General features: G+C 43.4%; 2 protein-coding genes across 2 annotated transcripts; both read left to right on the top strand.

The window, feature by feature from the left end:
• The first annotated feature begins 6,233 nt into the window (after positions 1 to 6,233).
• On the top strand, positions 6,234 to 24,984 carry Strap (serine/threonine kinase receptor associated protein). The gene is made up of 10 exons (XM_052720595.1): positions 6,234 to 6,595; positions 7,309 to 7,444; positions 13,367 to 13,448; positions 13,787 to 13,859; positions 15,337 to 15,433; positions 15,985 to 16,122; positions 19,298 to 19,434; positions 21,635 to 21,784; positions 22,308 to 22,373; positions 23,591 to 24,984. Exons 1-10 carry the CDS (start codon positions 6,484 to 6,486, stop codon positions 23,650 to 23,652), a joined length of 1,053 nt encoding a protein of 350 aa, XP_052576555.1. The 5' UTR covers positions 6,234 to 6,483; the 3' UTR covers positions 23,653 to 24,984.
• A 2,407-nt stretch (positions 24,985 to 27,391) lies between these two features.
• On the top strand, positions 27,392 to 107,037 carry Dera (deoxyribose-phosphate aldolase). Its single transcript, XM_052720640.1, has 9 exons — positions 27,392 to 27,493; positions 47,053 to 47,150; positions 48,479 to 48,626; positions 50,902 to 50,997; positions 53,394 to 53,528; positions 68,879 to 69,007; positions 101,238 to 101,350; positions 105,903 to 106,052; positions 106,278 to 107,037. The coding sequence occupies exons 1-9, from the start codon at positions 27,463 to 27,465 to the stop codon at positions 106,332 to 106,334; spliced, it is 957 nt and encodes a 318-aa protein (XP_052576600.1). The 5' UTR covers positions 27,392 to 27,462; the 3' UTR covers positions 106,335 to 107,037.
• Positions 107,038 to 144,179: the final 37,142 nt, after the last annotated feature.

Consider the following 144,179-nt stretch of genomic DNA (forward strand, 5'->3'; position numbering starts at 1 on the left):
TCCACGTAGTTAAAAGGAGATTTATTTAATGGCGTAACTTACAAATTAAGGGATAGGTAGGTCGCGGGGTCTGGGGAAGGTGTATCGCAGTGCAGCGGTGTTCTCTGGAGCTCTGCTTGGTCCACCTCTCCAGTCCAGGGTCCCGCAACAGAGAGAGCGCCCGCTGATCCAGATCTCGGGTCCCCAGGTGCCTCCTTTCGCCCCGCCTTGTAGGCGTGACAGTTGCCGAAGTCTCAATGGGGGTTGGAACTTCCAGATCAAAGCTGGAATGGCTACCCACTACAATAGTCTTTCAAATTTCCTGCTTCACTGAAAAGTTTGCCAGATATTCTGGGCCTGTAGGCTGAAGACAGATGCCCCAACATTGCAGAGGAACTCTGGGAGACTGTCCAGACAGCCACATGTCTCGGCTGCTAGACAATATTAAGTCTTTCTGGGTCTTTAACGGAGTTGAAGACTAGATAGTTATAGTTGCAGTGTAGCTGTGTGGTCACTACACGAGTGTGTGGGTTCATGTGGGTCCGTGGAATGAAGACACAGAGGCATCTTAAGAGTGAATCTATCCTTTCATGGCTGCAGGGGGGTCCAGCCTCGAAGGACTGAAGCACTTTTCCCTTCACCTAGGGCAGATTTATTTACTCTTTTTTACAGTTTAGATAGTTAATCTCTGTACCTTCAAAGCAAACCAAAAGGAGCTCCCAGAGACTAAATGCCAGGTGCAAATTACTTGATTTGTCAGGTACCTCGGTTTTCCGGGTTTCCTGGACCAAGTTTTGCATAGGCCTTTGATCCCGGGGGACTTTCTGATCCTTGACTCCCAAACAAGATTCACATAGGGTGATAAGAGAAACAAAAGGTAAGAGAAACAAAAGGTGTGGCTAAACAAAGGAAGGATTAGGGCTAGGTGCTGATCTCTGGAGCCAAGCCAGGAGCTCAGCAGGAATGCCACTACAGTTGCAGTTTTCCTTAGTTATGCTAGAAAGTAAGTTAGGTGCAAAACTTTGGATTCACTAAAACAGAATAGATAATGCATTATTTTCTCTAAATATGCTAAATACAAATGGACAGAATACTGTACATGTGATTCTTACTTGATAACTGTTTTTGTTGTGTATAGTTTTACTATTTATGACCCACCAATTAATGAAAAGCTTCCCACACCCCTCTTGGGAATGTCGCAGTGTCATATTCTCCAATCTGCTTCCTGCTGTCTGTGGATGAAGCATCTTTAGGGTCCCAGCAAGAAAATTTAGACAAATATTTAGACAAATAAATTTCTTTAGATAAAGTTAGACAAGTATTTAGACAAAAAGGGGAAATGTTGTAGAACATTTTAAGATATTACATTTGTTTATGCTGTGGAACATTTGTTTAATGATGTTTAAAAGATGCAAAGCTGTGTTGCATTCTTTTATGTTGCATTTGTTTAACTTTGTGAAGCTGTGTTACTTTGCCTGTCTAAAACACCTGATTGGTCTAATAAAGAGCTGAATGACCAATAGCAAGTAAGGAGAAAAGATAGGTGGGGCTGGCAGGCAGAGAAAATAAGTAGAAGGAGAAATCTGGGAGGAGGAGAAGAAAGAGCAAGAGAACAAGAAGAAGAGGATACCAGGGGCCAGCCACCCAGCCACCCAGCCACCCAGCCATCCATGGAGTAAGAGTGAAAGTTAAGATATACAGAAGTAAGAAAAGGAAAAAGTCCAGAGGCAAAAGGTGGGATGATTAAAGTTCAGAAAAGCTGGCAAGAAATAAGCCAAGCTAAGGCTGGGCATTTATAATTAAGAATAAGCCTCCATGTGTGATTTATTTGGGAGCTGAGTGGTGGGCCCCCAAAAGAGCAAAAACAACTAACAACACTGTGTTGCTCCTACATAAATAATGGAGTGAACTGAGAGAACTGTTACAATATAAAGATGAGTGATATATGGCACATTGATGATGAGTGAATATGGCACATTGATCTTGAAGAACAGGACACCAGTGGGCATGGTGGCTCACACCTGAAATCCCAGAATTCAGAAGGCTGAGGCAGGAGGATCAGTATGAGTTAGTGGCTAACCTACCCTATATCTTGGGTTCCAAGGCACATGCCAGCCCAGGCTACAGAGTGAGACCTATGAAGTGCCACACACGTCACCACAGACAGTGAGCCCTTTAATAGCATTTCAACATTGGTAATCTGGAGTTGGAAGAGTAACCAGCATTTAGAGATTAGTCAGTAAACAGTTGTTTACTGATGAGATAAATCACTATATCTCTGGCTGAGGCAAATAAAAGACAATCAAGAAAACACAACAGCATTGGGGATGTGTGTTTACTGCAGTGATTTCAATTGTATTACACATATGTATCGTGTTCTTTATGACTATCTTAACTTTTTAAAAGGGGTTTCTTTTATTTTTCCTTTCCCTTTACATTTTCTCTTCTTTTGATAGAATCCCACCCTGTATCCCTGGCTGGCCTGGAATTCACTAGGTAAACCAGGCTGGCCTCAAACCCACAGGGATTAGCCTGCTTTTGTCTCCCAAGTGCTGGGATTAAGAGTGTGAGCCACCACCCCCTGTGATTTATTTCTAATCACATACTTGTGTGCAACTGCCCAGAGACCAAAAGAGGGTATCTGATGCCCGGTCTGGAGTTAAGAGGTCGTTGTGAGGAGCCTGATGTGAGTGCTGCCAACTGAATTCAGGTCCTCTGCAAGAGTATCCTCAGCTATGCCCAATACTCACTTAGTATTTGCTGTAGGCAGAATTCTAAGATAGCCTGTAAGGTACAAATGGCCTGTACAATCTATCTTTTGCATGTGAGTAGAGTGGGATGCCTATGGTAAACTATCACTATTAGGGTGAAATAGCATCATATGACAAGGTGGTAGGGAAGCTATAGCTGTGATTTGACATGAACTCCATGTCAGAGGCCACACAGGTGTCTTTCTGCTGTCTGTGAGTAGGAAGCTACCATGCTACGAGGATGAACAGTTTTTGTTTTTTTTTTTTTTAATCTAGCCAGCACAGTAACAATATGTGGAGCTTATACTGCCATATAAGATACTAGAGAGATCTCTTATGCTTCCCTGATCTATTCTGGGGGAATGCTGCCAAGGATCCAGACTTACTAGGCCTGCTCCTTCATTTCCACCACTTCCCCACACGACCATCTGCAGACAGAGCCTTCAATCACAACGCACCCCTAGGAGGCACTGAAGTCATAAGGATAATGGCTATGCTCTGACTTGATCTCCAATCAAAATATCACTGTATTCCATAATTGTGTTCAATGACTGTGTATCAAGAAAAGAATCAAAAAGTAAAATAAAACAAAGGCTTTTAAGAAGACCCTAGCAGACTCCTGAATCCTAAACATGATTAACAATGATCATAATAAAATCTCAAATTAATAACCATGAAGTGTGGAGTACTTCATATTTCATGTGAAGTAAGTATCCAATTTCATTCATTTTCAAATGCATAGCCTATTTGTGGAATTTCTTTCCACACTGATCCACAGAGCATCTTTGTCAATAAATTTCTTCATGGAGAGATGATTAATTCTGGTCCCTTGTCCATTTGTTTCTCCCCATTTCACTTTTTTTTTTTTTTTAGTTTTTCCGAGACAGGGTTTCTCTGTGTAGCTTTGCGCCTTTCCTGGATCTCTTTGTAGATCAGGCTGGCCTTGAACTCACAGAGATCCGCCTGACTCTGTCTCCCGAGTGCTGGGATTAAAGGCGTGAGCCACCACCGCCCGCCCATATCACTTCTAAAATGTCTATTATAATGCCAACATATGCTTGGTATCTACTTTAAAAATAGTGTGTGCACGTGTGGTGTGCAGAAGGCAGTCTCAGGTATTGTTCCTCAGGAGCTGTTCATTGTTTGGAACCAGGCTGATCCAAGGCTTTCCTCTGAGGCCCATAAAAGGAGAAAGGGAATGCTCACTGTGTGTGCTCAGGGGCGAACTTGGCAAGGTCTGGTCTGATGGTCTGAGGTCAGCGCCTCCAATGAGTTAAGGTTTCAGTTTTTAGGAACCTGACCCCCAAACCCCCCCCCCCCCCCCCCCACACACACACACTACCACCACCAAGAGACTGGAGTTATCAGTCCCAAAGCCAGTGTGTGGTTTGTGTCATACATGAACTAGTCTGTTTTCCCTTTGTGCAACTTTGATTCGTCCCATTGTGTAATAGCTGTCTGCTGCGTGTCCCCCCCCCCCCCCCCCCACCCTGCAAACAGTATACAAGGTGCTGTACTTCTTAATAAAGTTCCTTGACATAAGACATAGCTGCCTCCTGACCCCAACTTTCCTGTCTTTATGATCCTGTGGTCCTTCCTCTCAGGAACCTGTCACTGAAGTATGACCTACTGGCCCAGATCCATCCATCGTGTCTTTTTTTTTTTTTTTTTTTTTTTTTGAGACAGGATCTCTAATTGGTACTTGGAACTCACTCATCATGTTGCAAGCCCCAGGGATTGAGCGACCCATTTTCACCTTTCAGGGTTGGATTACAAGCGTGCACCACACCATACACAGCTTTTTTTCTTTTTAATGTGGGTGTTGGGGGTCAAACTCAGGTCCTCATGCTTGCATGGCAAGAACTTTAACCAGTAGACTGAGGTCTCCCCCCAGATGCAGTGACAGTCATTAGAGCCAACACAAGAGCCCCAGTTATCAGTTACATTTTCAGCAACACACAGTGAGCACTAAATGGACATATTTTCAAATGACCTGTTGTGCTGTTTTAATCAGTATGTCTTTTATTTTAATCAGCCAGCAATGCAGCAATCCATCTCACTAGTAAATAATCATTTGCTGACCATGCCCTAAATGCCAGTCACTTGTCTGACACCAGAGTATAAATGTGGAAGGCATTACGGTTTTAAAAAGGAACTTATGACTGTGGAAGCTGTGGTGGTGCGTGTGTGCAGAGAGAGAGATGTACGGTAGTGGAGAGAGAATGGTCGTGGGGTTGTTACTGGGTAGACAGATGTGACGTAGCTATGGAAAAATGCGGCTGTATCTTGGTAGCACTGTCTCCGTAAGGTCAGGTGCCCCTTTGTGCAGTGCAGTTGCTCCTAACTGTATCAGAAGCTATGACCCCAGGGCACTTCCGCCAGTACACACACACACACACACACACACACACACACACTCAGAAGCTATGACCCCAGGGCACTTTTCCCAACACACACACACACACACACACACACACACACACACACACTCAGAAGCTATGACCCCAGGGCACTTTTCCCACCACACACACACACACACACACACACACTCTCGGAAGCTAAGACCCCAGGGCACTTCCCCCGGTACACACACTCAGAAGCTAACACCCTAGGGCAATTCCCCCAGTACATACATACACGCGCGAGCACACACCAGGCCCGCATGCTCAAAAGACCCTTACTCAATTAAAATGACGCTTACACGGTTTTGTTTCTTGATCCACCTGTTTGTAGCCTCGTCTAGAGATCAATGGAAGGAATAACCAGAAAAGGAAGAGCTGATCCTCCGTGATTTGGGAGAGGAAGTGGGTCATCTTACCCACAAGAATGTTACCCACCTCCTAAGTACTCATAAACTTGTTTTTAAAATCCTCAACACTGACGCCTGTGCACTACTCCCCAATCCTTCCTTCGGGGCATCACACTCCACTCTCTTTGGTATGTGCGCTTCGCTTTGCCAAACTTCTTCTCTTGATTCAATTCTCTACTTCGAAAAGTCAAGAACCAAGAGACCCGCCCCCACCCTACCAGTGTGGTTTATTCAAAGTAGTGAAAATACAAGAAAAAACATACACAGTAACTGAACATGAATAAAGAAGAGCGAAGGATGGGACAGGCGAGTAAAGGCCCTAGCCTGACAACCAGATTTCGATTCCCGGGATCCTCCGTGGTCCTCCGTCTTCCACCTCCACACAGAAGGGTGTGGGTTGCACGGGACACAGCTCCGGGCCATGCGGCCGCTCGCTGACGACGGTTGGTGGGAACAACCCTGGCACCCTGCGCATCCAGAAGGAACAGCAAGGGAGGCCGCCGATTGGTTAAACGGCACCCTACAACGGACCCGACCGCGCGGGTAGGAACTGGACGCAGCGCGCGTGACGTCACGCCGCGAGCCGCGCGGTCCCGGAGCTCGCGCCTGCGCACCCCGCTCCTCGCGGCCGCGCGAGGCGATCCCGCCTTCCCGCCGTCCGTCACTTCCGTTTGACGCGGCGCGTCGGCGCTGCGCCACTTCCTGCCGCTACCGGTGTGGACGGTGGGTGGCTGCGGGCCGGCTGTCCGGCGCTCCCCTCCCCTCCTCCCTCCCTCCCTGTCCCTCCCTTGGCGGCCGCGCGTCGCGGGGACTCCCGACCCGGCCTCGGTGTCAGTGCGGGGGCCCTAGGCAGCCCGAGGCGCCGCGGCCGAGGAGAAGGACAACCGCGACCCTCGGTCCGCGCTTCGCGTCACCCCGCTCGCCGCCGCCGCCGCCGCCGCCGCCATGGCCATGAGGCAGACGCCGCTCACCTGCTCGGGCCACACGCGGCCCGTGGTGGATTTGGCCTTCAGCGGCATCACGCCGTACGGCTACTTTCTGATCAGCGCTTGCAAAGGTGAGTCGAGCCCGGGACGGCCGCGGCTCTCGGTTGCCGAGGGGTGCGGTGGGGGCATCGTAGCTGCCAGTTAAAGCGCGAGAGAGTTCCTGGAGCCGAGGCCTCTGCTCGCTCGCGCCTGGTCAGGCTTTATGCGCCACCCCCCCCTCTCCTCCCGTTTTTAGTTCACTGCGCCTTTCGACACACAGAACTACACCGTGTCTCCCAAGGATTTACTGGAAGGAGAAATTAGGCCAGGCCAAGAGGAGTGCCTTTTATGTCTTCGCACTCCTTGTATCATCCTTGGTGGTGTGAGCCTCATTTTTTTCAGAGGAAAATGTACTTAAGGTTTAGTTGGTTCAAAGTCAAGACGCCTATCTAGATTGTTTTGACACGTTAGTGGCTTCCAGCCTTAGGGTTTAAAAAAAAAAGTTTTCTATTTATGTGTATCAGTGTGTCTGTGTGCTTGCTTGTACATGTGTGAAGGAATGCCCAGAGAGGTTAGAAGAGGGCGTTGGATTCCCTAGAGCTGGAATTACAGGCTGTTGTCGGCCTCTGTGTGGGGTGCTGGGAATCGGAATCAGGTCCCCAGGAAAGCATCTTCTTTATACAATTGTTTTGTAATCTGAGTTTGTCAAGGTGAGGGAGTCAGAGCAACAATTTTCCAGTTTGCTATTCAATATTCGATGTTATGTGGCAGGCTTCGAAATCACATGTCTTGAAATATTTTCTAGATGGCAAACCTATGCTCCGCCAGGGGGATACGGGAGACTGGATTGGAACCTTTTTGGGTCATAAAGGTGCTGTCTGGGGTGCAACACTGAATAAGGATGCCACCAAAGCTGCTACAGCTGCTGCAGATTTCACAGCGTAAGTGTAACAAAAATGGCTAACTTTAGTTTCTCTGAATTGTGTTGGTGACATTGTCAGAATCTTCACCTTCAGTTAGGCATAGAGTTCTGACTCAGCTGGTGCCATAGAGAACACATGGTGTTTGAGCTCACCAAGATTCCATCCTGGTTCTCTGAGCATCCTTTTCTTCACTGAATCCCCAAACTTGAAAGGTTTAAATGACTTACCCTCTATGTCTTTGATTCAGACTAGGAATCTCTATGATTATGATGCAGCCCAAATAATGGATGTTGGTGATGCCCTTGACAGATAGTTCTCTAAATTGAGTGCTACATAGTGCTACGCCCACATACTTTTTCACTCAGTTTTTATTAACTGGCTCTAGATACATTTAAAACTGGGTCTCAAACTTTCTCTTTTTCTTATGGTGTTAAAGTTTGCAGTCTGAAAGATGCTTGATTTTCCTTGGGTTGTCTTTATCACCGGTTTTTGATTCTACAGGTAGTCCCTTGTGTTTGCCACTCTCTTAGTTCAGGCTCACCTTAGCTCTGCACTGCTGGGGATTTCTTCTCTGTTATTTCTGTTAGTATTGCTGCCATTCAGTCAGTCAAATCATGTCACTTCTCTTCTGAGGATTTGGTCTTCCCTTTACAGTTTTACTCCATCACCTTGTGTATACAGGAGTGTAGTCTTGAGAGCTTTAAAAATATTTGCCGGGCGGTGGTGGCGCACGCCTTTAATCCCAGCACTCGGGAGGCAGAGCCAGGTGGATCTCTGTGAGTTCGAGGCCAGCTTGGACTACCAAGTGAGTTCCAGGGAAAGGCGCAAAGCTACACAGAGAAACCCTGTCTCGAAAAAACCAAAAAAAAAAAATATTCAAGTGTGTTCTGTTTGGTTGGTCTGGGGGAAAAATGCTGTCTTTTGCTCAGTTAATGTTTCTCTGGGTGACCTGTAGTCTTTGAACCACTGTAATAATAGATAAATTGCTTCATTCTAGTTCATTTTGTCTCTTGGTACAGTCTTTGATGCACCAAACCATTGCCACAATGCACTTCACCTGTTTTTACTTTGGGTATTGCATATATTATTAAACCGACTTACAATGATTCTCTGCTCTTTTGAGGCATGTGTTGTATTGTATATAATTTTGGTGTATAGTTACCTGTGTTGGTAGTATAGTTACACCTCTGTTTTTAAACCAATGAAGGCAACTTTTTATTTGCTATTGTGTGCAGGTGTGTGCATGGCTGTGTGGAGGTCAGAAGACAGTTTGGGGGTGTAGGTTCTGGGATCTGATTCAGGCTGTCAGGCTTGTGCTGTTGCCTACCAGGCCATCTTGCTGGTCCAAAGGCAATGTTAAGAGCTGCTGTACATGATAGACCAGGACCTGGAGAGTGAAAATGGTCTGTTGATTTCTTGTTTAAAAGGATTTCATAATAAGGAGCAACTGTCAATTGTGTTGCCACCTTTGGTTTAAGCAAATTAAAAACACCAAGTTAAAAAAATGACCACAGCTTATAACATATTACCATGTGCCTTGTTGAACCCCAGACCTTTATATACAGCACAGTGAATTTTACTGTATGCACATTTAAGAATAAACAGTTTTAAGAGACAAATAATGCTTCATGTACTTTCTATGCCTCTGAGGAATCAATTACTGTTACAGCATTGTGTATAAACCGTTGTAAAACTTTGTAGTCTGCCCTGTTAGGATGTTACATAAATCTGGTTTTAAAAACACCTATGGATCCTTCTATGTTAGTGTTTTTAGGCCAAAAGTTGCCTTAGTTGTCAGCCTGCATATTAACTCACAAGATAAAGCACTTTATTATATATAGCCCAGGCTGGCTTTATACCTACAGTATATGTATAGTCAAGATGTCTTTGCATCTCCTCCATTTGAGTTAAGGTGTTACAGGTGCCACTTGGCTTTATGTGTGCTAGCTAGGCAAGCATTCTACCAGCTGAGATACATCCTCAGCCCTGACAAAGTACTCTGATTGACGAGGTGAAAATGGGAAATAAGAATAATGCTCAGATATGGAAGAGTTACAGTGGACTTCTGGAACAGTAGAGGGAAAGGTACCCATTGCCTTGTTAAGCAGTACGCACTTACTATAGTACATATTTTAATGTGCTTTTAAGGTTGAGGCCATGTTTTATATTTCTTTTCATTTTTTTATGATTCATTTATTTTTATTTTATGTACATTTGTGTTTTGCCTACATGTATGTCTGTGTGAGGGTGTTAGATCCCCTGGAACTGGAGGTATTGTGAGCTGCCATGTAGGGGCTGGGAATTGAAAGTGGGTCCTCTGGAAGAACAGGCAGTACGCTTAACCACTAAGCCATCTCCAGCCGTTTATATTCCTGATTTAAGTACTGCTTTACACTTGTTGAATAAGTCAACTGAAAAAAAGGATCTTGGAATATTTGAGTCTGTAATTGCTATAAGTTTTTTTTTCCTATTAAAGTTTGTTCTTCTCTAAGTTTATTAAGAACATTGTCATTGGGAATGAATGTTATTGATTTTTATAATGGATGTAGAATATTTGATTAGAGTTATACAGCTCTAGATTTAGGTATTTATGAGGAGGGGGGTTATTTTCAGCTCTGGAAATTGCACCCAGGCTGTATGGCAAGCACTGTACCACTGAATTAAAGCCTTAACCCCTTTTAAATTTCATTTTGCTAAGTTGCCCAACTGGTTTCAACTATGTAGCCAGGGTGGTAGGAAATTTCAGCTTGTTTCAGCGTCCCAAGTAGTAGGATTGATGAGTGATTACCACCACTGTGTAGTCTTCCCGCCCGCCTGTTTACACGGAGACTCAGTATTAATTATAAATGCTTGGCTGATAGCTCAGGCTTCTTACTAACTAGCTCTTACAACTTAAATTAACTCATTTCTATTAATCTACATTCTGCCACGTGGCGTTACCTCTCTTTCATCTTGCACCTCTTTCCTCTGTGTCACCAGCTACTCCTCTGACTCCACCCTTCTTCCCAGTGTCCTTAGTCTAGTTTTCCTGCCTAACCTTATCCTCTCCAGCTATTGGCCAGTTAGCTTCTTTATTAAACCAATAACAGTGTAATTTACACAGTGTATAGAAGGATTACTCCACAGCACCACAGCTTGCTTGGAAGATAGGCCTGGTGTGGTGACACATGCCTGAGATCTCATTACTCAGAGATTGAGGCAGGAGGGTTCACAAGTTCAAGGCAGGCCTAGAGTACACAGAAAATTCCAGCCAGGTGGGCTTTATGATTAGACCCTTCCCCTCCAACCCCCAATATCATTGTGGTAATTAGGTTACAATCTTTTGACAGCAATCTAATAGTTAATAAAGTAATACTTTAAATTAAATACTTAATTATTTATAATTATGCATTATCTGTTATGTTATATTATATTTATATTTAAATTAAATATATAGTTGTAAGTGTAGATATTGTGGACATTAGCATTCTCAAAGATAAACTTTTAGATTGCAGTTTAAAGGCACATTTCTATTAACTTTGATTTTACCATAACCTGGCCTTAACATTCTCAATTAAAGCAGACCATTGTGCCACTGACTGCTTCATGGTCTTATGCTGATTTTCTGTGCAGTTGGGAAGGATCCTATATGGTAGTGAAATCTATGATGAATCTTGTTTTGTACATCTTACCACATTGTATTGCTAGCCCACAGGAAAGAAACAAAAAGTATACAAGAATTCTGCTCATGTGGGAACTACTTTGAAATGGAGAGAAAACAAGTGTGAAAAATGTGCAGCCACCTCCACCCAACATTGAGCTGACCCTGATCATAGTCAAGGCTTTGTCTTGCTGCTATAGGCCCTTTGTCTAGGTCATTTGGAGCATTGCTGACTAAATAGAACTACAGGCTTGAGGACATGCCTATACATAGTTATATTAGTCAGGGTTCCCTAGAGGAACAGAACTTATAGAATGAATCTATATAAAAGAGATTTATTAGGATAGGTTACAGGCTGTGATCCAGCTAATCCAACATTGGCTGCCCAACTAGTCTGTCCATGAGGCTTGATGTCTTAGCTGGTCTTCCTAACTCAAATAAGATGTGTCCAGTCATTGGGGTTTCAGTTAATTCTAAATGTGGTCAAGGTAACAATCAAGAATAGCCATCATAATAGTGTTGATGCTTTCCTGACATTCCAGGTCCCAATATTTGTACTTGTAATTGATAGTAGGTATGTGAACACAGGCAGGTGGCCTGTATTGAGTGAGTCCTGACTGAATGTGACCCCAGGTACTTTGACATCTGATTCTGTGTTTCATAGTTTGTCAAAGTTAAGAGTAGTAGTAGCACACTTGCTGTTAGCTCTGGTTAGTATTACTCTGGTCTCCAGTGAATGCGTAGCCTACATCAAAGTAAGATTTTGTTTTTGGAAGAGTATTAACATATTTAAATTAACATTTCAAAGGCCATTAGAGATGGAGAATAACTCAATGATAGAGTGCTTGTTTATCATGCAAGGATCTGGATTCAGTCCTGTGTGTGGCCCAGAAAAAAAAAAAAAAGATTAAAATGATGGACATTACCCAGAGTTCTATTGAAATTCACAAAACTAGTGTAGACATTTCAGGTGGTTTTGACAGTTGGATGCCTCTGATCCTAATCCATGTGAACTCAGGCTAGAACCCTTTCTCTGTGGCTAACTAAGAATGAGCACATAGAAACAAAAACAAAGCAGAATCAAGTGCCATGGGCCTTGGAAGCTGAGCTCTGGAAGAACTGGAATAAGTGGTTGCTGGGTGTGGTGGTACACACCTTTCTGGTACTCGGGAGTTGGAGGCATGAGGATCTCAAGTTAGAGATCAGTTTGAGGACATGTCAGCTCCAAGACAGGCTACATAGAGATCTTGTCTCCCCCTGCCAAAAAAAAAAAAAAAGAAAGAAAATGGTTAATTATTGAATGAGAAGATAGGAAATCAAGTGGAGATTAGCATTTGAAATGAGGATACAAAGAACTTGGAACACATAGATATGAGCAGAGGTGTGGGAGCTGAAGAAAATGCGTGAATCGTGGGTGGCTAGAATCAGAACTAAAAGGAGGTTGGGGCAGAGAGGTAAAGTAGAATGGGAGAGACTGGAGTGGGTATAAGAGAAATAAGGTGACATTATTTCTCTCGAACATGTTTTTAACAACCATTCATGTATAAGTTTAGATGTTTATGACCAGTTCCTATTTCTTACATTTCTAAATTTTACTAATGCTGTCATTTGGATTGCTTTCTGTTCCTGGTGCTTGGTGTAGTTTGGCTTTCTCCTTCAGACCTCTGGCTCTCTTTGGAATCTCTGGACTTTGCATGCACACTCATGCCCTTTTGTACTTGGAATGGGGACGATGGCTGTTTGTTTTTATTTTACTTCTACTTTGAGTTTTGAGAAAGATCCCACTGTGTAATTCAGGCTAACCTAAACTCAGAATCTTCCTGCCTCAGCAGAAAATGATTGTAAGGGATTACACCCACTAACATCTAGCCTTCCACCATCTTGATTTAAACTTTATCTGATCGGTATCAAGGTCTAACATAAATTTTAAGGTAGCTAAATTCACAGAAGTTCTATATTCTTTTCTCTGGTATATGAATATATAAAAGGATGACTTGGTGAACTGAATTGGTTAAAATATTCTTCAGGCTTGGTAAAAAATATGGCTGTAAGCTAAAAACTAGGCTGGGTTAATTTGTGAATAAATTATTCTTTTCCAATGTCAAAGAAAATTAAGAGTTAAAAAGTCCTATGGAGAAATTGTCTTTTTTAGATAAATTATTGTAATAATGAGCGCTGTGAGAGATGCATAATACAGTTATATAAATATTATGTATGTAATTGTTTTGTATTGATAAAAATTACCACTATATTTAACCTTGTATTAATGTTACGGAATGTTTGTTTATGTTCGTTTTTAGCAAAGTGTGGGATGCTGTCTCAGGAGATGAATTGATGACCCTGGCTCATAAGCACATTGTCAAGACTGTGGATTTCACACAGGTATGAGAAAAAGGAATTTTGGCTAGGGATCTAGTTCAGGGTTATACACTGTTTGCATAGCACATGAATGAGGCCCTGAGTTCCTTTTGAGATCAAAGAAGTATTACTCAGGTGCTGAGTGGCAGTTCTTGTGGTACAGAGAGGGAGGGGCCACAGCAGAATGGCGGTTCTTGTGGTACAGTACAGTGTGATTGAGAGGAAACTTGAGCTTGGCAAGTCTTAAGACATTTATAGTGTCCTCTTGGAAGTATTGGTTACAACTGTATCTTTATTGGTGATTATATTTCATTAACTATTAAAGTGGTTAATCAACTAACATTTTTCTTTTTTGTTTTCAGGATAGCAACTACCTGTTAACTGGGGGACAGGATAAACTGCTGCGCATATATGACTTGAACAAACCTGAGGCAGGTAAGCATCACTCATGCATCACTTTGTGGAACCATAAACATTTGAAAGTTAAGATAACCACCAGATAAAAACATCTATTATCTATTCTTTGTTAAAATCTTAATTTCAGTCACAATATATCTTGTCAAGACTTTTTTCTTTTTCCTATGCAGATTTCATTTTAATATTTGCTTATTTTATTGCATAACCCATATAGCCTCCTGGCAATATAAAATTTCATTATAGTGATGTTTTTCATTTCATGATACTAGATTCTGTAAAGATACTAGAGCAGTGTTGCTAGATTTTGGGTAATGTGTGATGTTGCCCTCTGTAAGAGAGGATGCTGAGACATCAGTGTGTAAGGTAAGGGTTAGGTTTTCACCTTTTTAGCTGCATTGGTTGTTCAGAAGAAACATTCTGTAGGTGAAGGCAGGATTATTCATAAATTCCAAAACTGACACTGAGTTTAAAAAAGTACATTGTGGCCGGGCGGTGGTGGCTCACGCCTTTAATCCGAGCAGTTGGGAGGCAGTGGCAGGCGGATCTCTGTGAATTTGAGGCCAGCCTGGGCTACAGAGTGAGTTCCAGGAAAGGCACAAAGCTACACAGAGAAACTTTGTCTCAAAAAACCAAAAAAAAGTACATTGTGATTAAACAGTCATTCTATAGTTATATTCTATTTGGAAGAACATTTCTAAAGTGACGGATTGTACTTATCACCACAGATTCCATTATCTGCTATGCATTTTCCTTTGTCTACTTTTTGGTAGACTTATGCTAAAACATCAAAGCATTGTTGAACTTGTCTGATATAGTAAAGGTAGTTGGGTGGGTGGACTTTTTCATCCTCACCTCCCAAAGCTGTTTTTGAGGGTTGCTTTTCCAGTGGGTCAACAGTAGAAGGAATAGCAATGAATGGAACTTTAACTTGTGTGTCAGATAGTGTTAAGCACCTCAGGTGTATGTTTTTATTTGATCATCATAGACTATATATAACAACTTCTATTACCCCATTTTAAAGATGAAGAAATGAAGTTTCTTTCCTGGGAGTTGCTTATGCTACTTTGTTTCCTTTTTCCTTCTGCCCTCTGCTTTCCTGGCAAGTGCATGCATCCGTGTGTATGTTTCGTCCCATTAGTTACTGCCAACTCTGTGTGTGTGTGTGTGTGTGTGTGTGTGTGTGTGTGTGTGTGTTTTCACCCCATTAGTGACTGCCAACAGTGACTAGAATAGTGTGTGTGTGTGTATGTGTGTGTGTTTTCACCCCATTAGTGACCGCCAACAGTGACTAGAATAAAGATCCTAGGGGATGTGCCTCAGCTTCATAAAGCAAGGGTCATTTGGTTTATGGTTCATTGTCTTAGAATACAGGAAACCTGAGCACATCTGATAGACATCCTTTGAAATGTGCTGAGGTTTGGAAAGTTGTTGTAAAATTAACAATTGTTTTCATATTGCTCAGTTCAGAAAGCTAAATAAATTGTTTCTTCTAAAGAACCTAAGGAAATTAGTGGTCACACTTCCGGTATTAAAAAGGCTCTGTGGTGCAGTGAGGATAAACAAATCCTTTCAGCTGATGATAAAACTGTTCGGTAAGTTAATTTTTCTTCAATAATTTAATGTTTGAAAAGCATTTTAGCTTGGAGCTTATAAGTACTTTTAATAAATCATGTTGGAAAATGTGTGTAAGTTAAAGTTTAAGTCAACATAGGTCACGTTTACCTAGACCTGTCTACTTACTATCACGCACACAGAGGAGAATTCAGAAAGTTATTAAAGCTGCTGACATGTAGTTTGTTGTTCTGAATGTAGTTATGGACAGGTTGGCTGAGGGGATTCATGATACCCTTAAAACTTTGTGTTAAGACCTGATGTATTTTTTTGTGAAAAGATCGTAGCTGTCGGATAGATCAAAACAACTGTTGAGATTAGGTGTTAGATAACAGTTTTATTGTTAGGAAAGTATATGATAAAGTTGATTTCACCAACAACCTAACATTTCATAGGAACTCAGAATTCCTTTATGATTTGTGACAAAATTGCTTTATTATGATTGTGATTATAATCTCATGAATTTATGTACAGATAAAATTGAAGCTTTTTTCTGGTCACTGAGTAAATATGATTTCTTTTTCTTTTGCAGTCTTTGGGATCATGCTACAATGACAGAAGTGAAATCTGTGAATTTTAACATGTCCGTGAGCAGCATGGAGTATATCCCTGAGGGAGAGGTCCTGGTGCTTACTTATGGGCGGACTATTGCTTTTCATAGTGCACTTAGGTATGGCCAGGAAATTCCTGCATTTTATTTGGGGGTTAAAAAGGGAAAATTAACTTATGCTGGCTCAGCTGTTGATTAACAATGATTGCTCCTCATGTAGAGGACCAGAGTTCAGTTCTTAGCACCATCAGGTACACCTGTAATTCCAGCCTTGGTATCCAGTTGCCTCCACAGCATCCCATGTATATGTGTAGATACACATACAAAAAAAATAAAATAATCTTAAAAAAAGGAAGGCTTGTAAAAAAAAGTTGCATGATTCTTTTAGAGGCAGATTGTTACCTTTGCTGTGTAGCACACAGGAAGTGTTTCTACACCTCTTAACAACTGTCTCTTAGGTTGAGCATGCTTTAATCAGGAATTAACTTAAATTCCAGTTGTGTAGGATATTTATTGGTAAAGTCTAAGTTCTGTTTTATTAAAAGAAGCATTAGCATGATGTTATATATTCCCTACTATGTAGAAATTGCTGTGATACTGTTTCTTTTCTATTTTCTAGTTAAAATTTTAGAGAAACGAGGCCCTGGGATATAACTCAGTAAGAGTGCTTGTGTAGCATGGATTGAGACCCTAGGTTTGAATTCCTAGGACCTAAAAACAGTGAAGGAAGTAGTGCAGACTTAATCACTTCTTTTTCTGGTGTATGTGTATACTTGGGTTTTTCTTTTAATTAATAGGACTATGATGCATATAATCTTGCTTTTTAATTAAAAATTTCGTATGCCTTAAAACATCATTAAAATATTTTTATTGGTCATATTTCATTAAATTAAATGAGGTTATGTATCTGTTGATCTGTTTTATCACTGTAGCTAATGTTGTGGTACTTCTTTTTTCTTAGTAGGAATCCTGTATGTACAGTGTTGAGTTCAAACTGTACAACTGAGTGTAGAGTTCTTAGCCTTGGTACTTAAAGGATTTCTGTAAAGATTAGACCAATTATACTCTGACTTATCATTTGGTCTCAAAGAATATTTCTAGTGTTCAGCTTCATTGAATAGGAGACAGAAAATCTAATATGGAAGTTCTAAAAATGTAAGGGAGCTCCTATAAATACAGTAAAGCTAATAGTGGAATACTTTTGCCCAGAACTATCAGATTGTACACCTGGAACTGCTCATTCCTGGGCCATGCAATCCTGCTGTGGACTTTTGCCTCAGATCTCATTGGGTAGTAGTAGCTGGCCTGTTGAATATTTCAAGCAACAAGTGGTCTTCTGTAATACTAGATACGCCTCAGCTAACTAGTTTGTTTTTCGAGATAGTTTCTTTGTATAGTCCTGGTTGTCTTGGAACTCTCTTTGTAGATCAAAGTGACTTTAAATTCAGAGATCTGCCTACCTCTGCATCCCAAGTGCTGGGTGGGATTAAAGTCTTTCACCACCATGCCTGGCTAAGTTTAATTTGCGTGTTTTATGTGTGGCATGTATTGATTGATGTTCTATGTTGAAGTAGTTTTCAGGATTGAACTGAAAAGGACTAGTAAGGATACTATAGTTGATTTTCAGGGGAAGCAGTTGTGCATTGATAAGTACAACTTCTAATGCAGTTAATCTGTCTTAGTTACTTTTCTATTGCTGTGAAGAGACACCATGACCAAGGCACCTTACAAAGGGAAGCATTTAATTGGGGGCTTTTCAGAGGGTGACTCCATGACCATCATGGCATGAGGCAGGCAGGCAAGCTTGCCACTAAAGTCGTAGCTGAGAGCTCTTATCTGACCCACAAGCAGGAGATGTACAGAGAGCTGGCCAGACTGGATCTGGCATGGGCTTTTGAAACCTCAGAGCCCACCTCCAGTGATACAGCTTCTCCAACAGTGCTAATCCTTTCCAGAACAGTCCACCAGCTGGAAGCCAAGCATTCAAATACAAGCCTATAAGGGGCCATTCTCATTCAGAACACCATAGGACCTGGTTAAAAACAGCTGTTGAGAACAGTTTTGATAGCAGTTTCTTGTGTTGGGTGCGGAAGCCTAAATCTCAACAATTCAGAAAATATTCAATGTTCCTTAGTATTGTAAGTAATTCCCTACTGTGAAGCTTGCTTTCTTTTCATTTACTTTTTCACTGTTGAGCATTCAACCCAGGGCCTTCATATTTGAGCATTCAACCCAGGGACATAAATTCCTATGTCCCCAGCCTTTGGGTTTTTTGCGATAGTTTCAAGGCTACCCTTCAGTGTGTCTCTGGCTGGGTTGTTCCTCTGTAGCCTCCTGAGCTGGTATGCAGGTGTGCACCATTGTGCTTGGTCTGTATGACCTCTTTTCTATTCATTAAAATAATGCATGTTTGTAGAAAGATTGAAAATTTTCAAAAGGAAAAAAAAGCTAGCCTGGCGTTGTCACCGCTCTAGAGGGGTGGTGGGATTTGGGAGAATGGAGCCGATAAATGAGTTGGACAAAAGTTTCATGCATAGCCAACTTAATTCAGAGCCTCCGACAATTTATGTATTCTGAAGGTTAATAAATGTCACATGAGTAAAGTTCTCATGAGTTCAAAGTGTATACAATCACAAGGACAAGCTGCATATGGCAAAAACAATTTTTTCCTTACCATAAAGGCATATAAAGGATAGTTTCATACGAACAACAAGCAATAATGAATAATCTGAAGTAAACTCATTCTTGTCCACGGTGCCTGGGAGGAGCATGAAAATAGACTCCAAGAACAATTCCGAGTTTTGAAGATACTGACTATTGTTTTATTGGAATATTCTCACAAGCATGCAGAATTCTCCTCACATGACTCTGTTCCTTGACTGTTCCAGCATGGTGTTCTTCTCTGTAATCCCAACCTCAGTGAGTAGCTCAGGCAAGGAGGATCTTGAGTTAAAGGCCATTCTGAACTTCATACAGATCCTGTCTCAGAAACAATAAAAGGTCCCTGATATGGTTTATCAGCCAAGACACTGATGTCCAGGAGCTGTCTCCCGCTTAGAATATGGATTTCCCACTACTGAATGACTTCCTCAGATGAAATCCACTTGGATATAACAATCTTGAATGTTTTTACTCATGTTAGTTTTTTTAACAGTTCAGTTACACTTTGCTGAATTGAGTAATTAATTACTGTTTTTTGAATTTCAGAATTTAGAAATAATTTCAATGTGGGTAGATATTTGTATAGTATTAAAATTTTTGTAGACATTTATGTTTCTGTGGTTTTTCTTCCCAGTCTGGAGCCAATTAAATCCTTTGAAGCTCCTGCAACCATCAATTCTGCATCTCTTCATCCTGAGAAGGAGTTTCTTGTTGCAGGTGGAGAAGACTTTAAACTGTATAAGTATGATTATAATAGTGGAGAAGAATTAGGTAAGTCTGTTTTCTGTTCCTTAAATCAGTGGTTCTCAACCTGTGAGTCACAACCCTTGTGATTGTTGAAAAGGGGGTTGCCTAAGACCATTTAGAACAGACAGATATGAATAATAAAATTCATAGCAAAACTACGGTTATGAAGTAGCGTCAAAAATTTTATGGTTGGGTGGTCAACACAACATGAAGAACTATATTAAAGGATTGCAGCATTAGGAAGGTTGAGAACCATTGCCTTAAATGATTTATTTTATCAAAATATTAAATGTTGAAAGTAAGTTTTGCAGCTAACCAAAACTCGAAATTCATACATTCAGAAATGAAGGTGTTTTATCCGTTTTGTATAGAAATTTATAGACCCACAGACAAAATACACTGAACTCAGTTTCCTTTGAACTGAGTTTCATCTTTATGCTGATGTTCTGTATTATAGTGCAGTGATTTTTTTCCCCCCTTTATTGGGAGGGAACATCTGTTTCAAATTAAATATTAAACATATGCAAGGATATTTGTTCTTTCTAAGGGAAGGGCAGGCACTCATTTACCCAGCCTCCTTTCTCATACTGGGGAATCCCCAAGAATCTCTAGAGAATAATGGGGGTCAGTGTGGTTTATGGAGACCTTTAGAGAGATTCTAATATAATTATCATATATATTTTTATTTTAATATTTTATTAATTTCTAAAATTAAAATATAATTTAATATAATATGAAATATAATATATTTATTATTTTATATATGTATTATTATTTTGCTTTTTTTTGGAGTCTTGTTATTTCCATAAGTTTCATAATAGTTTTTTTTCTTTGGTGTTTTTTTTTTGGGGGGGGGGTGTCTTTTGTTTTTGGCTTTTTTTTTTTTTTTTGAGATAAGGTTTCTTTGTGTAACAGCTCTGGGTGTCCTGGAACTTGCCCTGTAGACTAGACTGGCCTCAAACTCAGATCCAACTGCCTCTGCCTTCCAAGTGCTAGACTAGGATTAAAGTCGTGCACCACCACCACCGGCCATAATAGTTTTTAAGAAGTAGAATGGTTGATATATGATTAATTTGAAGCAACACATCCTAACTTTATAGTGTGTAATAGTGATGCTAGAGAGCAGTTCTTTTAGTACCTACTTTTATACTTACTTACCAAGTCTTACGTTTTCCTTTTAGTTTGAAAATCTTATTTTCTGTTTATAAACTGCCACCTTTTTTCTTGTCTGTATCTAACTGTTCTGGTTTCCCACCCAAAGAGCTAAGTTAACTAAATTTGTACAGAAAGGAGGCAGCTTTGTTTGTTTCTTGGGGGAAACTGGAAGATGGGGGTTGCTTTAGTCAGCTTTAGAATATTTCAGTCCGTTCTTCTCAGTTTGAGAGAGCTGTGACTGGGTTCGGGGTGGAGGAGGTGGTCAGCATCAGTGAAACCCAGGCTTGCTTTACGGGGAGGAAGAAATGGACAACTGTTGCAATTTGGACCCAGCCACTCTCCTCTCAGTCTCTGTTCAGACAACTTTCAGTTTTTAGGATGGGGTAGAGCAGGGGAGTGGTTCTTGGGGTGATGGCTGAATCCAGAACGTGGTGTGTGGTAGACAGGTGTTCCACCCAAGCCCCCTGTTCTTCCATGCTTTATTCTCTGGCTAGTCTGAGATGGAGGAAACGCCAGAATAAGATGATGGGGCATGAGATTATAGATGGGGTACGTTCCTAAGTAAGGGTCTTACTGCAGTAGAAAACCTTCCTGATGTATGCATCTTTTCATAAAATTTCTTATATTAAGATGTGAGGGTCAGTATTGAGCCTGTATCTCAGCATTGTCACGAATTAGGAAGCCTAGGTAGCCTGGTTAGGGAATTAAGATAGAATATGTAAAAGCTCCACCTGGTGGCCCTCTGTAGGCATGGAAAAAATTGGTTCCTCTAAAAGCAGGGGATGAATTCAGGACATAGAAACTGGGATGGAATTGACAGTCTTCAGCTCCAATCTCTGCAGAATTTAGTCTTCATTGACAGCTCCTCAATTCTCTGTGCGATGTGAAAACTCATTTTCTTTTTCGAAAGGCAGTCTGCCTCTGACATACTGGATTGGAAAGGGCTAATCCTAAGGAAATGGTAGAGATGATCTCCTAGCAACACAGTGTCTCTTTTAGTAAAAAAATACTTAGCCTAATAATTAGCTTTACATTTAAACCTGATAGCCCCATTCTTCACCTTTTCCAGAATCCTACAAAGGTCACTTTGGTCCCATTCACTGTGTGAGATTTAGTCCTGATGGGGAGCTCTATGCCAGTGGTTCTGAAGATGGGACATTGAGATTGTGGCAGACTGTGGTAGGAAAAACCTATGGCCTTTGGAAATGCGTGCTTCCTGGTAAGGACGTTTATTCAAAGTTAACAAATTATAATGCATAGATTTTGTATCATTTATAAATTATGCTTCATTATGTCTTGTTTCCCTTAGATTTTGAATTATAAAATATGATATAAGCAAAGTGAAGCCATGAGTCTAATTGAGCAATGTCCTTTATGGGATGAGTTGAATGAATTAATTCAGAATTTATTGCAAAGGGACAGGTAGATGGCCCAGTGGTTACTGGCGCAGATACACACAAAAATAAAATAACAGTTGTTAGAAGGCAGTATGAAGAATTTACAAGTATCTGTCCAATTCCTCATAGTATTATATTACCCGATCCTTACCCCTGAAAACATGTTTTTCAGTTAAAAAACGAAAACCCAAACACTTGTTCCTAATTGCAGAGTGGCTGTAGTACTACAAGTGACTGAGATGTCTATTTTAGAATCACGGTAACTTTAAAAAGGAATTGTCCTGTGTGAGATCGCGGGAACCTGTTGTGCTTCCTAGTCACTTGTCACTGCCTTTCTCTTCACAGAAGAAGACAGTGGTGAGCTGGCCAAGCCAAAGATCGGTTTTCCAGAAACAGCGGAAGAGGAGCTGGGTAAATAAATGAACTTTTCTAAGGGCCCTAGGGATGTAAAAATTAAGTGTGTGTGTGTTTTGGTCAGTGGCAAAAAGTAATTTATTAAGTGTGAACGGATTTGAATTAAGTTGTGGAAAGCTTATACACACATGCATAAGCATTAGCTACAGAGTTCTGGGCCTCATGTACACTGTGGACATGACTGATGGGTTACTCTCAAGGTACAGAGTTCTGGGCCTCATGTACACTGTGGACATGACTGATGGGTTACTCTCAAGGTACAGAGTTCGAGGCCTCTTGTACACTGTGGACATGACTGATGGGTTACTCTCTTAAACTTAGGAGATGGGTGCTAGCTTAACAAATTACTTAGTTTATAATTGTGAAGGGAATTAGCATTTAAACCAGTGGAGACCTATGGATGGGCAGGGGTAACTATTGAGGAGGGGTGGAGGAGTTAAGCAAAAAACAGATATATCAAGGCAGAGAAGCAAAATGTGAAGAGCAAAATAAGACCATCCAGTGCCTTATTTGCTCTCTTACAATTTTGAGAGTTTTATAAACTGGGAGAATGAAAACCCTTTGATTTTAAGTGGAGGAGTAGATATAAATGTAGGAAATATAGTGTGGAGAAAGAATTAGAGTAGGGACATTTAGGGTAGGTATGTAGCTGTGGGATAGACCCGGAGAACAGAAGGAAAGTCCTTACTGGGAGGATTGGCAAGGCGGCTAATGGTTAGATCGGGAGACGGGTCCTGCTCTTAGGTAATGACTCGTGGCAGTGAGAAAGGGAGAGTTTACCACAGGCTCTGGGGTTAGCCCTGCGTTTGATATTAGACCACCTCCCCTAAAAGCAGTGTTGAATGCTTATGGTTTTGAATTGCATAGCCTTCAATACTAACATTTAATTACTAAGGGAAAATATAGGATTCCCAAAGGCACGATTTTAATTAAATGCTGATTGGGTAGTTGCAAGTCATTCGAAGCTCATCCTGAAAGGACAGTGGTGGGGGTTAAAACTGTGGTGTGAAGACAGTAGAAGAGTGTGTCTGAGCTCTGCTCGGGGTACCTGGTGACCTGAGTCCAGTTGATAAGGCCATGTTCAGTGGCTTTCTGTTTTGTCATCCTCACCACAGTATGCATACAAAACACCTTTCTATTTCCTCCTTAGATAGAAATGTGGATTTCCTTCTTTCCTGTATTAAATTGACCATGATTTTGTCTTTTACTTGCAGAAGAAATTGCTTCAGAGAATTCAGATTCCATCTACTCTTCAACTCCTGAAGTTAAGGCCTGAGCATCAGATGGATGCCCTAGATACCGTATAGTTTATGGACTGAACAAGCAGAGAAAAGCATCAGCCTTCAGAGTTACTCTCTGCTTGTAGGCAGAAACTATTGGGAATATGAATTAGCGCCAGTGCACGAACAACTACTCCGTGTCCTGTGAGTGCAAATAGCTGAGTGTGAGAGGTGCAGGCAGGAGGGTGTGCTCATGTAGTGCTGTAGCCTGCTGTCTCGGATGAACAAGCCAACGTACAATTTCCATTTTACACTTCAGTTCCTTTTAGCTGTTTATGTTATGGAGAAGAAGAATATATTGGCCTATTTTTCTGACTTTTCCCTTAAAGCAGAATGTCTTTTTCTCTTTGCTTAGTTGTGAAGAAGAGGAAATACATGATAAAGTAACTGGTTTGATCTCTTTCATTGTACATTGACTGCTTCTGAACATCCAATATTTTTTAGTTATCTAAATAAAATGCCTCTAAAACAAAATAATGTTCTGTTTCTTTGGGAAATTCTGATACATTTGAGTATTAAAACTGGAAATACCCAGAAAGTTTCTACATCATATACAGCAATTTGTAGCAAAAGACAGTTTGGTTACAGGGTCTGAATTAAACATTCCCTAATTTTGAAATTCAGTTATATAAACTTGAAATTTTCATGACTTGCTGGGTGTTCATTTGCCTTCTTCCAGATTGATAGAATTGCTTTTCTTGGCTCTTTAAACATGCATGTTGATTACTAAAAAAGAAAAGCAATTAGAAAGAGCAGAAACCCTGAAACCCCAATTCTTCTGAAAACTACTACTATACATAGTAGAACGTCTGTGTGTTTGTACAAACAGCCACATGATTTTATGAAACTGGGTTAATCTTAACTTGCAATATTTAAGATGTATTACATTTTTTTGCATCACATCCCTTAAGTTTGGATTGTTCAAAAAGTCATCAACTTTGTGATAAATTGGGTCAGTTAAATATATTTGTAGTTTATTTACTTTTTACAATATGAAGAGATTAAATTAGTAATTTGGGAATGCATAGGAACAGCATCTGTTAATTTGCTTTTTTGTAATTTGTCTTTTGAATGACCTTTAATACTTTGCTTAGAAGAAAAAAAGTTAAGTTTTGAGAGGTTGTGACAACTGGAAGGCACTATACACAGTGCTAGCCCGGAAGAGCCAGGAGGAAGCATGTCACAGGAGTCCATTGAGGAGCCTAGGCGTGTTGTCCTGTGTCCATGTTGAATGTGCCTGGTCCTCTGCTCTGTACCAGTATTGTCAATGTATCAAGAATTAAACTGAGAGTCTGACCGTAAATAAACTTTACATGTGTCTTTTGGAATGGAAGTTGCTTGGTGTTTAAGGGCATTTCTTAGTTTTGTGCCATTGGTTTCCTATTGCTGCAGCAAGCTTGTAGCTTGAACTGACATGTTGATATTAATAGATCCCAGTGTCCTGAGGCCGAAACATGTCTCACTTGTAAAGTCACGGGGCTGGCAAAGCAAAGCTGTATTCTGTCTGGAGTTACTAGGAGAAACTCCCCACCTCTCCCAACTAAAGTTGTTTCCACTTAGGTGCTCACATGAGAAGTCGTGGATGACCCTGCGTGCATGTTCTGAGTTCTGCATCCGCTGTGTGCTTGTTCTGGGGTCTGTCCTGAATCTGTTGTTTGCCTGCCCCCTACTGCCACTCTGGCAGAGCTCCCCACATCCCTTCCTTGGGTGTTGTGGTGCCTTCCTGTCTACTTAACCCTGGTTTACCTGGCCCTCGTCCTTGCTGTCTACACTGTAGGAAAGGCGATTCCTTTAGAATTTGAACATTAAGGAGCTTGGGTCATTTGACTTGGGTGCTGGTAGATAATTCCTTGACAGCATGCCACTTAAATAGTATGGAATTGAGGCTAAAACTTAGGAGTAAAGAAGTGGGGACCTACTGGAGAACTGGCTTAGTAGTAAAGGGTGTGCTGTGCAAGTATGAGAACCTGAGTTTGGTTACTCAGCACCCACACACGTAAGGTCAGGCACGGTGTGCGTACTTGTGAACACGTCTACATCACACGTGATAGTTACATATTAGGATACAGGATTGCTTGCTCATTGTGGCTAGGGTAATTATATGGGTTCTGGTGTTGGGACATGAAGACTTTGGCCTTGGCTCTTGGCATTCTTGGTGGTCTAGTGGGGTCCAGACAAGCTCCAGGTTTGTAGTGTTTGCTTTTCTTTTTTGCAAGGTTAAGTAAAAATAACAGTGCCATTATGAATATGAGCTAGATACATCCAAACTATTTAGAAGTAGCTGTGTGTGGACTAGACTAGGTGGCAGCTCCGTGTAGGGTAGGGGAACAAGCCAACGTGTATTTAGCTGAGAAGTTGTTTTTCTGACACATTAATAGCTTCCATTTATCATATCCTCAGGTATGTGTAAGTCATACAACTTTGCAAGGCAAACTTATTTTTGTCACTCCATTTTTCAGTAAGTAGATGTAACATTCCTAAAACCTATCATTAAGTAGAACTGAAATTTGAATGGGTTTAGCTCACGAGAGCCCCACTACCATAAATTCTTAAACTTTGCTTCTCTCGGTATACATTTCTGGCAGGATTTTCGTGAGATGAAAATGCTTTCCTATATCTGAAAACACTTAAAGCAATTGATTCACACTAGACAAACCCAGAGCTGAGACCTTTTCAGCAGAGCAGAGATGGGTGAATGCAGATTAGATGGCTAGCAGCCTGTGTGGAGCCTAGAGTAATCCAGAGAAGCCACGCTGAAGAAAACGTCAACATCACAGAATCTCAATTTTAGGGAGCCAAGAAATTGTCAGGATCATCTCTTACAGAAAAGGAAAATGAAGTTCACAAAGGCCAGTAATGTGTCCTAGGTCACATACTCAATTATTCACAGAACTAAGTTTTTAGAAAAAAAAATCCCTTTGGGGCTAGAGAGATGGCTCAGCAGTTAAGAGTGCTTGCTCTTTCCTAAGACTAGTTTGGTTCCAAGCTTCTGACTGCTTCTAACTCCTGCTCCAGAGAACCCTGTCTTGGCTTTGCAGACCTGTGCACATGTGGTTATGTCCGTGCATCCGTATATACACAAAAATGAAATACTTTTTTTTTTTTTTTTTTTAAACGGAAGAGACCAAGTCTTTGTGGAATGTAGTGGCATCCTCCTGTATTTCCAGCAGTGTGGAGTCTGGGGCAGGAGGATCACAGTTTCTGGGTCCCTGGTTCAACAAAGCCAATGTGGGCCAGCCATGATTATAGAGCGAAACTCCTGCCTTAGAAACAAGAGGAGAAACCAGATCTTTCTAGGCTCACGTCCTTGCTGCTCTTTCATTGAGTCCAGATTGGAAATCACCGCGTGCTCTAGGGCCTAGACTGTGCCTTGGCAGTCCTCTGAGGCCTATGGAATACCGCCCACAGTTCAGGTCCAAGATTGCAGAGCTCTTCACAAGCAAGAAGGGATCTAGAACTACCACTCACAGATTCGACAGCTAACGTACCTAAGACTCATTCTATACAGCTCAATTGGCAATGTAAGCATTTTTAAACTGGTCTGGGCAGACTTCTGGGAGCAGGGGTGTGCTCAAGTCACGTGCCTGGTCTGGAGGGACCGGAATAGGTACGAAGTGCTGGCCGGGTGCCAAAGCCCCTGAACTGCCTAGGAGGGAAAGGTGGAGGCAAGCCGGGCTGAGGGGCGGGGCTATGGTGGGGCGGGGCTACGATGGGGGCGGGGCTCGGGGTGGGCACTCGGCAGGAAGGAGGTAGGCCGATGCGGAAGGCGGCCTAGCCCAAGTGTTGGGTTTTCGGCGGTTCTCACAATGGCCGCGCACTGTCGGGGCTCAGAACTCGGTAAGGGCCGGCGGGTTGCACTCCCCTTCGCCCGGCCGCGTGCTGGGGAGGAGCTGGGGCGCGCAGGGAGGTCCCTGGCGGGCAGAAACCTGAACCAAGGCGGGGGACGTCCCCGCTGCCTGGATCTTTGCAGTCTTAACCTCTTTAAGCGGAAGCAAGGAAGGGTTAGACCTTTCCACTTTGTGGGTCTGTGGTCGCAATGAAAACAAACCCCAAGGAAAGGCCTTGACTGAGTACTTGTGCCATATGTTGCCCGGTTCACGTAGCCATACCCAAAGTTAGCAGCGCTGGTGGGAGAGTTGTCATGGCCTGCTAAAAGTGATTTTAGACGACTTACAAAAACGTCCCTTTTAAAACCGCTTTTCATCTTACTGATACTGGTTCAGATATTGCTGGGAAAGAAAACTCTAAAATCTGTAATTCAAACGTAGCAAAAAGGTAATTGAACCAAATGCTAATGATTTAACTTTGTATAATCGTTTTACATCCTGGGCCCTCTTAGTCGTGTGATTTTTGGGTAAATTACACACTTTGCGCTTAAGTATCTTCATTTGTAAAATAGTTATTAGGAAGCTACTGCTGTCTGAAGGCGGTTTGAATACTGCAAGGGTACTTGTAGCCTCTGGTCGATTTCTCTGCACTTAATGTTGAATAAGTAACGATATTAAGTAAGTGCAGAAAGTTCTGTTTGTAGGGGCTGGAGGCAGGAGGCAATGTCCAGCAGGAGCTGATGCAGAGGCCGTGGAGGGGTGCTGTTTACTGGCTTGCTCCTCATGGCTTGCTCAGCCTGCTTTCTTGTAGAATCCAGGGCCACCAGCCCAGGGATGGCAGCACCTCAGATGACTCTAGCTAATGGCAAGTTGACATAAAGGTAGCCAGCACAAGCTTCCTTTCAATCGTGCATCTTTGGAGGCATCTGGGAACCCACGATTATGTGCTTGGGAACGTTTTAGTAACATCTTGCATTATGTTCGTCTGTTTCTGTCAAGGGAGAAATCTCAAAAAGATCTTAATTGAGAGGAAATGAGGACAATTTTGACAGACACTGTTATTAACAAGAGATTGTTTAAAAGTGTAGTCTTGGTGTAGCACAAAGGAACCCATGGATAAAGTCAGAGGAACTCCGAATGGCCACTCTTTCTCTAAGAAGGGTGCTCCAGAACTCCAACTGCTAGCAAGCACCCTGGCAGGAAGTTCGCTTGGTTTTTGTTCTACAAAGCTGATAACTGTCTTTCCCCCATTTGCTGTGGCCCACTCAGCTTCATAGTCTTGAGGTTGGCTTTTTTTTTTTTTAAACTTTCTTTTTATTCTTTTTTGGTTTTTCAAGACAGAGTTTCTCTGTGTAGCTTTGGTGCCTGTCCTGGATCTCGCTCTGTAGACCAGGCTGGCCTCGAACTCACAGAGATCTGCCTGGCTCTGCCTCTGGAGTGCTGGGAATAAAGGCACGCACCACCACCGCCTGGCTTTTTTATTTATTCTTTGTGTCTTTCACATCGTGCCTCCTGATCCCACTCAGCTCTCTCCCCCCATAATAAAATAAAATTTAAGAGAGAAAAAAAAAAAAAAGGAAGAAAGTGAAACTCGTCTTGGAAGCTGCAGTATAGTCCAGTGGGTCGTGCCATAAACCCCTTTATCCATACATTTTTACATGCAGGCGTTTATCTCAAAGAATCGCTGGTCTGTTCAAGGCCCCTGGTCTCTGCTATGCCATCAGTGCTGGCTGGTTTTTGTTTTTATGTGTATGGGTGTTTTACCTGCATATATGTCTGTACACCATGTACGTTCCTGGTGCCCTTGGAAGCTGAAACAGGTGATCACTTCCTCTGGAACTGGTGCTTCAGACATTAGTGAGCCACCATGTGGGTGCTGGGACTAGAATGCCAGTCCTCTGCAAGAACAGCCAGTGTTCTTAACCACTGAGCTATCTCACCAGTCCAATACAGAATCTTAAAGCAAAACAGAAGACTGTAATGAGGTATCCACCTATCTTTCATTTATCTTTTTTTTTTTTTTTTGAGATGATATTTAAGAAAACTTTTAAGATCTATTATATTTTGTCTGCATGTGTTTGTGTACTACCTGGTGCCTGGTGCCTGGTGCCCTTGGATCCACTGTGTTACAGACAGTTGTGAACTGCCATGTGGGTGCTGGGAATTGAACTCAGGTCCTCTGAAAGAGCAGCCAGTGCTCTTAACTGCTGAGCCATCTCTCCAGTCCCATAGGTGGTCTTATATATTCCAGTTTGACCTAGAACTTTTTGTGGTTGAGTATTACCTTGAACTCCTAATCCTCCTGCCTCCACCTCCCAAGTGCTAGGATTACTGGTGTGCCTGTCTTAGACTGATGAAATGATTACGATAACCGAGTGCTGGGTTACCGTGTATCTTTGTCTTTTACCTTTGTTTTATAGGAGCTTGTGTAAGAATTAGGGGCCTAGGGAGCTCATTTCTTCCTTCATGTGCCTGGACTCTGGGCTGCTGTGTGCATGGTGTTTTCTTTACCTGTGTGGGTTTCCATGCCCCACTCTGGACTTGTGCCCTGTCCCAGATATATGGGTTCAAATGTCCATCTTGTTCACCTCCCTTCTTATCTGTACCCTGGTGGTTTAGGACAGTTGTCTAAAGAAGAGAGGGGAAAGGAGGCAAAGTCCACTTTAAAATATGTAGTTGTGTGCACAGACATTTGGGGAGTCCTGTGTGGAATGCCTGATGTTCTTGGCTTGTTAACATCTGGCCCCAGGGAATGGATCCCAGGGGCAGCCTGGCCTGCTCTTTGATCTTTCTGAGCAGGCACATCACTCAGGTGTTTGCCTGGCAGGCCTGAAGCCCTAGGCTTAGTGCCAACACTGTGATTAGATCCTAATTTTAGGAGGTGGGGGCAAGAAGAGTAACAGTTTTGAGGCCAGCCTGGGATACACAAGACCCTGTCTCAAAACTAAACTAAACAAAACCACCACCACCAAAATTGTATTCAAGGGAGTATTGTAAAGAAACTGCCAACATGACCACTCCATTATTGGGGGGAGGTTTTTATTGTGAATAAGAGAGAGAAAATATCCAGAAGCAACTGGAAGAGTGTAGAGCGGAGAGAGAAAGAAAGCAGACTGGACCTTGCCAGGGAAGCAGAAGAGAATCGTGGAGATAGTGAGATAGCAAGAGAGAGAGAGAGAGAAGAGAGCCCGGGAGAGAGCACGAGACAGAAAGAGCACAGCGAGAGGAAGCAAGAGAGGGAGCAGTCAGAGCAGCCGGCTTAGCGGGAGGAAGGGTGTAGCTGTGGGGAGGGAAGCCCGTGGGCTGGAGGGGGTTTAGGGTAGAGCAGGAGGTGAGAAGGCTAAGATGGTAGTGTGGGCTTTGAACTGTATAACAGGTCCTTGTGATACTGAGGGAGCCTGGAGGCCAGCATGGGCCTTGATACTCTGAGAGCCATATGTCCCCTCTGCCAGAGGTATGGGACACGGCTCCTTTTGGGGGACAGAAGACCTGTTTCACAAGTTCCTGAGGAATGCTGGCTCTTATCTAACTGCCACGCATCCAGCTTGGGCTCATTTCTGGATATTTCGACTGGCCAAGAAGTGACAAAAGTGACTTCAGAAACACCGGAGGACAGGAAGACATGGAGGCCTTCTTTGCAAGGCTGTTTCTCTGGGGACAGTATGTGTATAGGGATTGAGAGAAAGCAGTCTAGAAGGTTTCTTTAAACACAGGAACCCAAGTGTTCAGATTTGTAGCATATCTTATTCTGCTAGAGTGGACATGACTAATATGTTGAAGAAGACAGAAATGATCTAATTCTGTGTGTGGGTCACACAGTATGGTGGATTGTACAGTTTTATATTTTAAGTAAGGTGTCCTTTTATGAACCCTTTTATTTTGCTTTTGAAGTCTTACCATTGGTTTGTCTTTTATTCTGATACTGTTTTGATAAGTAGAAAACTATGAAATAATAATGGGTGTTTGTTGTATAATTAAATAATTAAAAGTCCTCTGTGGTACCTGCTATGCTGAAACACATTTTTTGTAAAAGTATCTAAGCCCTGTGGACTTTAATTATTAGGAGGAAAGACAAACTTCAAGCCCTCATTGAAAATGGGCTGCCTCTGCCTGGAAAGAAAGACTGCTAAATGAGACAGCAGACGGAGGGAGCCCTTGAGGACGCGATTGAAACATGTCACTAGAAATGGTTTAAGTGGAGAGTTCTGGCCCTTTTAAAACGCTGTCTGTCGCTTGAGGATTGGGTCACCTTGAAATGTGTTCATCTTTGAATTAAAGGCATGAAAAGACACTTTGAAAAATTTCAGTGACTTTGGTGTGTGTTGTGAGCGTCTGTGGGTGTACCTCTCCTCCGCCTGCCTCACTGAAACAGTCAGTTCCCTGGAAACCAAAGTGGCCGCAAGAGGAGGATAAATGTTTAATCTCCGAGCCAGCAGCCCGACACAGTTTTTAAAATGCTGAGACACTCACATCCCAACTCCTTGCTCTTTGTATACCCAGCCTTTCCTCCAAAGAAATGCCAGGCAGAGAAGGAGCTGCTGGTAATTGCTCTCTAAAATGACTCTGCCTGGCTAGTGCCAGGGTGGTTTTAGACTCTAGTTAATGATGCCAAGTCGTGGTCTTTAAAGGAAGGAAAAATACTGAAATTATCTGATCAGAATCCTGATTCCAATGAGCTTTTCGGTGGAATACCTAGGGGACCTACTTATGTCCTCGCAGTTCAGAGTAGGGGTGTGTGAGAGTGTGCAGTTCATTCAAATATCTACAGCGGGGCCGGGAGGCGGCGCCGTGAATGAAAACACTGGCCACACACGCCTCAAGCTTGACTTCAGTCCTGGGAACCCACATGAGAACCCCACAGGCGTGTCTCTAATCCCAGATGGAACTGCACTCCAACAGGGCAACGGGAGGTGCAGACGGGAATATCCAGAAACTCAAGGGCCAGCTGTTCTTAAGAATTCAGCATGGCAGAAACAAGAACTTGCCTCAAGGCAGGAGAGAACCAGCTGTACACACACACACACACACACGCGCACGAGTCATTGAAAAAGATGAAAATGTCTGCAGCTTAGCAGGGTTTTCTATATTTTGTGATGATTTTTGAATTGGATCTTAATAGCCCAGGCTATCCTGGAACTTACGATCTTCTTGCCCCAGCCTCCTGGCTGCTGAGGTTACAGGCCAGCACCACCATACCTAACCTCGGAGACATTTTTAAAGAATATAATACCAATTACTTGAATACAAGCAGTGCTCAGGGCTGAAGCAATCTGCTAACAGAGACAATTCTTCAGTGACTTAAGTGGCAAGTAGTGTGTACGATGTAGGTATACCAGCCGGAGAATGGCATCATGTCCCCTGTGTAGCCTGCTCAAAATGGCATTAACTTGAAGGCTTCGGTGCTTCTGGAACTTTGGATTAATAGTCTGGACCAAGGGTGACTGGAAGTATGGGAAGTAGACTTGTCCATCAAAGGTCTCACACCCTCCGGGAACTCTGCTTCTTTCTTATTTATCTGCACTTAAAATAGTGCTCTTAAAACAATCTTTCATCTGTTGAATAATTTAATTAGTGTGGACAAGAATGGGTCTCGTGACGCCATTTGCATACCTGTGTGTCATCGTACCTAGCGCTTCTTCACCTTGTCACCCTCTCTCATGTCCCCTTGCCCCCCTTACTATTTCCTCTCCACAGTGGTCTCTTTCACAGGCCGACCTGAAGCCAGGCACCTGTGGGCTGGCCCTCGGAGAATCTCTGCTTGGCTGTGTGTGTTTTCCTAGATGCACCGAAGTCTCTCTGTGAAGGATAAAGGTCCCTTGAACAGGGACTTCTGTGCCCTGGTTTGTCCTTTCCTAATCTGTAAGGTGAGAGCACTTGGAATGACATGTGTTACTGTGGTGGCTGATGGTAATAATGGAGGAAGTTATACTTGCGTGGACTTGGGCATCTTTGGGACTTCTGCTCTGTTTTTAAAATCTAAAGCTACTCTAAAAATTATCTTCAAAACAAGACAAAAACCAACGGCAATCCATGAGATTTGGAGAATTCGTCAGGAGCCATGTGGCCCCTGACATGGCCATTCATGCAACTGTGGCCATTCTTGGGTTTGTCCTTTAGACTCCCCTTCCCTTGTCTGGATGGATGGAACCAGTTCCCACAACGCAAATAATCCGTCTTTAAGTTTTTAAAGTGTGTGTGTGTGCGTGCGCGTGTGTGCGTGTGTGTGTGGTGGTTTGTGAGCATGCGTGCAGGTGCCCACAGGGACCAGAGGCATTGGACGCTGTAGCTAAAGTTTTCCTGCCTGGCCCACAGTCAGGACAAATCTCTCTCACCTGCCAGTCCCACAGCCATTCAAACCTGACCAAGTAAACACAGAGACTTATTTTGCTTACAAACTGTATGGCCGTGGCAGGCTTCTTGCTAACTGTTCTTACAGCTTAAATTAACCCATTTCTATTAATCTATACCTTGCCATGTGGCTCGTGGCTTACTGGCATCTTCACATGCTGTTTCTCATCGTGGCAGCTGGCAGTGTCTCTCTGACTCAGCCTTCCACTTCCCAGCTTTATTCTCCTCCTTGTCCCGCCTACACTTCCTGCCTAGCCAATGGCCAATCAGTGTTTTATTTATTGACTAATTAGCAACACATTTGCCATACAGAACATCCCACAGCACTTCCCCCCCCTTTTTTTTTTCCAAAAAGGAAGGTTTTAACCTTAACAAAGTAAAATTACATATAATTTGGGAATTTGGGTGTAGCTTCTCTTACTACTTCCTGCTGGAGGGGGGCGCTGTATCCTATGGGGAAACAAAGAAAATTTTAGGATTATGGAATAGTCCATGAGGCTGTATCGTCTGAGCCAGATGCCTTCAAACCGACCTGGATGTTGGATCATCTGGGCCATGGTGTCATCGGAGACCTTTCAGGGGGTCTTGGCTGGTCAAACCTGATGTATCTTAATCTGGAACAAATCCATAGCCTCTGGCTTTCTGTGGAAACAAAAGAGACTCTTTTCCAAAGCAACATATCCTTATATCCAAATTTTGAAGTCAAGGTACCTTTAAAATATACATTTTGGCATAATTCAACAGATTTTACAATCAAATGTTTTTCTGCAGTTAAAAATCCCAAAGACAACACAATCCAGATTCTCTGTGTAATATTTATCTTTACGTGGCTTATTTTTATATTAATTTTACTGTCTCTTTAAAGACTTTATTTTTTAAAACTATGTATTTGTTTCTATAACTGTATATATCACCTTTTTTGTCTCTTTCAAGCCTACGTATATTTTACACACACTGTAAACTATTACATCTGAATCTGTCTTATTGTGAATCTATTGCCTTAAACTGCAGCAGCTGTGGCTGCTGGCTCCGCCCACTTCAGCTTCCCAATGTGGCCGTGGTTTACTACCAGCTCTGGGAGCTATCGGTGGTCTATGCTTTTAGCCAACCAGCGTGTAGTCCAGAAACCTCTTTTTTTTGTTTTGTACTAGCAAAGTCTAAATTCACCATGCAGCTTAATGTGCCACTTGCAGAGGCCTCATTCCCGCCATACTGCAGGTCGAGTGCGCACGCTAGGAACCCGCCAGTAGCTCAAACCGGCAGCTGCCGCTCATTTGAGAGAGACAATTAACTGTTTTTAGCTCCGTTTTAGAATCCTTTTTCTCAGTTTTTAGGTGGAAACTCTTGCCACCACGTTGGGCGCCATTTGTAGCTAAAGTTTTCCTGCCTGGCCCACAGTCAGGACAAATCTCTCTCACCTGCCAGTCCCACAGCCATTCAAACCCGACCAAGTAAACACAGAGACTTATTTTGCTTACAAACTGTATGGCCGTGGCAGGCTTCTTGCTAACTGTTCTTACAGCTTAGATTAACCCATTTCTATTAATCTATACCTTGCCATGTGGCTCGTGGCTTACCGGCATCTTCACATGCTGTTTCTCATCGTGGCAGCTGGCAGTGTCTCTCTGACTCAGCCTTCCACTTCCCAGTGTTATTCTCCTCCTTGTCCCGCCTACACTTCCTGCCTAGCCAATGGCCAATCAGTGATTTATTTATTGACTAATTAGCAGCATATTTGCTATACAGAACATCCCACAGCAGGACGCCCCTGGAGCTGGAGTTGCAGGCCGTTTGAGTCTTCTGACCCGAGTGCTGGGATTCAATCTCTGGTTCTCTAGAACAGCAGTACAAACTCCTAACTGCTGAGCCATCTCTTGAGCCCTACTGCAGAGATTATTTATATGACCTTTTAGAAATAACTTGGGCTTGGGAATTCAGTGACCTGAGTTTCCCTGGCAGGTTCTGTGTGACCATGAACTTATAATTGAGTCTCTGGGCTTCAGTGTCCTCAGTCTGTAGTTCCACCCTAGAAGGTTAACTTAGGTCACCCCTAACTTGATGAGCGATGTCTGCTTCTGTATTTCGCTCTGAAATATCAGCCCTCATGTAGTATCAGTCCTCCCTGTAGGCACCCTTGGTCTCCACTGATCTCCTGAAGTACCTGCCTCTGAGTTTGCTAGGCCTCTGTATCTCTCACATCACACACAACAGTACCTTCCATGACACAACTTTGTGTGCATGCCCAGAGTCCCATGTATCCCAGATGGACCTCAAAGTCTGTGTGTAGCTGAGAAAGACCTTCAAGTTTAGCTCCCCCTCTTTGCCTCTTGAGTACTGGGATTTATATGTGCAGTGCATGCCCAATTTTATGGTGCTGACATGAAACCCAGGCTTCCTGCACACTAGGCAAGCATTCTACCAGGTGAGCTCGAACCCCAGTCTCCCAGCATAGCCCTCTGGCTGGCTGATGTATTCAGCCAGGAATCCTCCTCTTTTTCTATGTCCTTGGGCCCCGTTCCTCCTCCTACCACGTGCACTCTGCCTTCACACGTGCACTGTACTCTTCAGACCATCATGGCCTTGGGTTTGACTTTGGGACCCGCTGCCTCTGTTTGAAATGCCTAGGGACGTCATCAGCTCTGCTGGTGGAACTGTCACTGGCCTTGGAAGTCAAATTAAAAACCCCCACTTTCGTGAACTATCCTTCTGTCTTTTTCTTAGGCCGGGGCTGGAACCCAGAGCTTCCTGGACACAAGACAGGCAGTCTACCTACCGAGCTCTGTCCTTGGCCCTCATACAGAGATGTAAAGCTAAGGAAGAGAAAATTACTTTAAAATTCAGCTGTTTTTGTATTTAGCTCTTGAGTAATATGGGGGACATTCTGTGAACACACAAATGAAGACGTGTGGATCGCCCTGTTTGAATTGCTAGCCAAGAACTTCAGTGTCAGCTGATGGTAGGGATGGTCTTAGGAGGTGGGGAGTTTTGCTCTTGGGTGCACCAGCCTCTTGTTACCCTGTACTCTACCGCTCAGTAACCGTGTGAGAGAATAATAGAATGTTCAGTTCCCACTAAAGTATGAAAGACTGACAGTCTAAAGAGCTGCTTTTCCTCGAAGAAACCTTAAAAGCCTGCAAAAAAGTGACACTTTAGTGGTACAGCTTAGCATTTTAACTGAAGGGAGTCCATGGTGCAGGGGACCCTGCCTGCTCTCTTGGGAATTGGCCGTTCTGACTGTCCACTCTTCTTTGCACACGCAATCTTAAGGGCTCCCCCCACCCTCCCCCGTCCCCCTCCTCAGCTTTCTGTCTCTGTGGCTGTTAAACCCTGCCCTGCAGACTGGAGCAGGTTTCTCTGTGAGTGTGGAACAAAACCCAGCTGGTCACATGACTTCCACCCCACCTTGGGATTCACTGGGTCAACGGGGCTGGCACCTGGGAGCAGGCATTCTTTCAGTTACTGTCACAATAACGCAAGGGAACCCCTGAGTGGTCACATCTAGTGACTTCTTGTGGAGAGGGCAGTGCTTGGAAGTTTCTGATGATTGTCACAGGCCAGAGGTTTACATCCAGTCTCTTCCTAGGTCACGCTCCACGTTATGTCTTAAGACAGGATCTCGAATGAGCTCACTGGCCTGCAATATGTAGGCTTCCTCCTGTCTCCTCCTCCCAGGTGCTAGGGTTACTGGCGCATGCTGCCAGGCCAGCTTTTTATGTAGGTGCTGGGAATCTAAGCCTGAATTTGTTCCCAGAAGTTGGCTTTTGAAATCCGATGGCCTGCGGTTTAGATCCTGATTCTTCTGCTTATGGCCACCACCTTTACCAATCTTTACCCATCTTTTCAAAGGACTGAGTGTTGAATCTTTACCTTACTTAAGACTTTACTTAAGACATGTGGGTGAACGAAAGCTAGGCCGTAGAGTAGCTGTGGGGACTACAGGCAGGATGGACAGGCACAGGCTGTCTGATGTGTGAGCACAAAAACTCCTTCCTTTATCCATATGCTGTAGTGTTCTGACCTGCAGGGTCAGAAGTAGGTAGCTGTGGACAAGGATGCTTGCTGATAGAAACAGAACATGAGCTTGGGAGGGAGAAACCCCATAGTGTGCTGGGATGCGGTAGGTGTTCAAATTAGACACGTACGTAAGTAACACCTTCAAATGGGTTTGCTCTCCTTCGTGTGGAAATGTGACTAGTGGAGGGTATCATGGGACCCCTGCCCTCTTCTAGGATCTTATCCACCTCAGGTTTTCTCTTGATCAGCAACTGTGTGCCTTTTATATTTCTAAGATCAAGATAGCTGGAAGAAACCACATAAGGAAAGAAACGTTTTGGCTCATCGTTCAAGTTTACCTTACAGCGGAGAAGATATCATAGAGTCCCTCTGTGGCACTCTGTGGCTGCATGCTTGTGAGTTGGGGTAGGAAGCAAGGGTGGGTATGGCCTTTGAAGGCCTGCCCCTGCCAACTCTCTTTTGTCAGCCAGGCTCTACCTCCTTCAAAAATAACTCTGTAAACTGGAGACAGAGCACTCAGAACACAAGTTTGTGGGGGACATTCTAGATTCAAATCCCAATGTTGAGTGTCTTTGAGAATTAGTCAGTTATCAAATTATAGTGTGCTTATTCGGTTAGGCTCATTGGTGTCATATTGTCACCCTGTAAGATAAATAACCAGAGATTAGAAATACATGTGTTCCAGCTTCCTTTCTGTGGCTGTGATAAACACTCTGACCGAAAGCAGCTTTGGGGAGGAAAAGGTTTATCTCAGTTTACAGATTATAGTCCATCATGGAGGGATACTCAAGTCATCAGGGTAGGAACTCAAGCAGGAACTTGGAGCAGAAACCATGGGAGAATGCTGCTTGCTTGCTCACTCAGGCCTGTGCTCAGCCAGCCTTCTTATATAGCCCAGGTCCATTGGCTAAGGAGTGGTGCCATCCACCATGGACTGGGCCCTTCTCCGTCAAATAACAAACAAGACGTTCCCCCATAGACTTGCTTACAAGCCAGTCTGATCTCAGTAATCCCTTAATGGAAATTCCCTTCTTAGGTGACTATAGGCTGTGGTAACTTGACAGTTAAAGCCAACTAGGACTTGACTACTTGTAAATAGCAATTTGGGGGAGATACCTAAACAGATATGATTTCAAAATGCAAAATGTGAATATGAATTTTAATTAAAATTATAGTGATTCTTAATAGATCATTTAAAAATATTTGCTGGAAATGTCAGGTGTCAGGGATAATATGGAGTCACAAATTTTAGGAAATGTAAGATAATACCTTTGTAAGATCTTATTCATAGTCCTATATAAGAGATTTTCATGGATCTTAAACTTAAAACTGGTTGCTCCTGGGAGAGGTTATGAATTACCGTAAGTTCATGGTAAAGAATAATGGAGTTTTCCTGAAATGAGGTTTACATGGGGTTATGTGTGGTCAGAGCAGGGTATTGAGTACTTGGTGGTGGCCATACATCTCATGGTGAACAGGTGCAGATGTTATATGGTCATGAATTTCTACCAGCATGCTTAGTAATTTCTAGGGGCTTATCCTTACCTAAGTAGACTATTTTTATTGCTAACCCTGTTCTGGAGCACTTAAACAGGAGTTATGGTATTTTCACAGAATTAACTTTATGTAGGTCTGTTACAGCATGTAAATTAGCCAGCATGCACAGAGATATTGGCTTCGTGAATGGTACATGTTGGTTGATAGCACTGGGGGACATGCCACAGCCACACTTTAGGAAGCTCCATCAAGTTTCATTGTGGAGTCTTTTACCAGCAGGGGAGCATGAAAGAGGCCTTCTCTGAAGCTCTGGGCTCCTAGACTAGTCCATCAGATCTTTTCAAAGGACTGAGTGTTGAATCTTTACCCAACAGGATACCAGAGCTAGCCACTTGAATTTCTCTGTGGTCTAATGATATTCTCTCTCTCTCTCTCTCTCTCTCTCTCTCTCTCTCTCTCTCTCTCTCTCTCTCTCTCTCTCTCTCTTTCTCTCTCTCTCTGAGATAGAGTTTCTCTCTATAGTCCTAGCCAGGCTGGGACTTGCTACATAGAACAGGCTGGCCTTGAACTCACAGAGATCTGCTTGCCCCTGGGATTAAAGGCGTGCGCCACCAGCTTGAGCTGGTAATTTTGTCTGGGCACTGACCGTATTTAGGAACTTGGGGAAGGAAGCTCCTGTCAGTTTTCCTAGAGCACATTTGTGGGAAGATTACCTATTTGGGCTAGTGGTGTAGCTCAGTGGTAGAGTGCGTGCCTAACATACCAATCTGCAGCACCAAGGCAAAGCCACAGTAGCAACAGATCCTACCTGTTTGGAAATACACATAGGGTTTAGTAATTCTGTAGTAATTCTGTTACTGAGTACTGCTTTTTATGTGGTCATTGGGATAGCCACATGTGAAAACGAGCAATATTTAAATTGATCATTTCTCTAGATGAAGGCCATACTTCAGAGTTTTATGCAGTTATTATCTTCTGAGGATGTGTTAAATTCTTTAGGCTCCATCTTGACGTAACAGACAAGTTTTGAAGTAGCTCCCTTGATTTTCAACAGGTCAAGCCTCTCTGTAGTCAGTGTTAGCCCTTTGCTTTCTGAGGTACATGCTTATAAAATGTGCACATGACAGATAATCAATCTTCCTGAGCAATGGACATTTACAGTTACATTTTTCATTAAGCATACTTTTTGAGGCTGCTGGTAGGATGCATATGTGTATTCGATATTAAAAAGCCTGGCCTGAAGTAACTCATTACAGATCTACAGAGTAGATGCATGTTAACAGCATGGCCATTAGTCTGCAAGGAATCGGGGTCCTCATTCGTACTTCATGTTTACACAATCCACAGTCAGTCTGTTTGCTTGACTCTGCTCAATGGGGGCTTCGTACATGTTTGTCTTTTGTATGATTGGGCTCAGGCCAGGGCATGAATGCTGAATGCGCCTCCTGTGAAGGCCGGGACGGTATCCGGAGCAACTGTCGTGACATCTTGTTCAGACAGCTGTTAAATGCTGGTGGTGTTCTAGTTTATTATTTATTTAGAGACAAGCTCTTATGTATCTCAGGACCCAAGGATGACTGTAGAGGCCTGACCTTCCTTGTCTCCCTCCACACTCTGGGGCTGAGATGACAGGCTTGAGCCACCGTGCCTGGTTTTATGCGGTACTCAGATTGAACCCAGGGCTTCACGCATGTTGTACAGAGTGAGATACATCTCTGCCCCATTCTTCTCATTTGGGGCTCTCTGTTGAGGGGCTCCTGTTCTGATCTTGCAGTCTCTGCTCAGCTGTGAGCCATTAATACCCTCCCCTTTCTGCTCCAGTCAGCAAAGTTAGTTTTCATTATATATTTTCAAGTGAAAAAGTTCTAACAAAAGCCGTGGGACCAGTTGGGAGTGCTGGTGGGACGCACTGGCTTTGTCCACGGAAGACGCCGCCCCCTCCTCTTGTGCTGTCCCAGCCACCCTCGTGTCTGTTGCTTTTCTGTGTTTCTTGTATTGCTGGTTGTGAGCCTAGCCTTTCGTGGCTGAGCCATCTCGCCAGCCCTTTCCTTTGTTTCTTTAGGGCAACCACACGCTTGCTGTGCCACTGTGTGTCTCAGATCAGTGGCACAGCACGTGCCCTCAGGAGGTGCTAAATGTAGAGACAGTAGAATCTGCTCGGGGGCACTCAGGGATAGTCTCCATTCTGCTAAGGAGCTGTGGTACGAGCTGTACAGCCACAGCCAAGTACTGCTGCTGCAGACTCAGGGTTGGTCACAGAGTGAGCCATCCTCAGGATCCTGGGAACACTTGGACCTGAAAGCCAGCTCAAGAACTGTACGGAAAGTTCCAGAATAAGAGACTAGGTTCTTTCAGTGCCCAGATCACCTGCCTGGTAATTGATGAGTGGAGAAAGGCCGTTTTCCAAAATGGTGACTGATTACGGCAGAGCAGCAGCAGCAGCTGGGCAGTGGCTAGCATCTCAAGGATGGATGGAGGATAAAGGGAGGTAGAAAACCTTGAGCTTAAGATACGATGCTGCCAGGCAGAGCAAGCTGAGGACTGCAGCTATGGTGTGATATGACCTCGGCCGTCTTCTGCTGTGATGATATCCTGAAAGTGTTATAACCCGTTTAGCTGTTGGATGCAAGACACACCAGAAATGTCAGTTTGGTGGAAGAGGACAGATGCTTGGCACAGAGATCAAGTCTGTCCTTAGCTTGGTACAAACCTTCTAAGTTGTGATTATTTGAATGATAGACAGGTGTATTCCTCAACCAGATTTGGATTGATAACTGTAGGTGAATGTGTGTTGGATGGGAATTTGAGGTATCATTAGAAAGGTCCATTCAGGCTGTGACAGGGTTCTTAACATCTGGATTCTCAGGACCAGTTTAACAGGTGGAGTAGTAGATCTGCCTAGTACCCAGAAAGTTCACAGGTTCCCTCGAACCCCTCTTCCCCCCAAGGCTGATAGATGGGAGACTCTCAGAAGAAGGCTTGCTGATAGATCTTACCTGCTCTCAGCTAAGGATGGGGCTCACAGGGAAGCTTCTGCATGCTGTATTTTGGGGATAGAAACTGGGCAAGGTGATATCTTCTCGCTTACTGTGGAAGTTAAATTTGAAATTAGCAGTAGCATCCGGGTGTCTCTGTTTCTAGCCAGCCCACCCCTTTCCAAGGTGAAGGTTGACAGATCAGACATGCTCATGACATCCTTTACCAGTTTCAGTGACTGATATGAGCATTAGCTTGCCAGGATAGAAGGGGTACAAGCATTTATTGGTGAGCTGTTTCTGTGTTGAACACCTGCACAGCTGGGAGGGTGGGGCTGATTCCTGGGAGGATGCAAATTAGACTTGAAAACAAACAATGCCGAAATAACGGACAGCTGTGTGAGTACAACTAAGAAGGGTACTTGGGAACATGAACGAGCATTAAAATGTGCAGGTGCACACTGGAAAGTGACGGACTTGGAGACAGTACCAGAAACAGGTTTGGGTGGAACGGTTAGAAAGAATTGAAATTTTCCACTTTTGGAGAATGTTGTGTCTAGTAAAGTGTCATGATTTTGACCCTTAGGAACAAAGGTGAAGTCACCATGTTTCTACTCATGTAGGCTTGTTATTTCATACCATGTGGGTCAGGAATTATGTGAAGGACCCCAAACAAACAAAATGGAAGTGTCGGGGAGACTAGAAAGCCCCTCTGTCCACTAAGACTCGAACCAGAAAAATTTAAAAAAAAAAGGGGGGAGACAAGCATTTGAGAACAAATTAATACCCAACAGAGGGGCCTGAATGTCACCCAAGAGAAACAGTGGAGTTTTTGTCATTAGAGAGTGTGAGGAGGGACATTGCCGCCTTCCAGTTATGGTTTCATGTCTGTTCTCCCCAAAGACACGTGAACTTGAAACCCCTCATGGCCTCCGAAGCTGAAGATTCTCTGGTCCTGATGAGAGTGTGTGTATTGGAGTCATTTCTCCTGGCGAGGAGACGCTAAGGGTACTTGAATGGAATATTAAGAGTTATGAAGGACATAACAAAGGCCACGCAATCCTTTCTTCCCCAGACCCCATAATAGGAGAACAAGGGTTATTTGACGAAATTAAAGAGTAGCAAATGAAGTTCTAATAAAACGCGATTGTCACTTATATAATTCATTGCCATGGGAGGTCACAGAGGTAAATTCTGTGGCTGGATTGAATATGGGGCCGTGGTAATTTTATGACCATTAATGATATTTTTAGCAACTGAAGCTGATACTGGGAGAGGTAATTCCTGTTACATTTTCCAGTAGACGCCTCCCAGGGACCTGTGGCGAGCGGGCAGTGTCAGCAGTGTGAGCACTGGTCTCCTGGGTTCTGACCTTAGGTGGGAGGAGCACCGAATTGGAAGTTACTGTTTAAGGAAAATGTGCCCAAGCATCCCATCTGGACTGCCATCGTTTTTCTCTTCCTGAGATCCAAAGTCCTTTGTGACCTGGGGAGACTGGAGAGCCCCTGGTCTTCCTTGAGCGTCCCCACTGTCACATGCTGCGCTGGAGATTTTAAACACCTCTTGGAGGTACAAAGAGTTTAATGTCAGTGCTCTTCCAAGTGAAAGGGCGGGGCTAAAGGTAGACGGCCAAGTCACTTGTAAATATCAGATAGAAAGGGTTCCCCAAGAAGGGGACCTCCCCTCCCCTCCTCCTTTCCTCTCTTTTCTGAGACAGGTCTCATGTAGCTCAGGCTGGCCTCGAATCTGCTATTTTGTCTGAGGATGACCTCATACACTTCCATTCTCCACGGGCTAGAATTAAAAGTGTATCTTGCTGTGGCTAGTTTATATGCGTTTCTGGGATGCTAGTCAAGGACTTGACCAACTGAGCTATGTCCTCAGTCCCTGAGCGGAGTCTTAGCAGGTCGGTGGGAGTTCACTGTTCATACAAGGTAAAGAAAGACATTCCAGGCGGAAGGAACAAATAGGACACAAGATCCAGAGACAGAGCATGAAATACCAAATCAGGAAACTGCTGGTTGTTTGGGAGCATTGAGGCCCAGTGCGAGAAGGAAGGAGAGGGAGATGTCTGAGAAAACTGAGGGATGGTGGCCCCTTGGGGTTTGCTTGAGATCTTCCACCAGCAGCAGAACTCGGGGGGTGAGGAGAGAGGAGGGAGGAACTTTGGGGAAAAGAGACCCAGGTTGGCTGGCTTCAGCTTTTTGGCCCTGAACCTTATGATTCTTTACAACTCTTGGCTCCACTGTCCTCCTGAAACAACCATGAACTTAATCACCCCTAGTAGTGGTCAGTTGGTCGGGTTTTTTGTTAGTTTGTTTGTTTGTTTGTTTTAAGCCTCTCCTCCATTTGGGTGGAGCTTGGTTCTTCTAAGTCTTAAATGAGCTGTGTGCATCCTCATCTGTTCAGTCTTACTCCCCGGGACTCTGCCTCAAATCCACTCTATCTTTGGGTAGGAAGAAGGGGCAGGAGCCTGCCTGACCCAAGCGTCTGTTTTCTCTTGAGTTGGCTCAGCAAAGAAGCAAGACAAAGTGATATTTTAAGGAGCAGAACAGATGGGTTGAAATGTTGAAAATCTGTTTTATTAAATGATTTCAGCTAACAAAATAATTTAATCAGAAATTAAAAAAAACAAACTTGGTTCCTACTTTAGTGATATTGAATATTTCTATAAGTCATTCTTACTCAAATTTGGAATTTCTGTAACCATTAATATTGATCCTTGTAAGAACCCACAGATGGAAATGGGAAAGAAAGCGTCTTTGATGAAGACCTTCTAATTGTCCCGGTGGTCCCAGGTCTCATCTTTGTGAAGAGCAAACTCTTTAGGATTGTGTTCCTAATTAGCGTGGTGCTCAGTTGTGGTTGTCAGGTGATAGGATTGAGGGGTGCCTATAGGATTGATGAGGTACAGTTGTGGGCATGTCCGTGCAGGCATCTCCAGAGGTAGGTACATCATGAGGGCTCTGATCTAATGTATGAATGAATGAATGCATGAACGCCTCAATGGGCTCCTAATTCATCTGATGGCATTAATGACAGGTGATGAAAGGTAGCAGGTGGATGGATGTAGGTCGCTGGCAGCTTAGTATCGTGCCCTGGTCCCTTACTCCTTCCCTTCCTTTCTTCCACTGTGGGGTGTATGTGTGAGTGTGTGTGTGTGTGTGTGTGTGTGTGTGTGTGTGTGTGTGTGTGTGTGTGTAAGTTAGAGGGCATATCTCCAGAGTCCATTCTCTTTTCCCTCATATGTGTTCCAGGGGTTGAGCTTAGGTTGTCAGGGTTGGCAGCAAGTACACCCTTACCTTCAGAGCCACCTCAAAAATCTTGGGTCCTTTTCTGAGTTACACTTTTTCTGCTTTCTGGTTGACCACAAGGTGAACGCTTTTCCTTTGTTACAAGATCCCACTGAGATGATCTTATTTCCAAATGCACAGGGTCATGTGACCATGGGCTAAAATAACCCCTTCCCTTAGTTGTTTCTGGGAGGTATTTGGTCACAGCGACAGTTCACCTGACTGGTACACAATACAGTCTACAGTCAGCAGTTCTCCACGCATGTCAGAGAGCTGTGGGACTGACACATATTTCCTAATGATTACACTTTGCTCATCATTGTCTTCTCAGACTCTTTTTTTCAAAAACATGAGGTTCCTGCAGGAGGGGCAGTGATGTAGAAATGAGGCCAGCTACAGTAGATAAATGGCTGCACATCTAGCTTACCATAGTGAGGCTGTTTGCTGCCAGAGATCCATGGGTGGAGTTGAAAGTCTTGGGCACCAGACACTGGACTCCCAAGGGTGAGACCATGATTCCCGCTGAACTCAGTACAAGAAGCCGTTCTATCTCTACTCTTCAAAAATCCCATCTAAGTTCTGTGACAGAGATGTCTCCAAATGTTACATCTTCTGGGAAGCTGGCTGACTTGCCACCAAGGTCATTTAGCGACACATAACAAACAAAATAGACAACACTGGAGAGGCCACGCTGAAGCAGACGTGCCAGCCATATCTCATCAACTTTAAGTGGTTTTTTTTTCCTTCCCTGTTTTGAATGTCTGCTACACTGTTGTTATTTCTAGTACATTTTGAAAAATTCTCTTTTGATGGGCTGTATCATCAGCATCAAGCAGGTATTAATCTTGTCAGTAAGTGGGTAGTGATCAAAGATGCCTTTAAGTATTCACTAATTCACTTAAGTATTTATTAATCATTTCTCTCCTGGACTAGACACTCACAAATAAGTCTTCTCTGTCAGAGGTGAGACATGTGTGCCAGTGTAGGAGGGCACACCCCCTGCTGTGCTTATGTGTGTAATTAATCAATACGGCTTCTTGTAGTTTCCGATGCACTTGATTTTGCATGAAATGTATCTTGTGATGACCAGGTTTACTACAAGGTTGTGCATTTGTTATTGTGAAAAAGAAGCATGACTTTAAAAATATATTTGTTATCTTGTGTATGTATATGAAGTACAGGCTCATGCATGCCACAGAGGGTGTTTGTAGGTTAAAGGACAACTCCATGGAGTCACTTCTCTTTCCACCGTGATGTTGGTCCTGGGGATTGAACTTAGGACACCAGGCTTACACGACAAGGGCTTTACTGACTGAGCCATCTTACTGCCCCCGAGACGTCATGTGTGTTTTCAAAGAATACTGATAGTGAAGGAAGGGTGTGTCCTCTGGAGATGATAATGGGACTCTTCAAACTTAGGCGTGTCACCCTTGTCCTTCTAGACCTCAGCTGGATCTCCAGAGTTCAAGTGAATCAGGCTGCCGTTCTGCGGCGGGCAGAACAGATCCAGGCTCGCAGAAGCGTGAAGAAGGAATGGCAGGTACAGGCTCTCTTGAGCATTCTGTCTCCACACCTCACAATGCACGCCTCTTCCCTCAAGGCCACAGTATTGAATTTCCCTCAAGATGCATCTAAACTTAAAGGATTGCAGCTGTCCTTGGCTTATTTTAATAATTCATATATGATGATGATGGGTTGGAGAAAGATAACGCATTTATCCAAACAAGTTAAGAATCTTATCACTTTTGAGTGGCCAGACCGCAAATGAATTTGAAGCATCTTTATTCATGAGCGAATTAAATGGCACATTTCCTCACCACATTTATTCAGTTTCTTAGCCATGCGTTCTTCGGCTGTCTTCTTTTTTTTTTAATTTCAAAGCCAGGAACGTCTACACCTGGTGTGTCCACTGCTGAGACCTGAGGTAGGAGAGTTTACCTCACTACCACTTTTCATAAAATTCCAAAAGTGACGTTTGGTGGCATGCTTCCAGTCAGCCTCTTCTTTAGTGTGAGGCAGCCCGAGACATGCTGTGCAGGCCTAGGATGACATCGGGGTTCGTGTCACAAGAGAAGCGGGACATAGTGATGGAGGCCTGTCAAGTAACGTTTCCCGTTCTGCTCATCCTGGCTGAGAGGGTAAAAGGACATTTTTTAGAGTGAGTTAGGAAATATGAGGGTTGTTGTAATAATGGAATTGGATTGGAAAAACAAAACAAAACAAGGAACTTAGAGAGTTCAGAAAATATTGCATCACCTTAGCTCCCGGGAAAGAAAGTAAAATGAAGGTAGATCTCACGGTACCACATTTGTGGCTGGTTCCTGATGGATGAGCTGGAGGAGTCAGAAATGGCAGGAGTTGGTGCAGTAGAGGCTTCAGTTTGGGGTTTCTGAGGAAAAAAAAATAGATTAAGTCTGTTCTTTTGTTTTATTCGGGGTAATGTTCATCTTGATTACCATTCTTTTAAAAACAATTTAAAATTTAAATTGTGTGTGTGTGTGTGTGTGTGTGTGTGTGTGTGTGCGTGTGCGTGTGCGTGTGTGTGTGTGTGTGTGTGTGTACATACCCCTGCACTCATGTGGAGGTAGAACAAGTTGTAGGAGTTGGTTCTCTCTTTCCACCCTGTGGGCTCTGGGGCTGGAACTCAGGTCCTCAGGCTTGGCAGCAAGCTCCTCTCCCTGCTGAGTGATCTTGCCGGCCTCTGTTGGTCATTTTTGAGGCTCTGTTTATACCCTGTATCAGAAAACGCTTTATAGCAACATTGGCCTCAGCTGTTAACACTCATATTTGTCTCTTGGTTCTCTGCTCATTAACTAGGTTCGAGGTTCACCTTATTTTTGATTTCCCTCATTTCTCCTCCTCGTCTAGGCTGCGTGGCTCCTGAAAGCTGTTACGTTTATAGACCTTACCACACTTTCCGGGGATGACACGTTTTCTAACGTTCAACGGCTCTGTTACAAAGCCAAATATCCAATCCGGGAGGACCTCTTAAAAGCTTTAGATCTGCAGGACAAAGGTGAGGAGTGTGAAGTCGAGCTGCGTTTGCCCGGGGACTTGGTGCTCACCCGCTGATGTGCTGTGGCATCGCGTCCTGGCAGACCTCTGCTCTGTGTGCAGACAGACCACTGAGATTCCTCTTTCAAAAACTGAAGAGATTCCAAGCCTTGGATTCAGGTCTGGTTTCGCATATATGAACTGAAGGTGCTGATTGAGAGTTTCCTCAGTTCTCTGTTTGGGAAATTTTCTATCTAGTGGCTGAAATGCAGGCTCTGAATCCCTAGCCGTGAGAGAAAAGCCTCATTACTTAATGATCACATCACATACATGAAGTAAATGAAATGCATTTGAGAATGAAATGCAAATGGGAAGTACTATATATTAGGTTAGAACTTACAAAAAACAAAACAATAAAACCCCTCCTATCACTCTCATAGTGAAAAGCTGCCCTGAGTTTTGAGCTTTCAAATTTAAAACATGGAGGAGACCGGGGCTATGGTGGTGGTAGTGTTAGTGTTGGTGTTGATCTTTCTATTTTCTTTCTTTCTTTTTTCTTTTCTTTCTTTTTTTTTTAAGGTTTATTTATTTTGTGTATATGGTGCTCCATCTGCTTATACACCGGCATGCCAGAAGAGGTCATCAGATCCCACTATACATCTCTGTGAGCCATCATGTGGTTGCTGGGAATTGAACTCAGGACCTCTGGAAGAGCTGCCAATGCTCTTAACCACTGAGCTATCTCTCCAGCCCTGATCTTTATATTTTCTAAGTGAGAAAACCAAGACCTGGGGAGCCAGGAGGTGCTGCCAGGGCCACATGTGTTGTCACTTGCCAAGCCATTTTTGAGAGGCAGAGCTCCTCTCTGTGGATAGATGCTTCTTGGCTCTGGAGTACCCAACTTCTGTGCGTGCAGGGAAAAGTGCTGAGCTAGCCCAGTGCAAGCATCACGGATAATCTGTGGGCTATTAGTAGACCTAAGCAACTCCGTCACTTTAGAAAACTGTTTATTACATTTCTTTCCTTTTTAGAGCTAGAGATGAAACTCATTGTTGAGTACTAAAGGCCCTGTAAACAAAGCACAAACCACCAGCACCCAGCTTTTTATAGCACTAAAAGTAACACTTATGTTCCTTGGTTTTGTACCAGCTATTTGGACCTTTTAAATTGTCATTTTATTCTCTCTTTCTACCTCTTTCTCTTCCTCTCTTCTTCCCTCCCTCCCTGTAACTCTCATCTGCCTTGTACAGGGTCTCTATGTACCCTGGTTGGCCTAGAACTCATTGTGTAGACCAGGTGAGCCTCCAACTCACAAAGATCTGCCTGCCTTTGCCTGCTGAGTGCTGGGATTAAAGGTGTGCACCACACTGCCTGGCTGTAACTATCATCAAGGAGAACTTCTAATTGGGGCTGGCTTATAGGTTCAGAGGTTTAGTCCATTATCATCATGGCAGGAAGCATGGCGGCATGCAGGCAGACATGGTGCTGGAGAAGGATCGGCAGGAAGAGAGAGAGACACTAGGCTTGGTTGAGCATCAGAAACCTCAAAGCCCACCCCAGTGACACACTTCCTCCAACAAGGTCACACCTACTCCAGCTAGAACACACTTCCTAATAGTGCCACTCCCTGTGAGCCTGGGCGGCCATTTTCATTCAGTCCACCACAGCATCTTACGTATAAAGGAGGAAGTTTCGACCCCATTTATTGTGTCACCCTGAATTTTCTTTGTGTTTTCTTCATCTGTTGGCTGTTCGAATGCCACGTAAAGCTACTTTTTGTTATGTGCATGAAATGAAATATTTCCAAATAAGTATACTGTTTAGCCCCTGGGAGGAAAATAATAGAATTATGTTAAATAGTCTCAAAGAATGATGTCTCAGAACGTCTCTGTGACTAGAAAGATCAAAAATTGGTCTGTGTTTCCAGGAGCTAGAAGAAAAAGCAGCAGAGAAAGCTTTCCGGGGTGAGAAGGCTCAGGGGGAGCGGGGCTTGCTGCCAAGCCTGATGGTGTGGGAACCTGAGTCTGGTCTCTGGAAGCCACAGGGTGGTCTAAGGGGAGCAGCGACCTTTGTGAGATGCCCTCTGACCTCCACATGTGTGCCATGGCCTGTGCACATACAATGGATGCATAAACGTCAGAGAATTAACCCAGCCCTTCCGTTTGCTGCAGGCACATGGGGAAAGTCTTCCCCCTGCTTTGATTTCTGCCATTGTTGTCCTAGAAGTGATGGTTCAAGGTGTAGTGTCTGTGCCGAACGAACTCCATGTAAAGTAGGCCGCTCTGCTCTCCTCACAGGCATCACCACCGCTGCAGTCTGTGTCTATCCCGCCCGGGTGGGCGACGCTGTCAAGGCACTCAAGGCCGCAGGCTGCAGTATCCCCGTGGCATCAGGTAAGATGTGCAGTGGCTTTTACCCTTGTTATTTTTCAACATGTCTGAAGTTCTTTAGCACAGTCAGCATGGAGCGTCCTCCATACACTTATACTGTGATTGCTTTGATTTCATGTATTTAGTTGTGTTGATTCATGATTTTAGTATGTATTAAAATTATGTAGTAAAGGGAGACATTAAAGTAGGCTGGGTGTCACATGTGTAGAATCCCATCACTTCAGGAGCTCAGGGAGAGGATTGTGAGTTTGAGGCCAGTCTGGGCCACATAGTGAAATCTCTAAAACAGACAAAAGAATTCCACCAACCCCAAGCCTTGACATATTAAGTCCTAAAAATATAGAACCATATCTCTGTTCTTAAGGAAATCCTTCAATTTATGAGGGCCATCAGATTTATAGTCATAGTGTCGGCTCTGTCGTGCATACGCACATGTCTACGCATTCTGTTGCATGTGTGTGACATACGGCATCTGAGCAGGGAATGCTTTCCTCAGCCGAGGTTCATCCCCGCACAGGCGATCGTTGTGTTGGGCCTTGAGGGATGAGGAGGATCCTGATACTGTTGCTAAGTCAGGGAATGCTGTTTAGACAGGAACCAGCGTATGTAAAGGCACAGAGCATGTTCAGGGAACAGAAAAGCTTGTGATTGCAGTGTGCAAAGGCCGGATAGACAGGTGGCTGTGGGAGTGGAAGCTGGGGAAGCTGCTGATCGCTGGTGGCGTGGGGTCTGATGACAGTGTCATCCGAAAGGTTTTAAGCAGAGCTTGACATGATTGGCTTCATGCTGGTGAGTTAGCTGATGTCAGCAATAAACAAACAAACAAACAAATAAATAAATAAAAACTAGAAAGTATGGGATAAGCTAGGGAGAGAATTAGCTCTCAGGACCCACTTGTGAAGGACTAGTGAAATAAAGGTGCCCCTTGTCGCTTCTGGCTACTGAGTTGGATCCCTGAAGCCCACACAGTGGAAGGAGACAGCCAACTTCCTCAGGCTGCCTCCTGACCTTACTTGTGCGTGTACACACACATATTAAATGAGTAAGTGACAAATAAATGGACTATACAAAGCCTCAGTGCATGTGTCTGTGGATGAATAGATGGACAGATGGACAGGTGGAGACAGATAGTGTTAGATTCTAGTTTTTAAAAGGCTACAAGAATGTCCTGGTAGTTTAAATAATCTGAGCCAGGTATGGTGGGACAAACCTGTAATTCTAGCATTTCGGAGGCTGAGGCAGGAGGATTGCTGCTAGTTGAAGGCCAGCCTAGACTACATGGAAAGTCCATGTCTCAAAAAGAAAAGAAAAGAAAAGAAAAAGTTTATAAAGATCAGCTACTTATTTTATTAATGAAATGTGATGTACTGTATCTTTTCTTTAGTTTTTTTTTTTATGTTTGTGTGTTTATATGTTTATGTTTGTGCTTGCCTGGGTTCTTATGAATTAAGTTCCTGTGAGCCCTCACAGAAGCCAGAAGAAGGCGTTAGATCCTCTGAAACAATTGCAGACAGTTGTGAGCCACCATGTGGGTACCAGGAGCCGAAGTTGGGTCCTTGGCAAGAGCAGCCCGTGCTTTTCAGCACTGAGCCCTTGCTGCAGCCCCCATGCCCTGTTTGTGTGTCGCCTGTTGGAGAGGATTCCCAGCGTAGTTGACAGCTCTACCTTTGTGGCCCTTGGTTTTCACCGTCTCATTAGCCCCTCAGTTACATAACAGGGCAATATGTCAGGCCTACGATAGCAGAGCCAAGGCGCTTATAGCTGTAGGAAAGGACAGCAAGCGTGATTAGGATCGAGGAGATGGGATGAATGGGGAAAAGTTCTAGTTCTCAAAGCCGTAGGTGTGTGTTATTCCTTCTTTTATGCATTCTTGGCTCTTTCCTGTGGGGACAGCTGCTTTCTCTCCTGCCTGGCTTCTCCTTGGTCTCGGCTGCTGGCTGGTTGTGTTAAGAGACATTGCGGGGACTCTGTCTTATGATTTGGTTGCTCTAGTTCACTAAGTCTAGTCATGGGGAAGTCGAGATCAGATCAGGGGCAAATGGGTAAGTCAGGGTAGCCAGCTTGACTCAACCAGTGTCTGTCTTGTAAAGCCCCACCTATGATGTTATTCCTGTCAGCTAACGTACTTAGTTAGATGCTAGTCAGTAAGTGTGCCGTGCAAACACCTCTGCAGCAACTGAACTTCTGCTCTTCCAGAGAGGATCATGTCACCATTTCCCCTAAAGCAGGTGTGCACTCACATTCTGCCCTGCACGTTGTCTCGTGTTGTGAGTGATGGTAAAGGTACCGTTCATGCTTTCCTCTCTAAATGCTGGACTTAGGAACTGACCAATTGAAATGTGTTTTCTTCCCCCCCCCCTTTTTCCCCCTCCGTTTTCTTTCTTTTAAATCTCTCCCAGTGGCCACTGGCTTTCCAGCTGGACAGACTCATTTAAAGACACGATTGGAAGAGATCAGACTGGCCGTCGAGGATGGAGCTACCGAAATCGATGTGGTCATTAACAGGACCTTGGTGCTGACTGGCCGCTGGGAAGGTGGGTGCAGGTCCTTGCTCCCAGGGAGCTCCAGCCCTTCCTGGTGGGTTATGTGGGGATCTGGAAGGGAGGCAGCGTGCCTTGGGAATCAGGTTCGAGGTCACAAGTCAAATGTCAGAGGAAACCTGGCTAAGAGTGCTCTCTTGAGGCCCTCATAAGTCAGGCCATTCCCTGTCTGCAGAAACTTGTTGTGACCCTTTCTGTAATTAGGTGCATAGTTATTCCGTGCAGTAAAATCAGTTTACAAGTTATTAATTTGCTTCTTTTGGGGATAGTTACTTCTATTCTGTACTATTTTGTTATTCAATATATGTTATTCAATATGTTATTCAAACATAAATCACTCCAGGCAAGCCTTCTAAGCAAGGTTTATTCGAGTATATTGGGGAAGGTCACCATTTTTACCTTAATCTTTGTGGACTTGGAGGATGTGCACTATTAATAAGCCTATTAACAGTGTATCTTTACTACCATGAATGCTATTGCATATTCATCTTCAGGGTTAGTGTTTCATTGTCACACCAGGCTGAAATAAGAAAATGTCATTCCAGTAACAGGATTCTGTTTTTACAATGAGGTATGAAATATTAAATGGATTTTATCTATTCTTGTATGTATCTTGTATCCTAAAGATGAGGACATTAATAATAACTAAAGTAACTATAGTACACTCTGAAAAAAAATTGCCATAAGCAAGTAACTTAGCTAACATTTTAAATGAAACTAAATTAATACCAAGATAATATATTGTTTCTTGATAGATGTACATATTAAATAAAACACATATTTTAAGTGTGGAGGATCAGTGGGTCACTGTTTATTTATTTTTTATTTATTTGTGTGTGTATGAGGACGTGTGTACATACCAGGGCGTGTGTGTATGAGGACGTGTGTACATACCAGGGCGTGTGTGTATGAGGACGTGTGTACATACCAGGGCGTGTGTGTATGAGGACGTGTGTACATACCAGGGCGTGTGTGTATGAGGACGTGTGTACATACCAGGGCGTGTGTGTATGAGGACGTGTGTACATACCAGGGCGTGTGTGTATGAGGACGTGTGTACATACCAGGGCGTGTGTGTATGAGGACGTGTGTACATACCAGGGCGTGTGTGTGTGAGGACGTGTGTACATACCAGGGCGTGTGTGTGTGAGGACGTGTGTACATACCAGGGCGTGTGTGTGTGAGGACGTGTGTACATACCAGGGCGTGTGTGTGTGAGGACGTGTGTACATACCAGGGCTCAGCTGGAGATCGGAGGACAACTTTGGGAGTCAGTTCTCTCCTTTCCCCGTGTGTGGCCTGGGGATCAAACTCAGGTCACCAGGCTTGGCTGTTGGTGTCTTTACCCACTGAGTCATCTTGCCAGCCGCCATGTATCCCTGTTAACTGAGATGTATCCGATACCCGAGATGGCTTTAGTGACTAAGGGGCAGGTGGCACATACAGTTGGGCATGCCGGACAAAAGATGTTCCACATCCAAGGCCGGACAGAGTGGGATGCATGAGATTTCACCACCGGTGCCACGTATAGCCAACGAATTGTTTATTTCTGGAACCTTCCATTTAGTAATTTCAGATTAAGTTGATCCCTGTTAACTGAGACTACAGATATTGAAACCAGGTCTGAGAGAGAAGACTGTTAGGTTTGTCTGTAAACCTTTGTCTGTCAACCCTAATTCCATTGTTCAGCTCCCGTGAACCATTTGTGCTTTGTTAGGAAGTGACAGAGATTCAGTCAGTGGTTTAGTTACACAATGCTCAGACGAAAGTATTTAGAGTGTTATGCCAGAGACCTTGACCGATTCCATCTTCTGGTTCTGAAGCACGTGTGTCTACCACCACAGTAGGGACACTCCATTGTCTAAGGTGGTCTCTGAAGGTCCAGCCTTCACAACTCCTCTTCCAAGGCAGGGGAGAAGGGCCTGTCCCATTTTAAAATCTCCACACCCTGTTAGTGCATCCTGTTGCCTTGACTGAATTGCTTACATGGCCACCATCAGTGGCTGCAAGTCAAGCTGGGAAACGTGGTTTTCAGCTTGGAGTGTTAGCTTCATTTCACAGTCTTTCCCATTTTCCGCCCCCTCTCCTGTCTATACCGTTCTTGACAGTTCAGAAACATCTTTTTTCACTTGTGCCCCCCTTTTGTATTGTTGTCTATGTGTGCTTTCTTAATCCTTCTTAAAAGTCCTATTTTATATATATTCTTGTTCTTGTGTATTCTACTGATCTGCTTGTGGTCACAGATTTCAGAATTGTGGATATTGTAAATATGTGCCATATTTTAAATAAATCTGGGAATATGTCCTTTATGTCTTTTATAAGCAAGTGGAGACATAGATGTGCAGTTTATATTCTAACTTGTGCTTCTGTCTCTCAAGTTCTACTAATTGAAAAATAAAATCCAATAGGAGATAGGTTTTGATGTAATTGGCTATCCTTTAACAGACTTAGGAATGGCTGTTTTTGAGATAATAATTTCCCCAAAGTAGGCATTTCCACAAAATATAATAACACATTTTTGTCCTAGACCATACTTTTCCATTAACTTTTTTTATGGTGTTAATAACCTCTTGACCCAAACCAAATTGAAAAGGAACATTTAATGCTAGAAACTCATTTCTAAATAGAAGCCAGCAGTGACTTAAGCCTTTCCCCACTGCAGCATTTTGTTTTAATTTTGATTCTCAGCTTGATTACGTGTCGTAATATTCATGGCCCTGTTTTTATACTAGGTGTTTACTGAGTTAGGAGTTTCATATTAATTTTGTGGAGTACCCACCAGGCTGTTACGGTCTGTGCCTTGGGCCTTCTCCTCTGTGTTTCTGTTTCATAAGTTACTCTGTGTATTGGCTGCTTTTCTCATTGCTGTAACAAAATACCCAATGGCTTAGGAAGAAATGGCTATTTTGACTCACAGTCTGAGAGACAGTCCATCATGGCAGAGAATTCACAACAAAATCTGAAGTTGTGATTCAGAGAGAGATGAATGCAATGTTCAGCTCACTTTCTCCTTTTAATTCAGTCTGGGGCCCCAGAGGAAGGCTCCTGCCACCTACATTCAGGGTGGTTAGATGTTCTCTTACAGTTGTGCCCAGATGTTTCTTTCTAGAGTGATTCTAGATTCCAGCAAGTGGACAATAAAGATTAACTGTTACCCTTTGTAAAGCACAACAGAAATTGACCTAACCACTTAGAATGCCTCCTGACCACATCTCATGATCCAGAAGCATATGGGTCTACCTTGGGTGCTCTTGGCTCTGTGAGGAGAGACACCATGACCATGGAAACTCTTGTAAATGAAAACATTTAATTGGGACTTGCTTATAATTTGAGAAATTTAGTCTGTTGTCATCATGGCGGGAGAATAGAGGCACGCAGGCAGACTTGGTGCTGGAGCAGTATCTGGAACCATCTGGAAGTATGGATCCAAAGACAGCAGAAAGAGAGAGCCTCTGGCCCTGGCTTGGCCTCACAGCCAACCCCCAGTGACACACTTCCTCTAGCAAGGCCATACCTACCCCAATAAAGCTACACCTCGTAATCCTTTTAAATAGCGCCTCTCCTTTAGCATGCAGATATAGGAGTCTATGGGGGCAATTCTTATTCAGACCACTACACTCCCATTCTTATCCTTTGTTCCTTTTATTTTTTTATCTGTATCAGTGTTTTTTTTTTTTACCTGCATTTATGTATATGCGTCACAAGCATGCCTGGTGCCCAAGGAGGCCAGAGGCAGGCATCATATCACTTCTCTACCCCTGTAGAGAGCCAAGTTCCATTGCATTGTCTGCCATGTTGGCTACCAGACCTCTGAGCACTAGCATCCTCATTTGCCTGGTTGTTACGTGTGTTCTCAACTCCTGTCCACCTTCCTACTCAGCATCATTTCCAGAGAAGCAGGGACTCAGAAGCAGTGAGTCCTCTTGAAATCAGGGAATGTAGCCACATGGGAAAGAAATGAATTAAAATAGTTACTGTTCCCTCTTAACAATTTAAAAAAGAAATCTTACTAGATTTAGTGCTCTCTTGATTACTCAGGATGATTTTGTTGGTGGTTGTGTTATTGTGAGTGCGGTGATGCATTCAGGAAACACTGAAATCCCTGAGGTGATGCGTCCTACCTTGAGCAGCGCTGACTGCTGGGGTCTCTACTTACATAGCACTTTTTGTAGCATGATCCTTTTCTGTTAAGCCTTTTCCTATCAGTCATGTTTAGCTCATTCACACTGAGCTGTCCTGACATTACTTCCCTGGCTCCTGCTCATGCTGACAAATGTGTGTCTGTTTGTCACCTAGAACAGAGTGATGAGGGTGTTGTTGGCTGTTAGAATTGCCTGACAAACATTTCCCAAGTTTTTGATCCAGCCCCTTTCTGTTATGGAGTAGAATGTTTGTTTAATTATGTAAAGATGTATTGCATTTGTTCATACTGCATTTGTTTAATTTTGTAAAGAAGTGTTGCTGTTTCACCTTGCCTGCCCAAGGCACTTGATTGGTCTAATAAAAAGCTGATAACTAAGCAAAGGAGGAATAGGCGGGGCTGCTGAGCAGAGAGAAAAGGAGAGCCAGCCAGCCTGACAGGCCCACCCACCAGGGGCCAGCCAGCCAGACACCAAGGAAGCAGGAAAGTAGGATGGACAGTATGTAGATAAGGTAAACAAGCCTCGGGGCAGTACACAGATGAATAGAAATGGGTTAATTTAAGTTAAAGAAAAAAAGCTAGCTAGAAACAAGCCTAAGCTAAGACTGAATATTCATAATTCATAAGTCTCCATGCCATGATTTGGGGGCTGGCTGGGGGTTCAAGAAAGCCTATTACACCCTTCCCACACATTCCTGGACCAGTTCTGGTACAGTCAGAACCGAGGTTTGGATGTGATGGAGTAAGAGTCTCCTGCCCCTATGAGACTCTCTCAAGGCCTCTGGAATTTTTAGTGTCAGTAATATTCCTATACTGTGGTTTATGTACTACAGTACACACACACACACACACACACACACACACACACACACACACGTTAGTGTTGATGTTGACACTTAAATTGCATTGCATTTCTTGGAGAGCTTTTCTGAAGAAAGCTTTTGCCACAAGGCCCTCATCATACATAAACTGTATGAGCAGGCTTTGATAAATTACATGCCTTCCATAGTTGATATACATAGGGGTGGTCTTGTTTCTGCTACCCAGATATACCTGATATATTTACCAGTGACATGGAGATGTTCTCAAATTTGGACCTTGCTTAGGAGTCTACTTCTGTGAGCCTAGGACCAGAGCTCCCTTCTCTGGCTTTGGGGACCAAGTGTCCATGGGGCATCTGTGGTCATGGCTCTTAGGTGGAACAGACACTGACATTTCCTGGTATAATGTGTTCAGTGTAGCAGTTGGGGCTATTGTCTGGCTTCTGCCACCATGGCCTCATCATCTATCTCTACCTTTCAGCTGGTCACCTTGTTGGTCTCCAAGCTTAGTTTGTAGCACACACTTAGCAACTATCTCGTTTCAGTGGAGAGAATGGAATTCCAAGGGCAAAGCCAGTGCGTCTTTCATTTCCTCCCATGAGCTGGACTCTGAGTGTCTGAAATCGGGTTAATAATCAGCCTTTTGTTACTTTCTTATTTTTTTAAGCACAAGAAAAATGGGAGACCCCCAAAAGAACTTATTTTTTGTTTTCCTTTATAGAACTATTAATAATAATAGCTCATCAGAAAAGCTATTTCTAAATCTATAGATACTTTCTGGGAATGGAATCACATAATCCATAATCCAGTTCCTCTGTTCCCAGGTTGTTTATAACAGAGAGAGGCAAGAGACACTTGCAGCAGCTGGATGCTTTCGTGGCTTTTGTTTTTAGGCTATGATTCTTCAACACTTCAATAGTATTGGCAAAAATGTGTGTGTTTTATTTCTTGTGGGTTATTTTATTGCAGGGTGATTTATAAAGCCCATCTCTATTTTACCCTTACAAGTTTAATTAATTGCTCTGGCGGATGAAACCTTGTTCTTGAACATTTTATGACTTTTTTGGTATGAAAGGTTGCTGTACAATTTTCTACTAAGTGTTTTACTGTACATATAATTATCTTAAGCATTATTTTCAGGACATTCTTGTGCAGTGTTGAACATCTCTCTGGCATTCAAAAATAATTGCTTAGATATGTTCGCTAGCAATTATTTCTTAAACTGCCTTTGAATAGCAAGAAACAAAAGGAAATTGCTTTATCACTTAGGCAGGAGTCATGGTATCTAAAGACTTGGAGTCTTACTTTATATGTGCAAGATAAACTAGCGTGGTTTTCTACAGTTAGAACTATGCTTTTCCAGAAAATGCTGTGGATTCCCAGCTGCTGTGAGATTGACAATAGAAAAGGAAGTTCTATGGCTCCTGGTGATGGAGTGGGGGCAGCATCGCAGAAATAGAGTCTGTCATCAGACTGAGGGAAAGGTTCATCAGTGGTGAGGGAGTTAAGATTGGGAAGCTGTGGTGAGCTGTTGCATGGTGGGGGGCCTGTGGACAGCAGTTATGTACTGCACCTCAAAAGGCTAAAAGGAAAAATTTTCAGTGTTTTCACTGTAAAGAAATGACAAGTGTCTGAGGAGATAGATATGTCTGCTTTGACATAAATATCAAACAAAAAAACATACATGCATTGAAATATCTCGTGGTACCCCATTAACTGGAGCAATTTTTGTATTTTTATTTATCAGTTTAAAAAAGTAGATGTAAGGAAAACCAAACCAAAACAAAACAACAAAAAAAGCAAAACAAGACCACAATGCGATCAGACTCTTTCTGCTTCCTGTCCACGCCCCCGCCCCCCCAAGCTGTTGATGCACGCAGGCCTCCTGGGGAGACTGAGTTCTTTGATTGCTGTCATAGACACCCCACCCACACAGCCTCACCTGGTTTCCAACCAGGAAGGATGGGCAGAGGTTGGGTTCTGCCTTCCACGTCTAGTCAGCATGGTGGTAGGGGGAGGGACCCCAGGGACAGGCTGGAGATGACTCCTGTGAGTTGTGTGACAATATTGATTAAGTACCTGCAGTGTGATATATCCTGGGCTTCTGGTACACCCCCTTCAAAATCCTGAAAGCCTCATTATAAGTCACAACATTTATTATCAGATTTTCACGTGACCTCACCGCCAGCCACTTTGCTGGTGTGTGTGTTTTGTTAAGTTTTGCATTATTCTGACTAATTTGCAGTCGTGGTGTTTGAATTCTGTTTTTATTTGTCAGTCGTCTTTTATATTCGCCTTCCAAATTATTAGTTTTCTGGTACGTGTCAAGAATTGTTCTTTCTTTCTCTTTAAATGAGGAATTCTCAGTTTTGTAATGTTTGAATTTTTAACAATGAACATACATTACTTGGAAGTGTGTGAACAGAAAAAACAATACTAATGACTCTAGGGGATAGAGTGATGAGGTAGGCAAGGTCCTTCCTGTCGGGACTTCACTGAAGGATTGTTTATCATAGCCCAAAATCTGGAACCTTAGGCTTCTAACAACAGGAAAATGACTGAGTACATTTTTCATTTGTATGATGGAAGAGTGTATGGCCATTAAAAATTATGTCATAGACCTCTATGTAAAAATATAGAAAGGAAGCTGTAACATGAGGGTAAGCAGGTTCTAAAATATGTTCCATATAAAACCATGTTTCAGAAACTTTCAGCACCATAGACTGGTTGGTGGTCACAAAAGCTCTCCCATAAGAAAAATACTTAGATTCTAAACAAACTATAAAAAATATCAAATTCAGTTTTAAGTTTTAGTTTTGAGTAATTTATTTAAACTTACAGAAAATTACAAAAATAGTGTGCTGAACTCAAGTTTATGCATCACTCAATTTCTCCTGTTATAAAATTCTGTTGTCTGTTTAGCTTTTTTGTTTTCCTTTTCTGCTTGTGTACACACACACACACACACACACAAACACACACACACACACACACACACACACACACACGTATGATATGATATGTATACTTTTTATAAACTATTTGAGAGTAATTTATGTACCTGTTGACTCATCACCCTTGAATACTTTGCTGTGTATTCTCAGGCAGTGAAGGCAAGATTACACCAAGCCGCAGTATTATGTCGTGTTTGACCGTTAGATGAACAGACTTCGTTCAGGTTTTTCAGGCACTCAGTGGCATCTTTACGAATCTTTTTTTCTTCTTCATTGGACTGGCCCCCACTCTTTTCTTGTTTTTGAAGAGTACAGGCCTCTGTTATTACTGATTTATAAGCTGTGTTTCAGGGCCTGTGGATGTAGCTCAGTTGGCAAAGTGGTTGTCCAGCATGCATGAAGCCTAGGTTTGAGCTCCAGTATCTCATGACACAAGAGTGGTGATGCATGCCTGCAGACCTAGCCCATGGGTGGTGGGGCAGGAGGATGGAGTTCAAGGTCATCCTCACCTGTAGAGCAAGTTGGAGACCAGCCTGGGCTCCACACAGAGCCCCAAGCTCAGATTGGTTTGGAGTTTTCGTCTATTAGGTTCAAGTTATGGATTTTTGATAGGAATACATGCTGAAGTTTCCCCCTGTTCTTTGGGGGTCACAGGGAGTTAATCTGTCCAGTTCTTGAGGACGTTAAATCTTACTGGGCTAGGATGATTTCTGCCAAATTTCTCCAGCATAAAATTGGTAAATATTTTTCATTTTAATAGGTAGTTAATGTAGATTATGAATAGCTATCATTTCAGACTATGTTAATACCCCAGTTCTGATCCAACTTGTATCCAGAATTTCACCATCCGTTGGTAATTCTTCAGTTATTATTCCAATAGTTGTTGCCAAATGGCAATTCGTAGTTACATCATTTGTTCTAAACTTATCGTCCTGCCCACTTGCCTCCTTTCCTGCTTCTCTGTTTCCCCCTCCCTTCTCTCCTTCCTTTCTGTAAGAACTCAGATTTCTTTTATACTTGGCAGTAATCTTTTACTATCACTATGACACTTTCATAATGCACACCCTCATGCTTACTCATATCCACACACCATCCTCTCCCACCCCCCTTGGGCCACGCCCTCCCCTCAGGACATACGTGTGACTATGTAGAGGAACTCATGTGTCTTTCTCCCCGTTCCTCTCCTTCCTCCTCTCACAGTCCCCATTGTTAGGTCGTAATACCATTATTATTTTCGATACTCTGATATTTGGCCCGTGGGAACTACTTCAAACCAGCTCCTGTGTCCTTTCAATATTCCCATCGTTCTTTAGAACTTTTCTTTGTTATAAAAGATAATCTGGGCTTATTTGACTCTTTAAAGCCTTGACCCTCTTTTCCAGGAGCTCTGATCCCTTTCATCGAGGAAACTAAGATCTGGATGCTGCATGCACGCACCGCTGTTAAAATGTGTTGTTGCTAGGGGTGCTCAGTGGTCAGACCTTGCAAATGCTTGAGTGTAAGTGTAGACACCACATTCCTGAACACACATCTATAGGTGTGTCTCCATCTGCCTGCCTGCCTCTTCCTTTGTATGTATGTATACATGCATATATGTATGCATGTATGTATATGTGTATGTATGTATGTATCTTAGAGCTCTTGAATTCACAGATAATCTCTATTATGATCCAGAACCTCAGGTATTATCCTCACATCCCCCTTCCCATATTTGTGTCCTTTTTTCATGTTACTGAGAAATCTTATTCCCATGAGCTTCAGTATAGTCACCTATTTGATCAGTGTTCACCTGGTCAGTTCCATTGTATATGACATTCTTGAGACCCTGAACATCTCCCTGGCCCAGTACGCTGACTGTACTCAGCAGATCCTACCCAGAGTTCCCAGCACTCACTGGTTAGAGTGACGGAGTCCATCCTCATCCCTCAGAGGTGCCCCAACCCCACTGTGACGTACTAGTTTCTGCCTGTCTGCTCTCAAGGCTGTGGTGGTTGAGAATGCCTGTCCCTCTGCTCTCCTCAGAGATCTGCCCCGAGGCGCTTTCTGAGTTGTCTAAGTCAGTGGCAAGGCCCGCACTCTGAGTTCCAACAGTTTAAGCTGTTAGAGTAAACCAGAGCTTACTCCTCATCTTCCATGTGCCTGTTATTAAAGGCGGATCGGAAAGAAGCACAGTTAATTGATTACTTTCACAATCATCCGAATAATTGCTTTTACATTATTTCTTGGAACTTGAAAAAACGGCTGTGAAATGAAGAAAAGTGGAACTTGGGAAGTTCACTCACTTTGTCAAGTGACATCTCTACTTAGCAGACAGACACAGGCTCTGGAAAGTCCTGATAGAAACTGTGAGCACTGCAGTGCCTTGTTCTGCCAGAGGCCGTGGAAGAATTAAAACATGGTGTGTGTGTGCGTGGACACATGCGAGTGGGGGTGTGCATGCATGTGTGTGTGTGCATGTGGAGGCCAGAGGACAGCCCAAAGTATCATTCTTTGGTTGCCATCCACTTTATTTATTGAGACGGGGTCTCTTTCTGGCATTGGCTTGCTGATTCGTCTAGGATAGACGTCTAGGCAGCCACTCTAGGGACCCTCTAGTCTCTACCAGCGCTAAGATGATTGTTGGCGAATGCCATCACACCTGGCTTGTTTTCTCTGTGTATTCTGGAACTTTCTTTAGCCCTCAAAAATGTTAATATATGGAAGTATACAAAAATAATTATTTTATATTCTTGAATGACCTTTGAACTTTTCATACCCTGGAATGAAAGCCAGGATTTCAGTGCCCAACTGTAAGTGAATAATTTAAACTAGATGAGAGTTGTACTCTTTTCAGAATCTAGCTTTTGATTACTTGTGAAGTTCTTCCATTTGTTTCTGGAAAATGTGTTTCATTTGTAGTATTCACTTGTGTGTTGTGTGTGTGTTTGTGAGTGTGAGTGTTTGTGTGTGTGTGTGTATACACGTGTGTATGGGACTCTGCACTGGAAATATTTGAGGATGTACAATCTTTTATTTTTTTATTTTTATGTGTATGAGTATTTTGCTTGCACATATGTCTGTGTATTATGTGCCTGCCTGGTACTCATGGGAGTCAGAAGAGAGCTTCGGATCCTCTGGAACTAGAATTTTGAATGATTTTGAATCACCATGGGGGTGCTGGGACTCAAACCTGGGTCCTCTGCAAGAGCAACCAGTGCTCTTGACCACTGAGCCATATTTCCAGCCTGAGGAAGTACAACCTTATTCAGAATCTGAAGACATGTTATGGACTAGAGATAAGATTTTAAGATCTCTGCACATTGCATCTTTCATGTCTGAAATATGGCAGTAACTGTCAGCTGTCTTACGGGGTGATTCAAACGATGTACGGGAAACTCAGTATTTTGAAAGGAAGATGCTTTGAAAACTTCTTTGAGTAATCATACCTCATGGAGAATCGTGTTGGAAGGGGCATCTCTTTCCTTTATGTCATCATTGGTAACATTGTCCACTCAGATAGCAGTACAGTAGACCTGTACCATATTCCTGTCATTTCCTTGGGGGTCGGGGTGGGAGTGGGGAGGGGCGGGTAGAGATGAGGAGAGGGTGACACATTCTTCTTGCTTCACTCATTTGTGTCCTGAGGAATCCATTGAGTGTGGAAAGACATAATTTGAGTGTGGCTGGGTTATATTTCAGCCATCAAGTTCTTTGATTGGCATGTACCATAGTTTCCCAGTGTCTGTCACTAACGTCAAGGTGTTGTCCATAAAGCTACCCGAGCACTGATAGTTCTTCTTGTGGTTTCATTGGCTTGAGCTGTGATGAAGTGGGTGGTTTTCCTTGTGTGTAACATTTGTAAATTCTCACTATGGTTTCATAAATCTTGGGACAATTCTTAGTTTGTTTTAGCCTGTAAAGTTGTTTTTGCATCTCTGGAAGTATATAAGAAAAATATGGGAAACTATTAGTAAAGAATAAATGCCTATGAATTGCCTCATTCTCTTGAAGTCACATGGATTATTTTATTGAATCTTCCAGAGATACACGAGCAAACTAGCCCCTTTAAGTAAATAGTCTAGAGAAATGGAGTAATTCTATCACACTTAGACAACTCATAAATAAATAACAGAAAAGCCAGAGTCTTTTCTGTTCAGAGGAAAAATAAAAAAAAAAAATGGGACAGAGCGATGTCTCCGTGAATAAAGGTCTGTTGCTCAGCCTGATGACCAAGTTCAATTCCTGCCCACATGGTGGGAGAACCATCCTGGGGGTTGTCTTCTGACTCCCCCCACCCCCGCGTCCCGTACATAGGCATACAGTAGACAAAAGCCTAATAATTATACAAATAAAAGAAAAAAATGATGTATTGTAAACTTTCCCCAAGACTGCTTTCTTAGATTCTTTCCCAAGAGGTTGTATATTATGTTTTTGAAGGAGTTCAGATTGGAGCGGGAAAGAGGTAGGCTCAAGCAGTAACGTGCTTGCACACAGGATGTGAGTCTGAGCCCCAGAACCCATATAACAAAGCAGGGCATGGTGGTTCCCATTTGTAATCCCACCTCTGGAGAGACACAGACGTGCTGTAGATGAATTTTTAAGCGGTCTTATTAAATAAAAAACACTGAGCCAAATATAGTGGTGAAAGCCTTGGAGAGATCAGGGAAATAGGAATAGCCACCAGCTAACCTTACCTCACCACGCTGCAGCTTCCAAAGTGAGCTACTTCTTGTCTACCCATGCCTTTATTGCCTTGCTGTTCTGTCCTCTCACTGGCTCTTAGCCCAGCTACCTCACTTCCTTGTCACTGCCTATCTGTACAGACCTCCAGGTCTCTATGGTTGGTACTGGGATTAAAGGCACGTGTCACCACACTTGGCTCTGTTCCCTACTGTGGCCTTGAACACACAGAGACCCTGCCTGTCAAGTGATGAGATTAAGGGCGTGTGCTACCACTGCCTGACTTTTGTGTTTACTTAAAATGGCTTGCTATTTCCTCTGATCTCCAGGCAAACTTTATGTATTAACATACAAATAAAATATCACCACATTTCAGCACAAATAAAATATCATCACAATTCCCCTTTTTTGTCTAATAAAAATAAAAAAAGTTATAACTAATATAAGAAAAACTGTATACAATAAGTACAGTAACTAAATACAATATATACAAGCAACGTGTAGATACCTGGGGTTCACTGGCCAGCCAGGCTAGGCAGTCAGTGAGCTGCACGTTCCATGAGAGACCCTGTCTCAAGGGAATAAGGCAGAGAGTGACAAAGAGGGACGCCCAGTGTCTCCCACCATCCTGCTTATGCACCGCGTGCACAAAAAATAGAATGAAACCAAGCTCTAAAGATGTTTTGTCAGGAATGTATGATACTGTTATGTCACAAAATTAGTAAAACGATGTGACAAATTGGCACATTGAGAATGGAAGGGCACCAAGGCACAGGTGACCCCTTTGGAACCCTTCCATTTGGGTTATGAGTTAAAGAACATACCCTCCAAATGGTGAAGTCATAAAATACATTGAGTTTTCCTGGTTAATTTAACTACAGGTAAATAAAACCTGCTTATTAAAAAATTATGTTCATTTAAAAAATGTAGTATTTTCTTTCCATAAACATGATCATAATCAATGGTTTAAATTTTTTTGTTCAAATCATTTTACTTTAACAAAAGCTGTAATTAAATATTTTCAAGGTTTTATCCATATAGTAGAGTTTCTGGTCCCTATAGGGAGTGGGTCAGGCTGTGGAATAAGATTTGTTTTTTATTAGACATCACAAGATGGGAACTCATTTTACCAAAATACTAAAATACTAAATTTCTTAGTGATGTTTGAGCTTTTTGAGGATTCACAACATGCCAGGCAATATACAAAGTACTACACACACACACACACACACACACACACACACACACACAAAATTTTCATAATAACCCTCTAAGGTATGTATTATACTCTAAGGACAGGACCATGACAGAGAGAAAGGTTGCCTGAGGTCCTGCCAGTTTTTCAGTTCGCCTCTGTCTGCCACGAAGCCTGCTTTCAGGGTATTAGCTTACTGGAGAGTTTTAAGTCGGAAGTTAACTTTAGGTTAGCATTCTTGGGTTCTTAGACTGTAAGTCACCTTGCATGTTGCTCTTCAAGAACAATGTCCTCTCTTTAGATTCAATACCAAGAAACATCCTTTCACCTAGAGTGACTTTCCTGAGTTCTAAGGATATCAACTGTAGGAGATTATGATCTAAGACCTTCCTATACAGGTGTCGTGGTGGGCACTTAGGTCAGATGGATTTCCCACAAGTCAGGTGAAATGGGCAGGGGGCTGGAGGTAGACAGTGGTGTCACATCAGCCCTGTGAGGACAATCTGGTGGTGGCAAGTCTTCAGTCTTACCTGGCACCTGTGTGTAAAACAGCTTCCCCTAAGACACACCACTTTGGTCCTCATGGTAGGATTTTCCATTTCCTGAGTTTAGAGAGTCAGGCGGGCAGTATGATAGACTGCTAAAGCTAAAACCCCTACTATTATTGACAGAAGATTGTTAAATAGTTTTCCTGAAAAGTTTGATACACATTGGTTTTTGTTTACCAACATTTTTGGTTTTTTACTAGTATTTTTATTTTTGTTTGATATATTTTTATATTTTTGTTTCTATTTTGTTTGCTCATTGGTCTGTTACCTTGAACTGCTTTCCTTAATTTATTTTGTTGTCTGTGTATATGCACATATCTTTGTCTGTTTTGTCTGTCTTTCTGTTTAATCAACGTATCAGGCTGTTTTGCGGTACTGTTTGGAGCTCTCAAAGGCCTGAAGTGATCTTGGGTTGGGCTCAGTTGAAAGCCACGTCAGTGCACAAACCAAAACTTCAGTCATCTACATTTAGCGTTGCCTGGCCAGGCGCTTCACCTCCTAGTCAGGGATATGCGCGTGAACTGTCTTCAGTAGTGGGCAGCCTGTTCTTGCTGTACCATTGATAATTTCCCAAGAAAGAGTTACTTTATATTCTAACAGGAGAACATGTTCCCTCGGAGTAGAATTAATAGGAACCCCAGGATTTTTTTCTCTAGCTTGCAAAGTGGTATAGTAACTATATGAGTGGCAGGTAAATTTGGTTTTATTTTCTCCCTCAGGTCATAATCATATGGAAAAGGTAGAAATTATTTATAATTTGCATGTCCTTATAATGATATTTAAGAAGCTTTATTACTCTAGACCCCTAGGCCAGGGCTTAGTAACAGTTTTATGGTGGCAAACCTGGTGTTCCTTGTAGCAGAATGTGAACTGTAGCAGAATGCTGTGGGCGATATTAAATTGGGGTGATGTTTAGTAAGTGACAAATGTTTTATGTTTCCTAAATCTGAAGTGGGTTCCTCTGGCTCTGAAGGGTTGCCAAGCGCTTGTCTGCTTTGTAACTGCCTCAGTGATTTTCTTCCCCAGCCCTCTACGATGAGATCAGTCAGTTCCGGAAGGCCTGTGGGGAGGCTCATCTCAAGACCATCTTAGCCACAGGAGAACTCGGCTCTCTCACCAACATCTACAAAGCCAGCCTGGTAGCAATGATGGCAGGTGAGTTTTATGTATTCAGACAGGGTTCCTGCTGGATTGAGGGTTTTAGGAGAAAGGAGCAATGAAATCATTTGCATGTTATTGAAAGTGCTAACCCCTTGGGGAAAAAAAAAAGAAACTTTTTTTTGCAGGAGAGATGGGACGTCTTATGCGTACATACACAGAGTGAGGTGGTCAGAGACTCAGGGCTGCCCTACACCTTTATGCTTGTTTATGTGTTTGCTCGTGGCATTTTTTTTGCTGCACTATCCTTAGGTAGCAGTAGATGGCGCTCTTGTTAGCAATTTGCCTTTTGTGCGATTTGATTATTCATTCATCAGCACATGCTGGGCAGGATTTCTCTGTGAGTTAAGAGTTGAGTTTTTCTCCGAGGTCTGCCTCTGTGCTCTCTGAAGCGGCCTCTGCTTTTGTTCCTGCAAATATAAATAAGAATTAGCGTGGAGTTGTTTTTTGTGCTTTCACGTAGAAGTTGAGTCGTTGCTGTGTGCACGCACAGCAGATGGATCCACTTGTGAGCTTTCTCGTTGGAGTTCAGCTGTACTCCTTCTGACCTCCACGACACCAGGGGTCCTGCGGTCGTGTTTCCCCCACTGGATGACTTCAGCGCAGTTCTCTGTCCCGACTTTTGGCCCCTTGCGGATCTTCTCACCTTTGTGCTGTTAAATGATCTTTCCGAAGTGATGATTTGGTCATGGCATTGCTTCACTAACATCTCGTAGTTGGTCCCCTTCCTCTTGCCGATGGAGTGACTTCCTGGGTCCCTGTCTGTTGCCTTCTGCCATCTCATTTTCCTTCACCCCTTAGAATCAGCCGTGTAGAGCGACTGGAAGCTTCCTCAGGCTGCTGGCATCCAGAGCCTTTTCATCTTTGTTTGTGTTGGGCCCCCCGCCTAGAAGGCCTTCTGCCAGAATGGCCGTCCTCCTTGGCACGTTTGGCATCAGTATAGCCACACCAGTGTCCGGCACCATTCCTCCTCCACCGCTTGGATCAGCCTCTCCCTGTGGGCCCCAAATCCTTTCGGTTAAGTCTCTATTAGATGGCATGCCTTACTGTGCGGGGGTGAGAGCTGGATTTGGAGGGGCCCCGCACTGGGACGAAGGTGCCCGGTTTCCCTGGTTCAGGCCATCCATTGTGGTGCCCCTATAGGTGTTTACTTTGTGTGCCTTTTGAATGCTCTGTCGGGCCTAGTGGACGGGCCCCTGGAACTCTAAGGGCGCTAGGGCCTGGTCACTGCTGCTGGATGCCGTCATGTCTTTGACCATTTGTGTCTTTTGTCGCCGAGTTTCTAAAAATCCAAGGCTAACTAGGAAGGAGTGCTTTGCGCAGTAACGGCTTTGCACAGTGGGGCTCTCTGGGACGCTGGTGTTCAAAGGTCCACAGTAGCAAAAGGCTCACTGTAACTCAGAGGGACTGTGTAAAGGCTCTCAGTGTGTGAGCTGGACATGTGGTCCCCTTTTGTGTTCTTTGACAAAGCAAGAGACTGTTAGTCCAGACAACAAAGTAGAAGTTGAGGCCACCTGCTGGGAACTGCAGTCCCGTATGCCAGCAGCCATTTGTGGTGCAGCCCTTGAGGGTGCTGCTGTGTCGGCATGCATACAAGGCTGAGGCACTTATTGGGGCCACAGCCGAGCCACCCTTGAGGTGTCTCTTACCCCGACTGTGACACCATCACAAAGATGGTCAGCCAGTCTGCTCTCTGCACCTGCCACTCAGAGGGCCACCTCCACCCACTCTACCCCAGGGGCAACTGGCTAGAAAACTGCCCCCACCAAAATCATGGGCTTCATGATGAAATTTTCAAACACACATTATCATTGGACTCTATTCATATTGACTCTTTCCATTATTCTCTCATCCTTCGCCCCTCCTTAAAGCCAGCTCCCCCTGCCTTGTTTAGTGTGTGTGTGTGTGTGTGTGTGTGTGTGTGTGTGTGTGTGTGTGTGTGTATACATACATATATTTACACATATATTGCATACACGAGAATTACTGTCTCTTGTTCTTACCCTCCTTGTCTTTTAGACCTCTTCACCTCTCACACATTAATGGTTCCTCTTCTGCTTTCATAGGAGAAGTATATTGAGTCCACATAGAGAAAGGATGTGGCTGGATAAAGTCACAGTGTGTATAGATACTGCTTTTTTTCTTAAACATCTAGTCTGGCTCCATTCTTGGGCTGTTGTGAGTAAACATGAACACACTGGTGTTTCTGTTTGTGTTGACTTTGATTTCTTTGGGTGTATATGCTGGAGTGATACAGATGGGTTACACAGCAATTGTGTTTTCAGTTTTCTGAGAACCTCCTTCCTGGTTCCCTTCAGGACCACACTAGATTTTCCTGTGTGTGTATGTGTGTGTATGTGTGTGTGTGTGTGTGTGTGTGTGTGTGTGTGTGTGTGTTCCTGGGATTTGAAACTGGGTTCATACAGCACTCTACCATTGACTTATATCATCCTTGTTGACACACCAGTTTTAATACCCCCTATCTTCACATCAGCCAAGGTGCTAGTATTAAGAGGCGGGACCTCGAGAAGTTTTCACATCTGCCCTTTTGTGTAGATTAGTGCCATTCCACGGGTGTGAGCTAGTGTGGCATTTGTTTAACTCACCCATGTCCCCCTCTGTCTCCTGTGTGCTTTGCTGCCTTGTTTGAAGCAGCACAGAGGCCCTCACCAATGCTCTGTTCCTGGACATCCCAGGCTCCAGACCTGTGAGCCAAGTTCATTTGTTTTTAATAAATGCTGGGTGCAGTATCCCATGACAGCCTCAGAAAGGAGGTTGAGAGTCAACTAAATGATTTGAATCCTACTTTTGTATGAAGCTGTCGAATATTCTTTGAGAATATTTCTGGTGAAGAAGCACAATTAGAGGAAGAGCTGGGCTCTTCTTTCCCTACATGACTTGACTGTGCGCAATTAAAGTAATGTGATTATTAAACAATTGAATTAAGGTATGAGAATACATTGTAAACTATGTCAGTAACCTTACAAGTGATTGCAATCTCAGCACGCCTTCTGTACTGTCCTATTAGTACGAAAGGAGGCACAACTGAATCTTTCTGCTAGGCTCTTAGAGGCATTATTCAGAGTATCGCTTTTCAAAAGCAGTTGACTGTGTTCCCAGGGGATGTCATGTTCAGATGTGCTTTTCTGTACCCGTCCCAGAGCTTGTATTTACAGGGTTGTTAGAAAGTTTTAGATATGAACTCATTAGAAAAGAGAGCTGTAAAAGGAATCTGGGTAAGACTCACCAGACTCACCATGAGTTGTGATCCGTTAGCTGTAGTTTTGATACAGTTCCTGGCCTTGCACACCTGTCACCTCTCGTAACTTCTGTACCCTAGAAGTTCTAGCAGCCGCATGAGCTTTTCTGACAGGCAGCCACATGAAATTATCACACGGCTCTAGATCGCCAGGCACCTGATAGGGAAGTGAAAATCAACTTTAAAAATCGGGAGGTTAAAAAGAATAGTTCATTTACACCTGCCCCAGAGATTCTGCACCCATGGCATTCTTTAGGACCCGTGCGAGGCTTGAAGAGTGAGAATTCAGAGGTCCTTCTGGAGGGGATGATTTGCATGGGTCTTTGATTGAATTAATGGAAATCTGGTGAGAAACTCGAATAAAGGAAGAGCTAGGGAAGAGTCGGCAATCTGAGGGGAAGAGAATGGGGTGGGGAGGAGCTGCACTTTGTTTTCATCAAGCAGTCCATAAACGATGGCATGACAGCAGCGGAGGTACGCTTACAGGGAAGAGAAGCGGAAAGTATGCTGCTGTACTTCCTGCCGGAGCCCAGCCGCTGCACCCTTTGAGAGTGTGAGGCTGTAGAACTGCCTTTATCTTTGGGAACGTAGGGCTGTCCGCACACAGGCAACAGCTAACGAGCTCTCCTCCAGGTTATTCTAGACCTTATCTTCAGGAATAATACAGGCGTGATAAATAAGTTTGGAGTGGCGACGCACTGAAGATGCAATCGTAATGTCATCGGGTTTGAACTGCTGATGCGGATCTGTGCAGAAAGCATTCGCAAAAAAAAACGGGACCAGAGGAGAGTGCACCTTGAAGGAATGCAGAATGAGTTTTGAACTTGGCCAGAATTTTGCAAGGTGGAGGAAATAGAAGTGAAAAGAAAAGAAAGAAAAGCGGGAGCCAGGGGGAATGGGTGATTGGAAATTCAGCCTAGTAAGATCAGAGAAGTGCAGGAAGAGCAAGGTGAAGAGGAAAAAAATGTAAGTGAGGTCATTAAATGATGACGGAAAGGGAAAGTCATGGAAGCTCACTTGGATCACAAGAAGCCGGAACATTAAAACCATGCAGTGATTAATAGTAATTAGTACCTAAAACTTAAATATGATGAATATGATTCACAGGACATCAGAAGATTGTCACAAGTCACACGAGTCCCTTGTCACGTGCTGCGTGTCTTACTTGCTCAAGGAGTATTGATCCAGATGGTGCGTTCTGATCCCTGTGGTGTGCCAGCCTGGTTTTTTTTTTTTTCCTTTTTAAAATCAGATCTTGTTTTTCATAAGCAAACATATTTCACTTATGAAAAGATAAGCTGTTACTGCAGGTTTACCACTGGAGAAAGCATAAGAATATAGAGGTGCATCATGCTAGAAGATCGTTTGTGGAAGGTTTCTGGTTTGGGACTCAAGGGGGACACGAGGTGGATCGCCCTTTATTATTGATTAGATCTATTTAGAAGAGTTATATGGTGTGGACAGACCGACAGCAGCATTGCAGGGGCTCGCAGGAAGGGTCTATGTAGTCACATGACTGAGGAGTAGTCCTCAGTACAGGTTGTGTCTCACTCAGCTGTGGGTAGGGGGACGACAAAAATCTACTTTAGTTTTGGGCACTAAATCACTGTAGTTTTGGCAGTGGTCTCAGTTGAGTTAAAATGCTGTGGCCTTGGCTAACAGCCTGTAACTGTGACCCAGAGGTTGTGTTGCCAAGACAGCTCTGAGGCCCTGCAAGGCGGTGATGTGACATGGACATTTGTAAGAGTTCACAGGTGGATCTGGAAGGGAGAGCCAGCGTTGTGTTGGTTTTTTGATCAGAACAAAAGGGAGCTGCTGGCTGGCTCAGGGGAGAGTGAGAGAGGCGCAGAAGCTGGGGCCTGCATGGTCAGGGCTCTAAGGGTGCCTTATTTATTCTTCCTAACTAGGCCCGACAGTTAAAGCGCTTACAGGGTGAAAACTAAGTTGCCATCCCATCAGGGGAGGAAGTTTAAACGCAGGCCCCCAAACAGACATTGAGACTATTCACCCCACCCATTATCTACCCCCACAAGGGGTATTTCGGCAGGTTGACCCCGCTCCCTGCCCTGCTGTCCTTTGCTGAGTGTGGAATACAAGCTCTAGGAAGGAAAGAAGGCAGCTGTCGATTTCCCTTGACTGGTGGTTCCACCACACCAACCGCAGCCTCTGCCGTCACATGGCATCTCTGTGTGCCTGAGACTTCCATGGACTCCAGCCAGCCAGTGTCCACCTCCCTCAGGGTGGGTTCATCCTAACGGATTACAAATGCCATCACCTCGTTTCCAAATAAGCTCACTTTTGGAGGAATCTAGGGTTTCAAATTTGACATAATTTGGACAGATTTGACACAGTTTTGTTTAGACATAATTCAATCCATAGCAAAAGAAATAGGATTTCTTGCTTCTGAGGAAAACATGTAGAATCAAACGGACAAACTTGAATTTGGGGACAAAAGGTTGATTACCCCCCCCCCCCCCATTTTAGCAATATATGTTATGTGGAATGGGGAAGTCTAGGAAACATTAAATATTTTTATCTGCAAAAAGCATTTTGGTAAGATTCTCAATGGGAGATTAATGGCTAAAATAAAGAATGAGGCATTAGGAGATAAATTTGCTTATGAGCAAGCGACAGAGACTTACGGGCAGAGGAAATACCTTCCAGATTGGAAAAGAGTGACATACAGCCCAAGCCAGGAATCAGTTTTGGGACCTGTGGGTTTTTCACTTTATTTTTATTGGACTTTGTAATAAAAATACAGATCCTCAAACAGTCCAAGACAGAGTGAGAAATACTACGAGCATCAGTAATCAAAAGTTATTCTCGATCATAAACTAAATGGCTGGAAATAAATACTGACACCAGACTGCACCGTGTACCGTAATATTATAAAGTGGAGCCAGAGACTCTCCTGTGTTCTCTTTTCTTCTGCATGGAGGAATATTTCTTTATTTGATTTAAAAAAAATTTAAGATTTCTAGGTTTACTTCGTAAGAACAAATAAATGAAAAAAGATGTATTTTTTTAAATGTGGGAAGTAATGTTAATGAAGGAAAACTGGCTGACACAAGCCATAGATTCTATTGCCATTTCTAGAAGAAAGAAAAGAGGACCCTCTGTGTTCAACTGCCCAGCCAGCTAGTCAGTAAAAAGGCTTAGGTAGCAAGGGGGGCATTCTGGAAATCATCAGCTTACTTCTGTGGCCCTGGCCCTAATGGGAGTAAGCATAAAAAAGACATTGTTAAACTGACCCAAACTGCAGATCAGAGGGAGGGGACTACAGCATGGAATGCTTTTTCTGTTCAGTTTTAACGTGGCTTTTAAAATGTCCGTAAACTTCAGTGAACTCATATGTAATGTTTGTCTTCCCAGGAGCTAGGCAGGCAAATGGGAAATATGGTCTTCAAGTTGGAATTGAGCCTGCAACATTTTTGTGTGTAAGTCACTAAGAAGATCTTTACTTGTTCATTGGTTTTCCAGTGACTTGCCAGTCAGAGACTAACTGAATGTTTGTGAGTTAACTGTGGCGGCGGGGATGTAGCTCCCTGGTTGGAGTGCCTGTCATGTGCAAGGCTCTGAGTTCAATTCCTAGTGGAAATTAAATAAGTGATAGATAATTTAGGTTGAAATACGTAGAAAACTCTTAGGATTGTACACTGTGTATAAGAAAGATAGGGGCTGGAGAGATGGCTCAGCGGTTAGGAACACTTGCTGCTCTTGCAGAGGATACTTGTGCTGTTCCCAGCATCCACATGGTAGTTCGAAAGCATCTGTAATTGCAGTTTCAGGAGATCTGATGCCGTTTTCTGACTTCCAAGGCCAGCCATGGTTCATAGACATATATCTACCCATGCATGTAAGATAAAAATAAATCTTTAAAATGGAAAAATATTCACCAAAGTAATATTTTTTTTTTAAAGAGTTCATTAACCTCATACCTTTCATTCTGCAGTGAGAAAACCTGAAATGGAAAATGGCCAAACTCGCGCGATGAGCTAAACTGTATAAACCCTTATAGAAGCTGAACTACTGAGAGAACACAGTCTAGACCAAGGTTCTTTGGCAGGACTTTGTATGCGGGTTTCTTGAAGGGCTTCGTGATTAAACTGTTGACAAATCCAACTGCACATTCTGGTGTCAACTGGTCCTGGGTGGAAATGGGGGTGGTTCTGGTTCCTCAGAAGGATTTATAAAATGGCCCTGGGTGCTGCTATTGGGCAAGCAAGGCCTTGACCTGGAGTCCAGAGACAAAGGCCTGGCAATTCAGCAGTCCGTTAGAGAAGGTCTCCGGCTTGCACAGGACCCTTGGTAGTTAGCATAGAACAAATCAGCCGTTCCACAGTTGTTTCTCTAAGTTGTTTGCTTGGCACGCTGAATCTGTGTTCTTTGAGAGGCACTGTTCTGTGGGGTCAGCTGTTCCTTAGGCTAATCCAAAGGCTAGGCCCACATCAGCCATTCTGTAGTATAGTGTGCAATCCAAAGACTAGGCCCACATCAGCCATTCTGTAGTACAGTGTGCAATCCAAAGACTAGGCCCACATCAACCATTCTGTAGCACAGTGTGCAATCCAAAGACTAGGCCCACATCAGCCATTCTATAGTACAGTGTAGACTCTAAACAACACAGGCAATAGTGGGTTTTGTTTCATTGCTATTGTTTGTTAATGGCATGATTTTGTATTTCTAGTTTTTCAAAATCATTTGTTGACCTTTACTGCAGTAAAAGCAGACCAGTGTTTCCTCTCGCATCTTCTACATGTTAGGTGTGGAGTTTGTGTGAGGTCTTGCCCAGTTTTGAGCTGTGCTGAGGAGTGGAGAGGAGTGAGGGATTGATCTGTAAGGTTCAGAGTGAAGGCTGAGGAGGGAAGAACGTGGTTAGTCAAGGGTGGAGGGACACCTGTGGCCCCCAAAGGGAGTGGCACTATTAGGAGGTGTGGCCTTGTTGGAATAGGTGAGGTCTTGTTGGAAGAAGTGTGTCACTGTGTCGATGGGCTTTGAGGTCTCATATATGTTCAAGCCACACCTAGTGAGACAGTTCACTTCCCATTGTCTGCAAGATGCAAGACACTTGGCTACTTCTCCAGTACCACATCTGCCTGCATCCCTCCATGATGACAATGGACTAAACCTCTGAAACTGTAAGCCATCACAATTACATGTTTTCTTTATAAAGAGTGGCCGTGGTCATGGTGTCTCTTCACAGCAATAGAAACCCTAAGACAATACCCTTTGGCCACCTGAACACCAAGGTATGCTCTTCCCTCCGTCGCCTTATCCAGAAAGTGTCTAATCAAGCTACCATGTTTGCTTGATGCTACTCTAGGGCCGAGGGAAGGCTTATGAGAGAGAATGGGGATGGAAAAATAAGTGACATAGCAACTGGCCTGTAAAAAGATCCCTGTCTCTGAGTTTGGTGTGGAAGTTAGAGTGCTTGAGCTGCTCTGTGGGAAGGAAGGGGCCACAGGGATGACGTTTCCATGTACCTCCTCCAGCTAACTCATTTTGAGGGAGTCAAAAGAACTCACAAAGCTGGTGGCACTTGTGAGGGTTTTAGGCGACAGATGTGAAGGAAGGCCTTTCAGGTTGAAAGTCGTGGCATCTGGGTTGTAGCAATGTACAGAGGCTGCATGTCCCAGAGCCAGAGTTGCTCCAGCGTGTGTGGGGAAGAGGTGGAGTGTGCCTGGCCAGGAGATGGCACCAAGAAGGCCCTGAAGAGCAAGGATAACTGTGGGACATTGTCTTGTTGCATTTCTATTGAAATACCCTTACAACTAACAACTGAGGGGAGAAGGTTTATCCAGCTGGCAATTCCAGGTTGTAATCCATCACAGGAAAGAGTACAGTCAAATAAATGTATGTAGTCCCGTGTGTAACACCTGCCCAGGAATGGTGCTGCCCACCGGGGGCTGGGTCTTCTCACATCATTTAATAATCAAGAGCCCCCCCCCCCCCCAAGGACATCCCCACAGGCCAGCCTGATCTAGACAACTCCTCACTTAAGATTCTCTTCCCAGGTAGAGAAGAGAATGCCTAGTTGACAGTTGAAAACTAACTATCACATGTGTTAGATGCGTTAGAAGCGAAAGCAGTAGTAGTTGAGAATGGCCACATCCTGGGTGGAGGAGCCAGAGGCAAAACAACAGAGTGTGGTTTTGTTGGGACATAGGATTTGGGAGAAGCCAGGTTGTTTGCAATCCAAGAATCAAAGAATCAGGGCCCCTGCTTCCCTGTATAAGACCTTCCACTGCCCTCCCTGGTTGGGTTCATCACAGAACGTGACATAGACTGGCCATCCTTTTACTTTTCTGTTCATGTAACAAGGGAAAACAATAATAGTTTTTTTTTGTTTGTTTTTTTAATCTAGCAAAAGCCATGAGGGTAAATAGGCCATTTTTCTATTTAGAACACATGAACCAGGTCCAACATGGAAATCCAGATGAGGATCTGGTTGGTACCAGTGCTCTAGTGATGGGGGAGAGGGAAGGCAGATCATGTTTTTACTTCAATTTTCAGGATGATGTTTTCTCACTGGTGGTCCAACAATGAATAGTGTACTCGTTTGCTTTTTGTGAAAAATTTATCACCAACTGGGGCATCGGAAAGTAAGTTTCCTCTGCTTAGAAGCTGCTAAATTGGGCAGGGACAACTGAGGAGCCTCCAAATAGTCAACGGACTGGGAGGGACTGTAGATCATGTCACACTGAAGTAGCAGAAAGCTGTTGGTTTGATATTAGCATCCTAGTGAATAATTAAAACATGCCTGTTTATTTTTTCATAAAAAGAAAAAGCATGTAAGTTGCTTTGGCTTTTGCAACGATCCCTATCATTACATCCATCACGTGCTGAGGCTCTTTCTTAGCCTGTGTATCAGATGCTTAGAAAACGTTCTGCATTCTTATTCTCAGTATTCAATATTATAATGCCTTTCCAAGCCATAAAATAAAAATCTTTAAAATTGCTTTCAGGTATTTCCAGTACAGTTGGCATTTCCTAAATTGAAAGGTTATTAAGTATATTTTTCTGCTGAAGTTATTTTTGAAGTTCATTTCTCATTTCATGTTCTTGCCAACACCACCACCCAGACATAGTTATCGCTTATCCTATTTCTGCCTTGATTTTAAACTCCAGACTCCCAGGATGTGATCGAGTTCCTCCCTATAATCAAAGACTTTACCATTAATCTTTGTTTGGTCCTTCAAGACTAGAGTGAAAAAGTACAGTGATTTTTTTAATGTTGCTTTTTATTTTTATTATTTATGTGTTTATTTAATTTAAGACAAATGGCTCAGAGAAAAGAACAGCTCATACAGAGGCCAGAAGAGAATCTGTACTTATGACACAGAGTGAGACAAAAATATTGGATGTCATAGCCTATAATTTGATCCTCGTGAAGGTGCTAGGACCTTGTTTTAGGAGCATGTAGGACCCCAGCGGTTCCCAGCAGTTTCTGCACGAACTGTGCATATGTGTAACCCAGTAACAATAGAATTGCTCTGGGGGAGGATGAGAAGGGGTGATGGCGTCAGAGGAGCAACTGGCTGAGGAGGGTGGAGAGTGTGCAGAGGATCTTAAAGAAGACATGTCCCGTTTCCTATTCCCCAGAGCCAGAAATGGCTTGCATGCTGCCGGAGAAGTGTTTGTTTCGTGTGATTTAATCTGGGCTGGCCTTGAACTCCCCTCAGTCTCTCAGATGCTGGGATTATAAAGCTCCGAACGCCTCAGCCTCAGTCCCAGCCTTTTAGGCGACGGTGTTTCAATGAGCTGCAGAGATGGACTCTCCTGACATTCCCGTGTCCTGAGTGAACTTTTTGCCAAAAGCTTACAGGTGCTCAGAGGCCCGAGCATTAGGTTCTGTAGGAGTAAAGCTTGGATTCTGGGCTTGCCCGCCATTTATTGTCATCCTCAACCTGGAGAAATATATTTTGATTTCAGCCAACCATGCATTTATGAACTTTGGAACACAATCCATTTTTCGGTCGGAGGATTGCATTATTAAACTGTTCAACTTAATAATTAAAGATAGAAAAATGCCCTTGGTTTATCTGTGCTGTCAACTAGCAGTTTAATGCACGCAGATAGCATGGATCTGAGTCTAACAGCAAATATTCAGAGATACAAATAGAGAAAAGATAAAAAAGCTCACAGAATTCCCCCAGAGACCTCACATAAGATGAAGGGCACTGCTGCAGAAAACCAAACCAAACCAAATAAAACCACAGAACTCCTTACTGCTCCGTGACAGCCTGCTTCTCACCAAATCTCATGTCCTTCCTTTACTTTATAAACCCAGGAGTCTCTCACTTCCTGGAACCTTTATTAGAAGATTATGGGTAAACACTGCTGTTCTCCATTTTTGTTAATACATTTAAAAGGGAACCCAGAAGCTAGTGAAGAGAAGCCCCCCAGCGTCCTCTGCACTAAGAAAGTGAAAGGATATCGGCCTTCCTCGAGTTATCAGAAGTCACTTCAACTTTGCAGTCATACCTGTTTTCCTTTAAAACAAGAGGATGTCTACAAATACATTCTTCATATAATGACAACAAATACAGGTTCCATAAAGTCCTATTTCAGAAAATCATGGTGAGTTATAGTCTTAAGTTTTTTGAAGAATTAAAGAAAATCCTACTGTAAGTGAAGAGTGAGCTGCCTCTGGAGTTTGTGGAATCAAGACTTGAACCATTGATTTATAAAGATCATCTGTGCATGTGTCTCAGTGCGGGAACGAGGGGGCTCTTGATAGTGGGATGCATGAAGCCATTTGAAGAGTTAAAGCCTGGGGATAATTAGTTGACGAAGAAACAGAGGAGCTGAGAATTTGGTCTCCTGCTCTATGAGCTCAAATTCAATTTGGCTAAAAGACAGATTTGAAGTTGAAAATAGCAAGTTTTCTTTCTTTTCATACAGTCTACTTGAGAACATATCTCCGTAAACTTGCCATAGTAAAGTCAAGCGCATGTGTTTGGAGTGGCCTGGAATTGCTCCCAGGAAAGCAAAGTCAAAACAGAAGCTAGTCCCCTGAGGATTAGTGCCATACGATCAAGGGAAGACCAGAAGCTCGTGTGTTTGGGGACTCTTAAGTTGAAATCTGATTACTGTGGTGTGTTTGGTTAAGCAATGTTCCAGCACCATCCTTTCTAACAAAGGTTGTCTAGGTCTAAGGATTTTGGAGGTGCTACTGAGTACCATATGCCAGCCAGGGTGCACTCGCTTCTATGAAAGAATGTGGTTTATGGGGCTGGTGAAAAGGCTCAGGGGGTAAAGGTGCTTGCTGCCAAGACTGATGACCCTAGTTCAATCCCCAGAACCCACATGTTGGAAGGAAGCAACCGATTCTTGCAAGTTGTTGTCTGACCCCCACACGCACAATAAACAAACAAATAAGTAAATGTAATGAGACTTTAAAGAGAGAACATGGTTTGTAGAAATGTGAATCTGTGACCCTCTGTGTAAGCCCATCATTCCAACTTACTTTAGACCGACAAAGTTTCCGTCATCCTCATTATTAATTCCAGGCCCACGAGCAGGGTAAAAACTCACTGGCTTCTGTCAGGTCCTGTAGACAGAAAATTGTGCTTCGTGGGAGGATTAATGTTTAAGCAGACATGATTACAATGAACTCATAACTCTCAAGAGTGTAATGTAGGTATAAGTGGGACAATTTTAGAAAATCTCCCCTGTAGAAACTAAACGTCATTCCCTTTTCCCGTGCTGGTGTCTGAAATTCTATGTTAGAGCTCGTAAGCGAAGCCTGTTAGGCCTTACTCCTGTTAGGAGGAGGCAGCATATTCAGCTAGGGTGCCACAGTATCTGTGCAAAACTCAAAAATATTTTATTAATAATTTTTAAAAAGTCCAAGCTGGGCAAGGATGGTGGCTCAGCTTGTAATGCTAAGATTTGGGAGACTGATGCAGGAGAATTGTCATGAGTTTGAGGCCAGTCTGGGCTGCAGTAATTAGCTCCAGGCCAACCTCTGCCACCTTGTGAGGTCTGTCTCATAAAACAGACATCCATTAAGTGGAGACCCTAGGTTCTGATCCTTCCTTTCCCTGCCCTTCCTCCATCCGTGAAGGTTAGGTTGCAGCACTCATGTGCCCAGAGGAAAAGGGAAGAGAGCATCTCTTTGGATTGACCGCAGTCAACACTTGGGACAGTCTGGGAGAACCGGGGAAGGAGAGGAGAGATTTACCCAGATTTCTTCAGCTGTATAGATGGAAACTGTGATGAGGGTCAGGAGTGCAGAGTCATAACTGTGACTGAGTGAGCAGACCTGGTTGTGTGTGGAGCCCCACCAACCTTCTTCAGGAATTCGTGCTTGCCCTGCTGGATCAGGAACCTGTCCTGGTACCCTGTTCGTGTCTCCTGACTTCTCCTCCCCAGCTCTTCACTACATGGCTCAGCATCCCTCACTCACTCCTCTCAGCCTGGAGCAGCGCCAGCCAGGGCCAGAGGCCTGTTGCTCGTAACTGAGTACACAATGTTACACGGGTGTAACACTGACTAGTAGGGCAGAAGAGGTCATGGAATGTCCCCAGATCTGGGAATAGTCACCTTCTACTCCCATCCAAGGTTTCTAGAAATTCCTTCTTGGTTACTTTAGCCTTAGAATACAAATACAACTTTTTCTTCTTCTGGGGTGCCTACAAACTCTTCTAGGAAGATAACTCTAGTAGAGTCCCAGTGTGTCTGTCACAGGCCTTCTTTTGTTATTGTTCTTGTTTGAATTGTTGTTGTCTAAAGGTGTGCCAGGGCACTTAAAGCTTTTCAAACAGTGCTTGCTACATAGTAAGTGCTAAGTGTTCTAATAAAGAAAGTCATTCAACACAACTCATTTTTATACCTAAGTGCACAGCTGCACCTGTAGAATGGGACAGGAAGTTGTGTCTGTTGTGGCCGTTCTTATTTTTTTTTAAGCTGGAATCCCATGTAAAGGATTTCACTGTGACGTTTTCATTATACTTTCTTCTTATTTCCTCCCATCTTTGCTGTCCTGTGTCCCTCGAGTTCTACTTCCTCTCCCCAGGTCCCTCCTGCTTTCACGTTGCTTGTTTTCTATCACTCCCACTCCCACCTCCTCTTCCTCTCAACTCCAGTCTGCATTCAACACATAAACCCGGGTGTATAAATTCCAGTCTAGATACTGTGTACAAAAGACAAGGGATCTTCCAAGCCCACCTTACTTGACTTGGCATAATGATGGAAGCTTTCCTAGCATGAGTCCCTCTAGACTCTCCCTGCAAGTATTTGCTAAGGTCATCCTGTGCCCTGGGCTCCCCATGGTTTGCACAGGGTGGGGAGTCACCAGCTTCCACGAGTGAGGTGACCCAGTCCCACCTCCTTCCGGTCCAGTATCTCCTCACTTGGATTGTGCAGACTTGAACTTATATTCTTCCTCCATTTTCTGCTGATGCAGAGTCTTGTATTCCCAGCTCTGTGGTCCTGGAGGAGCTGTCCAGACAGGGTTGTGGAGATGCTTCGTTCTCTACGCTCCAGTAGTTCCCCTGAAACCCCGCTGCACTGTAGCTCTGCCTCCTAGCTTTTCCTGATACTGCATTAACAGCTCTCTCATCCCCTCTCGTCTGCTTTTCCTTCCATCGTTTATTCAGTTGAACTTTGCTTCTTCTATGTGATTTCTCAATGGAGACAGAATGGGAAGTTGGGGGCCTGCATAGGCATGAGTGAGGCAGAACAGAACATACGTGTGCGCCGGGGTACCAACATTGAGAACACAATTCCAGAGTGTGACACCCATTGGAAGTGAACAGATGTTGAGTCAGTGAACTTTCAGATATGCAGAACAAAAGTAGACAGTCCTGTAGATGGTCAATTATGGTCTCATGTTGCACAGAGCTTGGCCAGAGCAGCTTCCAGAACTAGTCTGGAGATGCAGGCGGTCACCGATGGTGCTTTCCGGTGTCGGGTGTGAGGTGCAGGCGGTCACCGATGGTGCTTGCTGGTGTCAGGTGTGAGGTGCCGGTGGTCACTGATGGTGCTTGCCGGTGTCGGGTGTGGCACTACTCTTACTCTGTAGGTAATTCCCTCATGGTGCTAAGCTGGCTGCCACAGCTCCAACCTTGTGTTTATCCTCAAAACAGAAAGAAAGCCATGGCCATTGAACTGGCCAGAGAAGAGTTCTGGCAGGGAGGGAGGAGTAGAGCCCAGAGCTGATAAGGTAGAGGGTATTTCTGCAGAGCAGCAAGTTGTCCGTTTAGGAAGCAGAAAGTGCTGTGTCATTAAAAAGCCTGGATGTTGCATTAAAGAAGCCCATGAAATCTCACTCATGACAAGAGTGTTCGGCTCCAGTGTCTGTGGGTTCTGGCTTCTTTCATCAGTGAGGGCTGCTGAGCACCTCGAGGATTTCATGAGAGCAGGTGTGGAGCACGTGTGGGTGACGCCTGGCTCTGAAGTGCTCTCCGAAAGAGTGCTGTGCTGCTCCCTCATGTACGATGCTTCCTGTTTATTGTCAGAACTAGCTAGTGATAGTAGTGTGGCGCTGGTTGGTGGCGCTGGTTACCGGCGGAAAAGTCACAGACCACGGCAGAACCCAGTGGTACCTTTTAGAGCTTTATTGGGGGAGGGGAGAAGGAGCAGAGCAGAGGGGAAACAGAGGGGGGGTCCACATCGGCCTTTTAAAGGCTGGTACATACTCATACATGCCCACTGATGACGTAAGACACCAGACCCAGAGGCGTGAGGGCACGATTCAGACAGTAGAATGTCAGGTGAAATTCATATCTCAGAGTGTGGTGTGTGTGTGTGTGTGTGTGTGTGTGTGTGTGTGTGTGTGTGTGTGTGTATGTGTGTGATTTATGAGTGTGCACATATCTGTCAGGATGTGCATGTGTGTGAAGGGCGGAAGTAAACCTTGAGTATCTTCCTCAGTCATTTTCCACCATGTTTTTTTTGAAGCAGAGTCTCTCACTTTTTACCTGCCTCTCCCCAGTTCAGCTAGGCTGGCTGTCCAGTGGGCCTCAGGGATCTGTCTGCCTGCCTCTGCCTCCTCAGCACTGAGCTGTAGATGCAGGCCACCACGCAGGTTATTTTTAGTGTGGGTGCTCAGGGGTGGAACTCAGGTCCCCTGTGCTTGCACAGTGACTCACTGAGCCGCCACCCCAGCCACACAGCTGAGGGTTTCATAGTGAAAAGGCCACAATTGAACCACTTCCATCTGTTCATCTTACGATGCTCTTTGGATCTTCATGTTTAAAAAAGTTTATAACTGTTAGTTTTCAGGCATTAGATATATAAAGAAAAACTCAGGACCAGAGCAGCACAGAAAACCTTCTCAAGGCCTTTTGTGACCAAAGGACAAGTAAGCAGGTTTCCAGACATGGGGCAATACTGCTTGTCTGTCATCCCAAGTGTCTTTTTCCTTTATAGGTTATCGCTGCAAATCTTGCTTCCCATCTTGATGAAACTTAGTAGTTGAGTTGTTTTTCTTCACCAGGTGTTATATTTTTAAGTTATCTGTGTACACTGTTGGGGTCTTGACATCGAATAAAGCCACTGAGATACACGGAACATATGACTCTGAGTACATGGGTTCTGGCATGTGCCTCAGAGGAAGGAATAATGGCTATACTCACAGCAGTATACAGGTAGTGTTCAGAATACCACATCTATATCAGAAAGTTCAAGTGGAGATGGAGCAGGAAGGTAGCCTTGAATCCATTGGAGCTGGAGTTACAGGTTCTAAGTTGTGAGTCCGCTGACTTGGTGCTGGGAACTGACCTTAGGTCCTCTGCAAGGGCGATATGTATTCTTGTCCACTAAGCCATCTCTCCAGCCCCGTCTTCAGGAATTTTTGAATGATTTTGAATGATCCACCGGACGAGCTGTCACAGTTTCTAGTGACCTTTTCTGATTGTACCCATCCATTAGAAGAGGTTTTCAGAGCCCCTCCCCTTCTTCACCAGAATGCCCTCTTTTCTGGGAGAACCGGTCTCTGGTGGTAGCTGAGTACAAAGGAATACAGATCAAGGGAAGGTGTGACTAGTTGTAAAATAGACACGATTTTGATTTGGAAATAAGTTGGGATCAGCATTGTCTTTGTGAATGGTACCCGGGCAGATGGCCACCAGGGAGCTCTGTACAGGAAAGGCTTTGTACCGGGAGCCTTTGCAGAATTCACCCATCTCTAGATCTAATGGGAGGCCTACCAGTTCTGTAGGTGCCTCAGAATCATTGCCCGGAGATAAAGCTCCCCACAGCAAAATTAACACAGCTTCCTTTGTGAAAGGCAGGCCACTGTGCAAAGTAACTCTCCAGACTCATCGTCAATTGTTGGGGAAAAAAGATTTATGATGACATTGAGGTATGATAATCTCAAATATGTACTGCATTGTTTTTAAAAGCTTTGTGTTTAAAATTCATAGCACTTTCTAATCCTGATAAAGTAGCCTAATTTTCCAGCTTGCTTTGTTCAGTAAAATGTATTTCTAAATCCATTTTAAGCAGCTATTTCTTCAATTTGAGTAATTTTCTCTTGAGTTAATACATTCCACACAAGCATACCTGACTTTTAATGTTAATATATACTATACATTCCAAACTCGCTCCTGACAATAGGAAGCACAATCAAAATGAGATTCAGTTGTTTAAAGCATACCCTACCTGTTATTTTGTTAAAATGTGCCTTCATTCACTCTTCTTTGCCAAAGTATAGTGATAACCCAGTTATTTTCCATCTTGCATGGAGGATCCTTTTCTGTCTTCCCTTGCCACAAATGTGAGGGGTGGGGGGAATGTGCTAGATATGGCGTTGTCATTTTAAGATGACTTCAAAATCATCTTATCACTGGGGACATCACTTGCCTAAGTCAGTGCTTATAGCTGGGTGGGTCAGCTCGAGGGGGCTGGCCAGAGACAAAGCACTTTGATTTGGATACATTTGTTGTCTGTAATTTGCTATGTATTGATCAGTGATTTTGTTCTGTGATGGTATAAAACACTGTTTTTAAAGAATTTTTTTTATTGTTAATCGTGTGTCTCTGTAGGGGGTATGTGCATATAAGTGTAGGTACCCTCAAAGCCAGAAGAGGGCATTGGCTCCCCTGGCAGTGGCTTTAACAAACCATTGTGAGTGATAGACATGGGTGCTGAGAACAAAATTCAGGTCCACTGGAAGAGCAATTTGAATATTTAACTTCTAAACCATCTCTCCAGCCCCTAACACTTAGATATTTTATCCAAACTCTCACACCTATATACTAAAGCTGTGGGTACTCAGGCATTTTCTTACGATTATGGGGTACTGATCCTATTACCCTGATTCTCAGGCCTTTTCTTATAATCATGGGGTACTGATCCGATTACCCTGATTCTCGGGCCTTTTCTTATGATCATGGGGTACTGATCCGATTACCCTGACTCTCGGGTCTTTTTCTTATGATCATGGGGTACTGATCCGATTACCCTGACTCTCACTGTCTCTTCTCTGCAATGCCATAGACATTGAAAAAAAAAGTGGTAACATGGTGGAGACAGATTCTTTCTAACCTATGTGGTTAGTTCAAGGGAAAACCTAAGTTATGTAACTTGAGTCAGGACCTCTGCTAATGGAGTGGGGTTCCATAAAGAAGCATCTTGTGGGGCTAGTGAGATGGCTCAGTGGTATAAGCCTTGCCTCACAAACCTGAATTTTGTCTGAGAACCCATGATGGAAGAAGAAAAGCAGCTCTCAGAGTTATTCACCAACCTCCACACTTACTCTGGCAAATGCACACCTATCCACACACACTACACCTATCCACACACACACACCCTAATAATAAGTAAGTATTTAATTTTTTTTAAAAAAGAAGAGAGCCTGGAGAAATTGCTCAGCAGGTAAGAGCATGCACTGTACTTGCAGAGGACCTAAATTCAACTCCCAGCACCCATGTCAGACAGCTCAAAACCACCTGTAACTCCAGCTCCAGGGAAGTCTGACACTTTTGACCTCTGTGGGCATCTGCAGTCATGTATATGAACTCCTCCATACACCACAATTAAAAACGAAAACAAATTAAAAAAAAATTCTTTGTTTTGACCATTTCCAACAATTTCCATGCCCCTATTATTGGGAGCAGAACCCAATTCTGGGACAGAGAGGATAGTTAATACCATCAAGGGGTCTTACTCTCCTATATCTAAACATTTTCAACTTCTTACTTCTTTTTACCTGGAAGAAATATTACATAACTCCAAATATCTAGGTCTATAAAATAGATAAATAAACCAAACATTTATTGATTTTTTTAAAATAGAAATTTGTTTTACAAAACAACTTTTGATATACATGTTTTAACTGTTTAATACAAAATCACATTTGTATATTAATATTTCAATGTGCTTTACTCATTTTTATATAAAGAATCAGTTCTTGGCTGAATTAGTCAAGTATTTTAATGTTTCTTCAGAGTTGACCAATGCTTTGATTTTATAACATGAAATTGCAGAAGGCTGTTTAGGGCCGTTTCAGAAATGGTTGGAATTCTGTTCTAATCCCAAGCTAAAATTCACTTAATTTTTTTGTTTGTTTGTTTTGATGAAACCCAAGTCAAAGACTAAAACAACTTTTAAAATAAAGCATTCTAGCACAGTGTAACGTAAAGATACACGGTTGACAATTATACGCTAGTAACAAAGGCAGAAAAAATGTCAGGTTTTGTTTTCTGCCATTAAACCGTGATGCGTCTCGAAGAGTGGAGAACTTGATGTTTGCTGTGAAGGAGCTGTAGTGAGTCACGCCAGTGGCCTCCGGTCCAGTCACGCCAGTGGCCTCCGGTCCAGTCGCGCCAGTGGCCTCCGGTCCAGTCACGCCAGTGGCCTCCGGTCCAGTCGCGCCAGTGGCCTCCGGTCCGAGCCGAGGTCGTCCTGGCAACGCTTGCTGGTGTTTTGTACTGCAGCTGCATGCACAGTGCAAAGTGCAGGTATTGTGTGTTCAGACCTGAGGCTGCAATGAAGTCACATGCATGGATGCATGCTGCCAGAAATACTATAGACTTATTACACATTTTATTGTAATTAACTTTTGCTCATAGAACATTCAGAAATCTTTTATTGCTGCAAATTTTTATTGACTCCCACATTCTATTACATTTGGTTTCTTTTTCCAGTTCCATATGTGTGTGTGTTTGTATGATTTTGTGTGCGGTTGGGTAGGCATGCATATGTGAGCACTTACTTGCATGTGAAGGCCGGGGTTGATGTCTTGAGTCATCCTCCATTACTCTTCCATCTTACTCACTGAGGCAGAGTCTCTCAGCCAAATCCAGAGCTCCAGTGTTTGGCTAGTGTGGCAGGCCAGCTCTGGAGATCCCCATCCTCTGCCTTTGCTGCTAGAATAACAGGAAGACTGACCACACAACCAAATGTCAGGTTGCTGGGGATCCAAACTCCGGTCCTCACAGCTGTGCAGCAAGCCCTGTAACCCTGGCCTTTCCCTCCACCCGTCTTAACAATTTAAACCAATGTGTGTAGTGTATTGGCCTGACAGGGTAGTACATTTTTAGCCTCCAGAGAGAGTCCATGCTTAGTTAGGTGACTCACCAAACCCTTAGACTAGTACTGTTTCACAAGATAGCAATTGCAACATTGTGTTTTATAATGCCACCAATCAAATGAAAAGAAAGGTGGACTAGTCATTGTTAGATTGTTAGTGTTTCTATTGCTGGGGAGAGACACCATGACCATGGCAACTCTTATAAAGGATTTTTTTTTTTTTTTCCGAGACAGGGTTTCTCTGTGTAGTTTTGTGCCTTTCCTGGAATTCACTCTGTAGACCAGGCTGGCCTCGAACTCACAGAGATCCGCCTGGCTCTGCCTCCTGAGTGCTGGGATTAAAGGCGTGTGCCACCACCACCTGGCTAAGAAAAATATTTAATTGGGGCTGGCTTACAGTTTCAGAGAGTAGTCCATTATCATCATGGCAAGAAGCATAGCAGTGTGTAGGCAGACATGGTGCAGGGGAAGGAGCCGAGAGTCCTGCATCTTGATCTGCAGGCAGCAGAAGGAGACTGTGTCACACTGGCCAGACTTGAGCGTATAAGACCTCAAAGCCTGTCTCCACAGTGACACACTTTCTCCAGCAAGACCACGCCTCCTAACAGTGCCATTCCCTATGGGCCAAGCTTTCAAACACGTGAGTCTATGGGGACCATTCCTATTCAAACTACCACAGTCATTATGAGACTTTATTTTTCCAGTATTGTTACAGTTCTGAAATTTATTTTAAACAACTTAAATTTAAGTGAAATGAAGCTTCTGTACTAATTAATTCAGTCTTATTTTAATATGTGATCAATTTTAACATTATTGAGATGTTTCAGTATTTTTTTTGTACTAAGTTTTCAAAACGCTGTATATTTCACACTTACTTCACATCTCAGTGTGGGTGAATTCATTTTAAGTGCTCAGTAGTCCCTAGATGGTGAGTAGTCCCATTGTCTGAGACAAGGTGGCCCTTACAGAGAAGTGCCAGGACTCCCAGCCACCAGCCTTCAGCTGGCCTTGAAAGGCTCTTTGCCCACAGTTCTGTTTTTCTTTGTCTCCTCATTCCTCCCTGTAAATTCACCCTCTTCTCCACTTTTAAATTTCTATTTAAAAATTTTAAATAGTCCACATAGGGGGTCGTGTCCAGAAACAGGGAGACTAGCTGCCTACTGAGGAGTCTGTGTTTTTGTCACAGATTTCCCAATGACCCTCCTTCCTCAGCAGCCTTACTCAGAAGTGGGCAAAGAGGGTGAGACCCTCGAATGGTAGCATTTGTCTGGAACTCCAACATTTGAGTTTGAAAGCTCTTTATGGATTCTTACACATATTTTCTGGACAACTAACAATAAATAGAGACTGTGTACAGCAAAATCTGAAGGACAGCTGGTATTTGCCATTGCAATTCTTAGTTCAAAATGCTGAGCAAATCACCTTGGCCACTTGACTTAAGTAGAGCTTTTCTTTTCCAAAATTTGTAAAATAACAATAAAACGCAGTGCTGTTTGCAAAACCACGCAGATGAAATCCAGTGTTAGGAGTTACTTGCATTGGTTATGGACTCATGTCCAGTGTTGTTACAGTTCTGAAACTTATTTTAAACAAACCAAATATTTTAAACTAAAAGACACTTCTGGCATATAAAGCTATCACTTAAAGCCACCACTCCCCCTTAAGTGGGGTTGGACATCAAGATTTCATGTTAGCCAAAATGGCTGTGAAGTCAGAGAAGGCCTTCTACTCCATTTGGTATGCTCCTGCCTCTGTCTCCCAAATGCTGGGCTGTGAGTGTGTGCCTCTGTGTCTGGCTTTATGTGATGCTGGGGATCAAACCATGCCAGGCAGTCACCCTACCGACAGAACCACACCCCCAGCCAGACTGTTGTTGATATCAGTATTCATTCTTTGAATGGTTAGTGTTATTGTTTAGATAATCTCCCACAAGACCCCTGTCAGGTACCAGGGATGATGCAGTCAGGGTCTCCATCCCAGTCTTGAATCACACTACCTTGCAGTATTCTAAGTGGGCACATCTTTATTTTCATTTAGTGGAGACCAGCTGCAAGGAGTGTACCATGAGCTAAGCACACCCTTGGTGTGTTAGAGGCATTTTTAAACCTGACATTGCGCCTGCTTTCTGATTGCCATTCTGTTTGAATATGCCTTACTGCTTACTATGCTGCCTCATTCATGTGATGGACTAGACAGTGAAAAGCATCACTACTGCTGTGTATTCAGAAAGAATGAGCTAGAGAGAAAAGATCCTCCTTGTTCCTCCTCTTCCCCCCCTTCATCTTCCTCCTCCTCCTCTATGTATCTCCCTTTCTTTGTGTCTCTTTTTCTCTATGTCTCTGTCTCTGTCTCTTTCAAAACATCCCCCCTTTTCTCTCGAGAAGATATATGGATCATATATACATATCTTCGTGGAACAGCTGTTCTTAGATGGAAGAGGAACATTCCATTGCTGCCTCCAGTTTCCTTCTTTAGACATTCTTCAACCATGAAACCGGATCTTTCTATCTCACCCTAAATTATTTTAGAGCTCGTGTGGAACAAACGAGTCTAATAGGTTTTAATCTGGTACGTCATATTTTTTATACATTCTGTATATTTTAAAAAGTATCTCATTGCAGATTGTAAGTGTAAATTAGTGTTAGAATCACCATACAAAACTTTCCCACTACCTTTAAGGGGTAATTTTTCAGGGAGTAATGCAAAACACGGGGCTAATGAACAATGTGCTTGGGAGCTCTTATTCTAGGGTCCATGCGACTTCCACTTAGGGACACACTTTCTCCGGCAGCAGTTGAGTTTAAATTCTATTTTTCATTAGTAAAGCGTATAGTGTTAATAACAGCTTCCATTGTGCTGTCCTTTTGTGCATTGGAACACATTTCCCAGAGTCACCAAGGCTTTCAGATCTCACTAGAAACTGCCTGTATCATAAATAAGATTTGTTCAGGAAATAAAAATGTATGTTTTTCCATTGTTAGTTATACTTTAAAATATAATCACATCTGAAGCTTATTATGCAGCAATAGCCCTAAGATATTATTTTTGTAAATGTACTACTTTGGTCTTAATACTAGTTTTTAATCTCTTCTTGTTTCTATGAAGTCTGAATGAGATTTTGAAAATTGAATAATAATTTGATCCGTTAATCTTTTGAAGCTAGTAATTTTATTTTCCTCTCTTTGCAGTCTCTGAGGCTCGCAAATGAATAGGGCTTCATTACTGCAGTCTGCATTTAATAACCATTATCCATTATCTTGTAATTAAGACTCCCTGTAACGAATCATGAGGACAATGCAAAAATACATAGTACATTTCTTTAATGAACTGGAAAATGTTCGTCTTGTTCTATTTAGTAATGAGTTGCTGAATAGTCATTAAATCCACTGGAGAATAGAGTTAGATGGATTTTGAAGACTGTCTTGAGTTTGTGGTTAATCTATTAGAATTAAAATTTCATCTTCTATTTTTATCAACAGCTGATTAGAAGTCATTCTGTTTGACCAAATTGATTAGAAGACCATATACAAGGGCAGCTGTTGTTTAATGAAAGTTTTTAATGAAACTGTACCATGGAGACTTGTAATTACAGGCCGCAGAAAAGCTTTGAGTAGCCTTAGACCACAAAAACAGAATTGTGCTAAAGGTGCCAAATTAGGAACATAAGAAAGACAGTTTTATGTAAAGGAGCACATTTATTATTAATTTTAATTTCAACTACTCACAGTTGAGTGCTGGTCTGTTTATTGTGGTGCTTCCGACTTTCTCAGGCCCTTCCTCACCTAGTTTAGTCATTAGCTCATTTCATCCAATGTGTGGACCAGTTGTATGGCTTGCTTATGCTGATGGTGAGGTATTTTCTCCTAAGGTTTTAGCCCCTACGCTGAGCATACCAAGGTAGGGTTGGCTGTGGCCAGGTTCACACATATTAAGGTAGGGTTGACTGTGGCTGAGTTCACCCATGTTAAGGTAGGGTTGGCCACTAGTTCACATGTGTTAAGGTAGGGTTGACTATGGTCGGGTTCACATGTGCTAAGGTAGGGTTGACCACTAGTTCACACATGTTAAGGTAGGGTTGGCTGTGGCTGGGTTTACACGTGTTAAGGTAGGGTTGGCTGTGGTGGGTTCACACGTGTTAAGGTAGGGTTGGCTGTGGCTGGGTTCACACGTGTTAAGGTAGGGTTGGCTGTGGCTGGGTTCACACGTGTTAAGGTAGGGTTGGCTGTGGCTGGGTTCACACGTGTTAAGGTAGGGTTGGCTGTGGCTGGGTTCACACGTGTTAAGGTAGGGTTGGCTGTGGTGGGTTCACACATGTTAAGGTAGGGTTGACTGTGGCTGGGTTCACACGTGTTAAGGTAGGGTTGGCTGTGGTGGGTTCACACATGTTAAGGTAGGGTTGGCTGTGGCTGGGTTCACACGTGTTAAGGTAGGGTTGGCTGTGGTGGGTTCACACATGTTAAGGTAGGGTTGGCTGTGGCTGGGTTCACACGTGTTAAGGTAGGGTTGGCTGTGGTGGGTTCACACATGTTAAGGTAGGGTTGGCTGTGGCTGGGTTCACACGTGTTAAGATAGGGTTGGCTGTGGTGGGTTCACACATGTTAAGGTAGGGTTGGCTGTGGCTGGGTTCACACATATTAAGGTAGGGTTGACTAGCTGGATTCACACACTGAAGAGAGGTGACGGTGCTCTGTGCTTTTGTTGATTCTGAAAGCAGCATGTATTTCTCTGAGGTAATTTTGCTTTAGCAAAGGGCAGGAAAAGTAATATTAAAATGAGAAATGAAACAAAAGTATGGCTCCCTAGTCCCACCGGAGAGTCCAGTGTTCTCTAGCAGTGGTAAAGCACCAATGTAATACATTTTCTAAAATATTCTCTGTAATCAAATCTTGATTTTTTTCCCGAAATTTAATGAAAGTCAGTATCCTAAATGCCTGAACTGTGTGCTGTCTCAGTTGTCCTTCCTGATATCCAAAACAGACAGTAAATGTAACATCTGCAAACTGGAATCATGTGATCAGATCTCATGGGGCCCCCAAGGATAGAACCCAGATGTTCGCAGGTTCAAAACTCTCTATAGTTTTTAATGTAAGAAATGTTAACAGTAGCTTTGATGGAACCTAGGGCTTCCTATATGCTAGGGAAGTATTCCATCACTGGGTCATCTCAGGGTCACCCCCAAGAGCAGCATACCCTAAGTCACGTGTTTATATGATCACTGTGTCCCCAACAGCATACTTACGTAGAGGATGTGCCTCATCCTTTGTGCTTTTGATGTTTTTGTCTGATGACCAGGTTCTCCCAGGATCCTCTCATCTTTAAATTTTATCTGTCTTTTGGGGTCTGTAACAAATTGCACCCATGCATTTTCCCTACATTATTAGTCTCGTTAGATGGGTCAATTTGAACTCTGCAGTTCTTTCTAATCATCATATTTATTTGGTATATGCCCACAATATTCCTTTACATGTACCATTATGTCTTCTGATTTCAGTTCATCCTGGTTTCCAGGAGGGAAAAACTTGGCGTGATAACTTAACACTTTTAGATCCTCACCATTTGACCATGACAGTAGGTTGTTGGACGCTTCCCAGACTGAACTGTAAAGAGTGCTTAGGAAAGACAGACCTCCAAAAACTTGAGGAGAATTTCAGAAGTTATAACACTTGTGTCATTCCAATACCAGAGAGAATAAAGAAAGAGAGTAACTGTATAAAGGGAGTGTAATGGCCACAAATGTTCTAAAATCAAGGGCAAGCCATAAATCACTGACCTAGGAAAGTCAGAGAATTCCAAGGAAGACTGAAAAAGAAAACTGTTCCTAGTAATAGCATATGCAAATAGGAGACAACCAAAGGCAAACAGGAAATCCTAAAAAAGTAAAGTCAGAGAAAGAAAACACGCTACCTACCCAAGACAAAGAAAATGACCTCAGCAGACAAAGGAAGTAACCCCAGCGGACCTGGGGTTACTTTCTGCCTATCAGAAACCAGGTCAGCAGTAAGTGAGTGGAGGGCCGTGCTTGACAGTGGAGCTCTGTAGCAGTGCTGGCCTTCTCCACAACAAAAGCTGAGGGAGACAGCAGGAACACTGCCTCACAGGAAGTGTTACGAGAAGGCCTTTGCGGGGAAAGACCGCAAGCTTTGAGTGCGTGACAGCAGGACTTGGGCAGACAGAAGAAACAATTTAGGAACCCTTCATTAAAAGGCGAAGGCACTGGCAGTGCCCGCATAGCAGTGTGGTGTTATTTGAAGATGGACTGAGATGAACTAAAAAAAAAAATGTATTAAAAACTCCAGGGCAGTCTCTAAGTAGTATATGAGAGAAGTGTAATTGTTAGGATGAGAGGAGGTAAAACGAATGCTCAAATAAGTCAGAGAACACCCAAAAGGGTGTGAAAATTAACAAAAAACTGCAACAGATGGAAGATGTATAAACATGGTAGATATTAATCCAACAGAATCAATAATCACTTTAAATGTTAATGGTCCAGATATACCAATTAAAAGAAGAGTTTTAAAAAACCCACCAAGCCCCTACTGAATGTTTATAAGAGATCCACAATCAAGACTCAAAGTTTAAAAGTAAAGGGCTGGAGAGAAACACACCGTGCTAACTCATAGGAGTAGCTATAGTAATTCCACACAAAGCCGATTTCAGGAGCATCATGAAGACTTAAAGAGAAGGCATTGTATACGTCAAATGGACTGTTACCTCAGCAAGGCAGGAGAGTCCTTAATAAGTCTGGACTTAGGGTGAGATGGCTCAGTGAATAAGGGCACTTGCCTCAAGCCTGACCATTCAATTCCGAGAACCTGCATGGTGGAAGGAGAGAACCAATTCCCACAAGTTGTCCTCTGACTGCCACATGTGAACCCTTGTGTGTGGCACACTTGTACACACACACATAAGTCCATTCTTCCAGTTGGTTTGTAGACTCAGAAAAGAAGGTGCCTGCTGATCTCTGTGGATGCATCATTTCCATGGTATTTCTGCACAGCACAAGAGTATGTACTACTTTTCCCATTGCTGTGACCAAATACCCCTTTAAACAATGAAGAAAGGAAGGATTTTTTTTCAACTCATGGTTGGAAGGTCAGCAGTCCATCATGGTGGGCAAGGCATGCTAGGAATCTACTCAGTTCTGGTGGCAGAAGCATTTGGCTGGGACTCCTCACCTCTCACATCTTGGTAGGACAGAAAACAGAGACATGACAGGAAGCAGTGACTAAGATATAAACCCCAAGCTTTGCTCCTAGTGGCCATCTTCCTCCAGTGAAGCTCAGCACAGCCCTGCATCATTTCTTGGAAGATCTACAATCTTCCAAGAAAACTAGGGACCGAGCGTTCACCATTATGCTCCTACTTCCATAGACTGATGGCCATCTCTTTTCAAAATACATTCAGTCCAACTTTAGAAATCTCAATAGTCTTAGAGTTTCACCCTGTTTGAAGACCCAAAGAGCTCCAAAACTCATAGTAGTCCCTAAACTGTGAGCCTTGTAGTATCAGAGAAGTTCTCCACTTCCAATGTACAGTGACCCCCAGTCAAAGTTTCCATTTGGAAAGGAAGGAACGGTGGTTCCTATTAAGGAAAGACAGTACCAGAACAACACTGAAACCCAGCAGGGGAAACATCAAGTCCTGCAGCTCCATGTCCGGCATCAGGGACTCACAATGGCATCACTTGGGCTTTACTGCCTACGCCTGTGGGCATAGCACATGTGGCTTCTCTGTTGTATTTTGTGTTCCGAGCATCACTAGCATCCTGGGTTATACACTGCAGCTTAATTATCTCTCCAGCTTCATGAGCAGCCCACTTCAGAGCTGCATCTGACCACGGCACATGTTGACTGCCCTGAGTAGCTTTCTAGAACCTATGTGCTAGTTTCCAGGACCTATCTCTCTTGCATTCTTACATGGCTTCAAACCCAGCCTGGCATGGGCATTGTCCAGTTCTCTCTCATCTCCTGCTACCTTGAGATGCCATTTGTCCCCCGTGCGGCACAGCTTTGGCTGTAGTGGCCTCTGTGTGCCTTTGTGACTAACTCTATGAAAACCCTTCCCCAGTTGGGTACCCTGAAGACTTACCTTTTCAACCCACTCTCCCTTTAAGTGAATTTTCATTGGTGCATTCTAGAGCCCTGGATGAATGGGGGCCTGCCTTCCAGGCACCTTTCTTATTGTCCCAGGGAAAATCTCCTTCACAGAGAGTTATAATTGCCATCACCTTATTTGCACCCGTCCTTAGCTTTAAACAGATTCAAGCTCTTCTCTTGTCCAACCTGTTGATCTTTGCACTCTACTTTCTTCCCTTTCTCACTGTAAATCTGAGTAAATACAGTGAGCAACAGCCATGCCACACTCTGCATGTTACACTATCTCCAAATTTCTTCCACCAAAAACACCAGTCAATTATTTTGGAATTCAGCCTTCCTTAGGCTTTCAGAACACAATTCCCAAGAGTCTTTGTGACTCTGGGAAACCTCATGAGCACGCTTGCCTGTCTATCTCTCTCAGCATTCTGGTTTTCTGAGCTGCCTTCAGAGCGACCCATAATCTCTGCTGCTTACGGCATTGTGTGGCTTCTGTGAGCCGCAGCCCCCAAACTCTTCCACAGAGCTCCTCGGCTTCCTTTGTTTGTGTAGTCCTTGAGGGATGTAGATGTTTTCACAGATTTTCCCTTTTGATGCCTGCGTAATTCTGTGGTGCACCTAGGGATTTTTTTAGGCCTGTTCTAGAAAGGAGGAAGATTGAATTTGCATGGCTACCCTGAGAGCCAGAACCTACTCCCAACCAGGCCTCCTCCCAGCCCTTCATATGATTCCTCTAGGGTCGCCTGGTTGTGAAGGCAAGGGTGTGGATATGCTGTGTCTTTATTACACATGCAGTGCCTTCACAGTGTGTGGAATAAAGGTGGATGGATTTGAGCCTTTCAGTGCCCAGAATAGTCGTGAAGTATCTTCTCAAACCGACACTATAAGGGGAAATGTAGGTTGTTTCTTCCTTCATGTTCTGTCCCACATTTCTTTGATAGAATCTGAAAGACTCAAATTAATTGTAAGTATTGTTCCACAGATTCTCTGGATGGGAGCTGTGAACTTGTACCTGTGTGTACCTGAGAATATTGTGTATGCTTGTTAAAGTCTGATTCAGTTGGCCTGTTGTGGGGACAGAGAACATGAACTTCTTTCATCCAAAAATATAATTCATTTAAACTGATAAACAAAAATTGAACACATTAATAGGGTGAACATGTGATATTTCAGTCATATATTCCTTGGGTAATATTCAAATCTGTGTGAATATGTGTTTTCAGTCATTTGCCATTTCTTCATGGTAAAAGCATTCAAAGCTCACACTCCAGTTTTTAAAACCGTGTGTATGTGATACGACATACAGCTTCATGATTGGTTTCCACCCTCCTATGAAACAAGACTCCAGAACTTTCTTCTCTAACAGTATCTTGTGGTCCCATCCTGTAGCATGAATCTTAAAAGTTCTTATTAATAAAATCAAACCTGAGGCCAGTTATTGGGGTGAATGCTGGAAGGTCAGAGAAGCAGACCAAGCCACAACTACCTCACCTCGCCAGTTCCTCAGCTGGTCCTGTTTCTTCAGACTGGAAGCTTCTGTGTCCTCATCCCAATGGCTCTCAGCTGAACTGTGCTTGAAACCTAAAAGCTTAACCAGCCAAATGCTTCTAGTTTCTGGTCCTCACGCCTTATAAACCTTTCTGCTTTCTACCACCACTCCCTGGGATTAAAGGCTGCTTTCTGAGATTAAAGGCGTGAGTCACCATGCCTGGCTGTTTCCAGTGCAGCCTTGAACTCACAGAGATCCAGAGGGATTTCTGTCTCTGGAATGCTAGGATTAAAGGCGTGTGCTAACATTTTCTAGCCTAAGTATTTTGTGGCTTTTCTGTTCTCTAACCCCAGATAAGTTTATTAAGGTACACAATATTTTGGGGAACACAATACCACCACACCATCCTGTGCATGGATGGGTTGGGTTTTGAGCACTGCTGGGCTAGGTACCACTGAAGGAGGGTATCTCTGTTTTGGGCTGATAGGGTGGCCACAGAGAAGTGGGACAGTTCCAAAAGACAAGCTAAAGTAGACTGCTTTAGCTGAAATCACACACACACACACACACACACACACACACACGCACACGCACACGCACACGCACACGCGCGCGCACACACACACACACACACATACACAGGGGTGTGGGGGGGCAGAGACTGTGCCATGCGATTTCAAGAAAACTACTTAACGTTTCCATGCCTCAGTGACCTCTCTGAAGAAAGTGCTCGTGTCAGTACTTGGTAACAGTGGGAAAGATTAACTGCTGACACCCATGAGGCACCAGGTTCTAGTCCCTCCTCGCCGCTGTTATCATTGATCTCCTCATACTGTTCTGATAAACCAAGTAAACAGGCTGAAGATTCAGAAGAAGGAAGCTGTTGAAAACATCTACAGACTGTGAAAGGGTCCCGTGTCTTTCATGAGAACTTCATCTGGTTGGGAGGCTTACTACTTCATCAATACAACAGACATCAGCTTGTGACAGTTCCGGGGCTGTCCAGCTGTGCTGTGTGCTTTCCACTGAGTGTGGAGAACAAGGGGAGATGAGTAGGCACTCCTCAGTTCTGTGGGAAAGTGTCAAGATACATGGTGGTGAGCACAGGGCATAAAATTGTTTTTATTCATCCCAGTTATGCATTAAACAAACCAACTTGATTTTAATTGGCTGTGAAATATGGAGACAAGAGGACCAGAGCCTATGAGAATCCATCGAGTGGCTAATTTATCTGATGGTGAAGAAAGATAAAATTCTCAACAGATTTTTTTCTTTTCACTTTCATTTCATAGATGTATGTGATGCATTCTGATTACTCTCCCCCCACCCTTCCTTATACCCCACCCTCCCTTCTATTCCCCCACTTAGCACTTCCCCACTGACCATCTATATTTCCTTTTAAGCCCCTCTCATACATTTGTGTCTTGGTATTTTGTTTTGTGACACAGATTTTAACCAAGGCCGTGCAACTATGGGTTTAGAACTGTCCCTTGGAGCCTGGTGGACTTAGCCATGGGTATTCAACCAAAGGCAATGACTGTCCCTCCCCATAACCTGCCAGTAGCAAGCAGTTGGAAGGGTAGAGTCCCATCTGTGACTGATGACTGACAAGCACAGTCTTGCACGGGCCTGGTAGTGACAGACTGCTGCTGCTGTGGTACCCGATTGCAGTGGCTGGGTTGTGTCCAGAAGATGGCAATTTTCAGACCTTCTCCCTTTCTTCTGACTCTTGCATGTAAACAGAAATATTTTAAAGGTAGATTTTCATTTCAGTTTTTTCACATAATTATTAAAAAGTAAAGTTGTCCCTGGAGGGGTGGGGAGTTGCACACAATTCACTTCTTTCAGTGACTTAAGTGTAAAAATAAGTTTTTAATTAACTTGGGAGTTTTTCTTTTGTTTTAGGATCAGATTTTATTAAGACTTCTACTGGAAAAGAAACGGTAAATGCCACCTTCCCAGTAGCGATCGTAATGCTACGGGCCATTAGAGATTTCTTCTGGAAAACTGGAAACAAGGTACTACATTATTGCCAGCAAATCTCCCTTCAGAGTGAAGAGAATGCTATTTATAACCCTCCTCACAGCCTGCACGATAACGTCTCCCTATGCAGAAGGTGTGAATGAGTCGCCTTTATTAAGATAAATGTTTAATTTACCTTTCGTTACAAAAGAACACCTTGGTGGGAAAGTATGCGATTAACAGAGTGAGTGTGAGTGTGAGAGCACATGTGTGTGATCAAGATGTAAACTCACTCTGTGTCCTTTTATTAACCGAAGACAATTTTATCACTGACAAGAGATTCCTAAATGGGTTCTTTAAGGAACTAATTGTGCTGCGACACAGAGGTTTTTCTGGCAAGGCGTTGGCCGGTGAAAACAGGTTAATGTAGAAATTTAACTTCCTTGTGGAATGGAAAGAATCGCGGAGTAACATTTATTGAATGATAAGCTGTGGTGGTGATATGAAAAGTAGGCAGTATAATGGGAAATAATCTTTTCCTGTCATTATTGAAGGACACACATAAATTGGTTTTTCTGTTGGGAAACCCCCGGTCCAGAAAAACTTATTACTTTTAATAATATGAGGTGAAGAGAAAATTCTCGAGGAGATGAACTTATTAAACAGAATAATGAAATACCGTGAAACAGCAGGGAAATGGTAGCTTTCCGTCCTATAGCTCTTGAATTAAATATCCATTTTTTTTTTTTTTTTTTTTTTTTTGCATTTTATGGCAGTTGGATGTGCTGTTTGGGAGAGTGTTCAGCTGAGGAGGGTATATGTTAGCTTTTGTCAGCTTTTCGAAGAATAACAGAATTTTTTGAAACATACAAAGTTAAGAGGAAAAATGCCTATGGAGTATTTCTTAAAACTGAATTTGGATTTTCTACTTCAAGTTGCTTGTCTAGTCACAAATTATCAAAGAAGGCTTTTTTTTTTTCATAGTTGGAAAGGCGTGTATGTGTGTGTGTGTTCAATATAATGAGACTTCCCTTCCTGAGAGCGTCTTTTAGAAACCAGTGTCTTGATTCCTACCGTCTAGAACTTCCCTCAAGAAGACCTTTAATGCTTTACTTGGTGGATGGAATGTCTGTAAGACTTGATAATGACTGTAGCTTACATATATTTTGGAATTAGAGACTTACATGGAATGTGCTCCTTGTGAGAGGAACTAACCTCCCAGAATTTTCTCTGAATAAGCTCACATTGTTAAGTACAGATAGGAAAAATACATATTGTTACCTTCAGATGACACTGGCCCACCACGAATGCCTCCTCCATACTGGTCTTTCTGCATTGATACAAATCCAGCAATTTAAAGAATATTTGCTTTGTTTTCAAAGAATAGCTGTGTAAGGGGAAGTTCTTCTTTCTTTCTGTTTTAACTGCCACCACTACTTAGGGCCATGGGACTCATTCCTACAGTCATTTAACAAACTGATTCTGCTGGATCACAGAAGGTTTTTGATAAGGCATTGGTCTGAGAACATCAAAATCAGATACTCAATTTGACACCCAGGCTTGGTGGCCATGGGTCTGGGAGATTAACTTGGTATCCATGTTTTATGAGCTCCACCATTAGGGATTAAGCATGCCATTGGGGACCACAGAGATAGTTCCTGAGTGGGTGATCATGGGCCATGCTAACCTGTGTTTAATTCTTGGGTGTAAACATGAACATGTCCCTTCCTAAGACAGCTTTTAGACAGCGAAAAACAAATCTCAGAGAACATGGTAAGTGCTCAGTGGTCCAGGGTTGAGTTTGGAGGGGTATTTTGCTTGTCTTTACGTCCTTTCTTTGTGGTTGTTCTCGCCCCACTTAGTGTTAAGCAAAAGCAGAGTGCAATACACATCCCATTTACTTCATCACATTTCATTTCCAGCAAGGAGAACCTGTGTATGTTTGTGTCTGTACCTGCAAGCCAGGCGTGGCCTTTAAGCTGCTGACAGACAGCAAGCCTGGGAGGCCTTAGGCTGTGGTCCTCCTTCATTGATGTAAGCCGTTTTTGTATGGTACAAAAGCCTACCTTCCCAGGCCATGCTTGGTGCCACCTCTGAGAAGCTGCAGTTCAGTGTATCATAACTGATTTCACTACAGATTTATTTTTTTCCATATTCTCTCCCTTAAAACATATTAACTTACATAAGAACTTCTTTTTGGAATGGAGTTGTTGACACTGAATTATATTTATAGAAAATCTTTATGAACACTGCCCAACCTGCAGAAAGGCTCCTCTGATCGACAGGCATGCTTCTTGTCAGCTCACTGACTTCATTTTGTTTGTTTGTTTGTTTATTTATTTATTTGCCATTCCTCAACAGTGGCTAGCGTATCATGCTTTTTACTGAGCTAGCTATCTCATGTATGATTAAGGCGGGGACCCACTTAGGAGACCATTCATGATGCTGTTCCATGAAAGGACTGAGGGTAGAGAGAGGAATGATACGGGATATCCCAGAGTGAGGAGGTACGCTTGGCAGGATCACTACCTTGTCTGTGCGATGGCTACAATGGCTGGGATGGCTGAGAAGCGTCCACACAGTGGCAGTGGTCAGGTTCACAGTGAGGTTTCCTGCTTGCTAATGGGGCCTTTCGTTCATTGGCTCCTTTTTATGGTCTGTTCACAGTGCCTCCTGCTAGCGTGATCCGTCTAAAAAAGAGCTCTGAGCACTTGGGCTACTAAGAGTGTGGCTTGGCGCCGGGTGGTGGTGGCGCACGCCTTTAATCCCAGCACTCGGAAGGCAGAGCCAGGTGGATCTCTGTGAGTTTGAGGCCAGCGTGGTCTACAGAGCGAGCTCCAGGACAGGCTCAAAAACTACACAGAAAAACCCTGTCTCGAAAATCCAAAAAAAAAAAAAAAAAAAGAGTGTGGCTTGGCAACTTGTGTATATAGCTTTGTCTACTCTTCTGGAGAGTTACATTCCTAAGACAAGTGAATCAGGGGACCATGAAGTTCTACACATGGAACCTGTGCTTTTCCTAATGGATATCAGACATCGTGTGGAAATAACATACACTGGTTGATTTGGACTGTGTCTTTTTCTTTTTTAAGTATTTATTTGTGAGTGCGTACGTGTGTGTGTGTGTGTCTATGTGTGTGTGTACATACCTTCCTGTGTGTTTGTGTGCACCATGTGTGTATGAGTTCCTGTGGAAGCCAGAAAAGGGCACTGTAGGCTATCCAGGCAGCTGCTTCCAAATAACCACTTTGAGGCTTATATTCATTGTAAATGCTCGGCCAATAGCTCAGGCTTGTTACTAGCTCCTACATTTAAATTAATCCATATTTCTATTTATGCTTTGCCATGTGGCTCATGGCTTGTTACCTCATTTTCTTTTCTTTCTTTTTTTTTTTTTTTTTTTTTTTTGAGACAGGGTTTCTCTGTGTAGCTTTGGCGCCTTTCCTAGAACTCACTCTGTAGCCCAGGCTGGCCTTGAACTCACAGAGATCCACCTGCCTCAGCCTCCCGAGTGCTGAGATTAAAGGCATGTGCCACCACTGCCCGGTGTTACATCGTCATTTTCTTTTCTTTCTTTTTTTTTTTTTTTTTTTTGGTTTTTCGAGAAAAACTCACTCTGTAGCCCAGACTGGCCTTGAACTCACAGAGATCTGCTTGCTTCTGTCTCCTGGGCACTGGGATTAAAGGAGTGCACCACCACTACCTGGTGTTAATTCATTTTCTATACGTCCTGCTTGCTTGGCAGATGGCTGGTGTTCCTCACTCCACCCTTCCTCATTCCAGCGTTCTCAGTTTGGCTCTCCCACCTAACTTTATCTTGTTCAGCTATTGGCCAGTCAGCTTGTTTATTAAACCAATCATAGTGACATATATTCACACAGTGTAAAGGAATATTCCACAGCAGGGCACCAGAACCCCTGAACTAGAGCCCCTCAACATAAGTGCTGAGAACGGAACTTAAGTCCTCTGGAAAAGCACGAGTTCAAGGTGGCACTCAGCCTCTCAGCCATGAATTGGCTGGTTTATGGCCCTCCCTATAAACTTTCAAAAGCAGTATGGCGTTTTTCTCCCATACTTACATTAACAGTGTGCCCGCTTTGTAGAACACTGTGTGCCTACAGCCTCAAAGAAGAAGCCTGCAATTGAGTTGATTAAAGCAACTGTCGTCTCTCCTTGCTGGACTGCTGCCAGTTTGATTAGGCTGACCTGTGGCCACAGTGATCCACTCTTAAATACACGAGTGCCTTGCACCTCAAGATGAAGGGTCATTTGAAGCAGTGCAGACTGGATGGACACCTGTGGTGTATTTTCTTATTTATTGACACTTTCCTTGGCTTCTTCAGATGTACAGTAGATTGAGTCTAGATGGTGGAGGTTTACTAAGTGAGTTGTGGCCTCCTTCTTGTCCCTTCAGAAGCAGTGACTCAGTTGCCATTTATCTTGGAAAAGTTGTTTTGAAGTATGGTCAGGTAAGGCTCTATGGAAATAGATACCTTTGCTGAAGTGAAAAAGAGTAAGAGGGAAAGTGTGACTCAAGACTCTTTATTCACGGTGACACTTTTGAAATCCGCCTGCTAACAATGGCTACTTTTCTCTCCTCCCGGTCAGGTAGGTTTTAAGCCTGCAGGAGGCATCCGCACTGCAAAGGAGTCCCTTGCATGGCTCTCTCTTGTAAAGGAGGAGCTGGGGGATGAGTGGCTGACACCTGAACTCTTCCGGATAGGGGCCAGTTCTCTGCTTTCAGACATTGAGAGGCAGGTGAGTGAAAAGACCTTGTCCTTGGAAGGAGTGGAGGCTGACCACATCAAAACCAAGTCTCCACCTCCTTCAAGCAAACCCACACCTGCTGTAGATCAGGTGCAAATTCTGCTGAGAGACTTAGTAACGCAACGCCAAGTGAAATTATTATTGCGCAATAGTATAATTACTAGTTTATGTGTATATTTGCTTAATTATTAACTTAGGAAACTTGTTTTCTTACAGATATACCATCACGTGACTGGACGATACGCAGCTTATCACGATCTTCCAATGTCTTAGGTCAGAAGCCAGCCCAGAAAAGCATCTTGCAACAAATTAAAAAAAAAAAAAAGTCTTTTGCATAATTGCCAAGGTTATGTAATTTAAGAGTAGGTAACTGACTTTTCTTCATTAAAATCTCCCCAGAAATTAACTCAAAAAATGAAAGAACCCAAACAGTTGAATCTGTGTGTGGAACTCAGATCAGGTGAGGCTGCAATGCTCTAAATTATTAGGAGGTCTACATTTATTAATTTTATGAACGTTTTCTCTAAAAACCTCTGAATAAAGTGTTCCCAGTAGCCTGTACTGTAGCAAATTCTGAGGGGAAAATGAAGTTAAATTGCCTGAGACATGAGATTCCAGGGCAGGGCAGAGGGCTTGGCATGGAAGGGTGCTTGCTACCAAACCTGACCACATGCTCAGCTCTCGGTAACTGCATGCTGGAAGGGGAGCCAGCTCCCGGAAGTTGTCTTCTGACGTCCACACATACGTGCTCCCCACCTCTGACACAATAAATAAATAAAATGTAATAAAAATTAAAATGTGACACTCAGCCTCCCTCTGTTGCCTGGGAATGTGGAGTCCTTCCCTAGATATCCACCTGAATTTCTGTAGTGGGTGGAAATCTTTCATTAATTGTTTTGCTAATGAGATTCTGATGTTGTTATGAGAAAATGTGAATACCACTGAATTTTTAAATACAAAAGTCTCTGCTTATCTATCTATTTTGTTTACTTTTGGGGGGATAGGGCTTCTGGGCTGGAGCTTTGAAAATGCTGGGAATACCACCCTGCCTGACTTGGTGATTATTGTTGTTTTAATCTCTTTAAATTATTAAGAAAAAAGAAAAAGAAAAGTTGGATATGTGATGGCATCTGCTTGTAACTCCAGCCTTGACCAGGCATCTTACTGTGCAGTGAGTTAAAGGCTCCTGTCCAAAATCCAGGCAGACTAAGTCTGAGGAACCATACAGAGGCTGCTCTCTGCTTTCCACACATGCTTATATGTTTACCTGCACACATGCGTGCGTGTGCACATACACAGATCAGTACAAGGTGGAGAAGTAGCCATGGTGTAGGGATGGCACACTTGTGTACCCTGTGAGAGAGGCCTTGGACCTGATACCTGGGACTACAGGAATAGATAAGTAATGAGCAAGCCAGGTGGGAGGCTGGCTGCCGAGTCTGCAGTTGCTTCTGTGGGTCACCTTCATGCAGCTAGGGACACAACAGAGCTGTGACATGTGACAGGCTTCATGCTTCCTGTGCTCCTTCTCTCTGGCTCCTCCCTCTCACAGCTTCTTTGCTTGCTGACACCTCTACCATGTTGTAGAACCTGAGCTTTTTAAAATGGTGCCTTTTCATCAAGAATCAGTCAATCCTTCTTTCTTTCTTTTCTCTCTCCCATCCTCCCTCCCTTCCTCCCTCCCTTCTCTGAATACGTCTGGTGCAAAATCACCAGCCTGAGTCAGTCTGGTGCATCATTTCTTTCCTCTGCAGACGTCTAGCCCAGCCTCTGCCTCTCCCTCACCTTGGGACTTTGGGCCAGTCTGTGTGCATCCTTCAGCCTCCGTGTCTGCCTCCGTGAAGTGAGGGGTGAGGGCAGGTGACGTAACAGTGCTTTCAGACCCAAGATCGCATCACCCCAAGGATAATTAGAACAAATCCAAGAAAATGTTTTATGGCTAGAAAGAGAAAACACTTTGTACCGATCTAAATTAGAATTTGCCTCTCGGGAGTCAATTAAGCAATTCCCTGAAAGCACCTCACTAACTGTAAAGGAAACAACTAAAATAAGAACAGAAAAGAAACCCTGCTTTCCCCAGCACTGTAGCAAAACGCTGACTCCTGGCTTGTGCCTTAGCTCTGAGTGCCGTATCCAACTTCATAATGTGCTGGCCCCGATGCTCGCCAGCACAGTGACCAGTCACCTTTGGAGAAGAAACATTACGGAAAAATAATTACATCCTATCACCTTTGAAGCTATTCTAATTTCAGTGGGGTTTCTGTTTTTCCTCCCATTAAACCCAGCTGGTCATTTTAGTTGATCAGGTGAACAGGCATCATTATCTTCAATTTTAATTTATATGAGGCATCACTGAAATCGACCTCCGTGGACAGTTACAGATTCAGGCAGGAGATTTAAGACTTGTGACTTTCTCAAACCCATTAGAAGCTGGTGAGTGTGGCCTGATTCAAGGAAAATAATGTTATATTTTGAGAGACAGTTTGTTCCAAGGACTTTGGGGTTCTTCATGAGGCACTCCTGGCCCTTCTTACCTACCTCTTTATCTACATGTTACACAGATGACTTTAATGGGGACATCCTAGCTGACAGAGATTGCTATTAAACCCAAGGAAGAAGTCATTTCTGAGGTGACCATGTTTCACTTCAGAGCATTAGGGACAGATGTTTTACACAACTAGGAAATGAATGGCCAGGTTCTGTGTGAAAAGATTCAGTTAATAGGGACAACCTTCTTCTTGCCCCCAAATGGTTACAGTGTTGCAATAAAGCTTGGTAGGCCTCAGCTTGACTCTTAATCATATGAAATGGGGACTTGAAAGGACTTAGAGAATGGTCTAGTTCAGCTCTGTCGTTTTGTACATGGGAAAAGACTCAAGAGTAGAAAACCACTTCATCAAGGTTACATTCAAGCCAGAGCTGAAGCATGCCTTTAATGTCTTTAAGGCAGGTCTCCAAGACTTTGGGACCATCCAGGTCTACATGGAGACCACCTGGAGAGTTCCAGGCCAGTCTGGGCCACATAGTGAGACGCTGTCTCAAAAACAAAGTCAGAGCTGAAGCCAGAATCCACATCACCACCTCTTGATGTATTTGACAGGACAGGGTCAGGTTTTTGAGATTGAAATGTTCTTGCCTGTTGACTCACCGTATCATTCAAAAATCATAAACTAAATTAAGTTTAGTCTGAGACTTAGTGTTTTCAAGGCCACCTCCACTTAGCTATTCAATTATGTGCTAGTGTGGTTGAGTTTTCCTGTTGATCATAATATCATAATTTTGGATGACCTATAGATCTACATGTTTAAAGAGATTATATTTTGTTTTAGGAAAAATTATTTGGATCCCAATTTGTGTATGCATGGGGAGAAAATGACTTGTGTAATCACAGAGCAGTTGTATAATTATGAATCCTTTGCTTCATTCTGGATCATTTCAACACTAATGAGAAATGCAGATGAATTAGCTTGTGTGAAAAACAGAAAGGAAGAAGAGCTGTGCAAAAACGGTTAGTGATATCTGGAAGTGTGTCCATGTGGTAAGCAGTTGCACTCGAGGTCCTGAGCGAGCCACACTCTACTGTGTCGAGAGTAGAAGCTTACAAAAGCCAAATCAGTTCTTTGGAAAAATGAGAGTGGGAAGCTGCGGTTCATTCCTCTTCCATCGATCAGGTGGGCTTGCTTGTTTTCTGTTTCTGACATAACACAAACAGGGCCAGAATGCCGAGATACGAAGAAGGAAAATTTTGAATAGATCTTTGCCTTTGAGGATGATGAGATATTAGGCCGGTTTTGTCACTGGAACAAGAATACAAGAGTAAATCAATTTCATGTGATTTCCTGATCACACTCTGAAGTCCAGTCTCCCAAAGGAAAATAAGTACTTTATAACCTCTATAGAGCGATCCTTTCAGAAATGACCACAGATAACATCTGGCTGACACATAAAATATGCAGTAAAAATAATCATTTTTAATTGCCTAAAACCTGCTCAGGAGAGAGACTAGAGGAATATCCATCTGGTCCATTCTTATTTAATAGGACAAAAGAGGATCAAATGCTTAACACAATATATGAAATATGGTGACCTTACAATGAACTAGAACTTTTTAAAACAAAAGCAATAAGGGCAAGGAGCAATCTGTAGGAAAGACAAGCCTAAAAATTGATTTAAAAAAAAAAAGTAAGTCTTGGGGCTGGAGCGATGTTCTTAACAGTTAAGAACACTCACCGTTTTTGCAGAAGACCCAGGTTTGATTCCCAGCATCCACATAGTGGCTCACAACCGTCTGTAACTCCAGCTCCAGGGAATCCAATGCCCTCTCCTGGCTTCTGTGGGCACCAGCTGCACACATGCACAGATACACATTAAGCAAAACACTTTACACACTAAATTAACACAAGCCAACAACATCAGTTTTATGGTATTAATTTTTCTGGAGGAAATTTGGGAATGTTTTCAATTCATTTGAGCAATAATATGATGCTATAATAATATAATGTTATACTTTACTCCCATGATTGACAGGGATGAGGAAGAACTTGAAAAATTGACTATAGATAAAGGAGCTGGGTATGTAGCCCAGTTGGTAGCATGCTTGCCTAGCAAGTGTAAAACCCTTGGTTCGATTCCTAGTACCTCATACACCAGGCGCGGTGGCGTGCATCTAGTACTTGGGGAAGAAAAGGCAAGAGGATCAGAAGTTGAAGGTCATCCTTGGCTATATACCGGTTTCAGTGCCAGCCTGGATTATATAAGACACTATCTCAGAACAGAGAAAAACCTGGGAGTGTTTTACCTGAGAAGACGCAAGTTTCCTTCATATCTGATGATCCCAGGAGACTTCTGTATTCAATTTGAGCAAGGGAAATAAAGTTAGATGAGTCCTGAAATGTGTCATCAAGAAGATGTTCCTTGTTCCTGTTCCCCCAATAGACTGTCCTTTTTTGGGGGGTGTCTTATGTTGCAAAGAGAGTGGTTGTCAAATGCTAGGATCAGAAATCCTGGTCTTTCACGAAATAGGGTTGGGGTCCCCACCTAAAGAGTGCAGTTCAGGACTGGAAACTGGGAACTTGCCAAGAAATGCAGACTGTGGTCCTGGACCCACACTTGAGAAGCACTGGCCTAGGAAAGCTTGCCCTCAACTCTGAGATCCCAAAGTCATGAGTGCATCCTTGAGTCAGTCAAACCCACTGGTTGCAGGGCTTTATCTCTAGGAGTGTTGCTGGGTGTCACCCTGTTCTTCCTAGCCAAGAGTAGAGGAGGGACCAATGGTAATGGCATCCCTTAATCCCTTCACAGTAGGCAATGAACTTGACTTCCCTTTGGGCTCTCAAGGCAAGCATTGGAGCCTAGAGTAAACACTTTAGACATGTTATAATCACTATCCTTGAAATCTCCAAAGAATTCCTGCCGAGCAGCATAGGGAGACTCAGCTGCACTTCATTTTACCAATTTGGAATGCTTTAGCTTTTGATGATTCAAGTGTAGTCAGGTGCTTAAAACCGAGCTTTCTTTTAAAAGACATCATTCTTTAACTTACATTTGGGATAGATAACACACTCTAGGGATGGCATGCTTCACAGACAATTGACTCTTCGTTTGAAGGTTCTGGGTAGGGAACCCCTTAGAGCTTAGGGAAATATTAGGTGCTTAGTGTGTTCAACATTGGAAAGTTTTACATTTGTCTTTTGCTCTTTAAGCATATGCTCTGTCAGTACTGTGCATAGCTGTGAACGGTTCCCAGTTCTAAACAACAGAATTCTACCCTAGTGCATGTGCAGCTAGGGTCCTTAAACTTTGCTGAGCATTGTACGGAATGATGGATATGTAGGCAGCCAGCTAAGAACTCCTTCAAACTGTAGTGGTTGCCTTGGGCACTAGGCCCCAGAACTTCTGCCATGGTTGCCAAAGATGGCGTCCTCATGTTGTTCTGATGGGTACCAAGTTTCTGGATAGTCAGTCCGATTGTTAGGGATTGAGTCATCTGCCTGTATCCTGGCAACCCAGGAGGGTGAGGAGGCACATCGCGGCTGCCATTTTGAGTATGAAGCACATTATATTTCTAATGTTGATCGTCAACAACAGCATAGCACAGTGGTGCTGGGCAGAGGTTTGTGCTCTTGGTAGTAAAAGACTAAGTGTCATGCAGTTGCATTGCTGTTCACTGAAGCTGAGCTCTTAAAGCTGCCCCTCATCTCTTGGCCCCATGCAGTAAGTTCTGAGAAGTCTTATAGAATCCTTTTTAAGGGGACTTTTTGTTTTGTTTTGTTTTGTTTTGTTTTTTCGAGACAGGGTTTCTCTGTGTAGCTTTGCGCCTTTCCTGGAACTCGCTTTGGAGACCAGGCTGGCCTCGAACTCACAGAGATCCGCCTGGCTCTGCCTCCCGAGTGCTGGGATTAAAGGCGTGCGCCACCACCGCCCGGCTTAAGGGGACTTTTATCAGTGATGTTTATTTACATTTTTATCTCTTTACACAACTATGTGTTGGCTTCTGACCAAGAGTAACAGTTTTTTCTGCAACACCATCCCCTCCCCATTCTTCTTAAACTCACCAGACTGTTGCTCATACTATAGGTTTTACGCTAACTTCTTCTTGTTTCTTTTCTTCTTCTTCTTCTTCTTCTTCTTCTTCTTCTTCTTCTTCTTCTTCTTCTTCTTCTTCTTCTTCTCCTTCTCCTCCTCCTCCTCCTCCTCCTCCTCCTCCTCCTTCTTCTTCTCCTTCTCCTCCTTCTCCTTCTCCTCATCTTCCTTCTCCTCATTATTATAATTATTTATTATTATTATTTGATAAAGTGTATGTGAGCACATGTGCATAAGTGATATGGTACACATTTGGAGGCCAGAGAACAGCTTTTAAGAGTAGGCTGTCACTGTGTGATGGTGGCGAACCCTTTTAATCCTAGCACTTAGGAGGCAGAGACAGGTGGATCTCTGGGAGTTCAAGACCAGCCTGGTTTACAGAGTGAGTTCCAGGACAGCCAGGGCTGTTACACAGAGAAACCCTGTCACCAAAAAACAAACAAACAAAACCCCCCCCAAAAAACCCTCAAAAACCCAAACAACAATAACAAAACAAAAAAAAAAAGAAAGAAAGAAAAAGAGAAAAAGAGCGTGTTCTTCCCACCATGAGAACTTGGTTCATGGGCTTCTGTCTCAAGCATTTCAACCTACTGTACCATCTTGCTAACCCCTCATTAGAACTTTTAATGTTTACATTCTCTTCTGCAATCATAATTCCCAAAATTGTTTTACTATGTCCTAAAGTTCAATGAAGTCAGCAATATTCAACTCTGTATTTCATTGTACCCTGATTTTCAAGGTTTTCTCAAGAAGGGCTTAATCACCACATTCCTTCTGTGTTTGCAAGTTCAAAAACGTCTGTATTTATCACGTTCTGTTCGTTGCTGGTTTAATGCTTGTTCCCTGGTATCGACCAGATTGTATTTCATCTGATGTCCTGCATTGCTTTCTTCAGTCCTTGTATACTTGCTATGAGCTCTTACTTTATATGTAAGGTAGCTTTATTTGGGTTTTGGGGGTCATCAATATGTTGATTTATAATTTTATCTTCTCTATGAAGATTTCTTTTCTTTTGAGTATTCTTCTCACCTTCTGTTGGTTTCTTACTTGATTTTCTTGTGGTGGCTTTGCATAGATGCCCATTTTTGACTTTTTGTTTTCTAGCTGCAGGCTAGAAGTTTGTGTATGGGATGCATCTCATCTTAGTGGGGATTCTTGTGTTCAGACACTCTCCTTATGACACATGATGATGTTGTTTTGTGCAGTCCTTGTGCCTTAGCTGTCCCCAGCTGCCAGAGAGCAGCTCATGATTGCTCACCCACTCCCAACCCATCCTCAGCAACTGGCAGTTTCCTGCATGGACAGCTTGCTGGGTGATTTTCCCTGTACTTCTTCACCTCTCTCTTATGATGCCAGACAGATACAGGAACAATCCCTGCTGCCAGCCCTCATAGGCATATCCAAAGCAGATCTGGCTCATCTTCATCGTGTATGCCACCTACTTTGATGTGCTGCCTTTTGGGCCAAGGAGTTAGAAATGGTGTGCTATACTGAATAGGGAGAGGGGTTATGTGTTAAACGAATAAGATTCCAGTTCACTTTGGAATAGCGGCAGCAGCACCACTCTGAAGCCAAGCGTACTAAGAAACGGGGGTGGAAGCTGCTGAGCTGGAGGCATCTGTTGATTCACTAACACACCATCAGATAAAGCTTATCTTTTCCACCGAAATGTGGAGGGGAATAATAAATAAAACTTCCTGGCAAATGCATGCTATGTAGAAATGGTTTGATAAATTTCTCCTGACCACCATAATGCTCCTAAAAAAAATTAGGCTTTTAGCAATAAAAATCTCTTTTATAAAGATATATTTTGAGCGTGTGTATGTGTGTGTGTGTGTGTGTGTGTGTGTGTGTGTGTGTGTGTGTGCTTGTGCATGCTTGTGTGAGAGGGGGAGAGAGAGAGCAGGTGGAGGTCTGGAGGTGCAGGACTGACTGCTTTGGGGGGCGGGTGATGCTTTCCTTCCACTGTGGGTTCCACGGATCAAACACCGGCTATCTGGTTTGCCCAGCAAATCTCTGGCATTTTGCTGGCCTATGGACCCAATTTCTCTCTCTCTCTCCCTCTCTTCTCTCTGTGTGTATTGTGTACATGGGTGTATATGTGCAGGCATGTCTGTGTTGTCTACACAGGAGTATGTGTGCAGGTGAAGGCCTGAGGTTGACTTTGAGTATCTTCCTCACTCAGGCTCTTCCTTATTTATTTACTTATTTGTTTAGAGTCTGGGTTTTTACACTAACCCTGGAGCTCAATGATTTGGTTTGACTGGTCCTAAACCCCAGGGATCTTCCCACCCCGGGCTCATCCAGTGCTGGGATTACAGGCTTACACTGCACTGCTAGGCTTGGCTCTTTTTCTTTTTTTAACTGGCCTTCTGGGGATCGAACTCAAGTCTTCATGCTTACACAAAAGCAGTTTACCAACCGAGGCATCTCCCCAGCACACAAATGTAATTTCTTTGTATTGTGCGCAGGCTCCTTCTCCTCAGGTTCTACCTGCTGGGCTTCCTTTAAGCTCATCTGTCAACTAAGCAATATCAGAAGGGAAGGTTCCAAATCAAAAGACATTTCTCATGTCTGACACTGTAGCAACTGCTTTCTGTGATTCTTCTTGTCATTCTTACAATGAAATCATTGACTTGTGTCAGCCTGATTCCCTTCTTCAACAGGCAGGTTTTAATGCCACAGGTGGCGGGGTGGGCCAGCATCTGGCTCATAGGAGTGGTCTTCCTTGGTCTGATGGATGGATTTCTAAACTAGGTTGCAAGTCTAGGATTCTGGAGTTCATTGGAGAGGAAACCCGTCAGTAAGGGCTCTCTGTGCATCTACATGTTTAGGCACATGCTTAGAGTCCATACAGCTCTGTAGGAGTCCAGGCTTGACACTGGGCAGTCACAGAATAAGAAAATTGGAGCCAGTAGCAAGCAAGGGAAGCAGGACTAGGCAAGCCAGTGGTCCAGGTGCTTTGTACATTCTTCCTTCATGGGGACAGCACGTTAGACTCAGGACTGTGAAGGCTGGGCTCCAAGCAGCTACTCAGGTTTGTGGGCTTTATGGCCTATTCAGTGTGGGGACTCTGGAGTTTGCATTTTCATTCGGTAATGGAAGAAATGGTCCACTTTACCAATGCCCCCCCACACACAATTGCTGATCTTGCTAGGTGAATTGTACATGTATAAAAAAATTGTTTTGAGGGCTGGAGAGATGGCTCAGAGGTTAAGAGCACTGGCTGTTCTTCCAGAGGTCCTGAGTTCAATTCCCAGCAACCACATGGTGGCTCACAACCATCTATAATGAGATCTGGTGCCCTCTTCTGGCCTACAGGCTGAACACTCACTGTATACATAATAAATAAATAAATCTTTAAAAAAAATTGTTTTGAAAAACATTTTTATTCATTAAAGTTATTCATTTGGACAAACCAATAAAAACACCTCTCTCTCTCTCTCTCTCTCTCTCTCTCTCTCTCTCTCTCTCTCTCTGTTGATTCTCCACTTTGAGTGACAGCAAAAGTAATTGTGGGTTTGAAATCTTTCGGATGTGTTTTAATGCTTTTGGAATGAATGAAGACCTAAAGTACAATGCCCACTCGGTTCCGTGGCCGTGTGTTAGCTTCACTTTCCAAGCTTTATGGAAGTCCAGAATGTGTTATGAGGTTCTGTCTTTTAAACCGCAGTCAGTATCTATCTGGGGAACTGATTATAGCATTTGACACACCTGTAGCAAGGTTTTGCAAAGGCAAGGTATTATAGTTGTGTAAATGCTTTATTTGAGCGGTAAAAATTGGTTGAATATTTAGGGAATATAATATACCAGAATCAATACCAGAATCATACAACCTCAATACATACAATAAAATTTCAGTTGGTAAGTTCAATACATATATGCTAGGTATTCATACTACAAATTGGTTTCAAAAATGCCTTTCCAGTTGAGCATGGTGGCTCCTACTCTTAATCCTAGAGCTTAGTAAGTTGAGGAGGGGGAATGCAAATTTGAGGCCAACCTGGGCTGCTTGTCTCAAAAAGTGGGGGGGGGGGGCTGCCTTTCTAGTTTGAAAAACATTTTGCTTAGATGAGACAGTGTATAACAGGTTTGCATATGGACCATAAAATTCACATGCAACAGCAGCATTTAGCTCATTCTGACTACCTAGTAGATGTGCATTTCAAGTTTACTGGGGCCAAATTTTCTTGGTAATAACTGATAATTTATTGTACATGTGGTGCATGGTGGGTGCTGATTCCTGGGGTTTGTCTCTGTGAGTGATTTGGTACTACGACAAACCTGTGAAGTCCATGGATTATGACCCTCACTTCACAGGTGAGTTGATGGGTGGAGGCTTGGAGAAGCTAAAAGTGTCCTCAGGCCACAGGCAGAGCTGCGATTTGAGGCCAGTTGCAGTGACAGTGGCGTTCATGCTTTCACCTCTTGTCACAGACTATGAGTCACTCACTGTGGCAAGTGGGGCATTGTATCATACTCCCAAGACTTTCAGAGGGCAATAGCCACATCCCCAAGTCAGGCACTCTCATCCATCCTCTGTGACCTGGCCTGGAGATGGGGAGGAACAGTGTGTGGGAGGTCTGTAAAGAGCTATGGAGAGACAAAACAATGTCCTTTTTTGGGCTAAACATCACATGAGATTTTATTCTCTCACTGCTCTTAGGATTTGGCCTGGTTTGTCTCCAGATCCTTATATAATGAGCTGTGATACAGCATGCTTCTACTGTTGAAGTCAGAAATGTAGAACACAAACACACAAAAGCATGTATCCAATAGTAAAATAACTAAGAGGATGAAATTGGAAGCACTAGTGTTGGGATGATTCTCGGTGGCATTGGTCTGGCTAGATCCTGACAGGAAACAGGAAGTTTCAGGGACAAAATGAATGCTGGGAGATTTGTGAAGGTCACAGATATCCAGATTTCAGGGGCAGAGGGATGTGCATAAATTATTCTAGTGAAATAAAGATATTTGTGTGCATGATGCTTCTAAATTTGTTGAAGGAGAAGTTAGAAAGCAAAAAATCATAGATCCATCATAAAAACCTTCTGAAAGCAGAAAACTCATGTTTGTACTCTTGATGTCATGAGTGAGATGGCCTTAGTATCACTTCAATGCATTGATGTAAAAGGTGTCACAAGAGAAGAGAATAAGTCAGGAAACTGAACAGGTGGTGCTTGAGCAGGATGAGAGGTTCCTCAGGCATGGGATGTGGGCTGTGCTGTGTGTGGGTGTGGGGTGTTGGGTAGAAAAAGCTGTAGCACCATCCCTGGGTCCTCTAGTAGGAAGGGAAGCCATTACAGTATCACTGCTGGATTCTTCTTGTCTTCCTCCTGACCCTGGGAAAGATGCTGTGAGATGAGAAGAAGAAGATTGGGCGTCTGTGGAACTGCTCTTCCCCTTTAGAACTGGATGTATCCTTACTGCACTATCTGCTATTAATAGAGAGGTGGTGGGTTCATTCCAAGAGGCTTATATAGTGCTGCCAGGACCCAGGGGGTGGATCTGTAGGTTTCCATGAGTATGTTGGAAAGTCCATTGCTCCCTATAGGAAGCAAAGGTTCAAAAACCATTGCTGTTAACAAGGTGATATTTGGCTTTCTTCTCCTCTTCTTCATCATCATCATCAACCCCCCCCCCCCCCCCGGCACTTTGTTTGGGTTTTATTCAGAGTTTTGAGGTTATTTTTTTAGTGAGTTACCCTTCAAGTTCCCATAGTATGCTGGGACAGGCATTGTTGGAAGAGAAAATAGTACTTGGAAAGCATATGGAAGTAAAATTTTGTGTGTTTGAACAGGAGTGAGATTCTGCATAGCTTTAAGAAGAAATATCTCAGGAAAACTGAGGCATATCATATGTAGGGTTGTCTCTCACCAAAAGCTTGTATGATTTGTCTAAGAATTACATTTCTTTTTCTTTCTTTCTTTCTTTTCTTTTTTCTTTCTTTTTTTTTTTTTTTTTTTGCTTTTTGAGATAAGGTTTTTCTGTGTAGCTTTTTGGAGCCTGTCCTGGAACTCACTCTGTAGACCAGGCTGGTCTCAAACTCACGGAGGTCTTCCTGCCTCTACCTCCCAATTGCTCGGATTAAAGGCATGTGCCACCACTGCCAGGCAGGACCTGGTAATTTTGAAAAGTCCAGATGTCACTACGGAACCCAGTAACCTACAAGAGTGTTCATGACTTAATTTACTTTCCTTTATTTTCTCATGAATGTGCATGGAGTTTTCCAGTGGGTGCATGAAGCTATAGATTGAATCCAGAAGATACAAATAACATTTTCTGTTCTATAAGGTATCTATTTAAAAGACAGAATGTGAGGATTTGCCAAAATGTAATATCATGTGCCTCACTGTCATTTTTATAAATAATCTTTCAAAAATTGTGTGACATGAGCTAGATTTATCATTAATAAACTAAGTAGCAAATTTAGCTATATTTTATAAGCATATGACATAATTTACAGCAAATTATCTGTGAATAAATAACTATGTGTTAAGATTCTCAAGAATTCCTGATACCAAATGTCTGGAAGATGGCAGACGGTCGTAGAGAGGCAAGAATCTTAGGGGATCTCATCACAGGAAATCAGCACATTTCATATTTGATCCCTAATCTTTAAAACTTACAAAGACTAGCTATGCCCACTATTTTACCCTGAAACCTGTGGTTTTTGTCAATTCCTGGGATGCCCTCAAGGCAATTTTCCTATTGTTTTAATGCAAATAGCTTTTCTAATTTGAAAGGACTCAGTCTTGTTAACAAATAATGGCCTCCTTGTCCACCACCTAACAGGCGACTTTTCTACCAGAATGGTGCATTTGTCTCACTGCTTGGCTCTGTGTTTGTTCCAGTTTCTCACTATAAACATGAAATTTCCTTTACCAAGCTAGTCCATCACTTTAAAAGATTTGTTTACTTTTATGTGTGTGAGTGTTTGCCTGCATGGGTTTAGGTGCACCTTGTGTGTGCAGTGTCTGTAGAGGCCAGAAGATGGCATCCAATTCCCTGGAGCTGGAGTTGTGAACCAGCTTGTGGGTGCTGGGAAATGAACCCCAAGTCATTTGTAAGAGCAGCGAGTGTTCTCCACCACTAAGCCCCTTCTCTAGCCATACTTACAGCTTGACTCAAAGTTTTCAGACATGGGCAAAATGTAGGCAGATTTTGGGCTAGATTCTAAGAATGGCCTCTAGTCCCATTCCCAAGAGAGGCTTTATTCCCCTCTGAAGCTTCTATGTCTCTATCAGCATTCCTGTCTTCTGAACTCCCACAGGAAGCATCCACCAAGTCTGCAGTATTCCAGGCCTTCTCTAGCTTGCATTTCTGTCGCTTGTGATCAACTCCTCAAGTTGGGCTCTACCTCCAAAAGTTTGCAGAAATGCCCTTTCCCCAGTAGTTTCAACAAATAGGAGCCAAACATCAAAAATACTAATTTGTGGTTCAAACCAAAACAATAAGAATATGTGTGTGCTGATATAATGATTCTAACCAATCAATTGATCACATTGGGCTTCCTGGTTATCGAGAACAGAAACTAGACTCATATCAACTTTGGAGGCTTTACTGCCTCTGCGCATTGAGATAAGAAGCGGAGTTACAGCCTCCCAGTCAGGCTTCATAGCATCTGAGCCAGGCCCCCAGGACAGTGGTGGTCCCAGACTGTTCTTCCATGGTCTAACTTCTATTTCTTACTACCCCCTAGTGCATCACCCTCCAAAGGGTAATTGTTTTCTCTGTCCCTGCTTTTGCTTCCTGTTTTCTATCCCTCTGCGGCACCTGTAGCCATCTTTACCCATGCATTTTCCAGTACTTGTTCTTTTGTTCTGCATTACTTTTTGCCTTTCTAATTCAGACCATGTGTGTTGGTGTGTGTGTGTGTGTGTGTGTGTGTGTGTGTGTGTGTGTCTGTGTGTATCTCTGTGCCTGTGTGTCTGTGTATGTGTGTCTGTGTGTGTATATGTCTCTCTGTGTGTATGTGTCTCTGTGTGTCTTTGTGTGTGTGTGTGTGTGTGTGTGTGTGTGTGTGTGTCTGTGTGTGTTGTATGTGCAGATGCGCATGCACACGGAGGCAGGAAGTGGGTATTGAGTGGCCTGCTCTATTTTTTCCCCTTCTTCCCCTAGAGCGTCTCTCATTGCACCCCGGCTAGGCTGGTACCCTACAAGCCCCAGTGAGCTTGTCTCTGCCTCCTACAGTACTGAGGTCGCAGGTGCCCGTGTGACCACACTCAGCTTTTGACATGGACTCTGGTCCTCAGGCTTGCACAGAAAGTGCTCTTACCCATCAGCCATCTCTCTAGCTGCAAATTCAAATTCCTGAGGGAAAATCTGATCACACAAGCTAAGTATCTGTTGTTTGTATGAGTGCACCGTTCTAGTGACTGTGTAACATCTGAACCAAGACTTCTCAGTCATCCTTCAAAAAAGTTTACATGGTATAGAAAAATAACTCTTTCTATATGAAGAGTCACTTGAAGCCATGTTCCTCAACAAGGGAGCGAGGATATAGTTCATTGGAAGATCAATGTAGGCATGCCATTCTGAGCCTCAGCCTGTTCAGTAAAAATATTCTTCCCTCTGTAGGTAAGAGTAGAGAGAACTCTGGAAGACCATTTTCCATCACGGCAGCAGCTGCAACACTTACCTGTATGTTGAGTGATCAGAAACACATTTAAACTTTTCCCTTTTCCCACATATTATTCATGATTTCTTTCACTTCAGATTACATCTGTGAGATGTATCCATGGTGCTACATATCAAAATTTTGCTCTTTTTATTGTTGAGTAGTATCATATAATAAAAGGTCATTCATCCACTCTTCTATTAATGGAAATCTGAATTATCTCCAGTATGAAGGTTTGATGAGTAAAAATAGGAATACTACTGTATATGCCTTTTAAAAATGATTACATTCATGTGTGTGCATGCACACATGCCTGTAGAGGTCAGAGGACAACTTGAGGGGTCAGTTCTGTCCCTCCACTATGTGGATCCTGGGGATTGAACCCACATCACCAGGGTTGGTGACAAGTGCCTGCTGAGCCATCCCACTGACTTTAAAAGCCTATGTTTATTATCATTTTTCTTGAGTAAACATTTTAAAATGGTGTCGTGGGATCATTGTGTGGGTTATGTTTTACTTAGGAAGAGCTCCCATACTGATGTCCAAATAATTCTACCTTCTTACACTTCTGCCAACAATGTATGTGTTCTGGTTGCTCTCATCATCACCAGCCTTGGGTGATGCCAGTCTTTTTAGTTTTATCCATTTGACTGTGTGTAGTTATCTCATTGTAACCAAATTTGTGTTTCCTTCCTTCCTTCCCTCCTTCCCTCCTCCTTCCCACCCTCCTCCCTCCCTCCCTTCTTTCTTTTCTGAGTCTTACTAATGCTGTTGGACACCTTGCCTTACTCACCTCACTGTATTCCCACAGTTAAATGGAGATGCTACCACCTACAACCAAGGACATCAACAATGCAAACACACCTGCTTCAGACAATTCGCACACTGAGTTCTTTATCCCCACACAGTCCGCACACTGAGTTCTTTATCCCCACACAGTTGGGAACCCAATTGCCCACAGACCTTTGCCCAGGATGCTATGCCAGTTTCTGTCTCTTTTGTGCATTTTTTTGCTTCTATTGTTTAGCTGGATTTAGCACTGATAAAAATCCTCCTGATAATTTATATGTTAATACAAAGTAGAGCCTTTCGGATTGCTTAATGCCTTGTCTTTAGAGCATGTCTATCTTCAAAAGTGCTTAAAGCCTTTGAAGTTAACATTCACAACATCTTTGTGAAGTGGGTAGGAAGCTGCGGGAGAAGAAACTGAAATTCCAGAAAGCAGAAAGATTTATCCCAAATCTCAAAGTAGATCGTCGAAATTCAGACTGTCACTTGAATCACAGTCGTTGCTCTGGACCGTCTGTAACTGAGCAAAGCGACTTACCTCTCATAGGGTGACAAAGGTCTCAAACAAAGTCAGCGTGCTTCGGCGGCTGGTGTAAAGTTAATACAGATCCCTGCCCCATCTTTCAGAATGGGAAAGTTATCATGAGCCCAGCTGTGGAAAATCCCTGTGGGTGTGTGCATCGATGGTTATAAAGAAGAACAGAGTCATTCTGCCCCCGGAAAAAGATGTGTGAGAATTCGGTAATATAAAAAGAGCAAATTTCAAAGAACAATGCACAAAATCTCTCCTCTCATGCACATATAAATATTTTCAAATAAGCGGACTCTGGGCTTTGAGGAAAAGCAACACAGGCAGAAATAAGACCCTTAGCAACAAAGAAATAAACCCCCGTGTTCCAGACTGGCTCTCTGCATCTGAGCACACTGCATATTTAAAGAGCTGCTCTAGAGTAGTACATCTGATGTTTAGCAAATGTGTCAGAATCTACACACCCAACTGGGTGCTTTCTTTTCTCAAAGAAGGCATCTTGGGATGTGGTGCATCTACTTCAATGTCACTTTGTCACCAATAAAAGTGTTTTGGGGGTGGGGGTGGCTATTTTGAGTGTCTCCATAGCTGTAGGAACACACTTTTTTTTTTTTTTTTACAATTCTGTCCCTTCTTAAATAACATTGCCTCAATTATTTTCTTGCCACTGATTGCTTTGGTCTTAGGCCTGATAACTCCAGTCTCTTCTTACTTCCAGTCTCTGTTCCATTTAGATCCGTTGGCTTATTTCAAAATGATTTATTTATTTTTTACTTTTATTCATATGTATGTGTGTGAGTCTGTTGTGTATGTGTAGGTGTCCAAGGTGGTCAGAAGAGGCCATGGATCCCCCCTCCCAACCTGGAGTTACAAGTACTTGAGAGCTGCCCATGGGTGCTGGGAACCCAACTCAGAACATATGAAGGGCAGCAAGATGCTCAGTGGAGCCATCTCCCTAGCCTGCCCTCCAGTTTTTGGTTCTTTTTGTTTGTTTTTTATTGATCCATAATACTCGTGCATATTTATGGAGAAAAATATGATGATCCAATTTGTGATCACTGTATAATGATCAAGTATGGGAACTTGAATTTCCATCCTTAAATATTTGTCATTTGCTGTCAGAATCTTCAATGTTCTCTCTTAGTTCTTTATAAAACACATAATAAATTGTAAGCTAAAGCTACCCTTTTGTACAGAGCACTAGCATTTGAACTTCTAAAAAATGTACCTAGCTAGGGGTTGGGAGATGGTGCATTAGATAAAGTGCTTGCCTTACAAAGCACAGAGTTCTGAGTTTAGGTCCCTGAAACCCATGTAAAAAGCTAGTCACGGTAGCTTGTGCCTGTAATCCCAATGCTGAGTCTGGGGCCAGAGACAGCAGAATCCTGAGGCTTGTTCCCAGCCATTCTAGAGGATTTGGTGAGCCCCAGGTTCAGTGAAGGACCTTGTCTCAAAAGATAAGGTGGAGAGCAATCGAGGAGGGTGTGTGATGTTGGCCTGTGGTCCACATGCATGCCTGCCCACAGGTACACACACACACACACACACACACACACACACACACACACACACACACACACACACAGAGTGGTTGACCAGGTGTGGTGGTCCCAGCACTTGCAAGTTGTAGCTCAAGGCTATCCTTGGCTGCATAGAGTTTTCAGTCAGCCTGGACTGTATGAGCTTCTGTCTCAAAAACATCAAAAGCACTACCACCAATAATAATATTGTAGCTAAATTTTTGTTTTAAATCTTTTGTAGTAGAAGGGCATTTATACTTGATGTATCTCCAACAACTTTGAAGTATTTACATCATTGTTTGACAAATAAAAACAATAATGTATTTTTATTGGTAATAGAAATATTGGCAGCTATCAATTTATTTTCCTAGTTGCTTTTTACTTGGATTACAATAAAAAGTAGTTTTCCCAAGCATGGGAAAATGGATTACTGCAAGAAGAGCAGAAGAGCTGAGCATCAGGACTGTCACTCAAAGATGTCCTACCCCTAGAACCTTTGCAGAGTGTTCATAGGTTGGTTTAAGTCAAAACCCCAGCACATCCTTTTCAAGGCTTCTCATGCCAGAATCACCAGAAGGGTCTGATGTAAAGGCAGAAAGGAACCCATCTACTTCAGTGGAACTGCTCAGGGTTAGTGCCAGGTTTACAGGGTGCCGAAGAGAGTCTGGTGGTTGCCCACATGCTGTTGGGAAGACAGCAATGATTGGGATGGATGGGGATGGCAGGTCAGCTCTGATGGGAGGGGTCTGTAGGTCCAGGAGCCTCTGCTTTTCTCTCTATCAATGAGGCCAAAACATAACCCCACAGCGGGAGGAGGAGAAGGTAAAGACGGGAAGTTACACTGTACCTTTTCTTCCCTCCACGCACTTAGCTCAGGGTTTGCCACACACAGGGAGAGGATAGCAAAGGCAGCCTGTCCAAGCTCCATCCCGGAAATCCTACAAAGGAAGCCAATTTCTAAAGCCATGAGAAGGAACTATGACTTCAGGGACTTTTGTGAATCCTTTTATTAGCCTGACACATTACCTCATTCCCATCTTTATGCTGACAACATTTCTCAGCCTTTTTCTGTTATTTATTTATTTGTTTATTTATTTATTTGTCAAAGTGGATAAATAAATGGTCAAAGTGGGCACCAGGAGATAAAAGCTATGGGGATGGGCTGACTGACTCCTGACCTCACCTGTACATTAGCAGCAATGTGGTTCTGCTGAGGCCTTCTCTCATGCAGCCAGGGAAGCGATCTTGGGTTGCTTTTGTCAACTCTATGTTCTTAAAGAGTTTAACTTGTCCTTCTGATGGTCTTTGTAAGAGTGTAAATCAGTATGTAAAGGCAAAACCATGCTAGCCTCAGTAGTGTTTCAAAAGCGATTGGAAAGCTGGCAGATGGCTCTGGGGACTGTGATATAGTCATCAAGTCAATAAATGCTGTAGGCCTCTTCAACAGCTGGGTAGCCAGCATTTCATAGCCACTAACTTTCGAGTGTGAAACTCTGAATGAATTGACCAGGTGTTGACTTCTTTCCTTGATCCCTCCAAGTGGGCATTAGTGACTGTCTCCTCTGTGTTCCAGTGGAAGCAGGCCAGAGGAAGGAGCGCTTAGTCACCCAGAACTCTGTGACCTCAACTGCGCACACACACACACACACACACACACACCCTTCCCCAGGAAAGCCCGTCTGCATTGAGCCACATGTACCCCCTCTTCAGACAAAGGCTGATGGTCACTGACCTACAGTATCCTCTAGTGACTCCCCTTTTGTGGCCAAATATGAACATATCTTGGAATTAGAGGCCATGGGCTGATCCAGCCTAAACTGGTTTTGAGTGCACACCCAGTGATCTGAACTATAATCTCACAATAAAATTTTAAGGGAAAAAAAAATCTACTTACCATTTTATGCCTATGCCTAATTGGGCATGCACTTGACAAATGCATCATGGGAAAGGACATGTGCACTGAGCAGAAGATGACTCAACCCAAGCCTGTCGATCAAAATATAAAACCAACCTTACCCTGCTGCTCAGTAATGGGCTCTTTGACCTCCCAAACTCACAAAGGAAGTCCTGGACATAGCCCGTGTGCTCTTGAGTACATCTCCCTCAGATCCACCGCTGACTTGTATCTACTCTGGACTTTTGCTTTGTTCCGGAATAAAACCCTTTTGCTCCCTATTTGTGTGTGCTTCTTCAGTTCTTTGCCCCACCTAAGATACCTGGTCCTGATACATTACTGGCAATACAACAGAAACAACAAAATTAAGAGTTGCAAAAATCTGGCAACTAGTTACTAGTTAGTGCAGTAGTTCTCAACCTGTGGGTCATGACCCCTCTGGTGTCACATCTCAGATATTTACATTACGATTCATAACAGTAGCAAAATTATAGTTATGAAGTAGCAATGAGATTTATATTTGGGTAGTGGGATAATTCCATGGAGTCTATTTGATGGTCAAAGGAATTTATTTGGAGTTTAACTCACAACAAGAATAAAGGAGTTGGTCGCAGAATCCTGGAGCAGTGGGGCACCGTCCACCATGGTTCTCAGGAGAGCTCTGCCTTGATCCACGGCACCAGCATCCAAGACTATGAGGTAGCGAAGAGAAGAAGGGGCATGTATGTGCACTCCAGCTCTTAAGGGGTCCCCGTCTGGGCCATGCCCCAGGGGGACAGGTACCTAGCAGCTACCTGCTACCTCATTAGGGGTGGTGTTTCAGGGTAAGGCACAGAAAACCATCCCTACATTTGGGGTCACAACAGCATGAGGAACTGTATTCAAGGGTTGCAGCATTAGGAAGGTTGAGAATCACTGTCTAGTGACATAGATGTTGTCCAGCATAGAAACTCACTGACTACTGAAGTCCTAGGATGCCTGCGTTGTGATGATCTGAGGCTCGGTATACTTTAGAGAACTATCATACTGCTGGGAGGAGTATCCTGAGTGTACTGTCACTGGTGAAAAGTCAACACACCCTCAGGACACACAAGAAGTGCAAAGAATTTAAAAGTCAATGGTAACGGGACTGGAGACATGGCTAAGAATTGTAGCAGAGGATTCAGACACATGCAGTTTGACTGACTCCAGAGCCCAAATTTCCTGCTTCTGCGAGAATAACTAACTTTCTCATACTCTCAAAAGTGTGTGTGTGTGTGTGTGTGTGTGTGTGTGTGTGTGTGTGTGTGTGTGTTTATATGTGCACATGCCACCATACATGCGGTGAGGTCAGTGGACAATTTGCGGGAGTCATTTCTTTCATTCTCCCATGTGGGTCTTGGGGATCAAATTCAGGTTGTCAGGCTTGGCTGCCAGCTCCTTTATCCACTGAGTCCTCTGTCCAGTCCTTTCTCACACTCTTAGTGACATGTGGATAGGAGCCAATGTTTCCCAAGTTCTGCACAAAGCTAACCTGGGCATTTTCTTTTTAATTTAACTTCATATTCCACTCACATTTTCTGCCTTTGGATTTTTGCTAGCTAAGGGAGGATGGTGAAGAGAAGCCCATGTGTGAAATGCTTCCCATGGGCTCATGTGTTTAAACACTTGGCCTCCAGCTGGTGGTATGTTTTGGAAGATTTTAGAACATTTAGGAGGTAGAACCTCACTAAAGGAAGTGTGTCATTGAGGGAGACCCTTGAGACAGTATAGCTCCACCCCCTTCCTGTGTACTGTGCTTTCAGACTGCAGACATGAAGGGCTCAACTGCTTCATTTTCCTGCCACCATGACGGGCACTACCCTCAAAATATAAGCTGAAATAAGCCATTTCCCTTTTAAGTTGCTTCTTGCCGGGTATTTAGTCCCCGAAACCAAGAAGTAACCGGAGCACCCACTTACCATTCACCAATATACTTTCCTAGTACTTACTTTGCGTTTAACTGACCTCCCACTGGAATGAGATGCTAATAGGGCACTCCTATGCTCTGTTAAAGGATTGTTGAGCTGTTGGGTTGAGGTACACACACACACACACACACACACACACACACACACACACACACACACACACACACTGTGTATCTCCTCTACTCAATGCAGGCTTTGTTACGTTGTCAACTTGATTGAATTATTGAACCGAGAGGTAGCCAGATTAGTAGCACATACTCTGGGCAGCTCAGAGAAGGTTAACTGAGGAGAACCCTGCCCAGTAGGCATGCCAGAGGCCCATCTGGAGCAAACGGGAAGGGAGGGAGCCAGTTAGTGCATGCACTCTCCTGACAACCATGGGGAGGGGGCAATTTTACTTTTCCATGTCTTCCCTCTGTGATGTTCTGCCTAAGCACCAAGGAGCTGGTGGAGCTTGGGCTGAAACCTTTAGTTACTTCAGCCAAAAATACATTACTTCTCCTTTAAGTTGTTTGCTCAGGTGTTTTACCATGGTAATGAAAAACCGACTCACACACAAAACGCAAATTTAAAGAAAAAGGTAAGCCAACAGGTGCAAAGAATACAGTCAAGTGTGAGGCCCTCTGGCCATGCGGGACTCGGTCTCTTATTCTTCAGTTTTTGCAGGTGACACCGATGAGGGTCAGACAAAACACATTGAGTTTAAATAAAGGGAAATTAAAGGTGTGTGGGTTTGACCACTGGTCTGTTTTTCTGAACTCAGAATTCATCCTCCTTACTGTTCAGTACAGTGACAAATTGGCCATTTAGCCATCTGTGGTCATTGGTTATTTTAGTTGCCTAAAAATAACTCCCAGGAGCTGGAGAGATGGCTCAGGGCTTAAGAGCAGGGGTTTGCTTTCACAGAGGATGCAGGGATTTCCAGCACCCACAGGGTGCCTCATAACTGTCCGTAACTCTCATCCTAGGGGACGGAATGCTCACTTCTAACCTCTGCACTCAGGCACCAGACACAGATGAAGTGCATATACATACAGGCAGACAAAATACTCATACATGTAAAAAATAAGTATCAAATCTGTGGGTTAAAGGAAGTTAAATTTCTCTCCTATAGTCATTCTTCCGTCAGAACTCGACTAAAGGACTTTGTATTGCACTGGTGTTTTTCTAAATTCCTTCTTTTCCAATACATCGTTTCATTTGCTTTGCCTCCATCCTAGGACCCTCAGTATCACTCACTTTGCAAGTGTGATAGTCAGACTTTCATCACTGTGGCCAAGCGTAGGTCTGAGAAAATCTGAAGGAGGAAGGATGTATTTTGTTCAAAGTTTCAGAGTTTTCTGTTGTGGAATATTTAACTATGTAAAGATGTGTTACATTTGTTTCCACCACAGAATATTACTTTACCTGTGCAAAGGTGTGTCATACATGTTTCTGCTGCATTTGTTTAACAATGTAAGGATGTGTTACATTTGTTTACGCTGCAGTTGTTTAACTGTGTAAAGATGTGTTACTGTTTCACCTTGCCTGCCTAAGGCACCTGGTTGGTTCAACTATAAAAAGTTGAACAGCAAATAGCCAGGCAGGAGAGGGATCGGCGGGGCTAGCAGGCAGAGAGAATAAATAGGAGGAGAGAGAAAAAAGAATGAGAGAAGAAGAAGGAGAGGAGAGAATGAGGGAGAAAGAGAGGGAGACGCCTGGGGCCAGCCAGGCAGCCACCAGCCAGCAGATACAAGAGTAGTACATACAGAAAGAAGTGCTTGAAAGCCCAGAGGCAAAATGTAGATGAAGAGAAAAAGGTTAATTAATTAATTAATTTTCTTTATTAAGAATTTTTTTATTCACTTTACATACCAACCACAGATCCCCCTCTCTTCCCTCCTCCCGCTTCCCTCCCAGCCTCTCCCCCCAGCACACCCTCCATTCCCTCCTCCGACAAGATGAGGCCTCCCATGGGGAGTCAGCAAAGCCTGGTACATTTAGTTGAGGCAGAACCAAGTCCCTCCCCCTGCATCAAGGCTGTGCGAGGCGTCCCACCATAGGTAATGGGCTCCAAAAAGCCAGTTCATGTACCAGGGATAGATCCCGATCCTACTGCCAGGGACCCCTTAAGCAGACCACGCTACACAACTGTCTTGTTTATGCAGAGGACCTAGTCCAGTCCCATGGAGACTCCACAGCTGCTGGTCTAAAGTTCATGAGTTCCCACTAGATTGGCTTGGTTGTCTCTGTAGGTTTCCCCATCATGATCTTGACCCCCCTTGCTCATAGAATCCCTCTTCTCTTTCTTCAGCTGCACTCCTGGAGCTCAGCCTGGTGCTTGGATGTAGATCTCTGCATCTGTTTCCATCAGTTACTGGATGAAGGCTCTATGATGACAGCTAGGGTATTCACTGATCTGATTACTGGGAAAAGCCAGTTCAGGCACCCTCTCCACTATTGCTAGTAGTCTAAGCTGGAGTCATCCTTGTGGATTCCTGGGAACTTCCCTAGCACCAGGTTTCTCCCTATCCCCATGATGTCTCCCTCTATCATGGTATTTCTTTCTTTGCTCTCCCACTCCATCCCTTTTCCAGCTTGACCATCCCATTCCCTTATGTTCTCATCCCCTACCCTCTATTGCCTCCCTTACCCCAGGGCAATCCATGCATCCCTCTTAGGGTCCTCCATGTTAGTTAGCATCTCTGGAGCTGTGGGTTGTAGTCTGGTTATCCGTTGCTTTACATCTAGTATCCACTTATGAGTGAGTACATACCATGTTTGTCTTTCTGAGTCTGGATTACCTCACTCAGGATGACATTTTTTAGTTCCATCCATTTGCCTGCAAATTTCATGATGTCATCGAAACAAGTTAATTTAAGTTAAAGAAAAAAAAAAAGCTAGCAAGAAATGAGCACAAGCTAAGTCCAAGCATTCATAACGAATAGTAGGTATCTGTGTCATGATTTGGGAGCTGGTTGGTGACCTAAAAGAAAAAGCCTGGTACACTTCTCAGTCAGTAGTCCTTGGTGCCACTGCAGCTGGGTCCTTTATGAGGCAGAGCATCTTGGCATCGAGAGCAGGCTAAGAGGCCACTCATTGGGCGCATGAACTGGCCTGCCCTTGTAATCAGACTGATGAATACCCTAATTGTCATCAGAGAGCCTTCATCCGGTAACTGATGGAAACAGATGCAGAGATCTACAGCCACACACCAGGCTGAACTCCAGGAGTCCAGTCGAAGAGAAGAATGAGCAAGTGCATCAGGATCATGATGGGGAAATCTACAGAGACAACTTAACCAAGCTCAAAGAAACTCACGAACTTTAGACCAACAGCTGTGGAGCCTCCATGGGACCAAACTAGACCCTCTGAATACATGAGACAGTTGCGTAGCTGGGTCTGTTTGAGGGGACCCTGGCAGTGGGATCAGCATCTATCTCAGATTCATGAGTTAGCTTTCTGGATCCCATCGAACACCTTGCTCACCCTTGAGGGGCTGGGTCCTGCCCGAATTGAATGTACCAGGCTTTGCTGTCCCCTCCTGGGAGAACTTACCCTTTTGGAGGAGGGGATGGGGAGGTTAGGTGGGGGTGGAGAGAGTGGGAAGAGGGATGGGAGGGGGATTTGTGGTTGGTATGTAAAATGAATAAAAAAAATTTCTTAAATTAAAAAAAAGGCCACTCACCTCATGGCAGCCAGAAATGGGAATAAGAAGACAGCCAGACAGAGAGAGGGGATGGGGGGAGGGAGGTAGGGGTAGAAAGAGAGAGCATGCCTTGTTAACCCTTCTTCTATTCTATCTGAGTCCAGCATGTGGGATGGTGCTGCCCACATTCAGAGTAGATCTTCCTTACACCTCTAGAAGGTCCTTAGATGAACCTAGAAGTGTGTTCTACAGGCTTGGAGGCACTTCTCACTCCAATCAGGTTGATGAGCAAGATTAACAGCCACAGCTGGTGAGGTAATTAAAGCTGGGGAGGTAGGAAGTGACTTCTCCAGGTCCACCTTCCCAAGAGCGGGAAGACCAGGGTGAGAGTCCTTCCTTTTGTGGTGCCAAGGCCTGAAGGCATTCTCCACGACACACATTTAAGCTTAATCAACAGTGTGACAGTATTAGGAGCCCTGGCTTCAGGGAGAGCCCTACCCCATGAGTGGATGAATGACCCGAAGAAAGAGGCTCCAGGGAACTGTTTGCCTCTTTTAGCCTCCCTACTGTCTATTATCTGGCATTGCAGTGGCCAGACTCTGCCTCAGTCCCCCACCCAGGCATGGAAGCCACCAGTGTCTTGATCACGGACTTCCCAGCATCCAGAACTGTGGAAAATACAATTCCATTGTTTATAAATTACCCAGCTTCTGGTAGATTGTTACAGCAGCTTATCTGAGTCCATTTTGTGACACTATGGCAGATTACCAGACACTTGTAGTGGGTAGCTGTTCCAGCTTTAACCTGGAAGTACTGCCCCCATTGAGGCTTCTGGTAACTGTCACGCCTAGGAGGTGGGGCTGAGACAGGAGCCCTTAAGACCTGAGATCTCTTGGTTCCTGGATCCTAGACGCTGGAGGTAGACCGAGCAGAGTTCTCCAGAGAACACCGCTGGACTGCACTGCACCTTTCCCGGACCCTGTAACCTATTCCTTTACTTGTAAGTTACCCCACAGAATAAACCTCCCTTTTAACTACATGGAGTTGCTTTAATACTTCCACCAATGGACACTGGGTCGTTTATAAAGCAAAGACATTGGCTTGTTCAAAATCAGGTGGCTTCATCCAATTGACTTCTGGTCAAGGCTCGTGGTTATTGCACAACATGGTAGAGGTGAGAAAGAGTATGTGCAGAGGGACCAAACACGTGGACTGGCCCTAGAGTCGTAGACTATGAGTTTTTAAACTTTTTCCTTCCTCAACCCCCGTCATGCAAGTAATTCTTATACAACACCAGGCACATAAGTAGGTATGTAAAACATGGGTTTACTGATAGTAAATCATAAAGAAATTAATTTATTTGTTGTAAGCCACCTTGCGGGTACTGGGAACTGAATTTGGGTCATCTACAAGACTAGCAAGTACTCTTGACTGCTGAGTCATCTCTTCAGTACCCCCCACCCCCCCCACCCCCCGCCACTCCACACCTTTATTTAGTGAGTTTTGATGAGGCTTAAGGCAGCAACTCAAACAGCAATTTTTGAAATCAAACATGATAGTCCAATACAATCTAAAGATATGCTAATTTGATACTTACATGCTGAAGAATGACAGTAGGAAAATATTAGAAGTCTTTGTTTTCTGTAATTAAATCATTATGTTTTTATGAGAGCAGAAAACCTTCTATGTACAATAAAAATGTTCTACCTCTTGAGGCTGAACTACAGTGTGTCAGGCAGCCTTTGTCGGCATTGTGTGATGGTGAGGGTGTGATAGCATGCACAGGGTAGAGTGTGCATGTTGTGTGGCTAAAATCAAAGCTTCAGTGAAGTCCCATGACACATGTATGAGCACTGTCAGAAAGTCCACAGAGTCATTACAGAGTCATTACGTACTTGACTTTGGGTTCAAAATCCCTTCACTATTGCCAAACTTTCCCTGAACCCCAACACTTAGTCATGCAAACCCATAGGGGATTGCAACCACAGTTTAAGATGGCTTCTAGAGAACTGTATAGAATTAACTTCATGATACCGGCATTAATCCTTTCTGAGTTGATGCCCCCAGCCCCTCTCAGGGAGTTCTGTCTCTCAAGGATCCCACCACCTCAGCACCACTCAGCACCAACCCATTGGAGACCAAGGCTTCAATCGATGCAGCCTTGGAGGACAAATCACATTTTAACCAGAGCACAGAACCAATGGACTGAGGCAACAAGCCACCTCTCAAGCCAGAGCTGAATTAAGTACAGTAAAACTGACAGACAAATGATAGATTATCAAGAATATTGAGTCATAAAGAAAAATGTCTAAAAAGTGTTTATTTTCCTGTATGTATGTAGTGTGCATATGTGTATTGTGTATGTTTTGCATGTATGTGTGCATGTGTGTGTGTATACATGTAGAGGCTCAAAGTTGATGGAAGAATCATCCTCCATTGCTCTCTATTTTATTCATTGAGACAGGATCTCTCAGTCAAACCCAGAGCTCACCGATATGGCTAGGCTTACTAGTCAGATTGCTTTGGGCAGCCACAGTCTTTGCCTTCTTCTGAAGCTGGAATTAGAGGAAGGCCACCTTGTCCACCCAGTACTTAATGGGTTCTGGGAATTTAAATTCTAATTCTTATGCATGCATGGTGAGCACTTTAACCCCAGCCTGGAAAAATGAAGTTTAAAAATCTTTATTTGACAAGGCTCATGATTTAGTGGTGAAAGTATGCAATAAATACTGTTATTTTAGAATTTATATACATTTTATTCTCTTTTTTTTTCTGCATGTGTGTGAGTACACACATGCTATGATGTTCATATAGAGATCAAACCACAACTCTCAGAAGTTGGTTCTCTCCTTTCATCATGTGGGGTCCCAGGGACTGAAGTCAGGTTATCAGGCTTGGGGACACATATTTCCACCTGCTGAGCCATCTTGCTGGCCCCATATATTGATTTCTCTCTGACGGTTTAATTGGGCAAACTGGGCAACTTTTGTTTGAGTCTCAAAGTCTTCATATGAAAGGGGTTTTTGTATTTACTCTGGAGGACTTTTACGTCAAAGGAGAAAATATGTGATACCCCAGAAACTGAGTTTCCCTGTCCCCATGGGTTGCTCAGGCGATAGGAATTCTCATCCTCTGCTGCAGGGAAGCTGTGCTACCGAGAGAAGGCAAGTGGGGAGCACGGCTGTGCTCCAAGCCTCACCTCACAGAGTGTCTGCTTCTGCTTCTATCATGACATCACCACTGAGATATAAGGAAGAAGCACCATCAGGCACTCTACTCGATATAGAGAAGATGTGCTAAATATGACAGGCCATGTATAGCCTGTCATAAAATTCCAGTTCAGAGATTTCACTGTAAAGTCATGCTAAAGCATGGACAAATGGGTAGTTTGGCCACAATTAGTAGGTTTGAAATCATTATTAATTTTTAGAACCATAAAAACACTGATTTAGTTGAACATTTATAACTTTGAAAGTGCATTGTATTTAGGAGTAATTAACATCCTTTAATTAGGAAGAATTGCCAAGCACTTTTCTTTCTTGGCTCTGTGGGAGCTAGCGCAGCTGCATGCAATTTAATCACAAAGGAAACAGCTTGTGTTTTATGTTGAATCTGCCTTTAATGGATTAAAAAATATTCTTTGGTATCCTATTTTATAATTAAAAGATAGAATTGAGTCACTAGTATTACAAAACATGATTAGCCCAAATGCCATTAACTTTATGGAGCAAACCTTTCACCTAGATGCACATACAAGATGGAAGTAGAGAAAGCTTGTCTGTCTGTCCATATGCTCATGGGGCTGTGTGTCTTAATACTGAGTTCGATATTTTCACTCCTCTAGAATCACAATTGGACTCTCCTAGTTTCACGTGCACTTAGACTCAACGATGTTCCTCACTAACCAGAGAGGCGTGTAGGCAATTGCTGGGTATGAAAATGCTGACATTTTCTGAATTTCGAATGACAAATGACATGCTCTTGTCAGCTGACTCTAACTCAGGAGCATATGGTGCTTCTGATGGTGGGTGTTATTTCAAAGTTTGCAGATCACACCATGAGAGAGCCCCTCTGGTGGGCTCCTGGAATACTTAGCAACTGTGAATCTGACGCGACAGCACAGAGAAAGGACCAAAAGAAAAAAATCCCCCCTCCACCTTTTTGACAAGTAGAAGGCAACACAAGACGAGTGAGTGAATGGTTGGTTTAGTCACGCAGGTGGAGGGGTTGAGATGGCAGTCTATTAAGAGAGGTAGATCTACCTTTAGACAAACTAGGAGATGATCTAATTTCTCAAGCCAGCCTGCAAATGATCAGATTTCAGGGAAAGAATAAATAATCCAGGGATAGACTAGAATTGGAATCTCAACTCTCCTACACAAAACTTGGAAATGGAGTAGAGCGTTACCCCAGGGGATAGAGAAAGTTGACAGAAGTACGTTCACTCCCCAGTTGAAAGATAACTTGCAGTAATGAAGACTTGCAAAGAACGTATCTGCTGTTCAAACCGAGGTAGTTTACCTAAAACTACCCTGTTCCGCCCTTTGCAGCCTGTTTTAATGGGGTGCTTTGTTTTGTTCAATGATGTCCAAATTCAAAGCATTCCCAACGGCAGCTCAGCGACCAATCTTCAGTTCAGTGGACCTAACCCGCTGTGTGCGTCCATTACAGTGATTCCATCCACTGCCCTCCTAGGGTGCTGCCAGGTGTTCCTGTGTCTGTCTTCCCCTCCTTAGAATCCAAGCCCTTCCAGTGTTTCTAATCACGAATAAGATGACGTATGCACAGAGAGTGCAGAACAGGTACCAGTGACCTAAGATGACATTTTTTTTCTCAGTTAAACATCCCATTTCTCTTCCACCCAGGAAACTTTCAGTGATTTTACCCCTTAATCAACAAATTCTGAGATTTTGCATTCGAGAAATGAAAAATACTCAGTAACTCGAGGAAATCTGCTCCCTGGGATGGGCATCTTCAAATAGTCTAGGTTCTCAAGGTTACAGGTGTTAGGAGCGGATCCAGGTGGTAACAGAAATGATTCTAAGTAAAATGTATTCTAAATAGAACATATGGATTAAATCATAGAATCAATCGCTCATAGGAAAACCAATCACCTCCCCCTCACAGCTGGGGAAACTGAGGCCCAGAAAAATCCATCATCTGACTGAAGGTCCTTTGGAAACCATGAAGCGATCACTTTCTAGTACTGACACAGAGTAGAAATTTGTTAACTTCCCTGCAAAGCTGCCTGTTTCTGCCCACACGCTCCACCCGAGGCTCAACACCGCATTTTATACCTTACCACCAACTTCTCTTTTTTATCCGCAAGTCCTTGGATCTAAGGGAAGTCACAAAGAGGCTGGATTGGGCCAAATGTTTGCATTCTGCCAAGGCTTCTGGACTCTTCTCATGTTTGAAGTGGCCTAGAGGCACTTGAGAAAGCAAAAGTCTGGCTCAGGGAGGAGTCATTTGAGACACTAGTGGGCACCAGGGACCATCGGAGTCTCTAGAGACAAGGAGAGAGCCAGCTTTGGTGTGGACATTTTCCTCCCCAGTTCTTGGCTGTGGAGATATGAAGTGGGCTTGCAGGATTCTCAGATGAGTCCCATGGGACATCCACTAAAACCCCTTTGATTTCCTCTTAGCCATATGTGAATGAATGCCTGGTAGATAAAATCAAGTGATTCTTAAGAAAACTGGTTTTCCCTTTGAGGGGCTTCTGTCTTGTCTTTGAGTCATTAGAAACTAACTGTGTTCCTTCAGCATAGAATTAATCTGCTCAGAGCAACTGAACAAGAGAGACTCCAACGTGTGAATAGTGATCGCCACTGTTTACTTCTATGGAAAAGCAATTCAAACAGGAAACCACAGCAAGCCACAGTGTCATGCTGAGCACTCCATGCAGGTACCATTGCTTTGTTGTCCCTTTGTAGTGAGGATAGTATTGTGCTATCATGTCACAAAACATCTCTCTGACAGATATTAAGACAAATTGCATTGATGAGCCAACCAGATTTTTCCCTATCTTCGGTAGGTTCAGTCCTACAGAAGGTTTTGGCACACATAAAATCAGTTGCAAGGATGATACTTATAATAACAAGATGTTCATGTGTCTAGTTGCTGGCCAGAGGTTTTGGGTAACAGGAATGACTCCTCCAGGGCAGGGTGTAGTACCACCTATGTGAGCTCACACCTTCATCTTGGGTGTGGAATCTGCAGTGGAATCAAGAGGTTCCTTAGGGAAGTCTGAAGGCATTGTCAGAGAAATCACCAAGTGTTACACTGTTGAGAGCTGTCTCTGAGAAGCGGCTACCTGTGTAGAGCAGATGCTCATGGCAGAGCAGACCAGAAACAAGGGTTACATGCCACATAACCCTCGCCGTGTTCTCAGGACTCTAAGCAATCCCCCGGGGCCATAGTGTGCCTTTGCACAAATATAATACAGACTTTCCTTCTGGGTGTGTGTCTTAGAAAAAAGCCATTTTGTATCTGTATGGACCCAATTATCAGTCTATTGACTCTAAGCCACGGAGCCACTCTCCATGGCCCAGCTAATGATGCTGAAACACCCAGCTGTCACTAGCCTCAGCGTGTCAGTAGAGGGTGCTGGAGGAACGCTGGAGGAAGGTGTGTCTCTTCCTAGGTCAGCTTCTGTTGGCATTTGTGGAACCTCCCTTTTGGACCCTTCTCCCAGCTCTGCAAATGGTGGTTTGGGACAACTGTGGTCTTGGTGTTCCTCAGCAAGCTCCGCTGGCATTCAGTGCACCTCACCGGTAGACAGGGTCATTTGCACACATGTATTCCTTATTTAGGTGCCTTGCCACATCCTATAATCAGAATCTGCTATTGCTATACTGTTTAGAGGTTCCTCTGTTACGCCTATTTTCTTAAATAGTATTAACATACAATATTCTTATTAATTCTTTGAGAATTACATGCAATATATTTGATCCTGTTCACTCACCACTCTTCTCCCTAACTCCTCTCAGATTTACCCCACTCCACCCCACTCAACTCTGTGTCCTTTTTGTTATTACTATTTTAAAAATAACCCACTGGGTCAAATTTGTGTTGGACATATTCTCCTGGGTTTGAGGATCCATGGTTGACCTAGCAGGGGCCACACTCTCATAGAAAACTGACTCTTACTTCCCTCTCTCATCTGTCCATAGCTCCTCACCTGGGGTAGGATCGGGTCATGATCCCTCTGGGATGTTTGCTGGATTGACCTTGTGCAGGCAACCAGAGCTGCTGTGAGTGTGAATGTACTACAGTCCTGCCATTTCCAGAAGACACTCTATATGCTCCTCCCCGGTCTTTGCCCCGTCTTCTGTGATGTCTGTCCAAGCAGGGGTTTCTATTGCTGTGATAAACGCAACAACCAAAACCAATTTGTGGAGGAAAAGGTTTATTTCACTTCTGCTTCCAGGTAGTCGCTGAGGGAAGTCAGGGCAGACTCTGAAAAGCAAGGACATGGAGGCAGGAACTGAAGCAGCGGGCAAGGGGGGATGCTGCCTACCGACTTGCTCTCCATGGCTTGTTCAACCCGCTTTCTTATACCACCCAGGACAACTTGCCCAGGAGTAGCACCACCTCCAGTGAGCTGAGCCTTCCCACATTAATCATCAGTCAAGAATATGCTCTACAGACTTGCTCACAGGCCAAACCTATGGAGGCATTTTCTTAATTAAGATTCCTTCTTCCCAGATGACCACAGCGTCAAGTCGACATAAAAGTTAGCTAGCACGGGCCCCCCAGCACTCTCTCTCTCTCTCTCTCTCTCTCTCTCTCTCTCTCTCTCTCTCTCTCTCTCTCTCTCTGTGTGTGTGTGATAGATGCTCCATTTGTGTTAGAGTGCTCCACAGACACTTATTCATTGCACACTGACCATTTCTGAGTTTCTCTATTAACCACCACCCAACTTCACAAGAAACTTCTCCAATGAGGCTGGAGAGATGCATTGATTTAAAGGTATAGAGATAAGAATTGAGATGCAAATTTGATACTGTGTCTATTTACCAAAATAATAGTTGTGGTTCACCTTTGAGATCTATGAGATTCCCAACCATGGGTTCTTGGCCAGATTTATAGTACCTGGCACACATGTCCCCCTGTGGATCGGGCCTTAAATCCAACCAGAAAGCAAATGGTTGGTTATTCCAATAACCCTATTTAAATTGTGTGTGTGTGTGTGTGTGTGTGTGTGTGTGTGTGTGTGTGTGTGTGTCCTGAATGGAACTCAACTACCTCAGTGGATAAATGACAGGTAGCCCTGTGACAAGATTTAGTAAGTAAAGGTGCTTTTGTGTAGAAGGAAAAAGGGACTTACTTTTCCAGAGCCTGTAGGTAGAGTTTTCCTGCCTGGCCCACAGTCAGGACAAATCTCTGTCACCCTCCAGTCCCACAGCCGTTCAGACCCAACCAAGTAAACACAGAGACTTATATTGCTTACAAACTGTATGGCCGTGCCAGGCTTCTTGCTAACTGTTCTTATATCTTAAACTAATCCATTTCTATAAATCTATACCTTGCCACGTGGCTCGTGGCACTCTCACCGAGGATAGGGAGAACTTTGTTGGCTATGAACCGCAGGTACCTTGAAGAGGACAATATTTCTGGGCCTCTGCAGCTCTGTAAACTCAAAGGTGAATCACTGGGTCTCAGACCTCAAGTTGATGTCCTTCTAATGGGAGAAGGCACAGTTAAGTGGAACTGGTTGGTGGTGGGCATGGTGCTTTTGTGGTGACCACTGTGGGCAGAAGGCCTCCTGTATTGATCTGTGCACAGACTATTAATGCTCTAAGAGTCGGCACATAGATTTCCCAGTGTAAGTGACCGAAGGGAGAGCAGCTAGGACATACTACCTTTAGTTTCACGGTCCTGTAATTACTATGCATTTATATTTAAATCTGTATCACTTACCTGATTGTGCTGAGCAGGGCAAAGAAACACTACATCCAGTAGACCCTGTTTACACTGTGTATCCAACAGTAGTTTACAACAGGCAGTAACTCCAGGAAAGAAGAACTTATCAGAGCTGTTACGTAAGAAATCACTGTAGCAATGTAAATAAGACAAACAGCCTAATCACTTTTACAAATTGTTCAGTATCGGAAGTATTTAACGGTCCACACTGGATACATCCCCTGTGACTGGTTTTGTTCTGAGCGTTTCCCAGGTACTTGTTCACAGAGTTCTCGCAGAGAGCAGCCTGAGTGGTAGAGCTGGGGTTTCAGTTTCCTGTGGCTCTTAACTTCACTCAAAAAACTCTTCAAATTATATTGTAACCTTTAGTTAGCTTATCCATCAGCAGGGCTGATGCTTTTCACATGGTAGGGTGGGTGTATTGGTTAGTAATTGAGATTTCATTGATGTTGTATATTGTACACAATCTGAAACTTGTTGAGACTTTTCACATTTTTTTTTGAGATTTTATTTTATTTATTTTATTTTTTGTGTTTGCCTGAATGTATGTGCATGCAGTGCTTGTGGAGGCCTGAAGAGGGCATCTTGTTTCCCGGGACTAGAGTTACAAATGGTTATGGACTGCCATGTGGGTGCTAAGAGGGTACTAGGAATTGAACTCTGGTCCTCTGGAAGAGCAGCTAGTGCTCTTAACCACTGGACCGTCACACCAGCCCATCTTGTTGAAAGTTTTGATGTATGTTTGATTAATGGCACATTAATCAAGGTCTTATATGGTAGTTATTATTTATACTTTTTAATATTTTTCCTGAGGTAAGCAAAATGTCACTCACCTACTGGGGAGGGGGTTACATGTGGTGTTTCGAAAGTAAAGAACAAGAGAATCCCCTGTAACTAGGATTAATGAGTGAAGGAAGAGATAATATTGGCCACTATCAGAGCCTGATAAGGAAGATGCTGTATGGCTTTTCTACCTCTTTCTAATGGCTCAAGATATTAATAGATCTTTATCTGAATAATCATCTTAGTTTTAAAAACCTCAATTTACTAAATAGATCAAGGGGCTTCGAAGCAAGGCAGTTAATGGTGGAGCTGTGATGAGCCTTTTGGCCCCCGAAGCCCCACACAATCTTCAAGCAAGAGGGGAAAGAAAATACCACGTGAGATGAAATATGGCCCCATAGGTGATTTATTTTTTTCCATCTGCTCTTAAGAAAAGGGAGAAGAGAGGATAATATAGAATAATGGCTGCACTGTGGGGTTGTGGATTGAGCAAATACAATAATGTGCTACTCGAGCATAAAGCAGTAACTCTGATTTCATCTTATTGTTCTAAAAGTCCATGAACATAAATATACAAATACGCTAAATGGAAGGCCCCTTTCTCAGGGTTATTTTTTGAAAAAGCTTCATAAAAATATCTCTGTACGAGTGAGTGGGGTCTTTTTTATTGGTTTCAGCTGACTCGGATGCCACCCTTTGCTCTTGGTTGGGGTGGGGGATGTTCAGAAATTTAGAAATATAGCTGGAACTATAACACTCAGGCATTGTGGGTTGGTAACCAAGGCAACTCTTCCCGTTATGCATTCAGGCTTTCCTGTTGATTATCTATTGTAATGCCAATAATTGCAGCTGAGAGGTGTCTCTGTTTGTTGTGGAGACAATTAGCACTTGAGATAAAATAACAGATTTGAATAAATTGGGAAGACCCAAAGTTTGACTGGACCTCTCAGGAACAAGCCCCAGTGTTGCAATAGGACAGCTGTGTGTCTCTACAGCCTTGGGAGGGAGCGTTCTCCTCCTACATTGCTTGAGGACTGGGTGGTAGTTATTCTAGTTCGGGTTGAAAACCTTCAGCTTCTTCTTAGATTGTACCAGGAAACAGCTTAATACATGCAAACCTGTGAGCAGGTGACACTGAATTTTCAATGATAGCGTACACTCGCACGACTTGTCTCTACACGTAACGCTTCATTAAAAATATCGCCCCCCCCCGTTACTGTCGTAATGACTCTCCACTGTTGTAAGACAGTGTGTTAAATCACTATGTCTTTTAATTCAGATGTGAGCGGAAAGTGCACAGTCTTTGAACTCCATACCTTTGCCTTGCCTTCAAGTATGGCTTTATGAATGAAAATCGACACTTGTATTATAATCATTCACTGAGGAACATTGCCAGTGGGCCCGGCTATCAGAGAGTTTTCCTACATCTCCCTAAGTCTTTGGTCCCCTACAGACACGTGAGTTTTCCCTGAAACAATTATGTTTGTTTTCAGAGTCTCACTTCTATCTCTGTAACCACGACGGTCTCCTGCTCCGGCAGCGGGGTGAGCTGTTTTCACAGCCTAGAGATCCTCCTGCTTTGGCCTTCTACATGCAAGGATTACAGGTGCTGTGTCGCCACACCCAGTGGAACCATATTCTTCTCAGGCCCCCATCACGTGGTAATGGCTGAGCTTCTAGGAGAATAGGCTGCAGCTTGTCAAACAACATCAATGAATACGAAAGGAAAGGTCTTTTAAATTCAGCGATAGAAACGAGTCCAAAGCCACATTCTCCAATCAGCTTTAACAGTCATAAAGCTGTTGGATTGATCTCCATCTGTCTATCTTTTCTATCTCTAAATTGGTTCTGAATTCAACTGGGACAGGAAGATGTTATTTATTGGCCGTTCCCGAACACCTAACATATGTTTTCCATATCGAATGCAGTTGATAAGTATTAACTGTTGACAAAGTCAGAATGTAAATTCCACGAGTGCAGAGCCTTTGCTTATCTTGCTCACTGTCATTTCTCCAGCACATAAAAGTTGTTAAAAACAGGAAAAAAATAGTTCAGATCACAAATATTCCCACTCCTATTTCAGAATAAAGTATTCAGAACACTTTATATTTGGTTGTTTACATTAACAATATCTCCTTGAAGGCCATAGTTTGAGATTTCACTAAGAAATTTCTGGGAAATGCTTTAATTATACACAAGAATGAGAGCTATGGACACTTTGCTGCTCTTCGGCTCAAATAACGGACAGCAAACAGCCAACACTGCATGGCAGAGATCCCATACCAAGTTCTCTTTGGCCACTCAGCAAAGTCCTGAGGGACACAAAGGATTCAAAGATGTAAAACGTGCTTCGTAAGGCAGACCTGGAGCTCATATAATACTGAGTAGAAAGCAGTTTCCTGATAATATCTCTTGAACCATTGCTTCCAACAAAACGTGAATGATGGAGGGTATCATGGCACGGGACCCCGAGAACCATATTTTCAATATGCAAAGGTGATTCTTGTTACCAGTGAACATGGATTTTCACATCTGTACTTTGATCTTCTCTAGAAAAGAGCCAGAACTCAGCAGAGAGAGTTCTGGCTGGACAGAGAATTCTGACTGAGCAAGGAACAAATGGAGAAAGTACTTAGAACTCTACATTGGAAGAGGGAAGGTCTAAGAAATTCCCAGAGCAGAGGCCTAAAGATAATTGTGGTGTCTGTAGAGGAAACTAGCAAGAATTTACCTCCAAGAGACCTTGAAGCAGCTAAGATCATCCTAGAGCAAGAGAGAAAAGAAGTGCTGGAGGAGAGCCAGAGAATCCATGACACCAGAGAAAGTAGAGGTTAGTTTAGGGGTCAAAGAGGAAATGATGATGTGGTTTCCCCTGTGGAGTGTTAATAATTTGTCTTCA

The sequence above is a fragment of the Peromyscus californicus genome, unplaced genomic scaffold, assembly GCF_007827085.1.
Source record: "Peromyscus californicus insignis strain IS unplaced genomic scaffold, ASM782708v3 Scaffold_6__1_contigs__length_162567912, whole genome shotgun sequence".
Taxonomy (NCBI): Eukaryota; Metazoa; Chordata; class Mammalia; order Rodentia; family Cricetidae; genus Peromyscus; species Peromyscus californicus.

Excerpts from the sequence above, each read along its gene's own strand:
- Strap (XM_052720595.1), top strand. The coding sequence starts at position 6,484 with ATGGCCATGAGGCAGACGCCGCTCACCTGCTCGGGCCACACGCGGCCC. Across the intron at positions 21,785-22,307 it reads TTGGAAATGCGTGCTTCCTG|AAGAAGACAGTGGTGAGCTG; the intron begins GTAAGGACGTTT and ends TTCTCTTCACAG. Across the intron at positions 22,374-23,590 it reads AACAGCGGAAGAGGAGCTGG|AAGAAATTGCTTCAGAGAAT; the intron begins GTAAATAAATGA and ends TTTTACTTGCAG.
- Dera (XM_052720640.1), top strand. The coding sequence starts at position 27,463 with ATGGCCGCGCACTGTCGGGGCTCAGAACTCG. Across the intron at positions 27,494-47,052 it reads CTGTCGGGGCTCAGAACTCG|ACCTCAGCTGGATCTCCAGA; the intron begins GTAAGGGCCGGC and ends TTGTCCTTCTAG. Across the intron at positions 50,998-53,393 it reads CAGTATCCCCGTGGCATCAG|TGGCCACTGGCTTTCCAGCT; the intron begins GTAAGATGTGCA and ends AATCTCTCCCAG.